The sequence below is a fragment of the Chelonia mydas genome, chromosome 21 (assembly GCF_015237465.2).
Source record: "Chelonia mydas isolate rCheMyd1 chromosome 21, rCheMyd1.pri.v2, whole genome shotgun sequence".
Taxonomy (NCBI): Eukaryota; Metazoa; Chordata; order Testudines; family Cheloniidae; genus Chelonia; species Chelonia mydas.
The window spans coordinates 17614310-17758488 of NC_051261.2; the positions used below are offsets into that span (position 1 = coordinate 17614310).

General features: G+C 48.4%; 2 protein-coding genes across 6 annotated transcripts; one reads left to right on the forward strand and one right to left on the reverse strand.

Moving 5' to 3' along the window:
• Positions 1-281: 281 nt before the first annotated feature.
• Positions 282-36625, reverse strand: TIMM17A (translocase of inner mitochondrial membrane 17A). Of its 5 annotated transcripts, none has more exons than XM_043533730.1 (7): positions 36291-36430; positions 26865-26938; positions 24688-24787; positions 15999-16062; positions 8510-8638; positions 6873-6983; positions 282-2374 (listed from the first exon to the last, which is right to left on the reverse strand). In XM_043533730.1, exons 2-7 carry the CDS (start codon positions 26897-26899, stop codon positions 2304-2306), a joined length of 510 nt encoding a protein of 169 aa, XP_043389665.1. In that variant the 5' UTR covers positions 26900-26938; positions 36291-36430; the 3' UTR covers positions 282-2303. The 5 variants fall into 5 exon arrangements, with proteins under 5 accessions (XP_043389665.1, XP_027676164.1, XP_037741315.1 ...); XM_027820363.3 differs by having other exon boundaries at positions 36056-36314; XM_037885387.2 differs by lacking the exons at positions 26865-26938; positions 36291-36430 and adding an exon at positions 36481-36625.
• An 8696-nt stretch (positions 36626-45321) lies between these two features.
• On the forward strand, positions 45322-98760 carry LMOD1 (leiomodin 1). The gene is made up of 3 exons (XM_007057907.4): positions 45322-45730; positions 95287-96972; positions 98093-98760. Exons 1-3 carry the CDS (start codon positions 45470-45472, stop codon positions 98117-98119), a joined length of 1974 nt encoding a protein of 657 aa, XP_007057969.2. The 5' UTR covers positions 45322-45469; the 3' UTR covers positions 98120-98760.
• The last annotated feature ends 45419 nt before the right edge of the window (positions 98761-144179 follow it).

The following is a 144179-nucleotide window of genomic DNA, read 5'->3' on the forward strand; positions in this document are numbered from 1 at the left end:
TGGGAATGAAGCCATGCTGCCTCAGAAAGGATGGTGATACTCCACCACCTACGGTCAGGAGGCAGTGAGGAGCAGGTACATGAGGTGTTAACCATCTTTGCTATGGCCTCAGTCAGCAAAAAACTTCTCAGTACTTTGGGAATAAGTTCTCAGTCCACCTTTAGTTTGTGTCTTGCTTTATCAAAAATAAATGTGTTTTGCACAACTGATAATCACAAAACTCAGTTAAAGAGGAAGGAGATTTTAAAATGCAGAATATATCTTACACTCTACATACTTGGTATTTGCACTAACAATATTTATTATAAACTATATTTTTTCCATTTTGTACATGAGCATCTTTAGATACAATGTAATTATCTGACAGTCTTTTTTCTATTTAAGCAAGCATGATCACTTACTAGTACCAATCCACAAAGGAGATATGGCTGACTAAACGCACTGTGCTTATTTGAGTAGAGCATTTGTTCCAATCCTTTTAAATGACCCATTTCAAGGCTTAGGCTCACAAACAGGCGAGAAAGATTTAAAATATGCATTATGGACATTATGAATTTACACTGTCTTGCTCAAATGAGCTATAAGCTACAGCTAATTCCCATTAATGACAGAAAGAGACCCAGTGTGCAAGCTACTACATTTCAAACATTAGTAACTACAGTTCCAAAAACCAAGGATACTGCATCACAAAACTGAGTCTCTCATCCCCCGCAACACACAGATGTAGTGTCATTTTAATTATTTATTATGCTACTGCATACACTAGTATGGTAAAACAGTTTTGTAAAAACAATGAAGTCCTTGAAGTCTCATACTGTAACACACTACCATCACATCTTTGAGCAGTGGAGTAAGGCAAACATTTTTGAGCATTATAAAAGCATGCAAATCACTGAAGTTCTGCTTTAATTAATTCCTGGCCCATGTTCAAAAACAAGAAAAATATCTTCTTTCCAACTGCACCTGAGGAAATCAGTAACTTTTTATTAATGCAAATGACACTCTTTCATCAATACAGAACTTTCCTTCAGAAGTATTTTGAGCATTACACATTAGTGACAGGTTTCAGAGCAGCAGCCGTGTTAGTCTGTATCCGCAAAAAGAACAGGAGGACTTGTGGCACCTTAGAGACTAACCAATTTATTAGAGCATAAGCTTTCGTGAGCTTCAGCAACCAATGAAGTGAGCTGTAGCCCACGAAAGCTCACGCTCTAATAAACTGGTTAGTCTTTAAAGGTGCCACATGTCCTCCTGTTCTTTTCACACCAGTAACACTAAGAGTACGGTCAAGAATCAAGGCAGATTAGCCCTGTAGGAAAGACAATTCTGGAACAGGCACCCTTTATAAGCAAGGTATTTTACTTACAATTGGGATTTAATTTGTGTGGAGAGAAATACTTTATGCAGCACAAAGGAGTGTTACAAAAATGTATTATTCTTCATTGGCTCAACACACAATATCCTCCCCAAAATTCACCTCAGGAGTGTTGATTGGAACTCATGTAGATGAATGAATTTTCTTAAAATAAACTGAAATGCTCAGTAATGTTACCTGGATGGGATACTGATTGTAAAGAGAGAGGATAAGTTCTATTGTTAATGGTTAAATAATGGTTAATACCTAAGGCTAAGATTTTGTCACGGATATTTTTAGTAAAAGTCCATGGGCAATAATGAAAAATTCACGGAAGCCCATGACCTGTCCCTGACTTTCACTAAAAATATCCATGACAAAATTGGGAGCCTGGGCACCTCTCCAAGCGGCCGGGGTTTCCATCAGTTGCCCACAGCGGCCAGAAGCTCTGGGGGTTCCCCCTGCCGCTGCAGCAGTGGGGAGTGGTAGGGGTCCCCTGTGCCGCCTGCTGCGGCCGGGAGCGGCACGGGGCTCCTGCAGCTCCCTGCCTCCACGCGCGGCAGGGGACCCTGCAGCTCCCGGCCAGCACTAGCTGAAGTCATGGATTCCATGACTAAATCGCAGCCTTGTTAATACCACACTTCAGAGAAGTCTCCAAGGAAGTTCATTTCATTCCATATCCAAAGTAGTACAGCATCCTGTTTGGTCCTCATCTTAAGCACTAACGTGTTATGTCAGACATATCAACTTTACAACAATGGAATCCTATGATGAATAAATATATTTACGATCTTCTAAAAGTTCTCCTGTGCATCTTTACAATGAAAAAGTGCTAAGTGTCCTCTTGCCATAGGTTGCACAAAGAGGTCTACATTTCCAATGTAAGGTTTTAAAACATACTGTATCTTGGTTTTGTACATGTACAACATGTAACAGTAGAACAATGTAATCATTGATATTGCCTATAATCTCCAAATGCAGAGGGCTGCAACTGGGAGGGATCATCTGAAAATTGAGGGCCTGTTAAAGGGAAGAAAATAATTAATAAAGGCAAAAGAAAGATTAGTAGGACAGTGATTTATGACAAAATATTACGATACACTTTCAAAGTACTGTTTGTGTACATAAATCCTTTCTGAATTAGCAGGACCAAGAATAAAGAAGACTTTCCTCGTACACAATCTCTTTCATTCAATGAAATCAGAGCTTTACCCACTAAAATAAAGCCTCACTCGTGCAAGGCCGGTTATGTGTTTTCAGCCCCATTTTACAGACAGGGGACATGCAGCATGGAGAGATGAAAGGAAAGATTTTCAGAATTACCTGCATAATTTAGGATCCTAAATCCCAATGACTTTCAATGGGATTTAGGCACTTTGTCCAATATCAGTTAGCCAGTGGAGCTGAATGAATACTACTATGAACCCCTGACTTCTAGGGCTTCTGACTACATGCACATGTTTTTATTATTTAGGCACATGCAGCATAAGACAAGTAAACAGGTAATACTCCCTCACTAATAACTTACACATGATTTACAAAACAATTCTGGATCAAAGAGGAAAATTTGTGATAATCTGGAGACACTAATAAGAATGTCACTGAACAAAAGCTGAAATACCGTGTCAGCAGGAATTAGTGTCTTAATGTAATATACCTGAAGGCCCATGTAAGTCACGACTTCATAGACTGCATGGAAATCGTGAAATTAGCTCCCCCCACTGAGGCTGCAGCTGCTCACTGCGGGTCAGCAGGCCTTGCCCCATCCTGGAGGAGGATGTGCGGGGGGTGGGCCAGTCCTACCCCAAAGAACAAGGGGGGCAGCCTCACCACGTCGTGCAGCTGGTTCAGCCCAGCCCAGGGCAGGGATCGTGGCCCAGCTTTCTTTGTGCCCAGATTCAGCCCAGGACCCTACAGCTGACAGAGGGGGTGGCACTGATAATGCAGTAATTAAGAGCTCCAGCCTGGCCCACCCCAGTGGTCCCAGGGGAAACTGTATGCAGGAGCCACCCACCAACTGTAGCCAGTGTCACTTGGAACACAAGCAGGTGTGTGAGAGGGCTGACAGCAGCCCCGAGAATTAGGGTGCAGGGATGGATCCCAGTCTCATTCCTTACCAGCTGGAGCTACAGTGTCTCCCCTGGGCCCGGTTGCTGTGGGGCAGGCCGAGGCTCCTAAATAGCCACATTTCCAGTGTTGCTCCCTCCAACAGAAAGCAGGAGATTGGCCTGGTCCAGAGCTGAGCGCAGGACAAGCTGGACCCAACTCCTACCCCAGGCTGGCCTGAACAGCACCATACGGTGAGGCACCCTCACCCTGCCCTCTTTCCCCACTCCCTAGGACAGGACCAGCCTGCTAATTCCCATGAGCAGCCGCAGCCTCAGCAGGGAGGTGGAAGCAGGGATGCTCACTTCTGCCTCCCTGCTACTAGAAAAGTCATTTGGCTGCCATGAATACCCCATGAAATACAAACATTTCTCCATGATGCTGCCATGATTTTAAAAAAAATAAATAAATAAAAATCTGTGATTTTCTCAGGGATTTATCTATACAACACTGTCTGTGCTCCCCCATAACAACAAGCTGGAGCAATTGTGTTTTATTTTTAGGTTGGCCTGTTACTTAGATCCAGTCTACACTGCATGTGCAACAGTGTTTTTGTACCCAGGCTGTGAAAAGTACCTATGACTTTGTTAGAACAAACACAGGTATGTCCACACATCATCTTTTTTTACAACAGCTACCACACTTTCGCCTGTTTATCTCAGTGCATTCTGGGAAAAATCTAGACAGCTATCCTAGACTGTCTCAGTAGAAGACAGAGTGCTCAGAGGACATGCACAAAGAGTGGTACCAGCAATACAGAGACCAGTGCACTCTAGGATGTCCTACTGCACAGAGAACTGGGAAGGAGGAAGACTGGCAAACCTAACTAAATACTACACAGGCACAGATGGGAAGGTTCTGTCTACACTGCAAAACTTTACAACCTTGTTGTAGAAACACAACCATGCATCATCGTCGTAACTTCCAGGGACACCAGCCAGGTATTAAACAGATCCAGGCCATGTTTACAGCCAGCTGTGTAAATAACTGGTTACAAACTCAGTTAACCAGAGTCTCAGATTGTGTTTTATTTTAAAGAGATTGCAACTATAATAGTGAGAGACTAAGAAAACTTTACAGAGAGAAGATTTCAAGGTTAATAGTCCTTTCCCCAATACTTTTAGCATCGTAATTGTCTATGAGTATTATCCCCATTCTACAGATGAGACAACTGAGGCAGACCGGTTAGAATCATAGACTTTAAGGTCAGAAGGGACCATTATCATTGTCTAGTCTGATCTCCTGCACAACACAGGCCACAGAATCTCACCCACCCACTCCTGTAACAAACCCCTAACCTATGTCTGAGCTACTAAAGTCCTCAAATCGTGGTTTAAAGACTTCAAGGTGCAGAGAATCCTCCAGCAAGTGACCCATGCCCCACCATGCAGAAGAAGGCAAAAAAACCCCAGGGCCTCTGCCAATCTGCTCTGGAGGAAAATTCCTTCCTGACCCCAAATATGGCGATCAGCTAAACTCTGAGCATGTGGGCAAGACTCACCAGGCAGATACCCAGGAAAGAATTCTCTGTAGTAACTCAGATCCCACCCATCTAACAACTCATCACAGGCCATTGGGCATATCTACTGTTAATAGTTGAAGATCAGTTAATTGCCAAAATTAGGCTATCCCATCATATCATCCCTTCAATAAACTTATCAAGCTTAGTCTTGAAGCCAGATGTGTCTTTTGCCCCCACTTCTTTCCTTGGAAGGCTGTTCCAGAACTTCACTCCTCTGATGGTTAGAAACCTTCATCTAATTTCAAGTCTAAACTTCCTGATGTCCGGTTTATATCTATTTTATATCCATCAGGTTAACTCATTTGACCCAGTAAGTCGGAGGAAGAAATGAGAACAGACTTCTAGTCCAGCTGCTATAAACACTACACTGTCCTTCCTCTGAAAATTATTCAAATACAAGAACACAGGCCAAATGTATCTAGGAATGCTATATTCCTAATTATGAGGTGGCAGAGACCAAGTGTAAAGTAGGTGGTCTGGAATATCATGCAAATGTTGGAATATAATCAGGGAAAGTGGTTCTCCACAGTCATCGAAACAAGAGATTTGGGGTCCTCACATTACATTCCCAAACTTGAACTTAAAATGGTTGTTTCTAGCTCCCTTCCAGTAGAAAAGAACCTTTAAAACATGAACTGTTGTCTATGTTAGTCTGCAACCAAACAGGAAAAGCTGCCCAAATTAATCTCATTTGTGTTTTGATACTGCATGTTAATTGTCAGGGACAATGATCCTTCATGTTCTTGGAAATGCACACATCTTATTAACTAAACAACACTTACACTTCGTACCAGCATAGATGTGCTATTTGGGCCTGAGGCAGCAAAAATGGATGGGGACACCTGCCACATGCCGCTGCAATTTACTCTTTGAATTAATACCCGATTCCTTCTCCTCCCTTTGGAACACCAGAACTGATCTACATCCTTCCTAGAGTCCAACACTACAACTGTGGCTTCAAACCCTCAATGCCGACCATGTCCCGACATAAAGTTAGCTCCCTCCTGAGCTTGGATGGATACTTCTCTACTCCCCACCCCTCATACAGCATTTGGAAAAAGTTTTTAATTCATGCTACTGTGCTGTCCTCTTGCGTTACTAGTTCCACTGGTCTGCTGGAGTGTGACAAGTTGGCTTTCTGCCACATAGCAATTCCTCCCAGAAACTGGCAGAGAGGGTTCTCCCTGCAATACAAGCAGACTAAGCAAGGGCAGCACAATAGTAAGGACTAAAACCACTTTCCCAACTTGTGCCCTCAAGAATGAATGCGGATTTGCCAAAGTTTTACTACAAGGCCTGCACAACTATTGAACGGCTATTCTCACCCATGAACACGTGGCAGTGGTTTAGGTATGCCATATAACCAAATACAGGGATTGTTCTGCAGCTTCACCACATCACATTCCTGTCTACCACATTAATCTGCATTTCTTGTATAGTCAAGGACCTGATGAAACTGACCAATGACATCATAGAAGAGACTATTATCTGGAGGGCAAAAGCCATTCTCATGGACATTTGCAACAAAATTTACTTATGTACTGAGATCCGTTCTGCTGACCTGCCTGTGTGTGAATTAACGTGGAAGACGAGAAGGGGACAAAAAGGTACAAATGTGATAAGGTTGGAAGAAGGGGTGTAACAGACAAATTCACCCTACAGTACCTATTATATATTTTTTTAAAAATCTGCATAACTGAACTATACATTGGGAAGACAAATATAGAATGAAGAAATACAGAATCCTAGAAAATGAACCTGGTATTTCAATACTTGAAAAAGGAATCTGGCCATTTCATTTCCCACAAACTGTTGTATTTGAGTGTTAGTATTCTGAAAAAGCATTATAAACATTTTGAGGTACTGTAATCTGAAGTGTAGAACACATACCATTTGGAAATTGTGCGGAGGCAAATCTGGTTAATAGGATACCAGCTCCTTCAATTAAAGCTAGAAGTATTCCTCCCATAGCAGCTGACCCAACCATGGCAACTGGTCCATCTAAAATGTCGGAATACAAAACAGATTACTTTGCCAATCCTTTACAAAACAGGGTTTTGAAATGTATACATCACTTTTAATACAATTACCACCACTGCAGTGATCAGACTGTGAAGTAGACTTGTCAGCCATTAACATTACAAATAAAGATATAATTACCACACATACCTGTCCCTGATTAAACAAGATAGGACTGGTACTGTTTAAGAGTACAGTCATTTTACTTTGCCTTTCTCTAGCATCTTTCATCCACAGACTTCAAAATACTTCACAATGCCCTAGTGAGTTAGGTGCTGTTTATTATTTGCATTGCAGTAGTGCCTAAAGGCCCTAGTCATGGACCTGGACTCTATTGTGCAAGGTGCTGTAGTGTTGTTATCCTCATTTTACAAAGGGAGAAATTAAGACAAAGAAAAGATATTTTGCCCAAAGTTTCACAGATGATCAGTGGCAAATCTTGACTCCTAGTTCTGTGCTTTAATCACTACACAATGCTTCCTCACAGTATTGGCAGAGGCCAATCAAAAAACTCAAGCACATGCTTAAGTCCATTCCTTTTCACAAAAGTGTCTAGTCTCCAGATTCTGTGCTGCAGTTAATAGATGAGAGTCCACGCTCTCATTCGTGGACATATTTAACTCAACTATTATCTAGATTAAAGATAATTTTTACCATTAAGAAATATTAGACTATTTAGAATATTGGTATTTATAAAAACAAATGTACTTACTATACGTAAAATAATACTATCCATGCTTAATTTGTCATCCACAAAATTAGATCTTCAATGTCCATTAAGACCCACAAAAAACCCTTTCAACTACACAGCATTGTCAACATTAATACACTCCACAAAACATTGTTGAGAAGGTCTAACTGCCCTACTTCCAATTTTTACACATGGAAGAATTCAGGAGAGCATTAAGAACACGTTTAGGTCCCATGAACTTTTGAGAATACTTCCTGAATTGGGCCTAAATGGTGTATTGCAACTTTAAAAGTAAACTCTAATCCACCATGTTAAAATCTTTAAATAACTGTTTTGAATGTATTATGCCACTATTGATAAAACAGTCAAGACAATTACAACATACTATATTCTTAAAAATAGAAAACAAAAAGGGTTAATATTGCTTTTTAAGTATACGGGATTCCAAAGTTCCATAAAAGATAAATTAAGTTCTTTTTGATTATCACTAAAATGTCTAGTGGCACCTTAAAGACTAACAGATTTATTTGAGCATAAGCTTTCGTGGGTAAAAACCTGACCTCTTCAGATGCATGGAGATGCACTTCTCCATGCATCTGAAGAAGTGAGGTTTTTATCCACGAAAGCTTATGCTCAAATAAATCTGTTAGTCTTTAAGGTGCCATGGGACTCCTTGTTGCTTTTGTGGATACTGACTAACACAGCTACACCCTGATACTTGACACTAAAATCTCTGACAGACACAAAAATTTGTTATTTATAGTTTCAAATATAAGGGCTTTTCAATACCCATTGTCCCCAGAGTGCAATTCCTTACTTCTTGAGGCTAATATGGCTCCAGTTAAGGCACCACTTGTGATTGAGTTCCATGGATCTTCTTTACCCCTCATTTTCACCATACTACAGTCAATCATGGAAAAGAGACCACCCCAGACTGCAAAGCTGCCTGTTTGGGGAAAAAAAACATTTTTTAAAAGCACAGTAACCAAAGTTATACTCCAGCCACATTATAAAGTTTTGTGTTGCAATATTTTAGGAAGCTTACTTTTGAGCCTTAAAATATACCCAAACTCTCAAAAACTAGATTAAAACTTTACATAAACAAATTCAGGAAATATCCTTACTCACCCAATAAAGTGGGCAATAATATTTACTGTTTTGCACTAGCTAACAAAATGCCTCCCAAATATCAGTGATTGTACAGGAGTTTCCATCCTACTAATGCTGGCTTAATGATCAGAGGATCTTTAGTATTTAACTATAAATTTAAGAGTTTAAAGGTTTTTCTTCTTCTGCCAATGGAACCATCATAGAAGTGTAGGACTGGAAGGGATCTCAAGAGGTCTTCTAGTCCAATCCCCTGCACTCAAGTCACGGGTAAGTATTATCTATACCAGTGGTCATCAACCAGTCGATCCTAGAGGATCTCCCAGTTGATTGCGATGTCTGGCAGTGCAGCATGGCTGCCGCTAAGGCAGACTCCCTGCCTATCCCGGCCCCACGCCACTCCCAGAAGCGACCAGTGCAGCCCTGCGGCCCCAAGGGGGACAGAGGTCTCCCTCTGCATGCTGTGCCTATCTGCAAGCACCACCCCAACAGCTCCCATTGGCCGGGAGAGCTGTGGGGGGCTGTGCTTGCAGAGAAGGGCATCGTGCAGGGGCACACTGGCCCCTTCCAGGAACAGTGTGGGGCTGGGGTAGGCAGGGAGCCTGCCTTAGCCTCACTGTGCCCGCTGCCGACTGGGAGCCACCAGAGTTAAGTGGTGCCCAGCGGTAGGCCGCACCCCAAATCCCATCCCTGAGCCACCTCCTGGAGACAGCACTCCGTACCCCTTCCTGCACCCCCACACTCTGCCCCAGCCCCCTCCTGCACCCAAACTCCCTCCTAGAGCTTGTACCCCTCACTCCCTCCTGCACCCCAACCCCCTGCCCCAGGCTTAGGCCAGAGCCCCCTCCCACACAACGAACTCCTCGACCCCAGTCCAGAGCCTGCACCCCAACCCCCTGCCCCATGACACTGAGTGAGGGTGGGGGAAAGCGAGCAAGCAACCGGGGGGCGGGGGGGGGGGGCCTCGGGGAAGTGTCAGGGTAGAACCTGGGTTGCCCTTAGATTCAAAAAGTGATCTTGGGCGTAAAAAGGTTGGAGACCACTAACGTAGACCATCCCTGACAGGTATTAGTCTAGCCTGCTCTTAAAAATCTCCAATGACAGAGATTCCATAGCCTTCCTGGACAATTTATTCCAGTGCTGACAGTTAGGAAGTTTTTCCTAATGTCCAACTTAAACCACCCTTGCTGCTTCTTGTCCTATCCTCAGAGGTTAAAGAGAACAAATTTTTCTCCCTCCTCCTTGTAACAAACTTTTATGTACTTGAAAGCTGTTATCATGCCCCCCCCCCCCCCCCCCCCCCCCCCCCCCGTCTTCTCTTCTCCAGACTAAACAAATCCAATTTTTTCAAATCTTCTCTCAAAGGTCATATTTTCTAGATCTTTAATCATTTTTGTTGATGTTCTCTGGACTTTCTCTAATTTGTCCACATCATTCCTGAAATGTGGCACCCAGAACTGGACACAATACTGCGCTGATGAGGCCTCAACTGGAGAGTAGAGCAGAAGAATTACTTCTCATGTCTTGCTTACAGCACTCCTGCTAATACATAAAAATCATAACTCATAAACAAATGCTGTAGCACAGTTTAGTATCTTATTTCAATACTGTTTTTGTCATTTAAAAAAAATAATTTTTTAACAAAAATCTAGTTCATACATGGTAAGATGCACTTCTCACCAAGTAAATTTTCTTGCAATCCTCTTTATTTTAAAGTGCTTTCATGCTTGTAAAAGCATAACGCCAGAAAATAAAAACAGGAGATGCAAGTCCTCTATTTTAAGAGGGGCACGATGAACAGCAACAATAGCTTCTCCAGCCAGCAATACCAATTTCTGTGCTCTTCAAGGAGTCTGCTGCCACCAATGCATTTTCCTCTTTCAATTTTTCCCTCTTGCAAGGTCTAGTCAATATTCCTTCCTTTTTCTTTCTTGAAATAAAATTACCCAGAACATACAACTTGCTATTAGAATAGCAACAGCGGGACAAAGAATATAACTTCATGTATTCCTTATTACCCAATCACCTTTAAGGGTGATAGAGTTGTTAAAGCTTCATTTTGACTAAATCCTGGACTGAAACAGCCATCAAGAGACCAATTATGGGTAATAATGTTGTGATTTTGGATAGCTGTCCACTGAGACCTCTGACTCCTTTTAAAAAACAACATACTGTGGGTCAGATAACCAGTTAGGGGTAGATCCAAAAAGAGGATTCAGGCTCAGCATTGCAGTGCCTAACTTCAGGTGCCCTGACACTTAGTGGAATCCATAGCCCCAAGTTAGGTGCCCAGGCTCCCTATACAATGCATGTGGAGAGTTAGGCACCTAAGAAGTGGATTTACAAAAGCCAACGAAGTGAGTGGGGAGCCGCCTAAAATAGCCAATAGGAAATCAGAGAAATGTAAAGCTAGAAGGGACTCATCTAGTCCAGCCTCCAAGGTGAGGCAGGACCAAGTAAACTTAGATCATCCCAGACAGGGGTTTGCCTAATCTGTTCTTCAAAACCTCGCTTGGAAGCCTGGTCCAGTGCTTAGCTAGCCTTGTCGTTAGAAAGTTTTTCCCTAATATTTAACCTAATTCTCCCTTGCTGCAGATTAACATCATTACTTCTTGTCCTACCTCCAGAGGCCATGGAGAAGTGATCACTGTCTTCTTTATAACAGCCCTTAACACATGTGAAGACTTACCAGGTTCTTCTTGGGTCTTCTTTTCTCAAGAATAAACATACCCGATTTTTTTTATCCTTTCCTCACAGGTCCAGTTTTCTAAATCTTTTATCATGTTTGTTGCTTTCTTCTGGATTCTCTTATCCATATCTTTTGTAAAGTGTGGCAGCCAGAACCGGCACACAGTATTCCAGCTGAGGCCTCGCCAGGGCTAAATATAGCAGGACAATTATCTCCTGTGTCTTACATACAACACTCTTGTTAATAACACACCAGAACAACAAATCGTTTTTTTGGGGTTTTTTTGCTGATACATACTAACACAGCTACCACTGAAACTTCACAATTGCATCTCAGTGTTGACTCATATTCAATTTATGATAGACTATAACCCCCAGATCCTTTTCAGCATGATGACCACCTAGTCAGTTATTTCCCATTTTGTAGTGTAGTACTTTGTATCATAGAATATCAGGGTTGGAAGGGACCTCAGGGGGTCATCTAGTCCAACCCCCTGCTCAAAGCAGGACCAATCCCCAACTAAATCATCTCAGACAGGGCTTTGTCAAGCCTGACCTTAAAAACCTCTAAGGAAGGAGATTCCACCACCTCCCTAGGTAACCCATTCCAGTGCTTCACCACCCTCCTAGTGAAGAAGTTTTTCCTAATATCCAACCTAAACCTCCCCCACTGCATCTTCAGACCATTACTCCTTGTTCTGTCATCTGCTGCCACTGAGAACAGGCTAGATCCATCCTCTTTGGAACCCACTTTCAGGTAGCTGAAAGCAGCTATCAAATCCCCCCTCATTCTTTTCTTCTGCAGATTAAATAATCCCAGTTCCTTCAGCCTCTCCTCATAAGTCATGTGCTCCAGTCTCCTAATCATTTTTGTTGCCCTCCGCCGGATGCTTTCCAACTTTTCCACATCCTTCTTGTAGTGTGGGGCCCAAAACTGGACACAGTACTCCAGACTAGGCCTCACCAATGTCAAACAGAGGGGAATGATCATGTTCCTCAATCTGCTGGTAATGCCCCTACTTATACAGTCCAAAATGCCGCTAGCCTTCTTGGCAACAAGGGCACACTGTTGACTCATATCCAGCTTCTTGTCCACTGTAATCCCTAGGTCCTAGTCTGCAGAACTGCTGCCTAGCCATTCGGTCCCTAGTCTGTAGCGGTGCATTGGATTCTTCCGTCCTAAGTGCAGGACTCTGAACTTCATCAGATTTCTTTTTGGCCCAATCCTCTAATTTGACTAGGTCCCTCTGTGTCCTATCCCTACCCTCCAGCGTATCTACCACTCCTCCCAGATTAGTGTCATCTCCAAAATTGTGAGGGTGCAATCCACGCCATCCTCCAGATCATTAATGAAGATATTGAATAAAACCAGCCCCAGGCCTGACCCTTGGGGCACTCAACTTGATACCGGCTGCCAACTAGACATGGAGCCATTGATCACTACCCGATGAGCCCAAGGATCTAGCCAGCTTTCTATCCACCTGATAGTCCATTCATCCAGCCCATACTTCTTTAACTTGCTGGCAAGAATACTGTGGGAGACCATATCAAAAGCTTTGCTAAAGTCAAGGAATAACATGTCCACTGCTTTCTCCTCATCCACAGAGCCAGTTATCTCATCATAGAGGGCAATTAGGTTAGTCAGGCATGACTTGCCCTTGGTGAATCCATGCTGACTGTTCCTGATGACTTTCCTCTCCTCTAAGTGCTTCAGAATTGATTCCTTGAGGACCTGCTCCATGATTTTTCCAGGGACTGAGGTGAGGCTGACTGGCCTGTAGTTCCCAGGATCCTCCTTCTTCCCTTTTTTAAAGATGGGCACTACATTAGCCTTTTTCCAGTCATCCGGGACCTCCCCCAATTGCCATGAGTTTTCAAAGATAATGGCCAATGGCTCTGTAATCACATCAGCCAACTCCTTTAGCACTCTCGGATGCAGCACATCCAGCCCCATGGACTTGTGCTCGTCCAGCCTTTCTAAATAGTCCTGAACCACTTCTTTCTCCACAGAGGGCTGGTCACCTCCTCCCCATACTGTGCTGCCCAGTGCAGTAGTCTGTGAGGTGATCTTGTTCGTGAAGTCAAAGGCAAAAAAAAGCATTGAGTACTTCAGCTTTTCCCACATCCTCTGTCACTAGGTTGCCTCCCCCATTCAGTAAGGGGCCCACACTTTCTTTGAGCACCTTCTTGTTGATAACATACCTGAAGAAACCCTTCTTGTTACTCTGAACATCCCTTGCTAGTTGCAACTCCAAGTGTGATTTGGCCTTCCTGATTTCGCTCCTGCATGCCTGCGCAATATTTTTATACTCCTCCCTGGTCATTTGTCCAATCTCCCACTTCTTGTAAGCTTCTTTTTTGTGTTTAAGATGAGCAAGGATTTCACTATTAAGCCAAGCTGAGGGAGTCAAAGTCTGCTTTTCTGAAGTCCAGGGTCCGTATTCTGCTACTCTCCTGTCTGTACCTGTCTTTATTGACTTTCACCTTGCTGATTTGAGACTAGTTCTCCAATTTGTCAAGGTAATTTTGAATTCTAATCATGTTCTCCAAAGTGCTAGCAACTTCTCCCAGCTTGGTGTCATACACAAATTTTATAAGCATCCTCTCCACTCCATTTCCAAGTCAGTAATGAATGGCAAGGAAGGGCGTGGCATAAGCCCTGCCCTTTAAAGGGACTTAGGCGCATAACTTCAGGCCAGAGGAAGAGATTCACAGCCATGAACCCTCTCCTGGAGTTAGGCACCAAAGCTAGGTCAGTCCTTTCTAGCCAAGAGCAGGAGGACAAAGAGGAAGTGGCAGCAGCTATCGCCTCATTCCCTATAGATCTGTGGTCGGTGCATGCACTCAAGCTGCAGTAGACCCAGGTTCAAATTCCCAGAGAGGAGCAGGGTCTTGAAGTTCAGTCTCTCACTTCCCAAGCGAGTGCCCTAATCACTGGCTGTGGGGTATCCTGGGATAGGTTTCGTTCTCTGGTTCCTGTTAAAGCTGGTCAACTTTGTATAAAATAATTAAATATTCATTGGAATAGGGACTTCAACCTCACTCTCACATACCTTAGAGGAGTTCCCTAATCACTGGGCCCTAGAGTCACTCTCACTTTCTCTCTGGCCCAATCCACTAGACCGGGGTCTCCAAACTTTTTGAATCGCGCACCCCCAGGGCCAGCTCTAGGGAAGCAAAAAAAGAAAAAAAAAAAAGGGAGAGAGCTGCTGCCGACGGGCCGCCAAGGACGGAGTGGGGAGCCGAGCTGCCACCGGCGCTCCTCCTGTCGCGCACCCCCAGGGACGGTCTTGAGCTCCCCACTTGGAAGACCACTGCACTAGACATGCTTTAAGGTGGCCTTTGAGCACTCTTACTGGATCGGGCCCCACAGGCAGGGTAAGTGGGCAAACACCTAGTTTGGAAATCTCACGGGGGCTTAGGTGTGAACTAGGTGTCAGGTGAATGTGCACATTACCAGCAGAAATGTAGGCACCTGAAGGGTTAGATGGCAACTGAGTGGGAGTATTGAGGGTCTAAATTTTGACTTAAGTGCCTCAAGTGGCAGTTTGGTGCTTTTGTAGATCTAGTCCAGGGGCGGGCAAACTTTTTGGCCTGAGGGCCACGTCGGGTTTCCAAAATTGTATGGAGGGCTGGTTAGGGGAGGCTGTCTCTCCCCAAACAGCCAGGCATGGCCCGGCCCCCACCTCCTATCCGACCCTCCCCCACTTCTCGCCCCCTGACGGCTTCCCCAAGACTCCTGCCCCATCCACCCCTCCAGTCCCCTAACAGCTTCCCCGGGACTCCTACCCCATCCACCACCGCCTTTTCCCTGTCCCCTGACCACCCCTGAACCTCCCACCCCTGACTGCCCCCGCATCCAACCCCCGCTCTCATTCCTGACTTGCCCCCTGGGACTCCTGCCCCATCCAACCACCCCTTCTCACTGTCCCGACCATCCCCGGATCCCCCACCCCTGACTGCCCCCTGCCGCCCCATCCAACCCCCCTCTCCTTCCTGACTGCCCCCCCCAGGACCCCTGCCCCATCCAACCCTCCTGTTCCCTGCCCTCTGACTGCCCCGACCCCTATCCACACGCTCGCCCCCTGACCACCACCCCCAACTCCCCTGCCCTCTATCCAACCCCCCCTGCCCCCTTACCGCGCTGCCTGGAGCACCAGTGGCTGGCAGCGCTACAGCCGCGCAGCCCAGAGCACCGGGTCAGGCCACAGCTCTGCAACTGCGCTGCTTGGCCACCCAGAGCATTGTGCCAGCAGCGCAGCATGCTGAGGCTGCAGGGGTCAGGGGACAGCAGGGGAGGGTCTGGGGGCGAGCCTCCTGGGCCAGGACCTCAGGGGCCGAACAGGAGGGTCCCGCGGGCCATAGTTTGCCCACCTCTGATCTAAGTCCTTAGAGGTGAAAAGTTCTGAATCCCATCCAAATCCCCTGAGCTATTCAGTTCCCTTGAAGTTCTCTTTTAAAACTGGAAAAAGGCTTAAGAATACAGGCTTAAGTGTACAGACTGCAATTACCTCCCAAGAGTGGTGCTCTGGTTTTAATAGCTGTCAAACTTCCCCGCAGCCGGTGGTTTACACCCTAAAATAAACCGAAGACAACAATCAGAATGAAACAAAACTAAACATATTTAAGTTTTACAGCTAATTAAATTGCACCCTTTCAGACCCAGTTATAGTTATTACTAAGCATCTGGAAGTTCTTTCATTATAAATCTGTTTCTCTCAGGAATTTATAAAAACAGCCATTTCATACTGTATTATACATAAACTGATAAAGTGGAATTGTTTTTAATCCATATAGTTATCAATGCTTTCTGACATTTTTATTTTCAGTTAATATTTAGTATGTAATTATAACACCTGTAAACTATACAAATCAGTTATTTATAATTTTCTGTGATGATGTAAAGTCTAATTGCTGGACCACTTATATTTTCTTTACTTTTTTTTTTTTTTTTTAAACCAAGACACTAAGGGCTTGGCTACACTTGTGAGTTAGAGCACATTAAAGTGGCCCCAAGTGCCCTAGCTCACTCCCCATCCACACTGGCAAGGCGCGTAGAGTGCTCTGATTCCACAGCTAGAGCGCTCCTGGTACTCCACCTCGGCGAGAAGATTAATGTTTGTTGTGTAGTGGCTGAAACGCTTGGGCATCAGTGTGAACGAGGTGTTGCATTACTGCTCTCTGATCAGCCTCCGGAAACGTCCCATAATCCCCTTAAGTCACGTGGTCACTCTTCTCATTGTTTTGAACTTGCCTAGGAATGCGGATATGCCCTTTGAAAGCTCTGTTTCTGACAGCCAGCACCAAGACAAAGCAAGCCGTTCCTGTGAAATGCTATGCGAGAGACAGAGAGCGAGGCGGGGAGGAGGGGGGCCTGCTGCTATCTGAATTTACGAGAAAGCAGGCTGACATGCTTTCAGCCCCCCAAAAACCCACTCTCTCCCCCCACATACACACAACACACTCCCCCCACCCCCGATTTAAAAAGCATGTTGCAGTCAATTGCATGCTGGGATAGCTGCCAATAATGCACCGCTCCCAAGTGCGGCAAATGTGGCCACGCCAGTGCGCTTGAAGCTGTCAGTGTGGACAGACTGCAGCGCTTTCCCTACTGTGCTCTACGAAGGCTGGTTTAACTCAAAGCGCTCTACATCTGCAAGTGTAGCCATACCCTAAGTAATGTTTTTACCACATAAAAAACAAACATTACACGATAGTATTTTACATTTATATACAGTAGAACCTCAGAGGTACAAACACCAGAGTTACGAACTGATCATTTAACTACACTCCTCATTTGGAATTGGAAGTACACAGTCAGACAGCAGCAGAGACAAGACCAAAAAAAAAAAAAAAGGAAATAGTGTTAAATGTACTCTACAAAAAATAAAAACAAAGGGAAAGCAGTATTTTTCTTCTGCAGAGTAAAGTTTCAAAGCTATATTAAGTCAATGTTCAGTAATAAACTTTTGAAAGAACCATAATGTTCAGTGTTACAACCATTTCAGAGTTATGAACAACCTCTATTCCCAAGGTGTTCATAACTCTTGAGGTTCTACTGTCATTCCTTTTCTCCTGAATCATCCCCAATTGCTTCACAAAGTATATACGCAGAAAACCAATTAAATTCAGAGTGGAAGCATGTCAACAGATAACTGCCACACAACATAATGCACACAAGTGAACAGAGGAAATTTCATCCACGTATGCTAGGGAAACCAACTTTTAGGGGAGACTGCCATGGGAACATTAAAGGAAAACTGTTATTACACTTCTGTCTGAAAATATATTATCTATTAATGTTACAAGTAACTCCCAAGATTGCTATACTAGAAAGAGATTAGTGAAAATATTTCATTTTTCAGTTTTACTTTGTACATTTTTACAGCAATTTTTCTATAGTTAGTTTTACTATTTCTCCTACAGAATTTTTGTTTCTCCTGTATAATCAGTTTTCCTCATTTCTGTGTCTTTCACACAGCAACAATGAAGAGAAAAATATTTTTTAAAACATGAAAATATGGTTTTATCCCCTAATTTAATAGAACTTAAAAAGTGTAGCAAATGAAACTACGTTAAACTCTTAAAAAAAATAATCTAGAGGGATTTTTCAGATGACGGTGTCACTTTCGCATCCGCACAGAACAGAGAGGAATTCAGCTTTTAAGATCAATAACCTTTCCAGAATGGAGAGAGGTAAATAACGGTATCCTCGAGGGATCTGTACTGGCACCAGTGCTGTCCAACATCTTTATAAATGATCTGGAAAATGAGGGAAACAGTGAGGTGGCAAAATTTGCAGATGATACAAAATTACTTAGGATAGTTAAGTCCAAGGCAGACTGCAAAGAGCTACCAAGAGATCTCACAAAACTGAGCGACTGGGCAACAAAATGGCAGATGAAATTCAGTGTTGATAAATGCAAAGTAATGCACATTGGAAAACATAATCCCAACTAGACATATACAATGATGGGGTCTAAATTCGCTGTTACCACTCAAGAAAGAGATCTTGGAGTCATTCTGAATATAACAATGACATCCTTGCAGATCTTAAACCCAAAAAAGAAGCTTACAAGAAGTGGAAGATTAGACAAATGACCAGGGAGGAGTATAAAAATATTGCGCAGGCATGCAGGAGCGAAATCAGGAAGGCCAAATCACACTTGGAGTTGCAACTAGCAAAGGATGTTCAGAGTAACAAGAAGGGTTTCTTCAGGTATGTTATCAACAAGAAGGTGCTCAAGGAAAGTGTGGGCCCCTTACTGAATGGGGGAGGCAACCTAGTGACAGAGGATGTGGAAAAAGCTGAAGTACTCAATGCTTTTTTTGCCTCTGTCTTCACAAACAAGGTCAGCTCACAGACTACTGCACTGGGCAGCACAGTAGGGGGAGGAGGTGACCAGCCCCCTGTGGAAAAAGAAGTGGGTCAGGACTATTTAGAAAAGCTGGACGAGCACAAGTCCATGGGGCCGGAAGTCCTGCACCCGAGGGTGCTAAAGGAGTTGGCTGATGTGATTGCAGAGCCATTGGCCATTATCTTTGAAAACTTGTGGCGATCAGGGGAGATCCCGGATGACTGGAAAAAGGCTAATGTAGTGCCCATCTTTAAAAAAGGGAAGGAGGAGTATCCTGGGAACTACAGGCCAGTCAGCCTCACCTCAGTCCCTGGAAAAATCATGGAGCAGGTCCTTAATCATGGAGCGGATCTTAAACATAAAAAAGAAGCTTACAAGAAGTGGAAGGTTGGACATATGACCAGGGAAGAGTATAAAAATATTGCTCGGGCATGTAGGAAAGATATCAGGAGGGCCAAATCGCACCTGGAGCTGCAGCTAGCAAGAGATGTCAAGAGTAACAAGAAGGGTTTCTTCAGGTATGTTGGCAACAAGAAGAAAGCCAAGGAAAGTGTGGGCCCCTTACTGAATGAGGGAGGCAACCTAGTGACAGAGGATGTGGAAAAAGCTAATGTACTCAATGCTTTTTTTTGCCTCTGTTTTCACTAACAAGGTCAGCTCCCAGACTGCTGCGCTGGGCATCACAAAATGGGGAAGAGATGGCCAGCCCTCTGTGGAGATAGAGGTGGTTAGGGACTATTTAGAAAAGCTGGACGTGCAGAAGTCCACGGGGCCGGACGAGTTGCATCCGAGAGTGCTAAAGGAATTGGCGGCTGTGATTGCAGAGCCATTGGCCATTATCTTTGAAAACTCGTGGCGAATGGGGGAAGTCCCGGATGACTGGAAAAAGGCTAATGTAGTGCCAATCTTTAAAAAAGGGAAGAAGGAGGATCCTGGGAACTACAGGCCAGTCAGCCTCACCTCAGTCCCTGGAAAAATCATGGAGCAGGTCCTCAAAGAATCAATCCTGAAGCACTTACATGAGAGGAAAGTGATCAGGAACAGTCAGCATGGATTCACCAAGGGAAGGTCATGCCTGACTAATCTAATCGCCTTTTATGATGAGATTACTGGTTCTGTGGATGAAGGGAAAGCAGTGGATGTATTGTTTCTTGACTTTAGCAAAGCTTTTGACACGGTCTCCCACAGTATTCTTGTCAGCAAGTTAAGGAAGTATGGGCTGGATGAATGCACTATAAGGTGGGTAGAAAGCTGGCTAGATTGTCGGGCTCAACGGGTAGTGATCAATGGCTCCATGTCTAGTTGGCAGCCGGTGTCAAGTGGAGTGCCCCAGGGGTCGGTCCTGGGGCCGGTTTTGTTCAATATCTTCATAAATGATCTGGAGGATGGTGTGGATTGCACTCTCAGCAAATTTGCGGATGATACTAAACTGGGAGGAGTGGTAGATACGCTGGAGGGGAGGGATAGGATACAGAAGGACCTAGACAAATTGGAGGATTGGGCCAAAAGAAATCTGATGAGGTTCAATAAGGATAAGTGCAGGGTCCTACACTTAGGATGGAAGAATCCAATGCACCGCTACAGACTAGGGACCGAATGGCTAGGCAGCAGTTCTGCGGAAAAGGACCTAGGGGTGACAGTGGACGAGAAGCTGGATATGAGTCAGCAGTGTGCCCTTGTTGCCAAGAAGGCCAATGGCATTTTGGGATGTATAAGTAGGGGCATAGCGAGCAGATCGAGGGACGTGATCGTTCCCCTCTATTCGACACTGGTGAGGCCTCATCTGGAGTACTGTGTCCAGTTTTGGGCCCCACACTACAAGAAGGATGTGGATAAATTGGAGAGAGTCCAGCGAAGGGCAACAAAAATGATTAGGGGTCTAGAGCACATGACTTATGAGGAGAGGCTCAGGGAGCTGGGATTGTTTAGTCTGCAGAAGAGAAGAATGAGGGGGGATTTGATAGCTGCTTTCAACTACCTGAAAGGGGGTTCCAAAGAGGATGGCTCTAGCCTGTTCTCAATGGTAGCAGATGACAGAACGAGGAGTAATGGTCTCAAGTTGCAATGGGGGAGGTTTAGATTGGATATTAGGAAAAACTTTTTCACTAAGAGGGTGGTGAAACACTGGAATGCGTTACCTAGGGAGGTGGTAGAATCTCCTTCCTTAGAGGTTTTTAAGGTCAGGCTTGACAAAGCCCTGGCTGGGATGATTTAACTGGGAATTGGTCCTGCTTCGAGCAGGGGGTTGGACTAGATGACTTTCTGGGGTCCCTTCCAACCCTGATATTCTATGATTCCTCAAGGAATCAATTCTGAAGCACTTAGAGGAGAGGAAAGTGATCAGGAACAGTCAGCATGGATTCACCAAGGGCAAATCGTGCCTGACTAACCTAATTGCCTTCTATGATGAGATAACTAGGTCTGTGGATGAGGAGAAAGCAGTGGACATGTTATTCCTTCCTTTAGCAAAGCTTTTGATATGGTCTCCCACAGTATTCTTGCCAGCAAGTTAAAGTAGTATGGGCTGGATGAATGGACTATCAGGTGGATAGAAAGCTGGCTTGATCATTGGGCTCATCGGGTAGTGATCAACGGCTCCATGTCTAGTTGGCAGGCAGTATCAAGCGGAGTGCCCCAGGGGTCGGTTCTGGGGCCGGTTTTGTTCAATATCTTCATTAATGATCTGGAGGATGGCATGGATTGCACTCTCACAATTTTGCAGATGACACTAAACTGGGAGGAGTGGTAGATACGCTGGAGGATAGGGATAGGATACAGAGGGACCTAGACAAATTAGAGGATTGGACCAAAAAAAATCTGATGAGCTTCAACAAGGACCAGTTCAGAGTCCTGCACTTAGGACGGAATAATCCCATGCACTGCTACAAACTAGGGACCGAGCGACTAGGCAGCAGTTCTGCAGAAAAGGACCTAGGAGTTACAGTGGACAAGAAGCTGGATATGAGTCAACAGTGTGCCCTTGTTGCCAAGAAGGCTAATGGCATTTTGGGATGTATAAGTCCATAATTGCCATCAGATCAAGGGATGTGATCATTCCCCTCTATTCAGCATTGTTGAGACCTCATCTGGAGTACTGTGTCCAGTTTTGGGACCCACACTACAAGAAGAATGTGGAAAAATTGGAAAGAGTCCAGCGGAGGGCAATAAAAATGATTAGGGGCTGGAACACATGATTTATGAGGAGAGGCTGAAGGAACTGGGATTATTTATTCTGCAAAAGAGATGAGTGAGGGGGGATTTGATAGGTGCTTTCAACTACCTGAAAGGGGGTTCCAAAGAGGATGGATCTAGACTGTTCTCAGTGGTAGCTGATGACAGAACAAGGAGTAATGGTCTCAAGTTGCAGTGGGGGAGGTTTAGGTTGGATATTAGGAAAAACTTTTTCACTAGGAGGGTGGTGAAGCACTGGAATGGGTTACCTAGGGAGGTGGTGGAATCTCCTTCCTTAGAGGTTTTTAAGGCCTGGCTTGACAAAGCCCTGGCTGGGATGATTTAGTTGGGGAATGGTCCTGCTTTGAGCAGGAGGTTGGACTAGATGACCTCCTGAGGTCCCTTCCAACCCTGATATTCTATGATTCTATGAATAGTTCTCTGAAAACATTCCCTCAATGTGCAGGGCAGTCAAAAAAGCAAACAGAATGTTGGGAACCACTAGGAAAGATGTAGATAATAAGAAAGTAAAAATCATAGTGTCTCCTTATAAATCAATGGTATGCCCACATCTTGAACACTGCATTCAGTTCTTGTCACCCCATCTCAAAAGAGATATATTAAAAATGGAAAAGGTACAGAGAAGAGCAACAAAAATTATTAGGGGCATGGAACAGCTTCCATATGAGAAGAGATTAAAAAGACAGATTTTTCAGCTTGGAAAAAGAGATGACTAAAAGGGGAGATATGATAGAGGTCTATAAAATCATGACCAGTGTGGAGAAAGCAAATAAGGAAATGTTATTTACTCCTCCTCATAACACAAGAACTAGGAGTCACCAAATGAAATTAACAGGCAACAGGTTTAAAACCAACAAAAGGAAATACTTCTTCACACACAACGCACAGACAACCTGTGGGACTCATTGCCAGGGGATGTTGTGAAGGCCAAAACTATGTCAGGATCCCCAAAAAAACCTAGAGAAGTTCCTGGATGATAGGTCCATCAATGACTATTACCCAGGATGGTCAGGGATGCAACACCATGCTCTGGGTTCCCTTAGCTTCTGTTTGCCAGAAGCTGGAGTGGACGACAGGGGATGGATCACTCGATGATTGCCTGTTCTATTTATTCCCTCTGAAGCAAATGCTGTTGGCCACTGTTGGAAGATGGGATACTGGGTTAAATGGACCATTGGTCTGACCCACTATTGCTGTTCTTATGTTTTTATGTTAACCTTAACAGAACTCTACGGGTTAGGTGCCTAATTCCCTTTGTGAATCTAAGTCCAAGATTTAGGGGCGACTGGTACTCATAAAACGCCAACTCAGCTGCTGCCAAACCCTGTAGATGCCTAAACTCACCTGGGGTCAAAGTTTTTGCAGGTGTCTAAGTTTCTGTGTCTGGGCATGCAAACTACTGCTTCACTCTAGGCATCTGGATGCCTACGGTCCAGTGCAATTCACAAACCAGCGGAAGGTTAAGTGCTCCTCCGCCTAACTTGCTTGTGTGTCCTGATCTGGTAGGTGTGCCCAGTGTATGCCAAACTCCACACAAAATAGTTGGGAGGATTGAGGAGAGCGGGCGCGAAGGGGAAGGAGGAGCTACCTTGTAACTTTTGGTCCAGTACTCACCCTGGATGTGGGAGATCCTCGATTCAAGTCCTCCCATCACTCGATGAGGAGAAGGGGTTTAAACAGACATCGGCCACCTCTTAGGTGAGAGTGTCCTAACCCAGTGCTCCCAAACATTTTGGGTCTTTTTTTGCAACCCACCATTACATATACGCATCCTCCACCCTGGCACTGCAATCCTGGCCAAGTGTGGAGAGGAGGCTTTGGGCCAGGAGAGCAAGCCTGCCCTGTGTTCACCGCACAGCAACACCTCCTGTTCCACTGGGCTCAGTCCAGCTCCCTGCTCTCAGCCTTGCGACCTGGTGCTGGGGGACAGAGTATCACTTAGTTTGGCTGATGAGGGAGGGGCAGCTGGGCCAAATCTGAGTAGCATTGCAACCCCAGGCACCAGATCACAATGCCTGGGAAGGGACAGTAGCCACTGCTGCAAGGTGAGTGAGGGGTGGGCTTGTTCTTCACACACATACACACACGTCAGGAGAAGTATATGTCTGCCAAGGCCCAATGACAAGTTAATCTGGCCCTGGACATGGCAATCCATCTAGAACCTTCCCAGGACCCACTGTCTGGGAAACACTGGCCTAGCGGACTGGCTTTCGTGAATCCCATTCTTAGGTGCTTATCTCCCTCCACTCACTGTATAGAAATCTTAAGCACCTAACCCAGGCTTTGTGAATCCCAGTGATTTTCTAGGCACCCTTATAGGAAGATGTCTCTTAAAGAGATTTCCCTGGGGCTGCCACCAGCTGTATAAGTCACAGGGAACATGCAGAAGGCAGTGAGCTGGTGTAGAGGCACAAGGCTTCTACACAGATGGACCTGGAATCCATGTGGATCGTCGGCAACTGAGCAGGTTTATTCTCCTGGCCTGCAACCTGTTCTGCCCTGCCTCTCAATACGATGACTGGGGACAAGCCTCCATGAAGAGAACTTCATGGAGATTTCCTCCTCTTAGGTCACTCCCACACGCTTATTGTTGGAAGGAAAGGGAAGCAAAGCTACTGTTAGTTTATCTACAAGAAATTGTTTTACTCACCACTGGGGAATTTCTGAACCCTTTGATAGCCTGGAAGATGCCACCACCTATGGCTCCCATTGTGAAGGCACCACCACAGTCATCTACTATCCGCCAGGGGCTAAAGAGGAAAAATAAAACAAATTAGCGTGCTGAAATCCATGCTAAAGAACATGAAAACTACCATAAAGTTAATGTATAATTGAGAAAGTATGTACCCATGCTCTCCCAAAATACTTACAAAGCTCTAAGAGTTTCTGGCAATTCACGTACAAAGTTAATGCCATGTTATTTGAAAACGAGAGTGAAACAAAACTGCCAACTGCAATCTGTGTCACATCTGGTTTACTGACCTCCCAGCAAGACCAACACCACATTTACATACAGAAGAACCCCATTTACCCAATCTAACTGGGACCAGGGCCAGATTGGATAATAAAAAATTCAGATAATCAGGAGAATGGGCAAAGAGCCTTCTATCTGTTATTTAAAGATGCGGAGTTACTTTTAAACTAGCGTTACCCTCTTCAAAAAGCATTAAAGTTACCACCCCCCCTTCTTATCTACTTAACTAAAAATACAATCCCCTAGTTCTTGTACAGCAAGAGAGTCGGGCCACCCGCCCTGCCCGGGGCTGACAGTCTGAGCCCCGTCACCTGGTTCGGTTAATACAGAGAGCCAGAAAACAGAGTCACGGATAAATGGGGTTCTACTGTAGTTAGTGGCACAGAAATCATACCAAAACAAACCAATGATTTATCTATAGCTTGACAACCTGCCTCCCTATGTTGGTGAACATCTTCTAATTCAAAGGAAGATTTAACCTCTTTCTCCAGTCATGCAACTAGCCAAATTTCCCCTCCCCTTCACTCCCTTATAATGGAACTCTCCCACCCGCCCCTTGTGAAACTGATTTAAAATCTTCTTTTATGCACCATGCTTCCTTGAAGCACTCTACAACAGACCTTTAGAAATTGCTACACTGGATCAGGCTCAAGGTCTGTCTAGTCCAGTGTCCTGTCTCTAGCAGTAGCGATCACCAGAAGCTTCAGAGGAAGGTGCAAGAACCTGCATCAGGACAACGTGAGACAATCTGTCCCCACATTACGTCTCACCCTGATCGCTAACAGTTAGAGAATGGCTTAGAACCTAAAAGATGAGACTTACTAACCCTTCAAAGCTATTAATTATAACAATTCTATATAGTCTCCTAACCCATGTACATGTCCAATCCCTCTTTGAATACTTCTGATTTTCTTACATTCAGTGACTTCCAATGGCAGTGAGATCCACAGTTTAAATTTGCCACCTTTCAGGTCCATTGAAAGTCACTTTGTTCTTCTGTTATGAGCCAGAGAAAACAGAAGCTCCCAAATCTACTTTCTGTAGACCATTATTTTATATATTTCTATCATGTCCCTTCTGAAATTAAACAAACAAACAATCTTTTCAATCTCACTTAAGAACTTTTCAAGGTGCCTAGTCATTCTCGCTGTCCTTCTCTGAACCTCCTCTACACCACCGCGATATCCTTTAAGAGACAGAGTGACCGATACCACACAGTATATTCTAAATGAAGGCAAGCCATTGATTTCTATAGTGGCATTATATTCTCTGTGTAATTCTCCATTCCATTTTCATTTTAACATTGTGTTTGCTTCTTTTCACTGCAGCTGCATATTCAGAAGGCAAGAGCACTGAGTTGTTCATAGTAGTGCCCCAGTTTCTTTCCTGAATTGATAAGTTAATTTAGAACCCTGTCGCTTTATGACCAGCTCAAGTTTTCTCTTCAATCTGCCATCCCGTTGCCCATTCAGCAAGCTTGATTAGATCATAGACTCAGAGGGTTAGAAGGGACTGCAAAGGTAATTTAATCTAACCTCCTGCCAAGATGCAGGATTTGCTGTTTAAGCCATCCAAGACAGCTGGCTCTCTAGCCTCCTTTTGAAAACCTCCAGTGAAGAAGCTTCCACAAGCTCCCTAGGCGTCTGTTCAGTTGTCCTACTGTTCTTACAGTTAGGAAGGTTTTCCTGAGATTTAATCTAATCTGCTGTGCTGTGGTTTGATCCCATTGCCTCTTGTCCTGCTCTCTGTGGCAAGAGAGAACAACTTTTCTCCATCTTTTTTATGGCAGCCTTTCAAGTATTTGAAGATCACTATCATATCCCCCTTTAATCTCTTTTCCAGTTGAAACATACCCAGTTCCTTCAGGCTTTGCACATATGACTTGCATTTCATCCCTTCGATAATCTTTGTCGCTCACTTCTGGATCCTTTCATAAGGATATAAGAACGGCTAAACTGGGTCAGACCAAAGGTCCATAAAGCCGAGCATCCCATCCCCCAACAGTGGCCAACGCCAGGCGCCCCAGAGGGAATGAACAGAACAGGCAACCATCAAGTGATCCATCCCCTGCCGCCCATTCTCAGCTTCTGGCAAACAGAGGCTAGGTACACCATCCCTGCCCATCCTGGCTAATAGCCATTCAATCCTCCATGAATATATCTAGTTCTTTTTTGAACCCTGTTATAGTTTTGGCCTTCACAACATCCTCTGGCAAGGAGTTCCACAGGTTTACTGTGTGTTGTGTAAAGAAATACTTCCTTTTGTTTTAAATCTGCTGCCTATTAATTTCAGCAGGTCACCCCTGGTTCTTGTGTTACGCGAAGGGGTAAATAACACTTCCTTATTTACTTTCTCTGCCCCAGTCATGATTCTATAGCCCTCTATCATATCCCTCCTTAGCCGTCTCTTTTCCAAGCTGTACAGTCCCAGTATTTTTAATCTCTCCTCGTACAGAAGCCGTTCCAGACCCCTAATCATTTTTGTTGCCCTTCTCTGAATCTTTTTCAATTCCAATATATCTTTTTTTTAAATGGGGTGACCACATCTTCACGACGTATTCAAAATGTAGCCATACCATGGATTTATATAGAGGCAACATGATATTTTCAGTCTTATTATCTATCCCTTTCTTAATGATTCCCAACATTCTGTTTGCTTTTTTGACTGCCGCTGCACACTGAGTGGATGTTTTCAGAGAACTCTCCACAATGACGCCAAGATCTCTTTCTTGAATTATAACAGCTAATTTAAACCCCATCATTTTGCATGTATAGTTGGGATTATGTTTTCCAATGTACATTTTTTTGCATTTGTCCACATTAAATTTCATCTGCCATTTTGTTGCCCAGCCACCCAGTTTTGTAAGATCCCTTTGCAGCTCTTCGCAGTCTGCTTTGGACTTAACTATCTTGAGTAATATTGTATCATCTGCAAATTTTGTCACCTCACTGTTTACCCCTTTTTCCAAATCATTTATGAATATGTTGAATAGTACTGGTCCCAGTATAGCTCACTGGGGGACATGACTATTTACCTCTCTCCACTCTGAAAACTGACCATTTATTCCTACCCTTTGTTTCCTATCTTTTAACCAGTTACCCATCCATGAGAGGACCTTCCCTCTTATCCCACAACCGCTTACTTTGCTTAAGAGCCTTTGGTGAGGGACCTTGTCAAAGGCTTTCTGAAAATCTAAGTACACTATATCTACCCTACCAAATTCACGGTTCATTTTGGTAAATTTCACGGTCATGGGATTTTAAAAACAGTGAATTAGAGGATTGGGCCAAAGGAAATCTGATGAGATTCAACAAGAACAAGTAAAAAGTCCTGCACTTAGGAAGGAAGAATCCCATGTACTGCTACAAACTAGGGACTGAGTGGCTAGGCAGCAGTTCTGCAGAAAAGGACCTAGAGGTTACGGTGGACGAGAAGCTGGATATGAGTCAACAGTGTGCCCTTGTTGCCAAGAAGGCTAACGGCATTTTGGGTTGTATATGTGGGAGCACTGCCAGCCGATCAAGGGATGTGATCATTCCCCTATATTTGGTGTTGTTGAGGCCTCATCTGGAGTACTGTGTCCAGTTTTGGGCCCCACACTACAAGAAGGATGTGGAAAAGTTGGAAAGAGTCCAACAGAGGGCAACAAAAATGCTTAGGGGACTGGAACACATGACTTATGAGGAGAAGCTGAAGGAACTGGGATTATTTAGTCTGCAGAAGAAAAGAATAAGGGGGGATTTGATAGCTGCTTTCAACTACCTGAAAGGGGGTTCCAAAAAGGATGGATCTAGGCTGTTCTTAGTGATACCAGATGACAGAACAAGGAGTAATGGTCTCAAGTTGCAGTGGGGAGGTTTAGGTTGGATATTGGGAAAAACTTTTTCACTAGGAGGGTGGTGAAGGACTGGAACGGGTTACCTAGGGAGGTGGTGGAATCTCCTTCCTTAGATATTTTTAAGGTCAGGCTTGACAAAGCCCTGGCCGGGATGATTTAGTTGGGGGTTGGTCCTGCTTTGAGCAGGGTGCTGGACTAGATGACCTTCTGAGGTCCTTTCCAAGCCTGATACTTTGTGATTTCAGCCTTTAAATCTGAAATTTCATGGTGTTGTATTTGTAGGGATCCTGACCCAAAAAGGAGTTGTGGGGTGGTTGCTAGGTTTTTGTAGGTACTGCTACCCTTACTTCTGCACTGTTGCTGGTGGTGGCGCTACCTTGAGAGCTGGACAGTTGGAGAGTGGCAGCTGCTGGCCGGGAGCCCAGCTTTGAAGGCAGGGCTGCTGCTAGAAGCAGCACAAAAGTAGGGATGGCATGGTATGGTATTGCCACCCTTACATCTGCACTACTGGTGGTGGGGCACCCCTTCCGAGCTGGACTCCCGGCCAACAGCCACCGCTTTCTGACCACCCAGCTCTGAAGGCAGGGCAGAAGTAAGGGTGGAAATACTGTGACCCACCTGCAACTCCCTTTTGGGTCAGGACTCTCAATTTGAGAAATTCTGGTTTCCCGTGAAATCTATATAGTATAGGATAAATGCACACAAAAGACCAGATTTTACAGTCCATGACGTGTTTTTCATGGCCACGAATTTGGTAGGGCCCTAACTATATCCACTGGATCCCCCTAGTCCACATGCTTGCTGAGCCCCTCAAAGAATTCTAGCAGATTGGTGAGGCATGATTTCCCTTTACAGAAACCCTGTTGACTCTTCCCCAACAAATTATGTTAATCTATGTGTCTTACAATTCTGTTCTTTACTATAGTTTCAACCAGTTTGCCCAGTAATGAAGCTTAGTGGCCTGTAATTGCCAGGATCACCTCCAGAGCCCTTCTTAAAACTCGGCATCACATTAGCTATCCTCCTGTCATTTGGTACAGAAGCTGATTTAAATGATAGGTTACAAACCACAGTTAGTAATTCTGCAATCTCACATTTGAGTTCCTTCAGAACTCTTGGGTGAATACCATCTGGTCCTGATGACTTAAAACTGTTAATCAATTTGTTCCAATACCTCCTCTAATACACCTCAATTTGGGACAGTTCCTCAGATTTGTTACCTAAAAAGAATGGCTCAGATTTAGGAATCTCCCTTACATCCTCAGCCATGAAGACCTATGCAAAGAACTCATTTAGTTTCATTTCAATGGCCTTATCGTCCTTGAGTACTCCTTTAGCATCCTGATCGTCCAGTGAACCCACTAGTTGTTTAGCAGGGTTCCTGCTTCTGATGTACCATATATAAGTGCTTTGATAATTTTATAATTTGCTCATAAGCTGAATATTTTTGGTAAAAAAGTGACCCATCAAAGAGCGGGGGTCAGCTTATAAACTGGTCTACACCAAAATTTGATGATTTAAATTCTATGGAATCATTGAACTGAATATCTAATACTGTGTCATTTTGTTTACCTGGCGCATCTGCAGGCACGGAGCCCCTCAGCTCCCAGTGGCCGCGGTTCGCAATTCCCAGCCAATGGGAGCTGCGGGAAGCGCCACTTCCCACAGCTCCCATTGGCTAGGAACGGCGAACCGCGGCCACTGGGAGCTGAGGGGCTCCGTGCCTGCAGACACACCAGGTAAACAAAATGACCAGGCCCACTAGTGGCTTTCCCTAACAGGCCAGGAGCCAAAGTTTGCCAACCCCTGAAATATAGGGTCGGCTTATGAAAGTGTCAAAGTTTTTGCTATTTTTACCTAACCATCTTGGGGGGTCGGCTTATAAACGAACGGGCTAATGAACGAGTATATACAGTTCTTTAAAAAAAATTGACAGGTTTCAGAGTAACAGCCGTGTTAGTCTGTATTCGTAAAAAGAAAAGGAGTACTTGTGGCACCTTAGAGACTAACCAGTTTATTTGAGCATGAGCTTTCGTGAGCTACAGCTCACTTCATCGGATGCATAGCATATCGTGGAAACTGCAGAAGACATTATATACACACAGAGACCATGAAACAAAACTTCCTCCCACCTCACTCCAGCGGTTTTGTTTCATGGTCTCTGTGTGTATATAATGTCTTCTGCAGTTTCCACGATATGCTATGCATCCGATGAAGTGAGCTGTAGCTCACGAAAGCTCATGCTCAAATAAACTGGTTAGTCTCTAAGGTGCCACAAGTACTCCTTTTCTTTTTAAAAAAAATTGCTATTACTTTTTGAGTCTTTGGCTAGCCGTTCTTAATTCTTTTTTGGCCTTCCTAATTATATTTTTACACTTCACTTGGTAGACTATGCTCCTTTCTATTTTCCTCACTAGGATTTAGCTTCCACTTTTTAAAGACCTTTTTGCCTTTCACTGCTTCTTTTACCGTGGCTAAACAACAAACTGGCACTTTTTTGGTTCTCTTACTCTGTTTTTTAATTTAGGATATGCATTTAAGTTGAGCCTCTATTATGGTGTCTTTAAAAAGTTTCCATGCAGCTTGGAGAGATTTCACTTTTGGCACTGTACCTTTTAATTTCTGAAAAAACAACAAGGAGTACTTGTGGCACCTTAGAGACTAACAAATTTATTTGGGCATAAGCTTTTGTGAGCTTAAACCCACTTCATCAGATGCACGGAGTGGAAAATACAGTAGGAAGTTATATATACAGAGTACATGAAGAGATGGGGGTTGCCTTACCAATTCTAAAGAGACAATTCAGTTAAAGTGGGCTATTATCAGCAGGAGGAAAAAAATCACTTTTGTAGTGGTAATCCGGGTGGACCATTTCAAACAGCTGACAGGTGAATAACAGTAGGGGGGAAATTAGCATCGGGAAATAGTTTTTAGTTTGTGTAATGACCCATCCACTCCCAGTCTTTATTCAGGCCTAATTTGATGGTGTCCAGTTTGCAAATTAATTCCAGTTCTGCAGTTTCTCGTTGGAGTCTGTTTTTGAAGAAAACGAGAAACTGGACCAGCTCCACTTAGGACTAACTCAAGAATTGCCTCTCCTCTTGTAAAAAGAAAAGGAGTACTTGTGGCACCTTAAAGACTAACAAATTTATTAGCGATTTTAGTGAGCTACATTCAGTGGAAATGAATGCATCCGATGAAGTGAGCTGTAGCTCACGAAAGCTTATGCTCAGATAAATTTGTTAGTCTCTAAGGTGCCACAAGTACTCCTTTTCTTTCTGCGAATACAAACTAACATGGCTGCTACTCGGAAACCTCTCCTCTTGTGGGTTCCAAGACTAGCTGCTCCAAGAAGCAGTCATTTAAGGTGTCAAGAAACTTTATCTCTGCATCCCGTCCTGAGATAACATGTACCCAGTCAATATGGGGATAGTTGAAATCCCCCATTATTATTAATAGAGTTTTTTTTTTTTTTTATTACGATAGCCTCTCTAATCTCCCTGAGTATTTTGCAGTCCTATCACCATCCTGATCAGGCGGTCAGTAGTATATCCCTATTGCTATATTCTTATTATTCGAGTATGGAATTGGTATCCATAGAGATTCTATGGCACAGTTTGGTTCACTTAAGATTTTTAAATCATTTGATTCCACGCTTTCTTTCACATATAGTGCTACTCCATCAGCACAACCTGATCTGCCCTTCCGATATATTCTGTACCCAGGTATTACTGTGTCCCATTGATTATCCTAATTCCACCAAGTTTCTGCAATGCCTATTATATCTATATCCTCACTTAATATGAAGCGCTCTAGTTCACGCATCTTATTATTTAGACTTCTAGCATTTGTATATAAGCACTTTAAAAAATTGTCATAGAATCATAGAATATCAGAGTGGGAAGGGACCTCAGGAGGTCATCTAGTCCAACCCCGTGCTCAAAGCAGGACCAATCCCCAACTAAATCATCCCAGCCAGGGCTTTGTCAAGCCTGACCTTAAAAATATCTAAGGAAGGAGATTCCACCACCTCCCTAGGTAACCCATTCCAGTGTCTCACCACCCTCCTAGTGAAAAAGTTTTTCCTAATATCCAACCTAAACCTCCCCCACTGCAACTTGAGACCATTACTCCTTGTTCTGTCATCAGCTACCACTGAGAACAGTCTAGATCCATCCTCTTTGGAACCCCCTTTCAGGTAGTTGAAAGCACCTATCAAATCCCCCCTCATGCTTCTCTTCTGCAGACTAAACAATCCCAGTTCCCTCAGTCTCTCCTCATAAGTCATGTGTTCCAGTCCCCTAATCATTTTTGTTGCCCTCCGCTGGACTCTTTCCAACTTTTCCACATCCTTCTTGTAGTGTGGGGCCCAAAACTGGACACAGTACTCCAGATGAGGTCTCAGCAATATTGAATAGATGGGAACGATCACGTCCCTCGATCTGCTGGCAATGCCCCTACTTATACAGCCCAAAATGCCATTGGCCTTCTTGGCAGCAAGGGCACACTGTGGACTCATATCCAGCTTCTCGTCCACTGTAACCCCTAGGTCCTTTTCTGCAGAACTGCTGCCGAGCCATTCGGTCCCTAGTCTGTAGCGGTGCATGGGGTTTTTCCGTCCTAAGTGCAGGACTCTGCACTTGTCCTTGTTGAACCTCATCAGATTTCTTTTGGCCCAATCCTCCAATTTCTCTTGGGCCCTCTGTATCCTATCCCTACCCTCCAGCGTATCTACCTCTCCTCCCAGTTTAGTGTCATCTGCAAACTTGCTGAGGGTGCAATCCACACCATCCTCCAGATCATTTATGAAGATATTGAACAAAACCGGCCCCAGGACCGACCCTTGGGGCACTCCACTTGATACCGACTGCCAACTAGACATGGACCCATTGATCACTACCCGTTGAGCCCGACAATCTAGCCAACTTTCTATCCACCTTATAGTCCATTCATCCAGCCCATACTTCTTTAACTTGCTGGCAAGAATACTGTGGGAGACCGTGTCAAAAGCTTTGCTAAAGTCAAGGAACAACACGTCCACTGCTTTCCCCTCATCCACAGAGCCAGTTATCTCGTCATAGAAGGTAATTAGATTAGTCAGGCATGACTTGCCCTTGGTGAATCCATGCTGACTGTTCCTGATCATTTTCCTCTCCTCTAAGTGCTTCAGAATTGATTCCTTGAGGATCTGCTCCATGATTTTTCCAGGGACTGTGGTGAGGCTGACTGGCCTGTAGTTCCCAGTTTTCAGCTGTCTGCCATTACATAATGTAACTGAATGGGACTCTTTCATTAGACTGTTTCTCATCAGATCCTACCTGTGTTTTATCACATTCCATCCTCTCCTCCTTACTAGGACACAGAGAATCTCCATTAATAGCGTCTCCCCTAAGGGATGTCTCTGTCCAAATCACGTGCTCCTCGCTCCTCTGCCCCTGTCGGCTTTTCCCCAGCCCTTAATTTAAAAACTGCTCTACAACCTTTTTAATTTTAAGAGCAAGCAATCTGGTTTCATTTTGGTTTAGGTAGAGCCCATCCTTCCCATATAGGCTCCCCCTTTCCCAAAAGGTGCCCTAGTTCCTAATAAATCTAAACGCCTCCTCTCTACACCATCATCTCATCCCTGCATTGAGACCCTGCAGCTCTGCCTGTCTAGCTGCCCTGCACATGGAACTGGAAGCATTTCAGAGAACATTACCATGGAGGTCCTGGACTTCAATCTCCAGGACTTCTCCGCTATCCTTCCCTATGTCATTGGTAAGCACACCGGCTCCTCCCCAGCACTACACACAAGCCTATCTAGATGTCTCAAGAGATCCGCAACCTTCACATCAGGCAGGCAAGTCACCATGCGGTTCTCCCAGTCATCAGAAACGCAGCTATGTTTCTAATGACTGAATCCCCCTATCACCTGTCTCTTCCTAATAACTGGAGTTCCCTCCCCCAGAGAGGTATGCTCAGTGCAAGAGGATACCATGACATTATCTGGAAGGAGGGCCCCAACTACAGGATCATTTCCCTCTGCTCCAGTTGAATGTTCTCCTTCCCTGAGACTGTCATCCTCCTCAACAGCACAGAGGCTGTCAGACCAGGGGTGGGACCATTCTACAGTGTCCTGGAAAGTCTTATCTATGTACCTCTCTGTCTCCCTTAGCTCCTCCAGCGCAGCCACTCTGGTCTCCAAAGGGCCAAGAACTCCTTGCACCGAATGCACACATCCAGTTTTTCTACATCCTTTCTATACATTGGTTGAGAAAAACTGGACACAGTACTCCAGCTGAGGCCTAACCAGCGCCAAGTAGAGCAGAACTATCACCTGTTAAAGCAATCTAAAATTGCATTTGCTTTTTTTGCAATAGCATCCCATTGTTGACTCATGTGAGGTAGTGATCAGTGCTGCTGCCAAGCCAGTTTTCCCAGTATTTGTGCATTTGGTTTTTCTTCCTTAAGTGTAGCACCTTACATTTGTCTTTGTTGAATTTCATTTGGTTGTCTATAGCAGTGGTTCTCAACCCGGGGTACATGTACCCCTGGAGGTACTCAGAGGTCTTGCAGGGGGTTCTCAACTCATCTACATCACTGTTTCTCAATGTAGGGGTTGCAGCCCCCAGGGGGGTCACGGGACAGGCTGCAAGTGCAGGGCCGGCAGTAGGGGGCAGCAAGCAGGGCAATTGCTCAGGGCCCCATGCTACAGTGGGCCCCACTTGGTGGGACTCAGGCTTCAAACAAGGCTTACAAGTGAAAAAACAAGCTCAAGCATCACCCTGAAATGCAAGTACAATATTTATATTCCAATTTATTTTCTAATTATATGGTAAAAATGAGAAAGTAAGCAATGTTTCAGTAATAGTGTGCTGTGACACTTCTGTATTTTTATGTCTGATTTTATAAGCAAGTATTTTTTAAGTGAGGTGAAACCTGTCAGTATGCAAGACAAATCAGACTCCTTAAAGGAGTACAGTAGCCTGGAAAGGTTGAGAACCACTGATCTATAGCCCGGTTCTCCAATTTATCCCTCTGACCTTTAGCTCTATCCCCCAAAGTATTGGCAACACCACCACCACCTTTGTGTCATCTGCAAACCTGATCAGTAGGCTCTGGATCCCTACCTCCGACTCATCAATACAAGCGTTACCATCCCCGGACCCAGAACAGAGCCGGGCTGAACCTCACTTGAGGCCTCCCGCCAATCCCACATCACCCTACTCCTAGCGCCGCTTTGCTGGCAACTGCTTCACCGGGGAGGTATCCGCGGAAGGGTGGCTCTCCGGAGCCCCCAGCTCACGCCTCAGCGCGTCAGGGGTCGCGCCCAGGCACCCCCCGCTGCCTCTGGACCGGACTCCCCGAGCTCATGCTGTGAAATCAGCGAACGCTGAGGCTGCCCCACCGACGCCTGTAAGAACAGCGGAGCCGCCAGGGTTCCCGCTAGGCTCCAGCCTACCCTCCGGCCCGCCCGCCTCACGCGGCACTGCAGGGCCTTCACCCGCCAGGGCTCCGATGGCCCCGTGCGCTGGGGCGGGACACGCCTTCCCTGCCCGCCGCGGCCCAACCCCCGGCTCCGCCCTGCATGGCGCTGCCCAGCGGCCCGGGAGAGGCGCGCGGCAGGCAGGGAGCCCGCCAAGAGCCCTCACCACGGCTCGCGCGCGTACTCCTCCATCTTGGGTCAGCCGGGCCGGCACGCTCCCCGCAAGGCCCGAGCCGGCGACCGAACGGGTCACGTGACTGACCGCAGAACGTTCCACGTTCGCTCGTGACCCTGAGGCAATGCGGTTGGCTCCAGCCTGGGCGAGCTGGCCAATGGGGTTCCAGGAGGGCGGGCCGGGCTCGCTGTCATTCGGAGTGGGCGGTATCCGACCTTTGACTCCAAACCGCCTGATCCCCGCTGAGGCTGCCCGAGCCTGTAGGGGGCAGCCGCGATGATCGGCCCTGGTGGGGCGTTGCCCTGCTGCCCCTCCCCCCGCACACATACACCCTGTGGGCCCAGGCTGGGGGGTTCTCTGTGGTGCCCCTCCCCCCCCCCGTCTGAGCCCAGGCTGGGGGGTTCTCTGTGGTGCCCCTCCCCCCCCCGTCTGAGCCCAGGCTGGGGGGTTCTCTGTGGTGCCCCTCCCCCCCCGTCTGAGCCCAGGCTGGGGGGTTCTCTGTGGTGCCCCTCCCCCCGTCTGAGCCCAGCTGGGGGGTTCTCTGTGGTGCCCCTCCCCCCGTCTGAGCCCAGGCTGGGGGGTTCTCTGTGGTGCCCCTCCCCCCCCGTCTGAGCCCAGGCTGGGGGGTTCTCTGTGGTGCCCCTCCCCCCGTCTGAGCCCAGCTGGGGGGTTCTCTGTGGTGCCCCTCCCCCCGTCTGAGCCCAGGCTGGGGGGTTCTCTGTGGTGCCCCTCCCCACCCCGTCTGAGCCCAGGCTGGGGGGTTCTCTGTGGTGCCCCTCCCCCCCCGTCTGAGCCCAGGCTGGGGGGTTCTCTGTGGTGCCCCTCCCCCCGTCTGAGCCCAGGCTGGTGGGTTCTCTGTGGTGCCCCTCCCCCCGTCCGAGCCCAGGCTGGTGGGTTCTCTGTGGTGCCCCTCCCCCCCCACACCTGAGCCCAGGTTGGTAGGTTCTCTGTGATGCCCCTCCCCCCTGTCTGAGCCCAGGCTGGGGGGTTCTCTGTGGTGCCCCTCCCCCCCCCCGTCTGAGCCCAGGCTGGTGGGTTCTCTGTGGTGCCCCTCCCCCCGTCCGAGCCCAGGCTGGTGGGTTCTCTGTGGTGCCCCTCCCCCCCCCACACCTGAGCCCAGGCTGGTGGGTTCTCTGTGATGCCCCTCCCCCCTGTCTGAACCCAGGGTGGTGGGTTCTCTGTGGTGCCCCCCCACTCCCAGCTGAATCACAGAGCAGGAGGTGGCTGTGATTCCTCTCCTAGAGGCAGAAACGTGGGCTGCTAATGTACTTTTGTGAAAACCGTAGGAGCTGACTGGAGTTCTATGGATCACAGAGGAGCCAAAACTGGGACTGAGGCACCTAAATACTTTTATGGCTCCCACCCCTTATCCCGGCAGCTTCCCCTAACGAAGCAGCCAAAGAGTACTCAGATATTCCTCCTGTTGTAATTGGGGCAACAGAGAGTGATTCTGGCCTAGCACCATCAGAAGCAGCACTAATCAACGTGCTTTGTGTGCCTGGGGATCAGATAACTCAGTGGTTTTCAACCTTTTTTCATTTGTGCACCCCTAAAAAATTTCACATGGTGGTGCAGACCCCTTTGGAAATCTTAGACAGTTTGTGGACCCCAGGGAGCCACAGACTAAAGGGTGAAAACCGCTGTTCTGTGGTAATGACAATCTTTTGCGGACCCCTTAGACATAGTTTTCAGACCTCCAGGGGACTGCAGAACACAAATTGAAAACCACTAAGGGAATAGATCCCCCTGAGGACTGACTTTTCAGTGCAAGCAAAGCAATCAACTGCTAAAGGAAATAATTGACTGAGACAATGGGGGGAAATCCCTCTTTTTCTTCTTTATATTGGTGTTTACAGAGGTTTTAAAAGATGTTCTTGTAAATGTAAAGATTTATTCTTATAACTGAATGCAGCAAGTTCATATTTGTCTTCATTTAGAAGAGGATAGTAGCTTTATTTCAAATGTATTGTGCTGCAATAATGAAGGCTGCCAGAAGATGGTGCTGTGGTTACATTTAGGCAGGACCCTGGGGAAAAAAGAGGGGAAAGGGCAGAGTGTGTGAGAGGAAAACCATGTTCAGTTCAAAGCTGCAGCCTGGCTGTGTAGACTTTACTTTTGCTAAAGCGTGGAACATCTTTCCAACATAGAGTTCATTTCTTGTATTAATACATGTGGCTACACAATCCGCTGATCCGCCCAATGCCAATCACTTGGGAGCTATGGGAATGCCATGGTGACAATGGGATTCGGGTTCTCAGACAGCTCTTACCCTTTTCTCTAATAAATGGTGGACTGATTGTGGCAAATTAAATGCTAAGGGAACAAGCAAATCCATAAACCTCAGCCTTTGGGGAGAGTTCTCAGGATGGCTTCCAACATCTCAGGTGCAACGGTTTTTGGTTGTCACTGCCCAAGTGCCATAGCTGCAGCGACTATAGCCATGAAAGTGTAAGGGGACTGTTGGCCCTTTACTAAAACTCAGTGGTGTTTTTTTGGCTGCTAGCTCCCAGTACCAAAAGAAAGGGGAAGGGTCAATGGGAAATCAGGACTCTGAGATTGACAGTCCCCAGGAACAATGGAGAGAGGCCAGTGCTCCAGGTCAGCCTGACTGACAGGGCAGGCAGACCAATGAGGGAGTCAGGAGCCTGGGATCCCATCTTCCAGGTGTGCTGGAGCTGCCTCAGGCAGTGCAGGGATGAGCTGAGCTGAGAGCAGAGCTGCAACAACAAAAGCAGCCCAGGGAGCAGATCTGTGCTGGGAGGAGAACTACAGAAACCAGAGCTAGAGGGGCCAGAAAAAGCAGCCTAGAGAGTGCGAGGCAGAGCAGCAGTGCTGAGGCAGGGTGGAGCTGGAGTTGAGACTGGGGCTGTCCGGAGCTGGGTGCGGTGAACAGCTGGGCAGAGCGAGGGGGGACCCTGGGCAGTGGGCCCAGCTCTGGGAGATGCCACCAGCGAAGAGGCCTTGAAGGCCAGACTTGGAGGGGGATCGTAACCCCAATGGGGTGGGGGCGATGCTGGGAAGAAGGGTCCTGCCACCTAGAGCCTAAGGGCATGCAAGTGTCTGACCCACAGCATCCCTGCAGCACAGCCAGGGCCTGGGCAGGAGGACTGGGACATGTGAGGAACAGACTGAACTTCCCTTACATTCCAGAGAGGCTGGTTGTGACGTCCCCATGCCACAGAGCGGGGTGACGGGTTTTCCTTTAACCTTTCCCATTTTTCCTTATTTTTTTAAAATTGATTGCTGTTAAATAAATTGTATTTGCTTTGAACTATATGCAATGATCAGTGGGTCAGGGACGTGTCCAGTCCGGAGAGAGCATCCTGAAGTAGGGACACCCTAGCCCCTACCATAAGTGACCATGACAAAGTTGGGGGTTGAGCCCCCCAGGAATGCTGGGCCCAGCTTTGTTGGGGTTACGAGGACTCTGCCACACGGGAGAGTGGAAGGGGAGCCCATTTCACAGGGATAGTGTATAAGCCAGGAAAGTTCCACAGAAACAATAGTGGGACTATTCCCCCGCTTACAAAAGTGACATCAGATAGGTTCGTTGGGGAATAGTACGCTGAGTGGTGTCCTAGCAAGCTGCTGAGAAGACATTTCTGAATCTGTGAGCCCCAACATTATCAGAATCCCCTTCCAGTAAGGGATTGATTATTTTCTTGATTTAAAACAACCCCCCAAATTTAAATTATTAGATGTAATTTTTTTCCCCAAATGGAAGTGAGATATCAGGCATATGGGGGAAGACAGGAATGAAGAGGATTCAGGGCAGGCAGCCTCAGCCAAAAAATGTTTTAATTTCCCATCATCAGTAAATAGGAGATATTTTATCTGAGGGGCATTATGTGTGAAAGTGCAATAAGACTCAGGTGAGAGGGGATATTTGTCCCTTGTTAAATTAATGGGAGTAGAATGTTGGACCCAAAAGGTTCATGACAATTGTGAATCACAGCTGTGTGAGCTGGAAGCACGTGGGGAAGAGAGACTCTCAAGCAAGTAATCTATCTGCCCAAGAGCATCGTATTGTAAAACAACAGAGAAAGCTTTTGACTTTGTATGTGTTGAGTGAGTGATGATTTTAACCTCAGCTCTCTCTGGACATTCTGAACAGAGGGGAGAATTTAACAGATGGGAGGGATTAATTAATTTCTAATGTTGCTCTATTTGGCTATAGAGAGCCTGAAATGGGAAGAAGGAGGAAGGGGAGGAAGGATGGTCTTGAGGTTGAGGCAGTGGCATGGCAATCTGGAGATATGGAATAAATTTCCAGCTCTGCCACAGACTTTCTATGTGAACTTGGGCAAGACATTTGATCTTACTGTGCCTCAATTCCTTATCTGTAAATGTGGCTAATAATGCTCCTGTACTTCACAGGAGTGTTGTACAGACATGCTTATTAATGTTTGAGAGGTGTTTCATTAATATGATGATCCTGATAAGTACACAGACTGATAGAACCTCACTTAAAATCCGGTGCTGCATATGAGCTTCCTTGAAGGAAATTTATTTTCCATATGGTACCATACCCATCTTGAGTCTTCATCTCTGACAACTCGATGCTGTCTCTGAACTTAATTCTCTTGGTGAAACTCATAATATCCATAAATGGGCAAATCCCCACGAGGGGACACAACAGTGGTTCCCTTAACCCACCCAACAATATTGTTAATCTATCCAGCTATACTCTTAGCCCGGCAGAAGAATCTGTCCTATCTCAGGGCCTCTCCTTCTGCCCCTGCACCCCCATGAACATGATACAGTTCTGTGGTGACTTAGAATCCTACTTTCGATGTCTCCGACTTAAGGAATATTTCCAACACACCTCTGAACAGCATACTAACCCACGGAAACCTTCTTACCAATGCTACAAAAAGAAGGATTCTGCGTGGACTCCTCCTGAAGGTTGAAACAACAGGCTGGACTTCTACATAGAGTGCTTCCAGCGATGAGCACGGGCAGAAATTGTGGAAAAGCAGCATCACTTGCCCCATAACCTCAGCCGTACAGAACACAACGCTATCCACAGCCTCAGAAACAACTCTGACATCACAATCAAAAAAGCTGACAAAGGAGGTGCTGTCATCATCATGAATAGGCTGGAATATGAACAAGAGGCTGCTAGGCAGCTCTCTAACACCACATTCTACAGGGCATTTGGTAACCACTGAGGGTTACCAAAAGAAACTACATTTGCTCAAGAAACTCCCTGACAAAGCACAAGATAACTGCACAGACACACTCCTAGAATCCTGACCAGGGGTATTCTATCTGCTACCCAAGATCCATAAACCTGGAAATCCTGGATGCCCCATCATCTCAGGCATTAGCACCCTGACAGTAGGATTGTCTGGCTATGTAGACTCTCTCCTCAGGCCCCCTACCCTACCAGCAGTCCCAGCTATCTTTGAGACACCATTGACTTCCTGAGGAAACTACAATCCATTGCTGATCTTCCAGAAAACACCATCCTAGCCACTATGGATGTAGAAGCCCTCTACACCAACATTCCACACAAAGATGGACTACAAGCCATCAGGAACAGTATCCCTGATAATGTCACAGCAAACCTGGTGGCTGAACTTTGTGACTTTGTCCTCACCCACAACTATTTCACATTTGGGGACAATGTATACCTTCAAGTCAGCGGCACTGTATGGGGACCCGCATAGCCCACAGTATGCCAACATGTTTATGGTTGACTTAGAAAAACGCTTCCTCAACTCTCGTCCCCTAATGCCCCTACTCTACTTGCACTACATTGATGACATCTTCATCATCTGGACCCATGGAAAAGAAGCCCTTGAGGAATTCCACCAGGATTTCAACAATTTCCATCCCACCATCAACCTCAGCCTGGACCAGTCCACACAAGAGATCCACTTCCTGGACACTATAGCACTAATAAGCGATGGTCATATAAACACCATCCTATACCAGAAACCTACCGACCACTATACTTACTTACATGCCTCCAACTTTCATCCAGACCACATCACATGATCCATTGTCTACAGCCAAGCTCTAAGATACAACCACATTTGCTCCAACCCCTCAGAAGAGACAAACGCCTACAGAATCTCTATCAAGCGTTCTTAAAACGACAGTACCCACCTGCTGAAGTGAAAAAACAGATTGACAGAGCCAGAAGAGTACCCAGAAATCACCTACTACAGGACAGGCCCAACAAAGAGAATAACAGAACGTCAGTAGCCGTCACCTTCAGCCCCCAACTAAAACCTTTCCAGTGCATCATCAAGGATCTACCACCGATCCTGAAGGACGGTCCCTCACTCTCACAGACCTTGGGAGACAGGCCAGTCATCACTTACAGACAGCCCCTCAACCTGATGCAAATACTCACCAGCAACCATACACAGCACACACCAAAAACACTAATCCAGGAACCTATCCTTGCAACAAACCCCGTTGCCTATTCTGTCCACATATCTATTCAAGGGACACCATCATAGGACCTAATCACATCAGCCACACCATCAGGGGCTTGTTCACCTGCACATCTACCAATGTGATATATGCCATCATGTGCAAGCAATGCCCCTCTGCCGTGTACATTGGCCAAACCGGTCAGTCTCTACGCAAAAGAATAAATGGACACAAATCAGACCTCAAGAATTATAACATTCAAAAACCAGTCAGAGAATACTTCAACCTCCCTGGACACTCAATTACACACCTAAAAGTGTCAATTCTTCAACAAAAAAACTTCAAAAACAGACTCCAACGAGAAACTGCGGAACTGGAATTAATTTGCAAACTGGACACCATCAAATTAGACTTGAATAACGACTGGGAGTGGATGGGTCATTACACAAACTAAAAACTATTTCCCCATGCTAATTTTCCCCCCTACTGTTACTCACACCTTCTTGTCAACTGTTTGAAATGAGCCATCCTGATTATCACTACCAAAGGTTTTTTTCTCCTGCTGATAATAGCCCATCTTAATTGATTTGTCTCATTAGAGTTAGTATGGCAACCCCCATCTTTTCATGTTCTCTGTATATGTTCTCTGAATATATATATCTTCCTACTGTATTTTCCACTCCATGCATCTGATGAAGTGGGTTTTAGCCCATGAAAGCTTATGCCCAAATACATTTGTTAGTCTCTAAGGTGCCACAAGTACTCCTCATTCTTTTTGCTGATACAGACTAACACGGCTGCCACTCTGAAACAAGTCCTATTTTGTGTCAGATCTCTAAGTCATGTTTAGTGTTCATTGTAGTTATCCTACCTAAGTATTTGAAGTGCTCAACACACTCCGATGCCTCCTCAAATGGTAACAAGTCTGGAAGTTTAATCCCAGGGAAGTTGTGTAGACTGGTTTGATCTGGTTCAAGAGGCCTAGCAAATAAAGAACAGCAAACTGTATGAAGAGGCAGCCTTGATCTGGGAGTCAAAAATGAACATGAGACTGGGAGAGAGGCCCTTGAGCGAACATGAAATACTTTGGTGACACCAGGTAAACTAGGCTATGTATAAGCTGTTTATTTTTTAAGAGATGTTTTCTCTATAATGGTTTTGTTCTGAATAAATAGTACTTTGCTTTCTGAAGTCTGGCTGGTCACTGATTAACCCTGTCACTGCCCCTGAGAGAACTGGACTGCAGTGCTGCTGAAGGGCTGAGAGAATCCTGGTTGATTGCAGGTCTAGAGGAAGAGTGTTGTGGGCCTCTGCCCTGAGAAAGGTGACAGCTAGAGACCTGAGACCTAAGTGGGGAGTCATCAAGGGGGCCACAAAGGGGTCAGAAGTGCAGTTATCTTGAGAACAAATATTTTAATACACCAAGCACTCACTGTGACATACTATAGGGAAGATAGGCCATTTAGAGCTATGCTAATACCTCCATAAAAGGAAAATATGATGAAGAGCCAAGATGATGTGAAGATATAACTGTCGATTACAAACCTTTGACAGCTCCCTGAACGTATAGTCATCTAGATCTGCTTGCTGCAGATCTGATCATGTACCATTTCCAGAGGAAGATACCCATTTTCCCACTTCGTCCTCCTCAGCTTCTCACTTCTTTCAAAACAGGATGGGTTTCCCTTGCTTTGACACCTTCTCTTCGACACCTGTTGTTGCTCACCCAATACACATACCAATCAGGCAATAGTCATCAATTTTAAAAACCTGTAGCCAGAAATATCCAATGTACTCATGGGGTTTTTGGAAGGAGGAAATTGTATGGGTTTCCAAATGAAAGAATGTAGATTTGCTTTAAAAGGACGGGAGATTGTAAGAGATTTCAGGGAACAGTAAATATATACAGGGAACATTTTGTGAAAATGAAAACTTTCTTAAATCCTGTGCAGGCATATAATGGTCTCCCGCATACTATTATCAAATTCATCAGAAAGCTGGGAATTGACAGAATGTGAGTTCCAGCTACACATTTCACCCCTGTGATGGGGAAGCAAACTGTATGTTACAAGTAGCTTTAATGCCTTTGCTGTCAGATCTTGAAGCTGCATATGGACACATCCTAAAGATCTGAAGCTCTGGTTCTTTCCTCACTGGTTTCAAAGCCCCAGCCTAGCAGCTTGTGCGTTTTTGCATATTTTCTCACTGCGTTGTCCCATTGCCTTTAAAAGGCTAAACGTTCAGTACTAAATTTGGTCATGCAGCTCTTCCAGATTCCCTGGAATGTCCTCAGGTTTCAAACTCCTCTGATAGAAAGAAAACCCGCCTCCTGCCTTTCCTGATTGGTTTTTCTGAACCAGGCTGTACAGCTGTTAAATGTAATTGGCCAGCTATTTTACCAACCCCTGTCCCCCCTTTATAACCAATTTATCCTAGGTTGCAGTGAGTTAGAGCTGCTTAGATTTAACACTTCAGCACCTGAACGGTGGGGAGGGGAGGAAGTAGCTTCTGGTCTTCTATTATTTAACTAATTTTCCTCCACTCTTTGGCTTTGCATATCATCACAGCTGTGCTTCACCTACAAACTGCCAAGATGTCCAGGGTAGCAAAATACAGAAGGCAAGTCAGTGAAGATCCAGATATTGATAGCTTATTGTCTACTTTGTCTCCAGAGGAGATGGAAGAGCTAGAAAAGGAGTTGGATGTGGCTGATCCGGATGGAAACATCCCTTTGGGGCTCAGGCAGAGAAACCAAACTGACAAGCACTCAACTGGCTTATACAACCGAGAAGCAATGCTCAACTACTGTGAAAAGGAGACCAAGAAACTTATTCAGAGGGAACTGTCAGTGGACGTAAGTCACATCTGCCAGTATTTGAGTTGTAAACAGGGACATTTGGAGAGAACTCCATCAGGCTAGCTTAGGGGACAGAATGGAAACTAACATTTAGGAACAATTGGCATGTAGGAAAGTGAGCAGGCAAGTTCCATGGCTGGGTGCTGAGAAATCTAAATGGCATCCCTTTCTATTCAGGGGATGGGCAGATGCATTGGGAAGGGGTCAGGGAAATTCTTGAAATCCCAACATTATTCAGAAGTACAGAGGCCCTTGCTACTGCCTGAAATTTTTTTCTGTTTGACTCTGGTAATCACGAACTAATGTAAGGCTAACATCCTTTGCCAAGGCTTTTATGGGAGGCAGCTTTTCCCAACAGAACACACCTCAAGACTTCAGTGCATTAAAACAATCCACAGTTGTGTGTTCTCCACATTTGTTCTCTTTGGTTTTGGAGAATTCCACTACCCCAGTCTTTTCAGTTCATCATATACAAATATTGGAAAGATTTCTTAGAATAGCAGAAAAGATGGGTGGTGGGTTTGCTGTCCTATGAAAATCAGTGTCAGAAGTAGGTGTTGTAGTGCACTAAGCCAGGGGTTCTCAGACTTGTGTCCTGTGACCCCTTTCACACAGCAAGCCTCTGAGTGCGACCTCCTTTAGAAATTAATAACACTCTTTGATATATTTAACACCATTATAAATGCTGGAGGCAAAGCGGAGTTGGGGTGGAGGCTGACAGCTCACGACCCTCCATGTAATAACCTCCCAACCCCCAGTTTGAGAACCCTGCACTAAGCCATTTGGTTTGTGATTTTTGTTGTAAACATAATTCAACTGAAGTTCACTCTTTTGTTAGAGTTGGATTTATTTATGCTTCTTTTCTATTCATTTCTCTTTTTCTCTACCTGGAAAATCTCATCAGTTTCTCAGGTACTCTGAATTTCTCTCTTTCAATGGCTTGCTCTCAGCCCTGGTTCTGATGAGGAGTTTGGCTTGTGGTTTCTTTGTCATGTGCCTCCCATTCAAGGCTTCTTATAAGTAGCTTTGATGGAAGCCAATTCCATTTTTCTGCAACATTTATTACCCTATGGAGTAGAAATACACAGCATTTGCTTCAGCCTTGGGAGGGTGGGGAAATGTTGGCTCGTATTTGCCATTCTCTGCAAGGTTTGTTTTTTTTTTAATATGGCAAACTGGAGCCGCACCCAAAAGGGTGAATGATTGGTCCCTCTACTTGTCTTCAAGCTTCCATGTCCCAAGCCTGACTGTAGGTGCTGTAAAAGGACAGGACTGACGAAAAAAAAACAGTGTGAGCATAGTAAAGGCTTATGTGAAATACCCATTTTAACAGTCTGTATTGGCCCTAATTTCTTACTTGTTCCAATTTGTCCAGGGACACCTTGAATCTGCCAGCTCACAGCTGAGTAATCAAGCCCTAAACTAGACTGTAAACTCTTTGAGCTAGGGATTGTGTCTTATGTATTTGTACAGCATTTGAGCCTTTGAGCCATTCTGGTTGAGGCCTCTGGGTACTGCCAGAATATTGTAGATTTAGAAGGAACAAACAAGATATTTGCTAACTAAACGAAGAGTTCAATATTTCTCTCTCTCCCCACTCCCCATGGTTTGAATACCGCTGTGGGATTTGGTCTCACTCTGATGTGGCCTGGCAGTTTTTCTCTAGCAGGGCACTCACTGACTTCCACAATGATCTATATAGGACATTCTGTGTGGGTTGATGGACTTCTGCCCACTCCCAGAGACTGTACTTAACAACTCACTGCCTAGATACTATGGCTGTAAAGTACAGTTCACCTTAGTACCACAGGTCCAAATTTATTCTCTCACTTGCTGACTGGCATGTAATGGGAGATGTGCTCTTTGCAATGTAAACCAGGCAGAATGAATAATTCCTGTTACCATAAAACAAATAGTTGTGCAAAGAATGGAATCTTGAGTAGGAGTAGGGAGGTCATATTACCCCTGTGTTTGGGGCTGGAGCAACTACTACTGGAATCCTGTGTCCAGTTCTGGTGCTCACAATTCAAGAAGGATGTTGATAAACTGGAGAGGGTTTGGATAAGAGTCGTGAGAATGATTAAAGGATTAGAAACCCTGCCTTACTGTAAGAGAGGCAAGGAGTTCAATCTCAATAACAAAAGAAAAGGGTGACTTGATCACAGTCCATAAGGTCTAGATCAACAAAGGTCCTCGGGTGCCTAAGTCCAACTTAAGCACTGCTGACATTGTGTGTGCACCTCATGCTAGTGGTCAGGGCACTCAGCTGGGCTGGGGGAGACCCAGGTTCACATCCCTGTTCAGCCTGATTTGGAGAAGGGACTTGAACCTGGGTCTATACTAGGATGGCTTTTTGGTGTGTTGTTTTTGGATACATTTCACTCCTGCCCAGCTTAGGCAGCTTGTTGGCTTCTGAGATCCCTTTCTTGGATGTCTAATGCTCTCCACACATTGCATAGGGAGCCTGGACACCTAATGCAGGGCTAAGGATTCTGTGAGGTGGCTGGGCATCTTGGAGTTACACATTACAGTGCCTAAGTCCCTTTGTGGATTGAGTGCTAGGTACCTACATGGGGAAGAGCAATTTCATGACAGCGGGCTCTTCAGTCTAGCAGACACAGGTCTAACAAGATCCAATGGCTGGAAGGTGAAGCTAGACATTCAGTCTAGAAATAAGGTGCAATTTTTTTACAGTGAGAGTAATTAACCATTGGAACAACTTACCCAGGGCTGTGGTGGGTTCTCCATCACTCGCAATTTAAAAATCAAGATGATGTTTTTCTAAAAGATCTGCTCTAGTTTAAATAGAGGAATTAATTCAGTCCATTGGCCTGTGTTATGCAGAAGGTCAGACTAGATGATTACTGCCTGGCTTTATGGTCTATGAATCTACAAAATGATGTTAGGAAGGGCTTGCGACAGTCAGCATTCTGCAATGGCATGCAGACAACCCAAGTTCACAGTGAGCATTCAAGAGCTGTCATTTGGAAAGCCTAAATAATCAGGCTGCATGAGATGCGCTGGTTCTCAATAGATTGTAAGAAGACTTCTGCTACTTCTTGCATTTGGCATCTATGGTGATGGCACATAGTTTTTATTCACAGGCAACACTAACCCTGAGCTGGAGTTAGATGAGAAAGTATCTGTAATAAAAAGGAAGAGAAAGGAAAACGTGATTTTCGAAAACTAGAAAGCTAGGAATGTTGTCATTAAGGCTAAACTTTAAATAAGTTGGAAAATATGCAAATTCACCCAAGGGGTGTGTGTGTGTGTTGTGGGGGAAGGACTTTTTGGTGGAGTGGGTGAGGGGAAGGACTGTGGGAGTGACTCACTTTTCAGAGTAGAAGTGCACAGTAAGAAGAGATTTGAAGGAGAACAGCGAGGTTAGTTGCTCTGTGGCTGGAAGGATGGGGCTATGGTCCTGGCGTCTTGAGGGTGCTGTTTTCTCTCTAAGCTGACCCGCAGTAACTTTAGGCTGTGGAAGACAAAGCTTGTTGGCTGTTGGTCAAACTCTTTGGTAAAATTGGCCCAGTTAGATTGCATTGCAGTAATTGGATATTGTGGAGCTAACTTACTTCTTCTATTTCCATCCCTGGAGGGAAAGAAAAAAATATCCCTCAACCCCTTCCCCCTCTTGGCATTGTTAGGAACTGGAAATTAGCACTTGTAAAATACCAAGTCCCAGCACTAGTAGTTCAGTGCCTTCTGCTCTTTCGTGGGCCACACAGATCGGGAGAGAGCTCATACGACCACAGTGGCTGTCACCGAAAACAGGCCACTTTTGTTACTCTCTAGAATGTAGGAGGCATGTACAGAATTACTATTATTTTGTTAGACAGCTTTAGCATACTGGACACAGTTGGAGCTTTCTGATTTGCTCTCTGTGTTATCAGTTAATACCATGGCAATAGTGCCCAGTGACTACACAAATCATTTTCCCTGTGTTTAGATTTTATATCATGATTATCTTTGGCTGTACATTTGGAGCTACTATTGGATCTTGTGGAGCTTTGTGCTTTACAAGCCCCCATGTATTCTCCCTGCACACCCTGGTCTCATGCTCCTGATTAAATAAATCAAGCAAAAATGTTACAAGCAGAAAACAGAATTGAAAGCATGGGTGAGGAAGGGATGGGGCAAGGACCAACAAGGGAAGGGCATAAAGTTTCTTTTGACTGTAATGACTGTAGAAACATCTTAAAGATTTTACTATCTATTGGGTCTCAGTTTCCAGTAACTGGAAATGAGACCAGGTTTTTTTCTTCCTTAAACTATAGAAAGTGCCTGAATCCAAAACACTGTAGAAAAGGGACACGGATGTTAAATATCCAGGGGATTTTCTTTCTAGCTCCACGTTAGAATCTCATGCTGCATGACATTATTGCTAAGCAGCTAATTTTGCAAAGCGACATGGGAGTTCACAGGTCCAATGACAGGCAATACAGAGCCCTCATGACCTGCCCAGAGCTTGCCTGGTTTTGTTTAACATTCCAGTGCCTTTAACAAGGATTACAGGAGGAAGGCTGTACACGCTAACCCAGGCAGTGGCGAGAATTTTGTTGATATCTTAAATATGTACCTTTTAAAGCGATACTGACTAGACTGCTAGGCTAAAATGATACTTACCAATGGGGCTGTGGATTGTAGACATGTTGCAATTTTCCTGCCACCCCCACCCCCATTCTTCTTAGTAGCAGAGTATTAATATTTATGAGAACTCTTTGAAGCACTTGGAGACCATTCTAGCTCTGCTGTAGCCCTTGTTTGGGAAGAACTGATCACTTTTCCTGGATCTGGCAAAATATACAGGAGCAAACTGTGGTATTGTACAGAGAGGGCTTCAGCCCTGCTAACCCTTGAAGTATCTCTTGAACTGATTTTTGTTTTCTGAGGACTAGCTCCAGACATCCCAAATGCCTGCTGAATCTTGGAGGAGTGAGGTGAAAAGGGCAAACTTGAGTAACCATGAAGATGTTTATAAACAACCCAAAATAGAAGTGAGCTTCTCTGCACTGGGGAGCCAAGTCCACATCTTGGTTATGCATTAATGAACCTTTGTTTCCTGTTGCTAGTGAGTGAAAATATCTCCCAGTTCAGTCATTAGCCTTAGGCACTTGTCTCTCTTTAGAAGCACTTAACAGAACCTCAGACCTGCACAGAGATCCATGTATCAGGGGGCTTATGTGAAAGTAGGCATTGAGGTGAAATTTAGGTCAGGGATCTACAAAAAGATTTTCAATATCAGAGGGCTCTTTAATCCAGCAGACAAAGGCAGCACAAGATCCAATGGCTAGAAGCTGAAGCAGGCTAGAGATGTGGTGCACATTTTTAATGGTGAGGGTAATTAACCGTTGGCATAGTGTACCTAGGGAGACATGATGGATTCTCCATTGCTGGAAGTCTTTAACCAGGATTGGATGGCTCTTTCTAAAAAATAAGCTCTAATTCAATCACAAACTATGGGCTCAATGCAGGAATCACTAAGTGAAATTCACTGGCATATATATGGGGGGGTTGTTCTTGTGGGGATAGTGTTGCTGAGCACCAGGAATTGTGCTTTGGGTTTCCTTGGCTCTCTCTCTCTCTCTAGTTTTGGGGCTTGAGGAACTGAATAAAGAGTTGTCCTGCTGGGTTCTGTCTAGAGTGATTTCTGCTAACTATTTGCCAGACCTCTCCTCTTCGTTTATGTTCTGCACACACGTTATCTCTGGGGACCTGCCCCAGAGCATCCCATAGTCCATTAATCAAGACTCTGAGGTTCAATTCCCTGCTCCACAGAGTGGGGAATTGCACATGTGTCTCCCTTGTCCTGGTGAGTGTGTGAACCAGTAGGCTAAAAGCTGTTGCTACTTCTCCCTCTTCTCCAGTCTGTTTGGGGAAGTTGAGGCATGCTCTGAGCATGCCTTCTGAATTGGGCCCCCAGGCAAGAGGAGGGGAATAACTAGTTTGAAGATCCCACTGGACCTTGGGCAGGCGGTAGGCACACAACCTCACTGGCAGAAACATTGGCACTAGGGTCTCCAGGCATCCGTTTTTTGACCAGAACGCCCAGTCGAAAAGGGACCCGGTTCCCCATTCCTGGCCAATGGGAGCTGCAGGGGGTGGTGCCTGAGGTCAGGGGCAGCACGCAGAGCTTCTTGGCCATCCCTAGACCTAGGAGCCAGAGGGACATGCTGGCTGCTTCCCAGGAGCCACATGAAGTGAGTGGTGCCTGGAGCCTGCACCTCTCACCCCCTCCCATGCCCCAACCCTCTGCCCCAGCCCTGAGCCCCCTCCCACACTCCAAAACCCTTGGCCCAGCTCAGAGCCCCCTCCTGCACCCCAAACCCCTCATCCCAAGCCCCACCCCAGAGCCCGCACCCCCAGCCAGAGCCTTCGCCCCCTCTCACACCCCAACTCCCTGCCCCAGCTCAGACCCAAACTCCCTCCCAGAGCCCGCACCCTGCGCGCCCTCTCTCACCCCAACCCCCTGCCCCAGCACCTGAGCCACCTCCCACACCCAAGCTCCCTCCTGGAGCCCACACCCCTTCCCACACTCCAAATGCCTCGGCCCCAGCCCAGAGCCCTCTCCTGCACCCCAAACTCCTCATCCCTGGACCCACCCCAGAGGCCACACCCCCAGTTGGAGCCCTCACTCCCTCCTGCACCCCAGCCCCCTGCCTCAGCCTGGAGCCCCCTCCCGTACCCTGAACCCCTCATTTCTGGCCCCACTCCAGTGCCCACACCCCCAGCCCAGAGCCCTCACCCCCTCCTGCACCCCAACCCCTGCCCAGCCCGGCGAAAATGTGTGAGCGAGGGTGTGGGAGAGCGAGCAACAGAGGGAAGGGGGATGGAGTAGAAGGGGCAGAGCAGGGCAAGGATGTTTGGTTTTCTGCAATCAGAAAGTTGGCAATCCTAATCGGCACCTTCAAGGCTAGGTGGCAGCTGAGCAGGGATTTTGAGAATCTCGGTTGTGTCTAAATGTTGGACTTAGGCCTAAAGTGTCAGGTAGGTTCGTAAGTCGCATTGTGGATCTCTCTCTAGGAGTATATCTACCCCTTCTCTTGCTATTTGCCTTTACAGCAGAAACCCATGGGCCTTGGTGTTTCCTCCACGCTCCATGGCAATGGATTGATGACTCTTTGCTTTGCCTCTCTGCCCCTTTTTACACTTGGTGGAAATTTTAGTTTCTCCTTTAGAGTCCCCATCCATCCACAGCCTCACTCACAACAACAAGCCTATGCTTTTCACACCAGCCTGGGCAGAGACTGCATCTTCTCCTATGTGTGAAAGGTGCGAGCACATTGGGGCACTATCCTAGTACCAAAAATAAATACTGTTTTATGGGGGTTCTCTTCTCCCAAACCGCACCGTTAGAGACTTCTGATCAGCAACCGGCTTTCCAGTCACAGAGCCTGTAAAAGCTGCCCCAAACATAAGCCAGAAGGAATGGAGTTTTCCCTGAGTAAGCACTTTGGGATTTGGCACTGGAATAGCAGGGGCTTCTGAAAGCCAGGAGTGAAGCTCATTGTGGGACCAGGAGTGTTCAGAGTGGACAGACTCCCATTTCAGAGCAATTAAACCTTCGAGAGCCTCCTATTGCTCACATGTCCCATGCCCTACAGGAGGTTTTGTCTGAACCAACATGCTTGAGGATTTCCCTATGCTTTGGGGCAATACAGTTTATCTTTTGTTAAATAACATTGCTGCTGGGCAGAACTTTGCTCTTCCATACCATGTTTCGATATTAACAATTATTGAAAAGGGATCTCAGAAGTAGTTTACGTACTCCAAATGTACTGCATTTGAAGAGTCTAGCTTTCAGAGGATGGTTGGAGAATGTAGAGCAATGGAAACATTGGGTGTTAGCCCTAACTGGTGTAATATTGGCTGAAAATCTCCTTTTATTTTGACTGGATTGCCCCAAGGAACCAATTCTAAGAGAGGCACCAATATATGAAAACAATATTCAGTTGGAGAGCAGCAGTCTAGAGCCCCAACAACATACACTTGAGTTCCCGATAAAGGTCTCCCAAAGGTTCCTACTACTCTCTCTGAATTCTTACTTGGGCTGGTGCAGTACTTCATGCTGTGCATTTCTGAATACAGGATTTATGCTTGTGTCATCTTTGGGAGACAATGCCACCAAAAGCTAAATCTACAAAACTTTAACTCTGTGTAGAAGCTGCGGAGAGCCAAGAGATTTTCTTAAATTTCATGGGCGTACTCCTGAGCTTGCTATTTTTTTTTGACACTGTTTAGAAAAAACATGCTCCAGACTTGGGTAGCTGGGACAGATTTGAGGGAAATCATAAAAGAAGAAAACAAATGGTTGTATCATTTTCTAAACATGTTAAGGATTTTGTGACTAACACTGATGCATTTAAACTCTGCTACTTTGTTTACCAGCCGTTTCTGTAGACTTGCCAGGCATGTTCCTTCATCAACTCTGGCGACCATCTCTCTCTTTCTCCCCTCCCCCAACACACACTTCTTCTCCCGTAGACCTTGCTCTGGGCATTGTCATGGTCTCATGTAACCTCACTGTCTGGTGTTCATTTAGCCTGGTCTGCAAGGCAAGCAATAGGCTGTAGCATTGACCATGGGGATGTGTGAGGTTACCCTCACCAGCTGCATGTGGATCACCCCCTTTCTGTGAAATTGGGGAAGGAGAACAGATGCTGCTATGGGTCCAGGAATCAGGGAGAGGCAGTGGGACATGCATCCCCCCAACTAACACACAGAGAGCGCACTGAAAAGTGAATGCAGACTGACAGGACACTAATGTGTGTCTGTTCTGGATAGGGGCTATTCCAGCAGACAGCAGCTGGAGATGGAACAGGCAGTGACCACTCACAATCCCAGGTTGCCTATATGTCTCTTTCTTACAACAATTTTTACAAAACACCAAAACAAAGCCTTTGGAGAAACATTCTCTAACAATCCAGAATAGAACAACTAATCCCCTTTCTTTCTCTATTAACTTTAATTGTAGGGAATTAAATCCACTCCAGCTTCTGGAATATGGAATAGGCAGGGTATCATAACCTACAATCAGTTCTTTAAAAAGAGGGGAAAGGCACTTGAGACTTTGTAGGCATGATATCTTGCTGTCTGCAATACCTGTTTGTGTCTTCAGATCCTTTAGAAAATACAGATACTTTGCACTATATGGCTATATTAGTAGAAAAGATTTTTTTTTTGAGGGGCTCATTTCATCTTTGTTCACCTAACTTCTTGATTATCAAACAGAAAATAATATGTTTTATTATATTAAATTGCTCATAAATGGAGTTCACCAGCAGCAAAAATGTGCAGCTGATCAGTTTTACACTCGCCCTGTAACTGCAGAGAAGAGCACACATGGGTTCAGTTCTCAGCCATTCTATAGCTGGTTGCAGAACAGACACACATCCCGTACTCTCTGTTATGAATCATAGACTATCAGGGTTGGAAGGGACCTCAGGAGGTCATCTAGTCCAACCCCCTGCTCAAAGCAGAACCAACACCAACTAAATCATTCCAGCCAGGGTAACCCATTCCAGTGCTTCACCACCCTCCTAGTGAAATAATGTTTCCTAATATCCAATCTAGACACCCCCCACACTGCAACTTGAGACCATTGCTTCTTCTTCTGTCATCTGCCACCACTGAGAACAGCCGAGCTCCATCCTCTTTGGAACCCCCCTTCAGGTAGTTGAAGGCTGCTATCAAATCCCCCCTCACTCTTCTCTTCTGCAGATTAAACAAGCCCAATTCCCTCAGCCTCTCCTCGTAAGTCATGTGCCCCAGCCCCCTGACAGTTTTCATTGCCCTCCGCTGGACTCTCTCCAGTTTGTCCACATCCTTTCTGTAGTGCATTGCAATGAGGACTATGAGCTCCTAGACAGCTAAGGAAGAGCACAATGGTCTGGTTAAAAAGGGAAAGGGCAAACTATGGAAATAGGAAAAGTTTGTAGTTTAATGAAAAGCAGGAACAATTAGGATGATATGCACACAGATATGAACTGCATTTTCATGTTTCAGAGTAACAGCCGTGTTAGTCTGTATTCGCAAAAAGAAAAGGAGGACTTGTGGCACCTTAGAGACTAACCAATTTATTTGAGCATGAGCTTTCGTGAGCTACAGCTCACTTCATCGGATGCATACTGTGGAAATCGCAGAAGACATTATATACACAGAGACCATGAAACAATACCTCCTCCCACCCCACTCTCCTGCTGGTAATAGCTTATCTAAAGTGATCATCAAGTTGGGCCATTTCCAGCACAAATCCAGGTTTTCTCACCCTCCGCGTAAATGCTGTGTAAGACAATGGCATAAAAATATTTTGTTTCTAATTCTATTAGGAAAAGGGCCATTTGCAGGGTTTGTGTTTTCCAAAGGAACTTGGTGAGTTGCAGTATAAAGTTTGGCCAGAGGTTCTTAGGATGTTCCAAAAACAAACTTCCTAGCTGAAAAACGTTAGTTCCATCTAAGGGCACAAATGGAGGGAGAAAATGGTTCTGAATTTCTAACCAAACTATAAAAGCATCTTCATTCCATATTTACATATAGGACAGCTATATAGGACTGCAGTGAAATACATGGAGACACTGTATTGTTTAATTTATATGGACTGAGTTGCCACTGATGAGGGAATTGTGTTCATTTTCTATTTATGGTTAGCTGGAAGTTGACTTATAGAGCAGAAAGGGAATTCAGATGCTTTATGTATCCCTTCTCCCCTCAGCATTATTACGTCATTCATACATTAAAATGGCCTCTCTGACTCAACTCCCGATGGGGCAGTCACACGGAACCAGCTGTGTCACTCAATCTTCCCCATGTCTCAGTGGGCACCATGGCACTTCGGAGCATGCATCCTCTCACGCTGTATTTCATAGGAGATGACATTTTCAGGGCAATTATATCTTCCCCCATGGTAACATGTGCAGTGTGGGGATCAAATGAAGAGGATTCTTTTCAAATATTTCCAAACCAATTGTGTATTGATGGTGGCAAAACATCATCATGGTGAAATATCACATGATGAAACTACATGATCCCTTCTCAGTTCTCTCACTACCTTTACCAAAAGCTTAGTGGCAAATAGGGATAAATAACACCCACGGAATTCCTAGGAAACAGCTAAATTGAAGAAATAAGGCAATGAAGGGGACCCTGAACATACCACCTCCTGCTGAGAGAACCAAGATCAGGTCACTTCTGGTTAGGACTTTCATACTTGTGGAAGAGCCATGTTTCCATCTGACTCATTATCAGGCCAGATTGAGCAGAACTGGAACCAGATATGTCACTTGTACTCATCTGTTCTGAATGTGCTGTAAAATGCGAGGAATTAGGTGAGTACAGTTTGCACAGCAATGGACCCGCCGAAGAGGAAACGTAAACAGACCAGTTATTGGCAAGCATGATCAGGCTGAATTGGTAGGTGCCAAGACACTTGGAACAAGCCAGAGCCCAGCACTTTTAGAAGCTTTAATCTCCATAGGCCACCTCTCCAGATGAAGATAACTGCAGTTTGTTTCATTTGATGCAAAAGTCTCACCTCTTGGCCCACAGACCATGTGGCCCTTCATTTGGATAACCCTGCTTTATTTAAGTATCATGTTCTGGATAAAAGTTTCAGAAGTTCCCAAAATCTAGGGCCTCCAAGGTATTTAGGTGCATAACTGGGGGAGGAGAAAAATAGGCTTTTCTTATAACCTCTATCCCAGTGCACAACGATATCAACGACATGAAAGAGAATCTCTTGCTGACCTCCCCACCCTCAAAGAAGTAACACAAGCTATTATGCAAACTAAGAAGAACAAGGCAGCAGGGCCAGATGGCATACCAGCTGTGGTCTACAAGTTTGGAGGTGAAGAACTGGTAACGAAGCTCCACAAACTTTTTCTTCTTATCTGGTATAATAAGAAGATTCCAGAAGACTTGAGAAATGCTAACATTGTTATAATCTTTAAGAAAGGAGATAAGTCAGAGTGTGGAAACTATCGAGGCATTGCCTTGCTATCTACAACAGGGAAAATTCTTGCCTGTATCCTCTTAAACCGATTACTTCCCCTTTCTGAGGAAATATTGCCGGAATCTCAGTGTGGTTTTAGACCATCCCAGGGACAACAGACATAATCTTCATTGCCTGCCAAATTCAGGAAAAGTCTCAGGAGCAAAATCAGGACCTGTACATGGCCTTCATCATTTTGACAAAGGCCTTTGACTCTGTCAATCACAAAGCCCTGCGGAAGGTGCTGGCCAGATTTGGCTACCCTCCAAAATTTATTAAGGCCCTCAGGCTTCTCCATGATCAGATGACTGCCATGGTTCTCTGTAATGGCCTAGAGACGGAGCCTTTCATCATCAAAACGGGGGTTAAGCAAGGATGTGTTATTGCCCCAACACTGTTCTACATCTATTTAGCAGTCATTTTGGTCCTTGTTAAAGATCACCTCCCGAATGGAGTTGACATTCAATACAGAATGGATGGGCGGGTCTTTAATCTTCAACGTCTCCTCGAAGTCTAAAGTCCTCAGGGTGTCCATTACTGATCTTCAGTATGCTGATGACTGTGCTATCCTCATGCACACTGAGAATGACCTTCAGTCTACACTGGATTTTTTTGCACAAGCTTACCGAAGCCTAGGACTCTCACTCAATATTGAAAAGCAACCTGCTTCTGGGCTTGCACATGACCCACTACAAATCACCATTGAGGGACAGACTTTGGAGACAGTCGAGCACTTTTGTTACCTCAGTAGCCAACTTTCTCAAAACACAAAAATCAACAGTGACATCCAGTACAGGATCCAGCGCACAAGTGCTTCCTTTGGGAAATTGCTCCAACGTGTTTTTACGGACCATGATCTATGGCAGGACACCAAGCTCCAGGCCTATAAGACAATTGTTGTTCATTCACTCCTCTATGGATGCAAAACCTGGGTGACCTATAGACAGCACCTCAAAAGTGGTACCTCCAGCGATGCCTCTAGAAGCTCCTTCGCGTCAAGTGGCAAGATAGCTGAACGAACGCCAGCATCCTCGCTGAAGCCAGTGTCACCAGCTCTGAAAATAATGATCCTCCTGCACAAACTTCACTGGGCTGGAGATTTTGTGCGGGTGCCAGAATCTCGCCTCCCAAACAAGTCCTCTACTCTCAGCTCACCCATGTTCAGAGATCCTGAGGTGATCATAGGAAACGCTACAAAGACACACTGAAAGCACATCTTAAGAAAAAGACATCACAACCTGGGAAGAGCAAGCCACCAACCGACCGCAGTGGTGCCATATCCTTCATCAGGCAGTGTCCCGCTTCGAGGAGAAGCGCCTTGCCCTTGAAGCTGAAGAGAGAGAGAGAGAAGGAAGGAAAAAGAAAAAACTTTCTCCCAGCAGGCAGCTGGCCTGCCACAAAATGTCTGTACTTACTGTGGGTGGATCTGTGGTTCCAGGATCGGACTCCTGAGTTATCTCAGGGCCATATATAAATCCGTGGTTGAGATCACCCTCGAATCAAGGGATTGCCAATCAACTCAATGGACAGCACACTCACCTGGGATGTTCAGTTCAGTTCAGTTTCCCCCTCCGTGTGATGAGGAGAAAGGATTTGAATAGGGGTCCCCCACCTCACAAGTGAGTGCCCTAAGCACTGGACTATGGCATAGTCTGAAGCGGGTCTCCCTCAGCCTCTCTTGTTGACTATTAACCAGGCCAGGGACAGAGCGCAAATGACTCCAGTGGGTAGGACACAACTGACTCATTCTCACTCTGTCACTCTGTCTCCAATTAATTTTGTAACTAAAGGGTCTTCAGGAGGACAGAGTGGGAGAGCCCCACATAGGAATATCCCAGAGCACCATGGTTAGGGTTCTCAAGTCATTCTGTGCATCTGGGTCTCAGGCAAAAGTGTTTACGGTCCAGGTTTCCAAAGGTATTTAGGCACCCAAAGATGCAGATAGGTGCCCAGTGGGATTTCAGAAGTGCCTGACTCCCTAGGAGCCTACGCAGTGCAGACAGTCCCACTAGATGGGCATCTTCATCTTTAGGCACCTCAATATCTTTAAAAATCTGGTCCTAAGGCAGTTTTGAAAATAGTACTGTCTATCCCTACTGAACCTCCCATGCCTCCTCATTCCAAGGTGGTATTCCCGCTAATCCTCACCTTCTGGGCCAATGTGTCTTTCATTTGCCCTTGGCACCAGAAACAAGGGCTGGCACAGGTGGCTCTGCCAGTGCCTATTCATGACTATCCTTCTTGCAAAAAAAATCCAACTCCAAATAGCCTCCTGAATTTAATTTGTGTTTCCTAATTCAGAGATTTCAAGGCCAGAAGGGACCATTGTGATCATCTAGTCCAGAGGTGGGCAAACCACGGCCTGCGGGCGACATCCGGCCCGTGGGACTGTCCTGCCCAGCCCTTGAGCTCCTGGCCGGGGAGGCTAGCCCCTGGCCCCTCCCCTGGTGTCCTCTCTCCCCCGCAGCCTCAACTCGCTGTGCCACCAGCACTCTGGGCGGCGGGGCTGTGAGCTCCTGCCGGGCAGCGCAGCGGTGTGGCTGGCTCCGGCCGGGCAGCGTGGCTGCCAGACATGCTGCTCTGAGCGGCATGGCAAGGGAATGGGGAGCGGGGAGTTGGATAAGGGGCAGGGGGTTCCAGGGGGCAGTCAGGGGACAGGGAGCAAGGGGCAGTTGGATGGAGCAGAGGTTCGGTGGGGCGGTCAGGGGATGGGGAACAGGGGGGTTGGATAGGCGTGGGAGTCCCGGGAGGCCTGTCAGGGGGCGGGGGGTGGTTAGGGGCAGGGGGTCTCAAGAGGGGGTGGTCAGGGGACAAGGAGCAGGGGGGGTTGGATGGGTCGGGGGTTCTGAGGGGGGCAGTCAGGGGGCAGGAAGTGGGAGGGGGCGGATAGGGGTCGGGGGCCAGGCTGTTTGGGGAGGCACAGCCTTCCCTACCCGGCCCTCCATACAGTTTTGGAATCCTGATGTGACCCTCAGGCCAAAAAGTTTGCCTATCCCTGATCTAGTCTAACCCCCTGTCTAACACAGACCAAAGAACTGCCCCACAATAATTCCTAGAGCAGATCTGTTACACAAACATCCAATCTTTATTTTAAAATTGTCATTGATGGAGAATCCACCACAACCCTTAGTTAGAGTAACCACTGCAACAATTTACCATTAAAAAATTATGCCTTATTTCCAGTCTGAATTTGTCTAGATTCAGCTTCATAGAATCATAGAATATCAGGGTTGGAAGGGACCTCAGGAGGTCATCTAGTCCAATGCCCTGCTCAAAGCAGGACCAATCCCCAACTAAATCATCCCAGCCAAGGCTTTGTCAAGCCTGGCCTTAAAAACCTCTAAGGAGGGAGATTCCACCACCTCCCTAGGTAACCCATTCCAGTGCTTCACCACCCTCATAGTGAAATAGTGTTTCCTAATATCCAACCTAGACCTCCCCCATTGGCTTTCAGCCATTGGATCATGTTAGACTTCCTCTACTAGATTGAAGAGCCCATTATTATATTTGTTCCCCATGTAGGTACTTATAAACTCTAATTAAGTCAGTCCTTAACCTTCCCTTTGTTAAGCTAAGTAGATTGAGCTCCTTGAGTCTGTCACTATAAGGCAGGTTTTCTAATCCTTTCATCATTCTTGTGGCTCTTCTCTGAACCCTCTGCAATTTTCCAACATCCTTCTTGAATTGTGGACACCAGAACTGGACACAGGATTCTAGCAGCGGTCGCAGCAGTGCCATTTTTAATTTAATTTTGTTTTTATTTAATTACTTACGCAGTTCCATTTCCACAGCATCTAAACACCCCACATTCAATTTAAATTCAACACATATGAGTTGGCCAAATGACGGACTTGTAATGATACATCACCCAGGCATGCTGCGATGGTAAATTCTTAGTACAGAATTGGAGCTGACAGCAACACAGTGCCTCAGAGGCTGGCAAATCTGAGTTCCAATGATCAGAGAGATCAGATTCTGCAGGGGAAAGCTCTACACTGGAACCCCACCTGGATGATTCATTTCTAGGCTCTGGGAAGGGACATACTCATTGCCGGCACCACCTAATGGTCAGGGGGGTGTGAGGGAGGTTATCTTCCTCCCAGGCATCCTCCTTTCTTGCTACTGCCCGCCCTGTGTCACTCTTTGCTTCCAGTGACTCAGCCCTCCAACCAGGTCTTGTGTTCAAATCCACCCCTTTTGGGGTGTATATAAGAGTCCAATAACAGGGAAGTCTTTGGGATAACCAGGAGATTCAGGGCTTCCCCCTTGGGCTAGGGTCTTATGGTCCAAACCCTTGTATCTTCAGGGTCTTCCTCCAACTAGGGTTCCCGCATCAGGGACAGATCTTCTGTAGTTGTCCCTTCCTAGGGGTTGACAGTAGAGCCTGGCCCACCCTCTCTACCAGGCTCTGATCCAGGTCCCAGTGGCAGATAGCTAAGTCCTGCGCCCTGGAGTGCTCTGCAGCTGCCTCCTGGATCATACCCTCCCAATCCCCTCTCCTCCCACCAAGGAAAGACAAGAACTAAACACCACGCTAGAGTCTCTGGCCTTCAGAGAAGCACAGGTCCCTTCTTTGTGGGCTCAGTCAGATCGCTACAGCCAGGCCTCAGGCAGCAAGGGCTCCTGAGGTGCAGGTCAGCTCAGCTCCCCTGTTGGCCAGTCACTGAGCCACTCTGCCCCCCCGTACACTCCTTTTCCAGCCTGTGACAGGATGGTGAGGTGGCAGCACCTGGGTCCAGAGTAGCTCTTTAGCCCCTTTCTTTCCAGTGCGGGATTTGTACACCCCATCTCAGGAACCAACAGCAACCATGTCCTGTATTCATAACAGCCACAATGGGACAAACAACCAGGGATAAAAGCAGACTCACAGATCTTTGGACCCCAGACCAGCTAGGGCTTCATGGATCCTAAACAAGAGCTTGAGTGAATGTGAAAGCAGTGCAGACTGCAGGTATTGTACACCTGTAACAGCACACCCTACTGGAGGGCCATTGCATTCTGCACTAGCTGAGGAGATGTATTTACAATATTTTTTAATGGGAAATAAGTGAAGTGAAGGGGTAACATTTGCAGGTGTCACAAAGTCACTTGTGTCTGGTTAGTCACTAGGAGGGAAGACTGTGTGGAACCTCAGAGGGACAGAACAAAGCTACCTGAATGGAAGCCATGATGGCAGATCAAATTCAGTGTTGACATGCATAAGATAATGCATGTTGGAAGAAATAATCTATAGTACTGAGACTCCCTAGTGGGCTCTATAATAATTATAAGCATTCAGGAAATGGTGTGGGCACCATTGTAGACAGCTCAATGAGGACCTCCGCGAAGCAGTCAGCAGTCAGAAAAGCAAGCAAGATATTAGGGTGTATAAAGAACAGGGTAGAAAATAATTTTGAAAATGTGATAATGTCATTCTATAAATGAGTGATATACCCTTGGTTGGAATACTGGGGCCAGTTCTGGTCATCACATCCCAAAAAAGATACCGCAGAAATAGAAGGGCAATGTGAATGATCAGAGGCCAGGAGAGACTTTCATAAGAGGAGAGATTGAAAAGATTGAGACTATTTGGTTTAGAGAGAAAAGACACACAAGAGGGGACATGATGAAGGTGTATAAAATCATAGATTCATAGAATCATAGAATATCAGGGTGGGAAGGGACCTCAGGAGGTCATCTAGTCCAACCCCCTGCAGGACCAATCCCCAACTAAATCATCCCAGCCAGGGCTTTGTCAAGCCTGACCTTAAAAATATCTAAGGAAGGAGATTCCACCACATCCCTAGGTAACGCATTCCAGTGTTTCACCACCCTCCTAGTGAAAAAGTTTTTCCTAATATCCAACCTAAACCTCCCCCACTGCAACTTGAGACCATTACTCCTTATTCTGTCATCAGTTACCACTGAGAACAGTCTAGATCCATCCTCTTTGGAACCCCCTTTCAGGTAGTTGAAAGCACCTATCAAATCCCCCCTCATGCTTCTCTTCCGCAGACTAAACAATCCCAGTTCCCTCAGCCTCTCCTCATAACTCATGTGTTCCAGTCCCCTAATCATTTTTGTTGCCCTTCGCTGGACTCTTTCCAATTTTTCCACATCCTTCTTGTAGTGTGGGGCCCAAAACTGGACATAGTACTCCAGCTGAGGCCTCACCAATGTCAAATAGAGGGGAACGATCACGTCCCTCGATCTGCTGGCAATGCCCCTACATATACATCCCAAAATGCCATTGGCCTTCTTGGCAACAAGGGCACACTGTTGACTCATATCCAGCTTCTCGTCCACTGTAACCCCTAGGTCTTTTTCTGCCGAACTGCTGCCGAGCCATTTGGTCCCTAGTCTGTAGCGGTGCATGGGATTCTTCCGTCCTAAGTGCAGGACTCTGCACTTGTCCTTGTTGAACCTCATCAGATTTCTTTTGGCCCAGTCCTCTAATTTGTCTAGGTAATGAAATAATAATTGTCTAGGTAAAATAATGAATGATTTGGGAAGGTTGATATGGTGTTTCTATTTACACTCTCCTAATACAAGTTAAAAGTCAACAAATTTAAAATTGATTTAAAAGTTTTAATTAAAGAATGCATATGTAACCTGTGGAACTCATTGCCTCAAGATATCAATGTGTCCAAGAGTTGAGCAGGTTTCCGAAAAGAAATAGACATTTTAAATAGGATAATGAGAACATCCACAATACATTAGATAGGACAAAACACATAAGGTATATAAATCTCCATGCATCATGGCATAAGCCAAACACTAACTGGTGTGGGTTAGGAAACATTTCCCCTAAGGGCAAGTTAGTCCATAATTGTGATTATGGGATTCTTGCACCTTCTTCTAATGCACATGGTACCAGACACTATTGGAGACAGGATACTGAACTGCATGGAGCCTTGGTCCGATCTGCAGTGCCCCAGGGGTCGGTCCTGGGGCCGGTTTTGTTTAATATCTTCATAAATGATCTGGAGGATGGTGTGGATTGCACTCTCAGCAAATTTGCGGATGATACTAAACTGGGAGGAGTGGTAGATACGCTGGAGGGCAGGGATAGGATACAGAGGGACCTAGACAAATTGGAGGATTGGGCCAAAAGAAACCTGATGCGGTTCAATAAGGATAAGTGCAGGGTCCTGCACTTAGGACGGAAGAACCCAATGCACAGCTACAGACTAGGGACCGAATGGCTCGGCAGCAGTTCTGCGGAAAAGGACCTAGGGGTGACAGTGGACGAGAAGCTGGATATGAGTCAGCAGTGTGCCCTTGTTGCCAAGAAGGCCAATGGCATTTTGGGATGCATAAGTAGGGGCATAGCGAGCAGATCGAGAGACGTGATCGTTCCCCTCTATTCGACATTGGTGAGGCCTCATCTGGAGTATTGTGTCCAGTTTTGGGCCCCACACTACAAGAAGGACGTGGATAAATTGGAGAGAGTCCAGCGAAGGGCAACAAAAATGATTAGGGGTCTGGAACACATGACTTAAGAGGAGAGGCTGAGGGAACTGGGATTGTTTAGTCTGCGGAAGAGAAGAATGAGGGGGGATTTGATAGCTGCTTTCAACTACCTGAGAGGTGGTTCCAGAGAGGATGGTTCTAGACTATTCTCAGTGGTAGAAGAGGACAGGACAAGGAGTAATGGTCTCAAGTTGCAGTGGGGAGGTTTAGGTTGGATATTAGGAAAACTTTTTCACTAGGAGGGTGGTGAAACACTGGAATGCGTTACCTAGGGAGGTGGTAGAATCTCCTTCCTTGGAAGTTTTTAAGGTCAGGCTTGACAAAGCCTTGGCTGGGATGATTTAGTTGGGGATTGGTCCTGCTTTGAGCAGGGGGTTGGACTAGATGACCTCCTGAGGTCCCTTCCAACCCTGATATTCTATGATTCTATGCTTGGGAATTCTCACATTCCTACAAACCCTTTTGGTGCTCTTTGGAGGAGCCCAAGATAAAGGTCATTGCAGAAAGAGCTGGGAGGTGACAGCAGTGTGAGTCATGGGGGCGTGCCTCCCATTCTTGATCTCTATCAAAGGCCTTGCAGGGGGCTACAGCTTAGGAATGTTCATTTCAGCAGTAGCAGTGCTGGGAGGTGGGGCTCAAAAAGGAAACAGGCAGAACGGAGACTGCAGACTTTTTAAAATGGGGTTTATTAGAGAAACAAAACCGTCCAGGTGCAACGCATCCAGCAGCCTAACTGGATCTCTGGGCACTCGTTTCACAATACCCACAAGGAGATGGAGCTATTTTTGTAAAATGTCATTTTTGACAAAAGAACTGAACCTTAAGGTCTGTTCATTGCATTCAGCTCAGCAAGCAAGGCCAGTTTAGGCCTAGACTTAGGGCCAGGAAAAGGTCAGTCTCTGGAGAACAGTGTTCCAGTTCTGTAGGAGCATGTTTCAGGACCATTGGCCTGGGGAGCGGAGAAAGGCAGTGGACTCTCTCGGCCTGACCAGAGGGGAAGTGGAATAAGTTTGCGCCCCTTGTTAAGATAAATGAAAGGAATGGCTAAGGAACAGAAAAGACGCTGTTCATGTGTTAGGTACGTGCAGGGTTGGCGGGAGGCCAGGCAGGGTCTGTAACAACAGCAATGGCATCCCTGCTTGATACTGGAAGCCAATGTCAATTTGCCAGTGCCAGAGTCACACTGTGTCTTGCCAAAAAAAGTAAATATGCCAAAAAGTAAGTCATCAGCAGTCTAGGAATCGCCTTATTAGGAAACTCTAGAGACAGGATCTCTGGTTGGCAAGGCAGTGCACCAAGGCGTTGGGAGGGACTTCAGCATATGTGGGAAATGGGCGTAGCTAACCAAAGGGAGGGAAGATCCCCACTGGAGAATGGATGTGGTGGGAGGAGCTCAGGTAGAGAAGCTCCAGACTTCCTTGGGGGTGGGGAGAATGTATCTCATAGGACCTGGCTACCTTAGGAGCAGATTGGGATCCTTTGCTCACAATGAGTCGTACTTTACTCTGCTAGTAACCACACTGATTGGAATGTGACTGTTTTCAGACTAAGGTGCTACTCGATATTAGCAAGGGCATCCTCGTCTGGTTTTTAGAACCCTCTGTCTCCAGGATCTGCTGCAATAGCTGTCCCAGAAGCGCATTTTCAGGGGCAAGCCAAGACCCACTTTAGGTCTTGCTCCCTCTGGTGGCCACTGGGAGTTGGAGTTTAGTAACCTTCAGAATATGGCCAAGGATACATTTTTTTTGCCAGGAATTTAGTTGACTGTGGCCCATGCCTGGGTTATTTATGCTTGGCTGGGGAGCACAAGGAAGGGAGGTGTGTGTCCTCTCAGTTGTGGACAGTTTGGGTTAATTAATCTCTCCCATTTGCCCAGATGTTATGATAACAGGTGTATGAAAATTCAAATAACCTGCCTTTGCTTGTTGGCAGCTTCCCTCAGGTCTCTGTGGGAAGGAGAAGGCTCTGGCAGAGATGCTCCCACTCACCATCAGCTTTCCTGGGCCTGTGTCTTCCCTTGGTCACGGCTATTCACTTCCCTACAGCTGGCTCCTGCTCCTCCCCTTCATCTTCGTCCTCTTCCCCTGACTCCTCCCCTTTGTCAGCTGCTCTCCATCTCCACCTCAGCCAGGGTTGGTGGGGCTGCTCCGCACTCTTGGTTCTCGCTGCGCACTCTTGTCCCACTCTGTCTTCCTTTACGCTGGGTCCTGTCTAACAGGAGGCTGTTATGTAGATCTTGAGACCTTCTGGCGCTCCTCAGGCCTTCTGAGTAGCATCTGTAGAACATGCAGAAGCATCTTGGGCAAGCAGCTGGGCTGGTTGCTTGCAGGGCAGTAATTTTGATTAAATCCCTTCATTAGAGTAACTGACACCAGCTTCCCACACATAGTGGTCTGCTCCGGAGAGTCCCATCTCACTCACAGTTTCTTGCTAGCTGCCTCTTTAACTCCCCAGACCCTCTCCAGGCCCTTGTGAGACCCCTGATGCACTGCCCATCGCTGTCTTGCAAATCCAAGATGGCGGTCAGGACCTGACAAAGCTTTGCCATTCACTCTGTGGGTTCCCCACTTTTCCTCCATAGAGCTCAGAGACAGTGAGCAGCAGGGAACGTTCTGTCAGCTGTAGAAGGTTTTTAACAATAGAGTGGGGGGAGGAGAAGAGGACAAATGTTTGTCTCAGGTAGGGTGACCAGATGAAATGGACAAAATATCGGGACACGTGGGGGAAGCAAAAAAAAAAAAAAAAATCGGCCTGAGCGGCCAAAGCCGCAATATCGGGACAAATGGCGGGACAAAGAACTAAAAATCGGTCCCGATTTTACTGGGTTGTCTGGTCACCCTAGTCTCAGGTTTTACCCAGGCTGCCCTATGTTCTCTGTGCTGTTCAGGTTTGCTTGCAAGGCACAAACTCCTCTCTGGAGATTATCTGCCCAGGACAAGATAAAACTCCTGCCTGCCAGTGGCCATGCAGAAGACAGTGCCCTTAATAATAGCTGGGTGAGTCAGGGAAGGGGTTGTCTGTGAAATCAATGAGAGCTAGGCACCTAAATATGTTTTAGGATCTGGGCCTAACTCCTACTCCTTGGTTGATGAAAGGTTGAGGAAAAGGAAGTCTCTTTCACTGAGGTCCAGTTTACACGAACAAACTACACTGATTTGACTAAATCACTTTCTAAACTGATTTAGTTAAAGTTGTGCAACTGTCTTGAGTGGATGCTCTTAACCCACCTGAAGAGTGGCAAATATCAATTTAGGGTAATTCAGTAACAAATAGAAGAAGCTAAATGGGTGTCAGCCATTCTTAACCCAATTTAAGAGCATCCACTCAAAGAGGTTGCGCTGATTTAATTAACTCAACTTAGAAATCAATGTTGTTAAATCAGTGCAATTTCTGTGCGTGGACAAGGCTTGGATGTACAGAAAATTGCCTCCCAGTTTCTCTGTGGACTAGATGGTATGCGGTCCTCCACTGCCTTCCATGAGAGCAGATTTCCCCAAGTGACACATGGATTTGGATCCATCTATTTCAGGGTTTAGTGAAGCTCCCATCACTGTAAGACATTAGCAAGGAGTTTCTGGAGCCCTGGATCACTCAGGAGTTGATGGTCCATAATTTCCAATGCTCAGTGCTCTGATGGTGAAAGATGATGCTGTTTGGGAGGTACCATCACACAGAGTCCTAAGCAAACAACACAGTTGTCTCCAAAGATTCTGGCTCAGCTCTGATTTCACAGCTTGTTCTCATTCTGCCACTCAGCCATGCCACAGCCTGATGAGAAGTTATTACTCACCTTGCACATATCTGAATCAATCTAGCAATCAGGTTGGAATGTTTTTGGAAGACCCCAAATTGTTTATCATAGGATCTTTTGGGTTTCACCATCTTTAAAGACAGGATACTTACACACTGTAAGATGAATTAACTAGATTTTAGGAGGATTTAGCACTGGTGAAAGGTGCAGACTTTGACATTCCTGGACAGTGTCTAGAGTGATGTGCAGCCAATATTTGAACAAGGGGCTCCCACAGACAATTTCCGCTTAACTGATAAATCCCATGTCCCACGGTGTATGTGCTTTACAGAGAAGGAAGGAAAGTCTAAGAAATCTTTTCATTTGTTTACCCATTTAAACCAAACCCCGCTCCGAACCAAGGAGGGAAGCAGCTCCCCTTATCAAACACGTTCATGTTTAGCTGCCAATTCCTGGCAATGTTTACATTTTATCCCTGAGAACCAGGAAAGCTCAGCAGAGTGCATGGAGAGTGGGGCAGAGCACTGCCAGCTGGGGGCAGATTGGAGGGGCTCTGCAGACACATTCATAGAATCATAGAATATCAGGGTGGGAAGGGACCTCAGGAGGTCATCTAGTCCACCCCCTGCTCAAAGCAGGACCAATCCCCAACTAAATCATCCCAGCCAGGGCTTTGTCAAGCCTGACCTTAAAAATGTCTAAGGAAGGAGATTCCACCACATCCCTAGGTAACGCATTCCAGTGTTTCACCACCCTCCTAGTGAAAAAGTTTTTCCTAATTTCCAACCTAAACCTCCCCCACTGCAACTTGAGACCATTACTCCTTATTCTGTCATCAGTTACCACTGAGAACAGTCTAGATCCATCCTCTTTGGAACCCCCTTTCAGGTAGTTGAAAGCAGCTATCAAATCCCCCCTCATGCTTCTTTTCCGCAGACTAAACAATCCCAGTTCTCTCAGCCTCTCCTCATAAGTCATGTGTTCCAGTCCCCTAATCATTTTTGTTGCCCTTCGCTGGACTCTTTCCAATTTTTCCACATCCTTCTTGTAGTGTGGGGCCCAAAACTGGACACAGTACTCCAGATGAGGCCTTACCAATGTCGAATAGAGGGGAATGATCACGTCCCTCGATCTGCTGGTAATGCCCCTACATATACATCCCAAAATGCCATTGGCCTTCTTGGCAACAAGGGCACACTGTTGACTCATATCCAGCTTCTCGTCCACTGTAACCCCTAGGTCCTTTTCTGCCGAACTGCTGCCGAGCCATTCAGTCCCTAGTCTGTAGTGGTGCATGGGATTCTTCCGTCCTAAGTGCAGGACTCTGCACTTGTCCTTGTTGAACCTCATCAGATTTCTTTTGGCCCAATCCTCTAATTTGTCTAGGGCCCTCTGTATCCTATCCCTACCCTCCAGCGTATCTACCTCTCCTCCCAGTTTAGTGTCATCTGCAAACTTGCTGAGGGTGCAATCCACACCATCCTCCAGATCATTTATGAAGATATTGAACAAAACCGGCCCGAGAACCGACCTTTGGGGCACTCCACTTGATACCGGCTGCCAACTAGACATGAAGCCATTGATCACTACCCATTGAGCCCGACAATCTAGCCAACTTTCCATCCATCTTATAGTCCATTCATCTTCTTTAACTTGCTGGCAAGAATACTGTGGGAGACGGTGTCAAAAGCTTTGCTAAAGTCAAGGAACAACACGTCCACCACTTTCCCCTCATCCACAGGGCCAGTTATCTCATCATAAAAGGCAATTAGATTAGTCAGGCATGACTTGCCCTTGGTGAATCCATGCTGACTGTTCCTGATCACATTCCTCTCCTCTAAGTGCTTCAGAATTGATTCCTTGACGACCTGCTCCATGATTTTTCCAGGGACTGAGGTGAGGCTGACTGGCCTGTAGTTCCCAGGATCCTCCTTCTTCCCTTTTTTAAAGATGGGCACTACATTAGCCTTTTTCCAGTCTTCCGGGACTTCCCCCGATCACCATGAGTTTTTAAAGATAATGCCCAATGGCTCTGCAATCACACCCGCCAACTCCTTTAGCACTCTCGGATGCAGCGCATCTGGCCCCATGGACTTGTGCACGTCCAGTTTTTCTAAATAGTCCCGAACCACTTCTTTCTCCACAGAGGGCTGGTCACCTCCTCCCCATGCTGTGTTGCCCAGTGCAGCAGTCTGGGAGCTGACCTTGTTCGTGAAGACAGAGGCAAAAAAAAGCATTGAGTACATTAGCTTTTTCCACATCCTCTGTCACTAGGCTACCTCCCCCATTCAGTAAGGGGCCCACACTTTCCTTGACTTTCTTCTTGTTGCTAACATACCTGAAGAAACCCTTCTTGTTATTCTTAACATCTCTTGCTAGCTGCTACTCCAAATGTGATTTGGCCTTCCTGATTTCACTCCTGCGTGCCCGAGCAATAAATTTATACTCTTCCCTGGTCATTTGTCCAGTCTTCCACTTCTTGTAAGCATCTGTTTTGTGTTTAAGATCAGCAAGGATTTCACCATTAAGCCACACTGGTCGCCTGCCATATTTACTATTCTTTCTATACAGTGGGATGGTTTGTCCCTGTAACCTCAATAAGGATTCTTTAAAATACAGCCAGCTCTCCTGGACTCCTTTCCCCCTCATGTTATTCTCCCAGGGGATCCTGCCCATCAGTTCCCTGAGGGAGTCAAAGTCTGCTTTTCTGAAGTCCAGGGTCCGTATTCTGCTGCTCTCCTTTCTTCCCTGTGTCAGGATGCTGAACTCGACCATCTCATGGTCACTGCCTCCCAGGTTCCCATCCACTTTAGCTTCCCCTACTAATTCTTCCCGGTTTGTGAGCAGCAGGTCAAGAAGAGCTCTGCCCCTAGTTGGTTCCTTCAGCACTTGCACCAGGAAATTGTCCCCTACACTTTCCAAAAACTTCCTGGATTATCTGTGCACCGCTGTATTGCTCTCCCAGCAGATATCAGGGTGATTGAAGTCTCCCATGAGAACCAGGGCCTGCGATCTAGTAACCCAGGACATGGTTTGAAAATATTGGTTCTTTGGTGTAATCTGGTCTATTCCAAACTCAAAACATTCTCTTCAGATGTACTTTTACCAAGCCTGTAGATCCGTACTCTCTGCCAGGGATGACGTAACAGAGAGGCAGGGAAATCACCCCTGCCTTCCCGTCTGTTATATTGCAGGATTTTAAGAGAGTCCCCTCCAGCACTTCACAGGTGGCAGCATGTAAGTATTCCTCACATCACCTGCACCTGCATCACTCTGCCCTGAAGAGACCACTTCTAAGCACAGAGGGGAATTTCTGTCTCCACGATCCAGTCACTCTTTGATTCCTGTGCTGAGATGGCTAAATAGGGTGCCATTTGCTGAAGGCTGTGTGATGTGAGCATCCAGGTTATCATCCACATCATTACTGGTGTTCTTTAGCTAGCCATTCTCCACCCATAGCAATTTGTAAATCGAGATGACCCCTTTTTCTCTAGGAATTCTTGTGGGGCAGGTCTCTGGGCTGTTACACACGAGCTCAGACTAGATGTCACAATGGCCCCATCTTACCTTGGAACCTAGGAAGCTATGAAAATGCCACAGCACCTTTGTGACACTTTGGTATTCAGCCCAGACCAGTAAGGGGCTGCTGTGGCTCATAGCCCTGACATCACCAGCTGGCAGACAAGCAAGCAGCCACACCATGGCTTTCGCCGCCCAGTTACCTTTTGCAGTGACCCCAACACCTTTCCAGTTCTGCATTTCCCCAGAGTCAGCTGCAGATGTGACAATCTGCTAGGGGTCCCAGAACTGTGTGTGACAGCACTACCCCTCGCAACCTCAGCAAAGGAGAGTGTTACTGCTGCTTAGCTGTGTGACAGCTCCCTGACATCCCAGCGTGTCTGCCTGGCCAGCAAACTCTTCAGGGCTCTGCCAGTCCAAGCTTTGCCTGACAGTCAACAGACAGCGATCCCCAGCTCCCGAGTTCCCCAGAGACGTCTCCCTGCAGTGTCCAGCCCTCGCCTGTAGCACTCCGAGGAGTTATTCATTTCATTGCTCCAGTAAAGAGACAATACACTGCAGCACATTCAGTGAACTGGGGTTTGTCAAACACTCTGATTTCAATCATAGCCTGAACTGGCTTATAGTAAAAGTAAAACAAGTTTATTTAACAAAAAGATTAAATGATACCAAGAGTAAGGAATAAAGTTAGAAAGGGCAACAATTAAAAGTAAAAATCCGCTTCTAAGACTAAAATGTAATTTCAGCAACTTAGTCTTTGCCTAAGCAGGTTTCTCACCTAAAGTCAGTTCCTAGCGCCTTCAACCCCCTTGACTGAAGGTTCCCCAACATTCTGTGATTTCGGTATCTCTGGCCCCTGGAACCCTCCTAGTGATGGATACCTGAATGGCTTCTCCCAAAGCTCATTGACCCTGTTACAAGAGGCAGGAGGACCTTCTGCTGTTCTTCCCTTCCTGTGGGCTTCCCATCCCCCTGCTGATTCATATGTAAATAGGGTTTCCATTGTGTTCGTTCCATGATGCTTAATTGACACTGGAGATAGGTCGATAGCTGTCTTCCCTCCTGTCTGTTTCTCCTTGCATTTGGTCACAGACTGTAACACATGATATCCATGAGTATCCATAATTCCTCCTATAGTCTTAAAACAGACATTTCACAGTGATATCAATCCCCAGTGTGTCTCAGGCTTTCCAAAAAGACCTCACTCAGTACACTTTTATCATACAGACATATTGTATACAATCAGCTGTTTCACTTGCTTATCACTTGAGGGTCAGATCCCTTGCATTCATAGTCCAGTAAACCTGGAAATGGATTCTTTGAAAAGTCAGACCAGACCAAACTTCTCTCTCCTCCTGGGGTGTGGATGCCATGGTGTCTTCCCAAAGCTCATTGACCCTGTTTCGAGAGGCAGGAAGGCTCCCTGGGGGGGTGCAGTCTCCATCCCCCATTGAGATTGTTAAGTATTCCTCTTTCCCCACTCACTCTCCTGATGGCTTTGTTCACCTTGCATGTAAAGGTGCCTTCTTTGTCTTTGATCACACCCTGTACACATTTAGGCAGGTTGAAACACGTTCCTGTGTCTGCAACAGGCGTGGCTTAGGCATTGCTTGCCAAATGCATTTTAAGAACATAATTCTAGCCCATATTTATAACTCTTTTCCCTCCCTCCGATATGTGCACCAGGCAATGGTTTTTGGGACTAGTGTGTTACCAGTTTGTATGTGATATCGTATGTGACACCTTTCAGATACAGATCATGACAACCGTCTGTTGGGTGTGGTGAGTGTGCCTGACAAGAGTTGCTGACACACAGTAGTGAACCACCAGTGGGCCTCTGGGTCGCAACCTTCCTATGTAACATCTGCATTTTAATTGAGTTCTACACAAAGGGCCTGCCTACACTACAGACCTAAGTCGACCTATTTTAGGTCAACTTACAGCCACTGCAGTAATGACTGCAATGGCTGATATTCACACTACCCTCCTTCTGTCGGCAGTGCGCGTGCTCACCAAGAGTGCTTCCACCAACTGCTGGCTCTCAGCTCTGCGCAGCTCCCCGCCGGAGCCCAGGTCCCTCCCTGGGCTCTCAGCTCCCCGCTCCCAGCTGAGAGCAGAGGGGCAGCCACTTAGGCTTCTCAGGTCCCTGAACAGGGAGCCTCCAGGCAGCAGTCAGGGTGGGACTGGGGAGCTGGGGGCAGCCAGACTCTTGCTGCCTTGCTTTCTTGTCAATTTCACAGTTCTAGCATGGAGACCTGAAATTGACAAGACAGCCATAAGCCTATGTAAGTAATGCAGTGTCCACACAGACAATGTGTCACTCTAACTGCACTGTCATAAGCCCTACGCCTCTCTTGGAGGTGGAGTTATGTCGCTGTAGTAGGGCATTTACATTGGCGGGACAGGACTGTGGTGTGTATGCTGACATAATTAGGTCAACAAAAGCTGTTTTACGTCGACCTAACTGTGTAGTGCAGACCAGGCCTAATACCCAGATCCTCAAAGATATACTGCCATTAATTTCAGTGAGTGTTAGGCACCAAAATAGCTTTTGAGAATTCTACTAGCTGACCCACCCCAGGACTCAGGAAGGAGCAATGTGGTCTTTAGCCCTTAGTTCTTTTCTTAAAAATATTAACACAATGTGCTGCACTTCACCTTCACGCCAAACTTCTGCTAAATGCCACAGACCAACAGGTGAATCGCCAGAGTCAAATGATGTCTGTTTAATAACCTCTACAAATGTCTGTCTCTGACAAACAAACTTTGCAGTAGAAGACTGGCAGTTTGTACTGGGGAGGAATCACTGGTTTGTAATGCTCAGATTCCAGACAAGTTCTCAGTCTCCTTTTCCTTTTAAGGAAACATCTGAGCGGGTTTGGGAGTGCAGTCACCAGCAAGCAATAGCAATACTCATTTTAGTCTATTTAGAGGAAACGAGCAGCCATTTCAGTTCATCAAAACACCAGTGATTAATCAGCCAAGCACCCGACTGTTTTTGTTAAGACTTCTTTTTAAAGGTCTGACAGTGGGTATGAAAACACTGCCCTAATTAGGGTGACCAGATGTCCCGATTTTATAGGGACAGTCCCGATTTTGGGGGCTTTTTCTTATATAGGCACCTATTACCCCCCACCCTGTCCCGATTTTTTATACTTGCTATCTGTTCACCTTAACCCTAATAATTGCGCTCCAGGATGACTAGGGAAACACACTCAGATGGGAGATTTGCACTGTCATTCATTTTTAGACCTATTAGAAGTAAGTGTGTCAGAGCCCTATGGAAAAGCGTAAACAGATGTGGTGTGAACAGGGCAGCAGAGATGGAGCAGATTGGCAGGGTGCAACAGAGGGGGAGGGGCATACATTGTGTGGAGAACTGTACCTTTAAGAGGCTCTAGCATTCTGTGCAGACACTCATGTTCCACAAGGCTGATCGTTGAGAACTCAGTGACTGAATGAAACAGAGTATGTCAGACTCCTTGGCTTGGCATGAGCACTGACCGCCTTGTGTAGCAGCAGGGAGGGCTGCAAGGCAAGGGACAAAGGGCCTTGTGGCTAAGGCAGTGGCCTAGGCTGCAGCGGCCAGGCGGGGTCATTATAATAAATTAGTCCGATGGCCTGAGAATCCTCCCAGTGATCTCTGCTGTGTCAAGCCCCTCACTTCTGGATGAGCTAGTCCAGTGGTTTTCAACTTTTTTTCATTTGTGGACCCCTAAAACATTTGGAACGGAGATGCAGACCCCTTTGGAAATCTCAGACATAATCTGTGGACCCCCGGGGTCTGCGGAGCACAGGTTTGAAAACCACTGAGCTAGAGGATAGATTTTTGAAGAAGATACATAGGCCCTGATATAGAACTGTAAATGAGAGAGAATCCAGCACAGCCCTTGGGAGTTGTTCCAATGGGTAATTACACTCACTGTTAAAAACTTGCACCTTATTTCTAATTTGAATTTGTCTAGCCTCAACTTACCTTGTTACACTGTTATCTGCTAGACTGAAGATCCCTAGACCGTCAGAAATCTTTTCTCCACTAGGTACCGGATGGTCTGTGAGCAAGTCATCCCTTGACCTTGTTAAATTAAATAGATTGAGTTTGTTTATTCTCTCACTGTAAGGTCTATTTTCTAGACCTGGAATAATTTTTGGAGTTAAATGGCTTTTTTAAAAGTTTGGGCACAAGGACTAGACACAGCATTTAGTAAGGATCTTGCTAGTGCAGTATTCAGTAGTGATAACACCACCTCGACTTCTGCTTGGATTGTAGTTGCTTCCTTAGCCATCTCACTGCAGTGGGCCAGGAGCTCCCACTGCGATGCTGTGGCCACAGGGGTAATGAGAAATCTCAAGGAGGGTTAGAGGGTTGATTTCCCCTCTGTATTTGGCACTGGTGCCACCGCTGCTGGAATCCTGTGTCCTGTTCTGGTGCCCACAATTCAAGGAGGCTGTTGATAAATTGGAGAGGGGCCATGAGAATCATTAAAGAATTAGAAAACCTGCCTTCGAGTGATGGTGCAGGTCTACGTTGAAAACACTGCATTGGAAAGCTGCACTGCTGTAGTGCGTAAGTGAAGAAGCTCCTATGCCGACAGGAGAACTTCTCATCAGCGTAGTTACTCCACCCCCCGAGAGGAGGCAGGTGTGTGGATGGGAGAAGCTCTCCTGCCGACATAGCACTGTCTACGTGGGGGGTGAGGTCGGCGTAACTACGTTGCACAGGGGTGGATTTTTTCACACCCTGGAAGTGATGTGGTATACCAATATAGGTCTGTAGTGTAGGCCTGGCCAGAGATTCAAGGATCTATTTAGCTTAACACAAAGAAGGTTAAGGGGTGACTGTATCCACATCTCCTATTAGCATTCCTGCGAGCTGTGTATTTAGACCGCTATGTTTTCCTCCCAGAATGACTGACGGATATTTTAGCCACGTCAAAGACCTCAGTGTTCGCAGATTGTCAGACTACCATTACCAGTTTCCAGAGAGAAAGTTTTTTGCACTGGGCTCTTCTTGCTTCAGCCTGCCACGTTGGCCTCTGAAACCTCCTTCTTCCCCTGTTCCCCAGCTCCCCTCAAGCAAGTCTAATTACCCTCCCCCCTTGGGCGGCTGTGCTTGGCTTTGGACATTAGGGAAGAACAGTCCATTCAGAGAGCTCTGGAAGAAGTGATGTGAAAATCATTTTTGGAGCCATGACTCCAGTGATCTCAGCTTTGCAAGGACAGAGACTTCAGAGCCAGTTTATGCCTCTTGAAAATTGTCTTGCTCTCCCCAGGATGAATTCCTGAGGCTCTGTCATTGCCTGAGCAAAGAAACTCAAGACCATGCTTACTGGAGTCTTTGTGAAGATGAAACTTGTAGCAAACCCCCAAACCCGACCCTGCAGTGGGCCCAGGAGTTAAACATGCCCACTGGTATCTGGAGAGATGGGAATGTGATGAAGAACAATGGCAATTAGGTGTTACTGTGCTGGAAGCGATAGGAACTGTTGCTTCTACTGCAGATTTGCTAAGCCTGGACCTGCCCTGTGTCCTATTTTGCTCTAAGGCTCTTCAGATTTGGGGGAGACCTATCTCCTACTCTTTCTTTGTGCCGCTCCAAGTGCAGGACATGTTCCATCTCCTTCTCTCCCACATCTTCCTTCACAGCCTCCCTTTCTCCAGGGAGTCCTCATTATTTGCTGCTTAGCCATATGGTGCCAGGCATCCTTGGGTCCCAGGTGTGTCCAGACCGTTGCTGTAAGATGCCCTGATTTGAACCTGAAGGAATTGGAGGGGCTCAAGAGTCTCCCGTATGCCAAGCTGCACTGGCTGAGCTGAGAAAGAAAGAGCTTTCAGAGCAGCTGGCATGTGGAGTGAGCGGCTGCACTTGCGTAAAGAGCTGAAAAGATCAGGGGAGACGGGATTCCTTCTGCTTGAGACAGGAGGGTGAGTGGAACTCCCAGAATGCCAGCTATTACCAGTACCCCTCTTCTTGGGTCACAGCAGAGTGTGGGCGGCACACGTTCTTCCTGCCCCCCCCCCCGCCCATGTCCATGAATACTATTATTATTGATTCATATTTCGGTAGTGCCAAGGGCCCCTAGGAGGAGTGGGACCCATTGTGCAGGGCACAGACAAACTGGGACACTTCTTGCCCCAAGACACTCACAAGACAAGACAGGTGAACACAAAGAGACAGACAACCAATGTGCAAATGGCTAACTCTGTCCAACCTGACCCATGAGATCAGAGTATCCTTGGTCATGTAATAGTACAGACTGGGTCATAAAAGTATCTTCCAGCATCATGCCCCATGTGGCTAGGTGGTATGGCTGTGTGGGGGCTCAGTGGGGATGGGGAATGGGTGATATGACTGTGTAGGGGATCAGTGGGGGCAGGGCCAGGTGGTATGGCTGTGTGGGGGCTTGGGGGGGGGCAGGTGGCATGATGGCTGTGTGGGGGCTCAGGGGGGGCGGGGCAGGTGGCATGATGGCTGTGTAGGGGCTCAGTGGGGATGGGGATGGGTGATATGACTGTGTAGCGGATCAGTGGGGGCAGGGCCAGGTGGTATGGCTGTGTGGGGGCTCAGGGGGGTGGGGCGGGTGGCATGATGGCTGTGTAGGGGCTCAGTGGGGGTGGGGCTGGTGGTGGCTGTATAGGGGCTCAATGGGGGTGGGGCCGGGTGGTATGGCTGTGTAGGGGCTCAGTGGGGACGGGGACGGGTGGTATGGCTGTGTAGGGGCTCAGTGGGGACGGGGACGGGTGGTATGGCTGTGTAGGGGCTCAGTGGGGACGGGGACGGGTGGCATGATGGCTGTGTAGGGGCTCAGTGGGGGTGGCGCTGGTGGCGGCTGTATAGGGGCTCAATGGGGGTGGGACCAGGTGGTATGGCTGTGTAGGGGCTCAGTGGGGACGGGGACAGGTGGCATGATGGCTGTGTAGGGGCTCAGTGGGGATGGGGATGGGTGATATGACTGTGTAGGGGATCAGTGGGGGCAGGGCCAGGTGATATGGCTGTGTGGGGGCCCGGGGGGGTGGGGCGGGTGGCATGATGGCTGTGTAGGGGCTCAGTGGGGGTGGGGCTGGTGGCGGCTGTATAGGGGCTCAATGGGGGTGGGGCCGGGTGGTATGGCTATGTAGGGGCTTAGTGGGGACGGGGACGGGTGGCACGATGTCTGTGTAGGGGCTCAGTGGGGGTGGGGCCAGGGGGCACGATGGCTGTGTAGGGGGTCAGAGGTGGCTTAACCCCACCAGGGAGAGTCCCACACCAAAGTGCAATGAGTGAGGGAGTTTCCACCCACTCAAATACTGTTGTAATAGGAACATAGTGCTGCCCTGGCTATGGCTTCCCTGGGACGACTGCGTCTCTGAGACTACACCAAGCTTGCGCTAACGCTCCCAGCTAGAGAAAGTCCCTGTCCTTGCGTGCCTGCCATCTACAGGTGTGACGAGCCTGAGGCTCATCCCCCTCATGGAGCAGGACACAGGAACACCGCCTGAGCTGTGCAGCTGGGGATAGGCCAGGGCGCTGAGTGATGTCCTATTGTCTGGGGAATACTCGCAATAATGGGGACATGGGGTGGTAGCCAAAGCCAAGGAGGCAGGGTCTCTGCGGAGAGGGAGGGGCTGGAGGAGCAGTGGTTCATGGAGGGGCAGCTGGAGGGGTGAATGGGGTTGCTGTGCTGTGAAGAAGGGAAGGTGTTTCTTTGGCAAAGGGTGGTGTTGGAGATGGGCCGCTGTTGATAGAGCCGGAGAAGGGGGTTCCTGAAGCAAAAGAGAAGCATTTACTGATGATGGGGCTGGTACCAAGGGGAGCAAAGGGACCATATTACCATGCAAGTGCCCCTTCCTGGGGAGTTGGGACAGGGTCGGTGTACAATGGCTGCAGGAGAACTCTTGAACCTGCTGCTGAGATCCCTGATTTGGAGACAAGAATGAGCCTCATTTGCTTCTGCTTGAAGCAAAGAAAGTGTCTGGCAGCAACCAACACAGATTAGCCATATTTGTTCCAGATCTGGAGATGTCACCACCTAGATCTCAGAAAGGGCCTCTCTCCTTCGTGAGAGGGGAAATGCCACCACCCAAGGTGAACTCAAGCTGCCTGCTCCCAGCAGCTGCATCCAGAATGAGAAGAAGGATGAGCTGGACTGTGGGCTGGTGAGGCCCCGAAGCTGCCTCCCCGAGCAGCAAAGCATCTCCTCTCCCAGGTGGGTGGCTGCAGTGGCTAGTTTGCATTCCAGGCTGGAGCACATGGAATTGGCAGGAGGAGCAGCTGCAGGGCTGTTGCTCAGGCTGGTGTATGCCCTTCTGCTGCTTGCTTAGATCTGAGATGGGCAGCCAAGAAGTCTTGAAATGAAATAAACAGAACTCCCATCCCAAATGGCATCTGTTTATGCTACAAGTACAAACAGATTTCCAAGGGGCAGCTCCATACGCACTTAGAGACAGGCCAGATTGTTCCACAGAAAAACGTCTGTCTTTGTGGAATTCATTTAACCCCAGGTTTTGCGAACTGCACATTGCACAGCAGGAAAGAGTTGGGATGGAACTGAACCTGAGCCAGAGCCAAAGATCTCTGCAGGCAGGGGCGTTCAGAGCTGGGGGTTGGCCCATAATACAGAAGGGGAACAGCATTGACTGCAAATTTCCACAGAGGTCAATCATCTTTGGACTTGGCTTTTGTGCTGGCCCATTTCCAGGTTCTGGGCTTTGGTTGCAGTTCAGTGCCAGCAGCTCGGGAGTTCCCTGCAGCTGAGACCACTATTAGAAGGTTCCTACATCAGAGCAAACAGAGCCCTGTTTCTTCTCCTTTCCCCTACGCCTCAAAGGGCCCGCGGTGATGGTGCTGCCTCTGCCAACACCTCCATGCCACTCTGTTCAGAAACAATCTGTGGTGTTGCCTAGTCCTCTGGGGCATGCTTTCCTGCCCTCTTGCAGCGCTGAGCCCTGCTGGCCAGAGCAGCAGGGGGCCCAGATTAATTCATAGAGTTAAAGCTCTGAGCCCAGCTGAGCACCTAGCCGGGGAGTGGGGCGGCTCCCTGTTAGCTATAGTGCAAGGCAATGTTCCCCTGTGCTTGTCTTCAGACAGAAAACCTTTCCCACTTCCCCAGTAGGCTCAGCCCACTCTGTTCCCTTCTGAACTCTTAGGGAGGCAGAAAACTCTCCCAGGATCAATGAGTGACACACAGATCTGATCCCACCCCTCATAAGCTACGTAGTGCACAAAGTCAAAACCATGCTAACTGCAGAGGATCCCAAGGAGCAGTCCCTCTGCACTTCACGAACCACAGAAGTGTGCAATGGGGGTTTAAACTAACAGGCCTCAGACCCAGAATTCACAGGAGGATTTTAATTCACTCAAGAAACAAACAACCCAAGCCACCCCTCCAAATGTGCTCTCCAAGTGACAGATGCTGGGATGCTGTGCAAGCTCCGAGCGGTCTGGTCATGGGGTGGAACAGCTGCCCTGTATGTTTGCTTTGAGTGGACTGGCTGTGTTGTGTCTCTGTGAGGCACATAAAGAATAGGAGACAAATCCCAAGCCACAAGAAAATAAACACACCAGGAGAAGTTATTTGAGTCAAATGGAGATCCTCCAGGATGTGGAAATCTAACCCTCACAAAGCCAATGAAAAGGAGCCTGAACAACAGCAGGATATTTGTACAAGGAAATAGGGAGGCTAAGATGGGTTTTGAAGAGCACAAAAATATAAACACAAACTACAAGAAATTCTTTAAGTGTGTCAGAAGCAGGAAGCCTGCAAAAATACCAGCGTATCTGCTGAATCACCAGGGTTTAAAAGGACTAGGAACAACTAAGGAAGATAAGGACATTGGTGAGAAGCAGCATGATTTCTTTGCATCAGTCTTCCCCATGGAGGAAGTTCGGGAGATTCCTACTACAAACACACTCTTTCCTGGTAATAAGATGAGGTACTATCAGAGAATGAGGTGTCAGAAGAAGACAGGCTCAGAAAAAATAGATACATTCAAAAGCGATATAGCATCCTCATGTTACAGCTCTATTTGAGCTACCCAGCTGGACATGTCCCAGACAGCTGCGGGGAGCCTCCTACTTAATCCGATGTTCCTTTAGCTTGCTGGGGCTGGACACTGTTAGGCTCTGTTCTAGGCATGCACTCCAGCATGGAAGCTTGGAGGGTAACTCGTGTTGTATTGAGATTTAGAAACATTTATAAAAGGTTCTAAAGGCAATCTGAGGAATTACAGACCAATAAGCCTTACATCTGTACCTGGTAAATTGGTTGAAATTATGATCAAACATAGAATAATAAAATTGTAAGATCATGCTACATATAAGATCTAAACAGCTCTGCATCCTTTCTGCTAAGGAAAACCATGTTTTGCTAATCTATTAGAAACTTGGAAATGGTCAGTAAAGTAGTGGATAAAGGAGAACTGGTTGACAATTTAAACTTTCAAAGGCCTTTGACAAGGTCCTACACAAAAGGCAACTAAAGAAGCTAGCTAGTCATGCAATGAAAGGCGAAGTATTGTCATGGATCAAAACAAAGAATAGAACTAACTGACCAATTTGCATTCTGACAAAAAGTGAACAGTGAGGGCCTGACGTTCTGTACTAGGCCCTGTCTTGTTTGATATTTTTATTAACGAGCTGGAAAGGGGCATGAGCAGTGAGGCAGCAAAATCTGAAGATGACACAGAATTCTTTAAAAAGAAAAGTGAGTGAGAAAAAAAAAAACAAGAGTGAGAAAACCTGGATTTGTGCTGGAAATGGCCCACTTTGATTTTCATGCAGGTTGTAAGGAGAGTGGTCACTTTGGATAGGCTATTACCAGCAGGAGAGTGAGTTTGTGTGTGTGGTTTTTGGAGGGGCGTGAGGGGTGAGAGAACCTGGTTTTCTGCAGGAAATGGCCCACCTTTATTATCATACACATTGTGAAGACAGTGGTCACTTTGGATGGGCTATTACCAGCAAGAGAGTGAGTGTTGTCTGTGGGGGGGCGGAGGGTGAGAAACCTGGATTTGTGCTGGAAATGGCCCAACTTGATGATCACTTTAGAAAAGCTACTACCAGCAGGAGAGTGGGGTGGGAGGAGGTATTGTTTCATGGTGTCTGTGTATATAATGTCTTCTGCAATTTCCACAGTATGCATCCGATGAAGTGAGCTGTAGCTCACGAAAGCTCATGCTCAAATAAATTGGTTAGTCTCTAAGGTGCCACAAGTCCTCCTTTTCTTTTTGCGAATACAGACTAACACGGCTGTTACTCTGAAACAGAATTCTTTAAGTTAATCAGGATCACAGAGAACTGTGAGGAACGTCAAAGAGACCTAACAAGCTTGGGGAATGGGCAACACAATGGCAAATGAATGTCAGTGTCCATAAATGCAAAGTAATGCCCATCGTAGCGGAAAATGTGAAGTACTCATGCACCTTACAAGCTGCTATTCTAACTGTATCATGTCAGGAGTAGGACCTGGATGTCATTGCAGAAGCTCAGTGAGACTTTGGCTCAACGTCCATCTGTCATCAAAGAAGCAAACACAATGTTCATAATGTCATTGTAGAAATCAAAGGTGCTGCCTCATCTGGATACTGTGTGCAGCACTGATCCCTCCATCTCCAGCAGGATATTGCAGAAGCAGAGGTCATCCAGAGAAGGTCAGCAAGAATGATCAAGGGCCTGGAAAAATTCTCCTATGAGGAAAGATTGAAAAGTTTGCGATTGTTTCATAAGAAAGGCGATGGGGATAGGAAAAAATGATTAGCCTAGAGAAGGGAGATGGAGAGCTTCTTTTGTCCTTTCTCATAATAGAAGAACAAGGGGACACAATTAAAATGAAAGGTGGGAAATTCAAAACTGATAATAGGAAATATATTTTCACACCGTGTGTAATTAGACTGTGGAACTCACTGCCACATGAATTAGTAAAATCAAGAATTTATAGATTCATAGGTTCAGGCCAGAAGGGACCATTGTGATAATCTAGTCTAATTTCTTGTATAATACAGGCCATAGACCTTCCACAAAATAATTCCTAGAACAGATATTTTAGAAAAATATCCAATCTTGATTTAAAAATTGCCAGTGATGGAGAATCCACCACAACATTTAGTAAATTGTTCTATTGGTCAATTACTTTCAGTGTTAAAAATGTATGTCCTATTTCCCGTCTGAATGTGTCTAGCTTCAACTTCCAGCCATTGAATCATGCAGCTTTCTCTGCTAGACTGAAAAGCCCATTGCTAAATATTTGTTGCCGATGTAGCTACTTATAGACTGAAATCAAGTCACATCTTAACCTTCTTTTTGTTAAGTTATATAGACTGAGCTCCTTTTCTAATCTTTCAATAATTCCTGTGACTCTTCAATTTATCAACATTCTTCTTGAATTATGGACACCTGAACTGGACACAGTATTCCAGCAGCAGTTAGCAAACACAGAGGTAAAATAATCTCTCTACTCCTACTGGAGATTCCCCTGTTTGGGCATTAGCCCTTTTGGCCACAGCATTGCACGGGGAGCTCATGTTCAGATGGATTATCCACCGGGACCCCCAATCTTTTTCAGAATCACTGCTTCCTGGGATAGAATCTCCCACCCTGTAAGTATGGCCTAAGTTCGTTATTCCTAGATGGATACATTTGCATTTAGCCTTATTAAAATGCAGTGTTTGCTTGCACGCAGTTTACCAAGTGATCCAAGATCACTGTGAATCAGTGACCTGCCCTGTCCGTTATTCACCACTCCTCCAATTTTTGTGTCATCTGCAAACTTTAGCAGTGATGATTTTATGTTTTCTTCCAGGTCATTGATAAAAATGTTTAAAAGGGCTAAGAACCAATCCCTGTGGGACCCCACTGGAAACACACCTGCTCAATGATGATTCCCCATTTACCGTTACATTTTGAGATCAATCTTTAGCCAGATTTTAATCCATTTAATGTGTGTCAGGTTAATTTGATATCATTCTAGTTTTGTAATCAAAATGTGGTACGATTCCAAATCAAACGCCTTACAGAAGTGTAAGTAAATTACATCAACACTAAATTACATCAGCACTATTATTACCAACCAAACTTGTCATCTCCTCAAAACAAGATAGTTTGGCAGGATCTATTTCTATAAATCCATGTTGTTTGGCATTAATTATATTAGTTAGTTAGTACCCTCTGGCATTTGGGGCAGCGACGAAGCTTCTCCACTCCTGTCTGTTTCTGGCAAGTCTTTCAATGGTTCCCCAGCTGTGCCCCAGGATTTTTAGCTCCACTTCCACAGCTCTTCACCAGGTTGTTTTTAAGCGGCCACATTTTCACTTGCCTTCAGGTGTCCATCTTATTGCCACTCTGGTGATGGAATCAGTTTCCATTCGAAGCACATGGCCAATCCATCTCCAGCGCCTCCTGGCAAAGGTGGTGCTCATATCTTCTTGGCTGCACTGTGTGAATAGATCCTGGTTTGAGATTGTTCTGGGCCAAAATATAGGGAGGATTTTTCTGAGGCAGGTTGTGTGGAATGAAGACAGTTTGGACTTGTCATACTTTCTCATTCCCCAGCATTCTGCACTATATAGTATAAACGCAGCTCTGATAAATCTTGAGTTTGGTTTTGGTGTTGTATTTTGATGATTTCCAGACTGTATTTAAGCTTCTGAAGGTGTTCCTGGCTTTACTGATTCTGTTCCAGATGTCCTGGCTTGTTCCGCCATCCTGGCTGATGGTGCTGCCCAAGTATGTGACTGTTTTCTACATTGGTGAGAATGTGATCCTCTATCCATACTGGTGATGGTGAGGCAATATTAAGGGTCACAATATCTGTCTTATTACGGTTGATTTTCAGTCCGATTTGCTGGCTGAATGTATTGAGTCAGGTTGTTTTTTCTTGCATATGGTGTTGGGTATGTGTTAGGAGAGCGAGATGATCTGCAAAGTCCAGGTCTTCAAGGAATGAGAAGGGTGTCCATCTGATGCCTCTTGGCATGTCTTCTGTTGTACACCACATTACCCAGTCGATGGCAATGTTGAAGAGGATTGCAGACATGACACACCCCTGACGTACTCCTGTTTTGACTTCAAAACAGCTCACTTTGATCAACACTGCATATAAAGTTGGAATAGAAGCTTTTGATTATGTTGATTATGTGGAGGGGGATTTCATATGCCTGCAGAATACGCCATAGGCTGGTCCTCTGAATGCTATCAAAAGTCTTCTCAAAGTCTATGAAGTTTATGTAGAGTTGCCATTGCCATTCTGAGCATTATTCTATTATGTTTTGTAGAGTGAAGATCTGGTCTGTCCATCCACGCCCTTTCCAAAAACCGGCTTGCTCTTTTCTGAGAATGCTATCAACTGCCTCTGATATACACTGGACTATGAACTTACACAATACCTTGTGTACACAATACCTTGCTTGGCACAAATTAAAGTGTGATACCATGCCAGTTATTACAATCACTGACAGCATCTTTCTATGGTATCTTCACTATAACCCCATTGTTCCACTCATCTGGCACTTTTTCCCTTTCTCAGACTGATGGGAATAGAGGGGCCAAGATAGATGCTGCTAACTCAGGATTTACATTGAACAATTCTGCATTCAAGTTGTCCTTGCCAGGAGCTTTCCAATTTTTTAAGGATTTGGTGGCGTGGATGATCTCTTCCTTAGTTGGAGTGTCTGTGTTGATATCAAGATCTTCTTCTGCCTTCCAGATGTTTGCTTCCTCTTTAGGTGGCTCCCTGTTCAGCAATTCTTTGAAGTGCTCTGTCCAGCGTATTTCTTGTTCTTTTTCTGTTGTCAGTGGATGGCCTTGTTTGTCCCTGTTACGTGTGTTTCTTGGTGTCTGCCATTTGCACTGATAAGTACCGTCTTTTTTTTAGACAGTTCCTTGTTCACCACAAGTAGCTTCATCTTCTGCTTGTGCTGCCAGATTATCAGTATCATGTTGTTTGTCCGCTCTCACAAGGTGTTTGCCCTCTCGGTGTGCCTTGCTGTACTGCTTGTGGTATTTGTCCTTTCGCTTCTGGGATTTTGTGTCTAAAACTTTTTTCTTCAGAGCTCATCTGCTTTCTATGGCATTCCATATGCTGGGTGTAATCCACTCCTTCCTTTTCTTCTGCTTGTAGCCTAGACAGGCTTCACTGCTCTGTTTATAGATTTTTATTACTTTGTCCCACTTCTTGTTGATCCCCTCATCTGTGTTCCCCTCCTCTTCATCGTCTGCAAGTGCCTGAAACCTGTTCTTTAACTGCAGAACGAAGGTTTTCTGTATTTCAGGGACCTTTTGCTTGCTAACGTGATAACATCTATGTCCCTTGTTTGGTGGACCCACACTTCTCAGTTTTAGCTTGATGGAGGCTGTCACAAGGTGGTGGTCGCTGCCAACATCTGCTCCCCTTCTCACTTTCACATCTGTCAGTGAGCGTCACCTTTTGCCATCATATGGTCAATCTGGTTCTTATCTCTGCCATTTGGAGAACACCATGTCATCTTGTGAATTTCACGATGTTGAAATAGGGTTCCACCGATGACTGGGTCAATCATATTGCAGAGATCAACAAGTCTCTCTCCGTTTTCATTCACGCTGCCACACCCATGTCTTCCCATTGTTCTGGCATTGTTTGTGTTGTCCTTACCAAACTTGGCATTCAGGTCTCCCATGATGATAGTTAAGTTGTGGCGTGGTACTCTCTCTAACTCCACCTGTAGTCTAAGGTAGAATTTGTCCTTCGCTTCTTCATCGCCGTCATTTCTTGGAGTATAGCTCTGGATCAGGGTGATATTATTGTTTTTCCCTTTCAGTCTGGCTCTCATAAATCTGCTGCTGATGGACTTCCATTCAAGCAGGGACCGTTCCACTCCCTTCTTCAAAAGGGTAGCAACATCCTCATGATGTTGCCCATAATCCCATGCAGAATACAGCAAAGTTTCTCCCAAGGCTATTGTTAGTCTTCCTGATCCCATCCACCTGCTCACTGACACCCAGGATGTGTAAACTGTTGTGTCTCATCTCTGCTGTGACTTGAGCTAGCTTCCCTGTCTTGTACATTGCCTGTACGTTCAGAAAAAAAAGTTTGGTTTTTTTCTTGATGTTGAGCACTTCAGTCTTCTTGCCAGTGGCTTCCATTAATTAATTATAGAGTAGCAGCTGTGTTAGTCTGTATCAGCAAAAACAACAAAGAGTACTTGTGGCACCTTAGAGACTAACATTTGAGCATAAGCTTTCATGGGCTACAGCCCACTTCATCAGATGCAAAGAATGGAACATACAGTAAGAAGATATTTATACATACAGAGCACATGAAAAGGTGGAAGTACCCATACCAACTGTAAGAGGCTAATTAATTAAGAGGAACTATTATCAGCAGGGGAAAAAAATTTTTTGAAGTGATAATCAAGATGGCCCATTTCGGACAGTTGACACGAAGGTGTGAGGATACTTAACATGGGGAAATAGATTCAATTAGTGTAATGACCGAGCCATTCCCAGTCTCTGTTCAAACCTAAGTTAATGGTATCTAGTTTACATATTAATTCAAATTACTATATGTTCCATTCTATACATCCGATGAAGTGGGCTGTAGCCCACGAAAACTTATGCTCAAATAAAGTTCTTAGTCTCTAAGGTGCCACAAGTATTCCTGTTCTTTTTATTAATTAATTATATTACCCTCCTTTAAATATTTATTAATCGAGTCCCATTTCACCCACTCCTTTATTTTGTCAATTTCTAACAAGTAGGGATTAGGATGAGACTGTCATGGGGGATGCATATTAATCCCACATCTGCTACTGGAGTTTTTTCTGCACCTTTCTCTGAAGCATCTGGTGCTGACCATTGTCCAAGACAGGGTACTGGGCGAGATGGAACCTGGGTCTGATCTAGTCTGGCAAGTCTTCTGTTCTTTTCATGAGCTACCAACATACTGCATGCATCACACAATGCCTGACTGGTGTGTTTGGATGTGTATTGTATACTGTGGGGACCCAGATTAATACAGAGAGTTATTAATCTACCTTTGAAAACCATGAATAGCAACAGAATTTAGAACTGTTTTGCATTAAGCAGCACTGACATTATAGTAAATAACAGAAACAGAATGCTACCCAGTTACTCTGTTATATTTGCTAGACAATTACGGGAGTTTGTGACCAGGGTCCTAGTGGGGAGCCAGCTGTGGTCATTCAACTAGGGTGAACTGCAAAGAATGGGGCAGACAATCCCCATAAAGCTGGTGGATATTCCAATACCTAGATGTACCAAGCCAGCATAAAACAGCTTCTTTATTACCTCACTGGTAACTCAGAAGTCCAAACAACACAGTTCCTTTAAAGTCAGGGCCATCCCTAGCTATTTTGGTGCCCTATGCAGCCTCCCCCACCCCCGTGGGGGGCCTGTATGGGGCCCCAGATCTCCACGGGGGGGAGGGGGGACCTGGCCCCAGGCCTCCGTGGAGGATGGGGGCTGGCCACTTCCTGCGGGAAGTGGAGTGACCTGGCCCCAGCCTGCTCCGCTCCCCTGGCTCCCAGCCACGCCACTGGCAAGTGCTGGGGAGCAGTTCCTCCCTGCCCCCCATGTCTGGGAGCCAGGGGAGCAGAGCAGGCTGGGGACAGGTCGCTCCACTTACCACCGATGGTGAGTGCAGGGTCAGGCCTGGCTGCAATCTTCAGGGGAGTGGGGGCCAGGCTGGGGCGGAAAGAGGCAGGGCTGGGGCAGAGCAGGGGCAGGGGCCTGGGGAAAAGCCGGAGCAGGGGCTGGAGCAGCACGCAGCTGCACAGGGCACTAGGAAATTTGGTGCCCCACATTTCCTGGTGCCCTATGCAGCTCCGTGCTTTGCATATGGATAAGGACGGCCCTGCTTAAAGTGATCAATTCTGAAGCACTTAGAGGAAAGGAAAGTGATCAGGAACAATCAGCATGGATTCACCAAGGGCAAGTCATGCCTGACTAATCTGATTGCCTTCTATGATGAGATAACTGGCTCTGTGGATGAGGGGAAGGCAGTGGACGTGTTATTCCTTGACTTTAGCAAAGCTTTTGACTCGGTCTCCCACAGTATTCTTGCCCGCAAGTTAAAGAAGTATGGGCTGGATGAATGGACTATAAGGTGGATAGAAAGCTGGCTAGATCGTCGCGCTCAACAGGTAGTGATCAATGGCTCCATGTCTAGTTGGCAGCCGGTATCAAACGGAGTGCCCCAACAGTCAGTCCTGGGGCCCGTTTTGTTCAATATCTTCATTAATGATATGGAGGATGGTGTGGATTGCACCCTCAGCAAGTTTGCAGATGACACTAAACTGGGAGGAGAGGTAGATACGCTGGAGGGGAGGGATAGGATACAGAGGGCCCTAGAGAAATTGGAGGATTGGGCCAAAAGAAATCTGATGAGGTTCAACAAGGTCAAGTGCAGAGTCCTGCACTTAGGACGGAAGAATCCAATGCACCGCTACAGACTAGGGACCGAATGGCTAGGCAGCAGTTCTGCAGACTAGGACCTAGGGATTACAGTGGACGAGAAGCTGGATATGAGTCAACAGTGTGCCCTTGTTGCCAAGAAGGCTAGCGGCATTTTGGACTGTATAAGTAGGGGCATTACCAGCAGATTGAGGAACATGATCATTCCCCTCTGTTTGACATTGGTGAGGCCTCGTCTGGAGTACTGTGTCCAGTTTTGGGCCCCACACTACAAGAAGGATGTGGAAAAGTTGGAAAGCATCCGGCGGAGGGCAACAAAAATTATTAGGGGACTGAAGCACATGACTTATAAGGAGAGACTGAGGGAACTGGGATTGTTTAGTCTGCGGAAGAGAAGAATGAGGGGGGATTTGATAGCTGCTTTCAACTACCTGAAAGGGGGTTCCAAAGAGGATGGATCTAGACTCACATGACTGGAGTACAGTCATGGATGGTTATAAACTGTTCAGGAAGGACAGGCAGGGCAGAAAAGGTTGGGGAGTAGCACTGTATGTAAGGGAGCAGTATGACTGCTCAGAGCTCCGGTACGAATCTGTGGAAAAACCTGAGTGTCTCTGGATTAAGTTTAGAAGTGTGTGCAACAAGAGTGATGTAGTGGTGGGAGTCTGCTATAGACCACCGGACCAGGGGGATGAGGTGGATGAGGCTTTCTTCCGGCAGCTCACGGAAGCTACTAGATCGCATGCCCTGATTCTCATGGGTGACTTTAATTTTCCTGATATCTGCTGGGAGAGCAATACAGCGGTGCATAGACAATCCAGGAAGTTTTTGGAAAGCGTAGGGGACAATTTCCTGGTGCAAGTGCTACGGGAGCCAACTAGGGGGGGCGCTTTTCTTGACCTGCTGCTCACAAACCGGGTAGAATTAGTGGGGGAAGCAAAAGTGGATGGGAATCTGGGAGGCAGTGACCATGAGTTGGTTGAGTTCAGGATCCTGACGCAGGGAAGAAAGGTAAGCAGCAGGATACGGACCCTGGACTTCAGGAAAGCAGACTTCGACTCCCTCAGGGAACAGATGGCCAGGATCCCCTGGGGGACTAACATGAAGGGGAAGGGAGTCCAGGAGAGCTGGCTGTATTTCAAGGAATCCCTGTTGAGGTTACAGGGACAAACCATCCCGATGAGTCGAAAGAAGAGTAAATATGGCAGGCGACCAGCTTGGCTTAATGGTGAAATCCTAGCGGATCTTAAACATAAAAAAGAAGCTTACAAGAAGTGGAAGGTTGGACATATGACCAGGGAAGAGTATAAAAATATTGCTCGGGCATGTAGGAAAGATATCAGGAGGGCCAAATCGCACCTGGAGCTGCAGCTAGCAAGAGATGTCAAGAGTAACAAGAAGGGTTTCTTCAGGTATGTTGGCAACAAGAAGAAAGCCAAGGAAAGTGTGGGCCCCTTACTGAATGAGGGAGGCAACCTAGTGACAGAGGATGTGGAAAAAGCTAATGTACTCAATGCTTTTTTTGCCTCTGTTTTCACTAACAAGGTCAGCTCCCAGACTGCTGCGCTGGGCATCACAAAATGGGGAAGAGATGGCCAGCCCTCTGTGGAGATAGAGGTGGTTAGGGACTATTTAGAAAAGCTGGACGTGCACAAGTCCATGGGGCTGGACGAGTTGCATCCGAGAGTGCTGAAGGAATTGGCGGCTGTGATTGCAGAGCCCTTGGCCATTATCTTTGAAAACTCGTGGCGAACGGGGGAAGTCCCGGATGACTGGAAAAAGGCTAATGTAGTGCCAATCTTTAAAAAAGGGAAGAAGGAGGATCCTGGGAACTACAGGCCAGTCAGCCTCACCTCAGTCCCTGGAAAAATCATGGAGCAGGTCCTCAAAGAATCAATCCTGAAGCACTTACATGAGAGGAAAGTGATCAGGAACAGTCAGCATGGATTCACCAAGGGAAGGTCATGCCTGACTAATCTAATCGCCTTTTATGATGAGATTACTGGTTCTGTGGATGAAGGGAAAGCAGTGGATGTATTGTTTCTTGACTTTAGCAAAGCTTTTGACACGGTCTCCCACAGTATTCTTGTCAGCAAGTTAAGGAAGTATGGGCTGGATGAATGCACTATAAGGTGGGTAGAAAGTTGGCTAGATTGTCGGGCTCAACGGGTAGTGATCAATGGCTCCATGTCTAGTTGGCAGCCGGTGTCAAGTGGAGTGCCCCAGGGGTCGGTCCTGGGGCCGGTTTTGTTCAATATCTTCATAAATGATCTGGAGGATGGTGTGGATTGCACTCTCAGCAAATTTGCGGATGATACTAAACTGGGACGAGTGGTAGATACGCTGGAGGGGAGGGATAGGATACAGAAGGACCTAGACAAATTGGAGGATTGGGCCAAAAGAAATCTGATGAGGTTCAATAAGGATAAGTGCAGGGTCCTGCACTTAGGATGGAAGAATCCAATGCACCGCTACAGACTAGGGACCGAATGGCTAGGCAGCAGTTCTGCGGAAAAGGACCTAGGGGTGACAGTGGATGAGAAGCTGGATATGAGTCAGCAGTGTGCCCTTGTTGCCAAGAAGGCCAATGGCATTTTGGGATGTATAAGTAGGGGCATAGCGAGCAGATCGAGGGACGTGATCGTTCCCCTCTATTCGACACTGGTGAGGCCTCATCTGGAGTACTGTGTCCAGTTTTGGGCCCCACACTACAAGAAGGATGTGGATAAATTGGAGAGAGTCCAGCGAAGGGCAACAAAAATGATTAGGGGTCTAGAGCACATGACTTATGAGGAGAGGCTGAGGGAGCTGGGATTGTTTAGTCTGCAGAAGAGAAGAATGAGGGGGGATTTGATAGCTGCTTTCAACTACCTGAAAGGGGGTTCCAAAGAGGATGGCTCTAGACTGTTCTCAATGGTAGCAGATGACAGAATGAGGAGTAATGGTCTCAAGTTGCAATGGGGGAGGTTTAGATTGGATATTAGGAAAAACTTTTTCACTAAGAGGGTGGTGAAACACTGGAATGCGTTACCTAGGGAGGTGGTAGAATCTCCTTCCTTAGAGTTTTTAAGGTCAGGCTTGACAAAGCCCTGGCTGGGATGATTTAACTGGGACTTGGTCCTGCTTCGAGCAGGGGGTTGGACTAGATGACCTTCTGGGGTCCCTTCCAACCCTGATATTCTATGATTCTATGATTCTATGACTGTTCTCAGTGGTAGCAGATGACAGAACAAGGAGCAATGGTCTCAAGTTGCAGTGGGGGAGGTTTAGGTTGGATATTAGGAAAAACTTTTTCACTAGGAGGGTGGTGAAGCACTGGAATGGGTTACCTAGGGAGGTGGTGGAATCTCCTTCCTTTGAGGTTTTTAAGATCAGGTTTGACAAAGCCCTGGCTGGGATGATTTAGTTGGGGACTGGCCCTGCTTTGAGCAGGGGGTTGGACTAGATGACCTCCTGAGGTGCCTTCCAACCCTGATATTCTATGAGTCTATGATTCTATGATCCAGCCTCAGGCCTCCATCCAGTTATCCATGTCAAATATGAGGAAAATTTCTGTAAATCTTATTTCATTGTATAAAAGAAAAGGTTTTGCCAATCCCAAAGGATCTGACACATCACCTCCCAGGTTAATGAATGTTTCAGACCTTACTCAAGTACACGCTACAGCCAATTCTTATTAACTAAAATCTAAAGGTTTATTTATAAAAAGAAAGAAAGAAAGGTGAGAGTTAAAACTGGTTAAATGGAATCAATGACATACAGTGATGGCAAAGTTCTTGGCTCAGGCTTGTAGCAGTGATGGAATAAACTGCAGGTTCAAATCAAGTCTCTGGAGAACATCCACAGCTTGGACAGGTCATTCAGTCCATTGTTCAGAGCTTCAATTTGTAGCGAAGCTCCTCCAGAGGTAAGACACAGGATTGAAGACCCAATGGAGGTGTTTCCAGGGCCTTTTATAGCTTTTGCCATGTGGAGGGCATCCCATTGTTCTTACTGTGGAAAATTACAGCAGCAAGATGGCGTTTGGATGGCAAGTCCCATGTCCAGGCATGTCACCTAGTTACAGCAGGACATTCCGTTCAGTGCAGAGGGCATCTCCCAGGGTCCATTGTCAGTTCAATGTTCTCTCGATGGGCCACTCCATTTGAATAGTCCCGCCAGGATGTGCTGACTAATTACTTTGTGGTTGTGTTCCCCCAGGAACAAACATTTGAAATCCAGGTATAGAGCCAATACTTATTACTTCACATACAAAAATGATACATGCATACAGATAGAATAATCATAACCAGCAAATCATAACCTTTTCATAGACACCTCACTCAACAACCTTTGTACAAATATTTGCTGCAAATATATAACAGTGGTCGCAACAATGATCTATATGGTTATATTTTAATCAGATAATGTCACAGAGTTGTATCTAATAGTTTGTTGTTTCTTTCTCTAATTTTCTTTCTCATTAGGAAGGGATGCCAGCAGAGAGGAAGAAAGACCCCAGGAATCTGGAAGGAAAGGGCAAGGAAGCTCGTTCCCAAGACCTTGTCAGGAAACGAGACTTTGATCTGGGAAAAGAACGTAACAAAGGAGAATGTGCTCAGAGAACAAGTTACAAAGAGAAGGAAGAACTAGAGAGTAAATGCAATGAGAAACCCAAAGGAGAAAAGGCCCCCAAGGACAAAGACAAGGCCATGGACAAAAAATTCATAGGAAAGGACAGAAAGGAAGAAGAGAAGAGTGCAGCACCAAAGAAAGAGCTAGGAAAGGACAGAAAGGAAGAAGAGAAGACTGCAGCACCAAAGAAAGAGCTAGGAAAGCACAGAAAGGAAGAAGAGAAGACTGCAACACCAAAGAAAGAGCTAGGAAAGCACAGAAAGGAAGAAGAGAAGAGTGCAGCACCAAAGAAAGAGCTAGGAAAGGACAGAAGGGAAGAAGAGAAGACTGCAGCACCAAAGAAAGAGCTAGGAAAGGACAGAAAGGAAGAAGAGAAGACTGCAGCACCAAAGAAAGAGCTAGGAAAGGACAGAAGGGAAGAAGAGAAGACTGCAGCACCAAAGAAAGAGCTAGGAAGGAATAGAAAAGGAGAAGAAAAGAGAGAAAAGGAGAGTAAAGAAGAAGAAAGGTGTTCAGCTTTAAAGAAATACTCAAAGGTTGATGGTAAGGAGAAATCACTTACAGACTCCAAAGGAGTCACTGAGGAAAAGCCTCCTCTGTCACCAGAGACAGGGCCTAAACAGATCCCAGAAAACAGCCCCTCAAAACCTGTGGATAGCCCCCCAAGCCAGACCAAGGAAGAGGAAGAAGCAGCTTCCAGTATCTTTGATGAGCCCTTAGAAAGAGTGAAGAATAATGACCCAGAGATGATGGAAGTCAATGTCAATAACTCCGACTGCATCACCAGTGAAATCCTGGTGCGCTTCACAGAGGCCTTGGAATTTAACACCGTGGTCAAAGTGTTTTCACTGGCCAATACCCATGCTGATGACCATGTCGCATTTGCCATCGCCATTATGTTGAAGTCAAACAAGACACTAACTAGCATCAATCTGGACTCTAACCACATCACGGGTAAAGGGATCCTGGCCATCTTCCGTGCGCTGCTGCAGAACAACACCCTGACAGAGCTGCGTTTCCATAACCAGAGACACATCTGCGGGGGGAAGACGGAGATGGAGATAGCCAAGCTGCTGAAGGAGAACACCACCCTCCTGAAGCTGGGCTATCATTTTGAACTGGCAGGTCCCCGCATGACAGTCACAAACCTGCTGAGTAGGAACATGGACAAGCAGAGGCAGAAACGCCTGCAGGAGCAGAAACAGGTTCAGGAACGTAGCGAGAAGAAGAATCTGCTAGAGGTGCCAAAGGCAGGCGGCTTGCTAAAGGGGTCCCCCAAGCCTTCACCACAGTCATCCCCAAAATCTTCCCCGTGGTCTTCCCCTAAAAGTTCTCCTAAGAAGGGTGGGCCTCCGGCTGCACCTCCCCCACCCCCACCTCCACTAGCCCCACCCCTGATCAATGAAAATATAAGGAATTCTCTCTCTCCAGCCACCCAGAGGAAGATGGTGGAGAAGGCACTTCCTGCTCAGGAGAAGAACTCAAGGGACCAGCTGTTGGCGGCCATTCGATCCAGCAATGTCAAACAGCTAAAGAAGGCAAGTGAGGGGCCGAGGAGCTGGGATCTCCACAGAACATTACCAGGTTCATTGGGTGACCCAAGATTTCAGGTCTAGCTTTAGATTCTTTCCCCCCCACCCCCACCCCAGTGTTTGAGTCCAAGCACATTTGGACACCACGTTCATGTCACCCAAGTACTGAATATGGGAGGCTTAACCTGCTTTGGAGAGTCTCCATGTGCCAGCCAATCGGAACCAGCCTCTGGGACGGAATTCTGGCACGTTAGTCAGTTCCCGAGATCCTCTCGCCGTTTGCCTCGGCAAAGCCCAGTAACCCCAAAGCAACTGGCTGAAGGCTCCAGAGCAGTTTGGCTATATTCTTTCCAGCAGCCAAATTCTGGTCCCACCTCATTTAAGTCAATGGCCAGTTGCTGGGGGACTTGGCTTCAGATGAGCTCAAGAGCCTGAAACCTCCAGTGAGTCACCGGCCGACAGTGGGTGAGCCCAGATTCCCCAGGCCCACGGGCACTGAGTCTCTGGGGCGTCTCCACACTCTGAGCTTGAGGATTTTCTCCAACTTCTCCCTCAATAACCCAGCCACAGATAACTGGGCATGTGCTCAGTGTAGTACCCAGAGGCATGTGCCATGGGACCCAGCTGAGGCCTCCCAGGTGTTAGTGGGGTAAACATCTGTCTTTTTTGCCATCTCAGCCCAGTGCTGTTGTCTGAGCTCAGATGGTACACCACAGGCTCTGGCTGGCTCAGTGTGAGGACAGAGATCTCTTGCTAGTGTCAAGTGTAAAGGCTGGTGACTCAGGTGAATGGTAATGGGGTGCCCTGTCTCTCAGTAAAGACTTGGGGAATTGCAGGCCCTACCTGAGTTGCCCATATTGCAGCTGGTTTTCTGGCATCAGCGAGAGGCACAGACTGAACGGCCCATGGAGACCGAACTCCCCTCGACCCTCTCGAGCTGGGTCAGGGGACAGAGGCCTGAGCTGCTGCTGCTGCCTGCCCACTGGAGAGAGAGTCACTCCTCAAGACTACTTATGCAACACCTGGCTCACTCAATTCATTTAAAAATAAACAAGCCCAACCTGTTCCAGTAACCCCCTGGTTCCAGTCCTGTGCCGAAGGGTAACCGACCCTTTTATCTTGGCAGGTGGAGGTCCCAAAATTATTGCAATAGGATATGGAAGCTGGATCTCCCGCATGGATGAGACCTGTGGCAGAAAATGGGACGTTTGCCTTTCTCATGACTGTTTACATGACCAGTCCTTGGGGACTCTGCAGTGTCCACCTGCCTGCCCCAGAGCTGGAGGAGCAGTGTTCTCTGTGGGGTCCAACTAAGGGGGGCAGCCCTGAGAAGGGCCCTGGGGTCATTGGATGCAGCGTGTGCGGCAGACCTGGTATTCATTTTTACATTCTTTAAACTCTTAAAGCTCTTTCTTTTAGCCAGCACCAGCGTGCGACGTGCCAGTGCAAGATGGGGGCAGGGTTGCAGGAATTGGGGGAGGGTGTTTGTTCCTATTTCTGCTGACAGAGTTTGGAGCATGAGGTAGTTACCAAGTGCAGCAGATGCAGGATGGATGTCCCTGAATGTCTGGGTCCACATCTCCAGAACTGCATGGCTCTGCCAATACAGAACAGCACACAGACAGCGACCTGAACCCCAAAAAGCCTTGCTTAGCTCTTGGCTTGGAGTCTGTCGGGGAGAACTGGCAGCGGGACATTGTCTGGAGTGACACAGAGCCAAACTCAGGAGAATGCTTGGGGCAGAAACGAATTGCCACCTCTCTGCAGGTTCAGGATCTCCAGTGCCCTGAAAAGGAAAAGGGAGCGTATGGTGCACGGGGAGAGATGCTGACTGCCACAGACAGTTAGTATTGGCTGAATGTGTTGGGGGGCTGGGGAGATGCACCTGATGCTGATATTTTGTGCAAAGAAATAACTGAAGTTTGCAGAGGGCTGGCCCAGGGATGTCACCTCCCCCCAGTATCGTCAGGGCTCAGTGCAGCCGCTGTCTAGTGCCATGCTTTACATGACTGACCCTGCTGTCACTGTGCTTCTGCCTTAGTGCCGGACACCACGGGACGTGGCTTCGGGACTGGCAAGCAGGAAGCAGGGTTTTGCTGAGAGAACACTGCTTCTGGTTTTCAGACCCAGCTGTCCACGAGGGAGGCACTGGGCAGGATGTGCTTGGCCTGCAGGCTGTAGCCCAGCAAGCCCAGATCCCTCACGTTGCGTGTGACATGTGCGTGCTCTAGCTCAGCTTGTCGATGGCCGTGGGGCTGTGTGTGCGCCCCACACCCCTGCCCCTCAGCCCAGCGCAGGGCAGGGTCAGAGGGGGCGCTAGCACAGGTACCTCAGTGGCAGCCCAGCCCGGCTGGCGCACGCTCTGCTTTTCTCGGGGGCACAGGCCACTCGCGACTGGCTTCACAGGCGGTAACTGGAACTCCCAGGGTATTTGTGCGGCTTTAGCACAGGAATGGCCGCAGCTGCAGTGCTGCTTCCCACGGGCCCCTGCCCCCGAGGAGATCGCACAGGGTTAGTGCTCACCGTTGCCTGTTGGGCACCTCAGCGTAGGTGTGTGGGGATGAGGGGCCTGTGGGCGGTGGAGGGGGGGGCCTGTCCGTGCAGCAGGGGAGGGCGGGGCTGTGCTGGTGGAGCAGAAGCAGGGGAGTCTGCCCCACTAGAGCGAGGGGGGAGGTCTTCCCCAGTGGCTCGGGGCGGGTCTGTGCCAGAGGAGCGGGGGTTGCACCTGAGGAGCGGGGACGGGTCTGTGTCAGAGGAGCAGGGGAGGGTCTGTGCCAGAGGAGTGGGGGTTGCACCTGAGGAGCGGGGGAGGGTCTGTGCCAGAGGAGGGGGGGTTGCACCTGAGGAGCGGGGGAGGGTCTGTGCCAGAGGAGGGGGGGTTGCACCTGAGGAGCGGGGGAGGGTGTGTGCCAGAGGAGCGGGAGGGGGGGGGTTTGCACCCGAGGAGCGGGGGAGGGTCTGTGTCAGAGGAGCGGGGGGGGGTTTTGCACCTGAGGAGCTGGGGAGGGTCTGTGTCAGAGGAGCGGGGGGGGGGTTGCACCCGAGGAGCGGGGGAGGGTCTGTGTCAGAGGAGCGGGGGGGGGGGGTTTGCACCTGAGGAGCTGGGGAGGGTCTGTGTCAGAGGAGGGGGGGGGGGGTTGCACCTGAGGAGCGGGGGAGGGTGTGTGCCAGAGGAGGGGGGGAGGGTCTGTGCCAGAGGAGCGGGGGGATCTAGAGAATCACACCCTGGGGTCTGCTCTTGTGGAAGGTGTGTAGCTGGAGCTTTATGCCCCACACCCGCCTGCCCGCGCCCGTTCTCTGGGCTCATCGCTTTTGTGCCTTTAGATCCCCTTTGGCCACGCACGGTGTCATTTTCACAGTAGACCAGGTACTCTAAGCCACCATTGTCGGGGAAAGGGGGGCCCTGAGAACTGCTCTCTGGGGAGGGGGCAGTTCCCCCAAAGCACAGGGCAGGGCCCCAGGGGAGCGCTGTCCCAGGCCAGGCTGTTCTCAGAGTCCCACCAGACGGCCAGCGATGAGAAAGCAGGGGACGGTTGACGTGCTGCTGGCCCGTGGCCCTCCTGGCCCTGGGTGAGATGAACTGAGGGGCGATAACACATCAGCATGAGGGGAACCTCCCACTGCTCCGTGTCACAGGGTAGCACCTGACTCCACAGGCACCGGCTGCTTCCTTGCCCCGGGGGTGCTCAACCCCTGCTCCGCGCGAGGCCCCACCCCCACTCCACCCCTTCCCCTGCCCCATCTCTTCCCACCCAGTTCTTCCCCCTCTCCCCGCTTCTCCCACTCCCCAGCGCCTCCTGCACGCCAAGGAACAGCTGATTGCAGCGGGCGGGAGGCACTGGGAGGGAAGGGGAGGAGTTGATCGGCGGGGCAGCAGGCGGGCACGAGGTGCTGGGAGGGGGAGGAGCTGGCTGCTGGTGGGTGCTAAGCACCCACTAATTTTTCCCCATGGGTGCTCCAGCCCTGAAGCACCCATGGAGTCAGCGCCTATGCCTGACTCACCTGCTGGTGCCTGTAGCTGCACCCAAGTCCAGGAGCCATCTGAGGTCCTGCAAGTCCCAGTTTCTGAAAGGGGGCAGCCCGCGCGGCCAGCCCAAGGCACAGCCCTGCCGGTGGGTTGATCAATATGCAGGTGTGCTCAGATGGGGCCCCGTCCGCTTTGCTGTGCTTGGTCGCCAGGGACTGGGCCTTGCAGCCGCGTGGTACAGCCAGTGTGAGCGCAGTGGGCTCAAGGCTTGGTGGGGGCCCAGATGCTGCGTGGTGCAGTACACGGCAAGCCGGGCAGGGCACCTGGAAGCAGAACGCCAGCCCTAGGCCACAGGCCCTGACTGTTATGGAGGGGCTCTGTTCTCACTTCTCCCTGCTGAGGGATAAACACATACAGCTGGTGTCGTCATTCTGCCATCGGACGGTGGGAACAATCTGCAGCGAGCTCAGGCTCTCACACTGCACAGGTGGGCTGCCAAGCGTGACTTGCTCTAAGCTGGTGAGGAGCGAATGGCCCGCCAGGCTGGCCAATGAGAAATGAAACCACCCTGCTTTCAGGTCTGACCGACATCCCAAGTTCTCATGTCAGTGTCAGACACACGACACTTGCCTCCTTCAGGGCCGCATGTGGCAGCTGCCCTCTTGGCTGACACCAGCGATCAACCAGGGATCTCCAGAGCTGAGGGCCTGAGCTAGGCTTTGGCACTGGGAGTTGCAACAGACTCCCAGCCTCTGGAGACTGGGCACAGCTGGGAACATCTGACACACCCTGACAAGTGATTTACACCCAAGCTTGCTAGGCGGCTGGATGGGCCTGACCCTGAGCTTGTCCAAACGAGGTGCTATGGAGCAGCACAATAAGCTCCCATCCCCCCCAGAGGATAAGCATGTTGACACTGCATCCATCTGAGACCCCACATCAGGTCTAGGGGAGCTCAAAAGGCACCAATCCCTGATCTCCCTGTGGCCCGACAGAGCAAGACCCAGTCACTGAGCTGGCCCAACACCCACTGATGCTCATGAGTAACCTCAAAAGACCTGCCAGCAGCATCTTGAAGATGTGGGGGACAATGTTGCGTGCTCTGCTACTGCACAGAGTACAAGTTACCTGCCCACCCCACACTCTGAGCTGTCTTGTCCCCGTGGCGTGTGTGCTAATGAACTGAGCGTAGACCTCAGAGCCAGGCACAGCTCAGTTCTAACCCACCACTGATGCGGACTCCCTGTAGCCCTAGCAAAGTCACGTAGCCTCACCGCTTCAGTGTCTCTCAGTATAACAAGGGACTAATGCCCATCTCAGGGGGGCGGGGGGAGAGTTTCATTAGTGTCTGCAAAGGGCTTTTTAAGTGCTGGAGATGCCGATCTGTAAACAGAAGCCAAGTCACGTTCCCCTGGAACCACCCAGTGGAGGCGCCAGCCTGCCATGCAGGAAGGGAAGGACATTGTGGAGAATACACTGAAAGTGTGAAGCTACAAGCAAACACCACGGCCGTTCTCAGCTCTGTCCTCTGTGACTGTAAAACATGTTTGCACCATGTACAACATCACCCACCGTGTCACTAATAAAGCTCACCAAACGCTGCCTGTGATCAGTATGGATGGCTCTGGGGTTGGGGGAAACAGCCCACCTGGGGCTTGCTGCAGAATTTACCACAGCAGGGAAGTGCTACAGCGACAGGACGCCTGCCCTTGGCTGCAGGTGAAGATGGGCCCAGGCTGTGGGGTGCCAGTGGCACGAATGGTAACGCGACTGGCCTGGGTTGGAACTAAACCACCGGGGAGAATTTGCACAAGAGGGAACTGTTGCATCTATGCACACCGCTGATTTGGGAACACATTGTTCCTGGTGTAAACAGGTGTTTAAATGGGTGCCGCCCCTCCCCACAGGAATTCTGCTGCTCCGGCTGCTTCCTGTTGGCAGGAAACTCCTTCTCCTGATGGGGGATGCTGAGGACTCCCGGCACATTTAGATAAATGCTCAACTGCTGGGAAACTCCAGAGCTGCTGGGCAAACCTTAAGCAGTGCAAAGTAAAGGGCAGTGATTGGAGGCTCTTTGCTTGCCCAGTGCAAACTGGGGGTAGGGCTGCCAACTTTCTAGTTGCACAAAACCAAACACCCTAGCTCCACCCCTGCCCCGAAGCCCCACCCCCTGCTCACTACATTCCCCTTCCCTTGGTGTCTTGCTCTCCCCCAACCTCACTCACTTTCATTGGGCTGAGGCAAGGGGTTGAGATATGGGAGGTGGTGAGGGCTCTAACTGGGGGTGCGGGCTCCAGGGTGGGGCCAGAAATGAGGGATTCAGTGTGCAGGATGGGGCTCCAGGCTGGGGGAAGGAGTTGGGGTGTGGGAGGGGGTCAGAGCTCCGGCTGGGAGTGCGGGCTCTGGGGGGGGGGTAGGGATGAGGGGTTTAGGGTGCAGGAGTGGGCTTCAGGTTGGGGGGTGGGGCCAAGGGATTTGGAGTGTGGGAGGGGGCAGCGGGTTGAGGCAGGGGGGTGGGGTGCAGGAGGGGGTGAGGGCTCTGGGGTGGGGCTGGGAATGAAGGGTTTGGGGTGCAGGAGGGTGCTCCAGGTTTGGAGGTGGGGGCTCAGGGTTGGTGCATGGGCTTATCTCGGGCAGCTCCCAGTCAGTGGGGCTAAGGCAGGCTGCCTGCCTCTCCTGGCAGCAGGTCCGGGTCCCAGGTCGGGGGGAGCAGGAGGCTCTACACACCGCTCTCGCCTGCAGACACCGCCCCCCAAGGTCCCATTGGCCGGTTCCCAGAGCTTGGGGTGGGGGCAGCAGCATGCAGAGCCCCATGGCCCCCCATCTAGGACCCGGGCCTGCTGGTAGCTTCTGGGCACCACAGCACTGCCAGCCGGACTTTTAACGGCCCAGGCGGTGGGGCTGACCGGAGCCGCCAGGGTCCCTTTTCGACTGAGTGTTCTGGTCGACAACCGGACACCTGGTCACCCTAGGGGCACACTCGCCACTGACCCCAGTGGAGAGTCTGCGGTGAAACCCAGAAGCAATGAGACTAGCTGGCCCTCCAGACACTTGATGAATGGCAGGGCCAGGCATGGAGGCTGGGTCAAGGCTTCATAAATTGCAAACTGATTTTTCCCTGGCAACCTAAAACCAGCAGATGAGCCCAGGTCTCCAGAGCCGAACAGCCAATGGAGGACCAACCCACAGAGCCTCGTGGCAGTAGCAGCCTTTCCACAGTGTCCAGGAGGAGCAGAGATTTGGTGCTGAACCTCCTGCAGCAGGGGTGGAGGGCGAAGGTGGGTCGATGACCATCAGGAGGGGAAGCGCTATCGCTGCACGGGGCTCTGGCTCTGGAGCTCAGAGACCTGCCAAGGCCTAGTGTCAGCCGGGCGCAAAGCCACCGCTGCAGCTGAGCTCCCCTCCCGCACAGCCCACAGACACCCAGCACACCCACTCCCAGCACACCCACTCAGAGCTCACACCCACACCCAGCACACCCATTCCCAGCACACCCGCTTCCTGCACACCCACACCCAGCACACCTGCTCAGAGCTCACACCCACACCCAGCACACCCACTCCCAGCACACCCGCTTCCTGCCCACCCACTTCCAGCATACCCGCTCAGAGCTCACACCCACACCCAGCACACCCACTCCCAGCACACCCGCTTCCTGCACACCCACTCCCAGCACACCCACACCCAGCACACCCACTCAGAGCTCACACCCACACCCAGCACACCCACACCCAGCACACCCGCTTCCTGCACACCCACTTCCAGCACACCCACTCAGAGCTCACACCCACACCCAGCACACCCACACCCAGCATACCCGCTTCCCACACACCCGCTTCCTGCACACCCACACCCAGCACACCCACTCAGAGCTCACACCCACACCCAGCACACCCGCTTCCCACACACCCACTCCCAGCACACCCGCTTCCCGCACATCCATTCAGAGCCCACACCCACTCCCAGCACACCCACACCCAGCACACCCACTCCCAGCACACCCGCTTCCCTCACATCCACACTCAGCACACCCACTCCCAGCACACCCGCTTCCCGCACACCCGCTCCCAGCACACCCAGCACACCCGCTCAGAGCACACTCCCACTCCCAGCACACCCGCTTCTCGCACACCCGCTCCCAGCACACCCAGCACACCCGCTCAGAGCGCACACCCACACCCAGCACACCCACTCAGAGCGCACACCCACACCCAGCACACCCACACCCAGCACACCCGCTTCCTGCACACCCACTCCCAGCACACCCACTCCCAGCACACCCACTCAGAGCACACACCCACTTCCAGCACACCCACTCAGAGCACACACCCACTCCCAGCACACCCGCTTCCCCCACACCTGCTTCCTGCACACCCACACCCAGCACACCCGCTTCCCACACACCCGCTCAGAGCGCACACCCACACCCAGCACACCCACACCCAGCACACCCACTCCCAGCACACCCGCTTCCTGCACACCCACACCCAGCACACCCACTCAGAGCTCACACCCACACCCAGCACACCCGTTTCCCACACACCCACTCCCAGCACACCCACACCCAGCACACCCACTCCCAGCACACCCGCTTCCCTCACACCCACACTCAGCACACCCACTCCCAGCACACCCGCTTCCCGCACACCCATTCAGAGCCCACACCCACTCCCAGCATACCCCCACTCAACACACCCACTCCCAGCACACCTGCTTCCCGCACACCCGCTCAGAGCCCACACCCAGCACACCCACTCCCAGCACAGCCACTTCCCGCACACCCGCTCAGAGCACACACCCACACCCAGCACACCCACTTCCCACACACCCGCTCAGAGCACACACCCAGCACAGCCACTTCCCGCACACCCGCTTCCTGCACGCCCACACCCAGCACACCCGTTCAGAGCCCACACCCAGCACACCCACACCCAGCACACCCACTTAGTGGGCACCCACACCCAGCACATCCATTCACAGCACATTCACACTAAGCACACACACACACACTCAGATGAAAGAACCCTACAGGGAAACAAGCACTCGCCCAACACTGTCCTCTGGGTCCTTTCCAAGCAAGGACAGCGTCACTGCAGAGCTACTCCTGTGCCCCACGGGGACAGCCCATCACTGGCAATGGGACCAAAGGCTGAGCCCAAACATCAACATGGGCATGTCAGCCCCACCCTGTGCTGGGAGGCGGCCGCTGACTGCCAGGCCCAGAGTCTGCGTCCCACAGCAATGCCCCCACCTGACAGGTTAGTCCCAGGATGGCTCGCTCTCGCCAATGAGCCCTTAAACGGCTGGCGGGGGGTGGGGTGGACCCTTCCTTGTCGGGCTTTTGTATTTTCCAGCACTCACAGTGAGGCTGTTGCTACCCATTCAGGCTCTGGGCTTAGCTCATGTATACGAGAGGAGTTTTCAGAGGGGACAATGGAAAAGGCCCATTTAACAAAATGCCGGTGGGAACCGTAGTTCTTTAGCCATTAGCCGGGTGGCAGGAACACCACATAAGGATTTGCCATGTGGACACCCCAGTACACACCACACAGACACACGCCTGGGTGTACACATGCACACAGAAACACAGATGTTCAGCCCCCAGCCTCCACCCAGACACTCCCATGCATGTGCGTGGACACATACAGCCAGCCAGCTCACTGGGCAAGGTGGGCTCAGGGCTGTACCAGGCCAAAGGAGCCCTCCCTGGCCAGGCCTTGCTGCTCATTCAGCTGAGCCCTGCAGCAGATGGCTGGGTCAGGCTCACACCCCCACATTAGCTGCAGATGCTGCCAGCTGCCGAGTCTGGTTCCAAAGCTGGCTTCTTGGGACCCAGCGAAATGTCTATATTTGGGCATTATGCACAGAGCTGCCCAAACGGAGTCTCATTCCTCTGTTCTTCCTAACTGTGGGCAGGCAGCCAGCTCCAGGCCAGCGAGGGCGCTGGGATTTGCTTGCTGCACCCCCAAGGAAAGAAAACAAGGCCCAACTCCCTCCTGCTGCCCCCAACACAGTCACAGCATGCCAAGGGGATGGGGAGGTCCTGGCCATCATGGGGTGGGGGCGGGGGTCCTGAGTCCCAAGGGAAGGAGGGCCTGGCCATCAGAGACTCCCATGGAGGAGAAGGTCTGGCCATCACAGCTCCTGGGGGGAGGGGAGCCTGGCCATCACAGACTCCCGCGCGGGGAGAAGGTCTGGCCATCACACGCTCCTGTGGGGGAGGGGACTCTGGCCATCACAGACTCCTGGGGGTGGAGGGAGGGCCTGGACATCACAGACTCTTGGGGCGGGGGGCGGGAGCTGGCCATCGGGGTGGCAGCGGGAGGCCCGTCACCTGAGCCTTGTGGCACATAAGTGTAACAGCCTAGAAGGGCAAAGGTGGCACATGGCCAGGGCCAGATTAACCCATCCCTAGGCAAGTATACAGTTCTGGGCCTTTCTACTGGCCCACTAAGACAGACTACCAGGCATATCACAAGAGCAAAGCCCCTACCCCAGAGACACTGACACTCCAAAAGCTCATGACAGCAGCATCTTTCTCAATAATTTTCTTACATATCACCAGGTGACCACCTCTTTCCTCTCTTCCACAAGGTGATATCCTGTCAAGGGGGTTGTCTAGGAACACATTTGAGAGCCATACAGCAGCTAAACCTTCTCAAAGCATCTCTACAGTCTGGTCCTTTGTCACACACCAGGGCTGTCTATGCTACAAGGCAAGGGCCTTGGACGGGGTGTGACATTACGCCCCATATTCTTCATAGAAATATGCTTATGATATGAATATGGCATACATAAGATGTATTTTATGCAAGATGGGTCATGTGAGGTATCATTGGAAAGGCGCTGATTTACTGAATATGATTAGCCAATTTGTATGCATGTATCATTTCTGAATCTGAAGTTAGGAATATTGACTATGTAACAATTACAACCGTGTTTTCACCTGGGAAATACCCACCAGACAGTATACAAACAGCCTGTCACCTGGTACTGGACATGATCTTGGACTTCTAGTGGTTTTCCATTAAGAGGGGGTAGGTGGGTCAAACTGGGAAACAAAAGATTCCCGCCATAAGCAAATCCTATTTAAAGCTGGGAAGTGAATTAATCTTGGTTCGTTCGTCATTGAATCCCCACCCAAGATGACTTTTGTGTAATTTGTGTAAGATGAAGTTTGTGTAATTTGTAACGGGGGGGGGGGGGGAGAGAGACGCAAAAAGCTGTGCATTTCTTTCTTCCACATTGAGGGAGGTGGCGGATTTCACAAGCTTATGCTGGACAGCTTTCTATGCAGTGCAAGAGAATACAATTTTGGGTTTACACTCTAGAGAGTGTGTGCACCTGAGTGCTGGGCAATTCCCTAGCTGAAAGCCTTCCCATGCAGCACTTATTACAGTATCGGTGTCATTCTGCAGCGGGGTGTGTCCCTATTTGTATGTGTGTATGCAGCAGGACAAGGTGAGGGAGCTCAGGCTGGTGGAACGGGCGGGCTCAGTGGAACCCCAGGACATCAGGTGCATCCCGGAGAAGAGTGGGAATCCGTCACAAGGGAATAATACACGGGAAGGAGAGATTAAAAAGACTGGGACTTTTCAGCTTGGAAAACAGTCGACAAAGGGGGGATATGCTAGAGAGCTATAGAATCGTGACGGGTGTGGAGACAGTGACTAGGGAAGTGGGTGCCCTCGGGCAGCCTGTATGGATCCTGGTTCTTGTCGGGGTGGAAGATGGGAGAGGCCAAGCCGGCTGCCAGCGCAGGCAGGGGGACTGGTGGGGCTCTGCCCCCAGGGGGGTCGCTGCATGTGCCTGAGTGCATCTCCCCACCGTCTGCCACCGAGGGAGCAGGTCTCCGGCACAGCCTGGGGGAGCCGGGGAGCTTTCGGCTGTTTTCGTGCCTACTGTGCTGCCCTCTTTCCCATGGTGCAGATGGTACCTGGAGTGAGGTACCTGGCAGGGGAGAGGGAGGGATTGGGGTAAGGGGCAGGAGTGCAAGTGACAAAAGGAGATGGGCATCGCCTGTTGTGACGTTACTGACATAAACTGTGACCGTGTAGATCATTGTTGCAACCACTGTTCTATATTTGCAGCAAATATTGTACAAAGGTTGTCGAGTGAGGTGTCTATGACAAGGTTATGATTTGCCGGTTATGATTATGCTATCTGTTTGCATGTATCATTTTTGTATTTAAAGTTATAATTATTGGCTCTATACTGTCTGTATTTCAAACTTGTGCTATGCTTCTGTGTGATACCCCGGACAATGTGGTGCCAGCACTGCCGAGCCTGCTTGATGGCCCATTAAGGACCTTCAGCTATGCAACTGACCCATTGAGAGAAGGCAGATACACCTAGGGACTCAGCCAGGCAGGCGGGGACATGCCTATGGACAGAACTCTGAGGTTTTTCCAGGCCATGGGCTGGGTGGCTTATGTTGGAAACAAAGGAAGCACAAGCCACATGGCAAAAGGACTATAGAAAGCAGCAGCAGCATCTCCATTTTGTCTTCACTCCTGCTTCTTACTTCCGGAGGAACCTTGCTACAAACTGAAGCTCTGAACAAAGGACTCAATGACCCATCCCAGCTGGGGATGTTCTCCGGAGACTTGATTTCAGGCTGCCATTTATTTCATCACTGCTACAAGCCTGAACCAAGAACTTTGCCATCACTGTATGTCATTGAACCAATTCTAGCTCTCATCTATATTTCTTTCTTTTTATGACTAAACCTTTAGATTTAAATTCTAAATGATTGGCAACAGCATGATTTGTGGGTAAGATCTGACTTGTATATTGACCTGGGTCTGGGGCTTGGTCCTTTGGGATCGGGAGAACCATTTTTCTTTTACTGGGGTATTGGTTTTCATAACCATTTACTCCGATAACGAGTGGCACTGGTGGTGATACTGGGAAACTGCAGTGTCTAAGGACTAGATGACCTCCTCAGGTCCCTTCCAACCCTGAGATCCTATGATTCTATGATTCTATGAAATTGCTTGTATGACTTCTGGTTAGCCAGTGGGGTGAGACTGAAGTCCTCTTGTTTGGTGTGCCTTAGAGGTGGAAAACCACCAGCATAGGGCTGTGACTGCACTGCTCTATGCAATTTGTCCTGAATTGATACTCTCAGCTGTGTCATAGAATCATAGAATATTAGGATTGGAAGAGACCTCAGGAGGTCCTCTAGTCCAACCCCCTCCTCAAAGCAGGACCAATCCCCAACTAAATCATCCCAGCCAGGGCTTTGTCAAGCCGGGTCTTGAAAACCTCTAAGGAAGGAGATTCCACCACTTCCCTAGGTAACTCATTCCAGTGCTTCACCACCCTCCTAGTAGGGTGACCAGATAGCAAGTGTGAAAAATCGGGACAGAGGATGGGGGGTAATATGAGCCCATATTAAAAAAAAAAAACCCAAATATCAGGACTATCCATATAAAATCAGGACATCTGGTCACCCTACCTCCTAGTGAAATAGTGTTTCCTAATATCCAACCTAGACCTCCCCCACTGCAACTTGAGACCATTACTCCTCGTTCTGTCTTTTGATACCACTGAGAACAGCCTAGCTCCATCCTCTTTGGAACCCTCCTTCAGGTAGCTGAAGGCTGCTATCAAATCCCCCCTCACTCTTCTCTTCTGCAGACTAAATAACCCCAGTTCCCTCAGCCTCTCCTCATAAGTCATGTGCCCCAGGCCCTGATAATTTTCATTGCCCTCTGCTGGACTCTCTTCAATTTGTCCACATCCCTTCTGTAGTGGGGAGACCAAAACTGGATGCAATACTCTAGGTGTGGACTCACCAGTGCCAAATACAGAGGAATAATCACTTCCTTCGATCTGCTGGCAATGCTCCCACTAATACAGTCCAATATGCCGTTGGCCTTCTTGGCAACAAGGGCACACTGCTGACTCACATCCAGCTTCTCATCCACTGTAATCCCCACGTTCTTTTCTGCCGAACTTTTGCTTAGCCATTCGGTCCCTAGTCTGTAGCGGTGCATGGGATTCTTCCATCCTGAGTGTAGAACTCTGCACTTGTCCTTGTTGAACCTCATCAGATTTCTTTTGGCCCAATCCTCCAATTTGTCTAGGTCACTCTTGACCCTATCCCTACCCTCCAGCGTATCTACCACTCTCCCCAGCTTAGTGTCATCTGCGAACTTGCTGAGGGTGCAATCCATCCCATCATCCAGATCATTAATAAAGATGTTGAACAAAAGCGGCCCCAGGACCAACCCCTGGGGCACTCCGCCTGATATCAGCTGCCAACTAGACATTGAGCCGTTGATCACAACCTGTTGATCCCAACAATCTAGCCAGCTTTCTATCCACCTTATAGTCCATTCATTCAATCCATACTTCTTTAACTTGCTGGCAAGAATACTGTGGGAGACCGTATCAAAAGCATTACTAAAGTCAAGATATATCACATCCACTACTTTCCCCATATCCACAGAGCCTTCTTATCTCATCATAGAAGGCAATCAGGTTGGTCAGGCATGACTTGTCCTTGGTGAATCCATGTTGACTGTTCCTGATCACCTTCCTCTCCTCCAAGTGCTTCAAAATGGATTCCTTGAGGCTCTGCTCCATGATTTTTCCAGGGACTGAAGTGAGGCTGACCAGTCTGTAGTTCCCCAGCTTCTCTTTCTTCCCTTTTTTAAATATGGGCACTATATTTGCCTTTTTCCAATTGTCCAACCTCCCCTGATCACCACAAATTTTCAAAGATAACAGCCAATGGCTCTGCAATCACATCAGTCAACTCCCTCAGCACCCTTGGATGCATTAGATCTGTACCCATGGACTTGTGCATATCCAGCTTTTCTAAATCGTCCTTAACCTGCTCTTTCATCACTGAGGGCTGCTCACCTCCTCCCCAGGCTGTGCTGCCCTGTGCGGCAGTCTGGGAGCTGACCTTGGCTGTGAAGACTGAGGCAAAAAAAGCATTGAGTACTTCAGCTTTTTCCACATCTTCTGTCACTAGGTTGCCTCCCCCATTCAGTAAGGGGCCCACACTTTCCCTGACTTTCTTCTTGTTGCTAACATACCTGTAGAAACCCTTCTTGTTACCCTTCACATCCCTTGCTAGCTGCAACTCCAATTGTGCCTTGGCCTTCCTGATTACACCCCTGCATGCTCTAGCAATATTTTTATACTCCTCCCTAGTCATCTGTCCAAATTTCTACTTCTTGTAAGCTTCCTTTTTGAGTTTAAGATCACCAAAGATTTCACTGTTAAGCCAAGCTGGTCATCTGCCATATTTGCTATTCTTTCTGCACATTGGGATGGTTTGCTCCTGTGCCCTCAGTAAGGCTTCTTTAAAATACAGCTGTCCCACCAAAGACAGCATCATTACACCTGTGCATCTCCCAGACCATAGGAAGCAGCTGCCAGAGCGGGGGGCTAGCAGAACCAAGACCCCTCCCTCTGGGACACAATTTGCAGCATGTGACTGCCCCTCTCTCCCAGTAAATTTCCAGGGGGTTCCTCGGCGGGGCAGAAATGCAAGGGCATCGGCCACAGTCAGGGTGTATGTGAAGAGCTGAAGCTAAGGGGAGCTTAGCTAACACATCTGTAACTGCCCCTTCTCTGTCAATGGAGTGGGGGCTGGGATCGGGGTTTCCTTCGCTACCTGGGCGCATTGCCTGGAAGGGTCGGTCTGCACTGCAGGGACTCTGCAGAGAGTGGGGCTGGTTGGGAATGGTTCAGGTTACTGGGGATCAGATGAGAATTTGGCCAGGTTGTTAGCTCAGCTGCTAGCCACAAACCTGTACCATGAGGGCATGTTCTGCATGGCCCTGCCGCTGGGAAGAAGCGTTGCTGCCTCCAGGCATAGGCTCTTCTGGCGGGAGGGGGTAACATGGGGATGGAAAGGGACCATTGAATATAACCAGGAAGATGACCTCACTCCATACACCAGGGCAGTCTGCACCGTCCCCTCTTAGGGTCTCTCTGCTGTCCCCAGCCACAGGGCAGTCCCCCCAGGGTGGGCCCAGCACTGTCTCCCCTGGGGCAATCTCTGGGCTCTCCCCCTCAGGCCTAAAGTCAGACTAAGACAGACCATCTGAGGACTGCAGGCAGAGAGAGAGAGAGAGAGAGTGTGTGTGTGTGTGAGAGAGAGAGAGAGAATACACCCTGAAATCTCTCTCACACACCCTAGGGACAGGGCAACAACTGGTGGGCTCATCTGTGACAGCTTGACCAACAGCTCTCAGCTAACATCTATAGCAGAAACCCTCCATGTCTCACCCTTGTTTTCAGACCAGCCAGCTGTTCTGAGGGCTCAGAACTGCTGGCTTGTCTGAGAGCCCCTTACCTCAGTGCTGGGGGCTCCGCGTTTAGCATTCCTGGGGGGATTATTGTGCTGTGCATAATTTTTTTCCACTAAAATAACTTCTGCCAGAAAGTTACTGCAGTTCTGCCTTTTGCCCATCAGGGGCCACTGTGATGCTAGAACAGAGTAGCCACTCCGGGGCAGGAGCAGCCCCCGCTGCCAATAAGGAAGGGAAGAGGTTGCCTGCCTGGCAGCACCTGGCAGCAGACGGGCTATGCGGGGACAGACAGTGTGGGGCTGGGAGGTCAGAGACTGAGGTTCATAAGGGCTAGTGGGGGAGGACAGACTGGGGCAGGGGCTGAATGGGAGTGGAGGTGCAGGGCCACATGGGAGAAGTGGGGTTGCTGAGGGGGAACAGGGACCTATGGGGATGAGGGAGGGGGTTTAGGGACACATGGGGAAGGGGGGTGGTTGAGTGGGGACATAGAGACATGGGGGGATGGAGAAGGGGGTGCAGGGACATATGGGAGAGTACAGGGATATGTGATGGGTGTCTGAGTGCGGGTGTAAGGACATATGGGGATGGGGGCAAATGTGCCTGACAGAATTGGAGGGGCTAGGAGTCAGTCAGGATCTGCATGGGGGAGACTCCTTAACAATTCCTCCCTGCTCCCCCAAAACACCCGTTCCATATTTCTCCCACCCACAATCCTCCAAGTTCACTGCCAGGCTCCGTCCCTCTTCCTCAGCTCCTCTGTTACCCCTGACTCCCACAAGCCTTTCCACTGCTTCTGAGGGGGGAGGGAGGAAATACGGTTCTGTATTGTAGTTTAAATGAATTACTCAAAGTTCTGTATTTATATGCCTAGTAAGGATTCTATTTGACAAAAGAAAAAATTTCCTGAATCTTTTTCATTGTCTGTATTGTTACAGACGTACTTGCCAACAGGTATTTTGAAATAAATTACCAAAATAATTGAAACAGGTGTGATTATATGGTCTTATTCTGACAAATAAAATATGAAGAATTTTGCGGAATTTAAAAATATTGTATGCAGAATTTTTATTTTTTTGGCGTAGAATTCCCTCTGGAGTAGTTTTGTGGCAGGCTGTCACTCAGGTGCATTGTTCATGACGTAGCAATGGGGAGGAATGAGACACTCCTGCGGGGGGAAGAGAAACCCTCGCCCGAGCAGCGAGGCTGTGCTGCAGCCTCCCTTCTCCAATACAAATTCTTACTACTCACCAGCCGGGACAGGGCCTGCTGCCTAGATTGGGCAATGGCTCATGCTCTAGTCTGGTTATAGAGCATGATTCAGTGCCCGTCTGCACTGCAGCTTAGAGCTACGCTGTAGCCAGGTCGCTGCCAGCAAGGTTCTCTCTCATACACCCCCACCCTCACCCCCCTGCTGAGAGCTTTATTCAGATCCAGCTCTGCTCCTCGCTCCCTTTCCATCATCTCTTTTCTCAGCTCTAAGAGTGGCATTTGCATTAGTGAAGAGCCAGGAGTAGGGGCCCCAAAACCCATCCAACAGCAGTACAGCAAAGGGATGTGTGACATCATCTCCACGGCAATTCAGGCGGATGTAATCCACAACCGATGCTAACCTCCTCATGGACCAGCGATGCCAAAGCAGGACTGACCCTGCCTCCCATGGTGCTGCTGGGTGCAGGGTTCTTGGGAACGGTCAATGGAGCCAGCAGGGACTGCAGGACATCTCTATCTGCTGGCTGTTTGCTGGCCTGCGTGTGATGAGTCAGGACAAGAGGGTCGGCTCAGCCCACTTCCTAAGGAACTGGCATCCTCAGCACAAATGCCTGACCACAGTGAACAGTGAGTGACACCCCACTGGCCGGCTCAGCAGAGAGGCTGAAGTGAATTTGCACTGAGGCCCCCGTTGTACCTGCCCCTCTCTCCTGGATGGCCAGAGGCCACCAGTCCCCAGGGATGTACCAGCTGCAGTATATACATTACAGAGACAGAGGGATTCCATGGTTAGCTGTGCTTTCCACTTAATGCAGGACTCAAATCCCTACCCTTAGTAACTGAAGTTAATCTCCAAATTTGGCTGTAGCCCTTCAGAGGATATGTGAATTTCCTCTACCATTTTTCAGGAAATACTGGCTCACTTTCACAGAGAAGCATTTAAAAATGACATTGCTTGAAATGTTGCCATTTTCCCCACATTTGTTTGGGGTCTTCTAGCTAAACAACCCCTCAAACTCCAAACATCTTGCTCTCCCAGCTACTGCAGTGATGGAGGTCAGAGCCATATCTTAGATAGTGTTTGCGATGCTGGCAGACCAAGTGCCAGCTCTTGCCAAGGTGCCTTAGCTGAATACTGACAAGTACAGAGCTGGGATCAGTCTTGCTCCCCTGGCTGTTAGTATTGTTCAAATAGGTATCAGAATTATAATGTGTTTGGTGTTTAGGCTTTATGAAACGCTTGTGAGTTGCTGTAGCATTAATCCCACGCGTAACATCTGTATCCCACACTGTAAGGCAACATCAGAGTGTTTGATGGTGTGACCCACCGGCCAGGAGGGAGACATGGATCAGTGGGACATGCTAGACTTCAGCGGAAGGAGTTATGTCCTGTCCCACAAGTTAGGCCCAGCACCACCAGATGGCCTAGAGTGGAAAATTAAAGAGGACAAAAGACTTGGTTTATTCTGCCCCTCCCAGGAAGATGAGTCTCGCAAGTGAATTCCTCCCACCGGCTGAGCTTGCAGAAGATGGGAAGCTGTAGCGAAGCAAAGACTCATCGATGAGGCGCCTCCTGCTGGTCCTCTTGGGAATTAGCTCTTCACCAGCTTTGGAGCACCCTCTGCTGGCCGGTGTCTCGCCTGCCTCAGGCCCCCATGTCCTTCCCGGCCCCTGGTGCCCCTTTATGCTGGGGTTCTGCCCACTGCAGTACTCCCACATGCTGGGTCTCCCCTCCCAGGGGAACCCCCAACCCTCTCAGCCCACCTTGCCTCGGTGGCTACTGCCAGTCATCATCTAGCCCCTGCTCATTGGGGCAGACTGCAGTCTGTAAACCACTCATCACTCGCAAGGGGGTTTGGACCAGCTGCCTCTGCCTAACCCCAGATGGTAGCTCTGCAGCCCCAGTAGCTTCTTTAGGCCTTGCACAAGGCCTGCAGCCTGGAGCTCCCCAGCTCCTCTTGCTGCTCCCCATCCCTGCTCTTCCTCAGGTACCCTTCTCTCCCAGACAGCCCAGTCCTTCTCTCCTCCAGCTCCTGGCCCCCAGCCCTCTTATAAGGGCCAACTGGGCTCTGATTGAGCTGCCCACAGCTGTGGCTGCTTCCTCAATCAGCCTAGCTTTGCTGCTTTCACTCTTTTCCCCAGCCACAGCCCTCTCCAGGCTGCTTTTCATCCCTCTTCTCCAGGAGTGGGGCAGCCACCCCACTACAGAAGGGAATAAAAAAACCCTAACAAGGAGGGACTGGATTTCAGTGCTTCTTGGACTCTGAGGGGCAAGGTTTCTAGGCATAAGTAAGGGATTCCCAGCTGCTTAACCTGGACATATAGAGCTTGCTTATTATAGAAGCTTTTATTACCTTTTGAAATTTAAATTGTAACTCATTTTTGTATCTAGATTTACGTTCTTTAACTTTGTAAATAACTCTCATTTCCTTTTCCTATTTAATAAATCATTAGCTAGTTTATTATAGGATTGGCCACAAGCCTTGTCTTTGGTGTGACATCTAAGGTGCAATTGACCTGGGGTAAGTGACAGGTCCTTCGGAACTGGGAGTAACCTGATTAGTGCTGTGATCATTGGTGTAAGGGACCACCTAACTCAAAGGCAGCTCACCTGCGTGGCAGGACAGATCGGAGTGTCTGTAATTCCATCGTCAGGCTGTTACAGCTCCTGAGGAGTTCGCACTTGATAATTGGTTGGTGAAATCTAAGCATAGAACTCACAGCCAGCTTGGGGTTTGGTTCCTACCAGTCTACCCGTGCTCTTGAGCCCCTGCAGGACAGCTTGACAGTGTGCACTAAACAGTGCAACAGACACGTTTCTGTGCCAGGAGTTGTAGCTTCATCCAGCGTTAGTTCAGCTGTGCTGGGCCATTACACAAGCTTAGAATCATAGAATATCAGGGTTGGAAGAGACCTCAGGAGGTATCTAGTCCAACCCCTGCTCAAAGCAGGACCAACACCAACTAAATCATCCCAGGCAGGGCTTTGTCAAGCCGGGCCTTAAAAACCTCTAAGGAAGGAGATTCCACCACCTCCCTAGGTAACGCATTCCAGTGCTTCACCACCCTCCTAGTGAAATAGTGTTTCCTAATATCCAACCTAGACCTCCCCCATGGCAACTTGAGACCATTGCTCCTTGTTCTGTCATCTGCCACCACTGAGAACAGCCGAGCTCTATCCTCTTTGGAACCCCCCTTCAGGTAGCTGAAGGCTGCTATGAAATCCCCCCTCACTCTTCTGCAGACTAAATAAGCCCAGTTCCCTCAGCCTCTCCTCGTAAGTCATGTGCCCCAGCCCCCTGATCATTTTCATTGCCCTCCGCTGGACTCTCTCTAATTTATCCACATCCCTTCTGTAGTGGGGGGACCAAAATTGCACTCAGTACTCCAGCTGTGGCCTCATCAGTGCCAAGTAGATGGGAATAATCACTTCCCTCGATCTGCTGGCAATGCTCCTACTAATGCAGCCCAATATGCCATTAGCCTTCTTGGCAACAAGGGCACACTGCTGACTCGTATCCAGCTTCTCGTCCACTGCAATCCCCAGCAGAACTGCTGCTTAGTCAGTTGGTCCCCAGCCTGTCGCGGTGCATGGGATTCTTCCATCCTAAGTGCAGGACTCTGCACTTGTCCTTGTTGAACCTCATCAGATTTCTTTTGGCCCAATCCTCCAATTTGTCTAGGTCACTCTAGACCCTATCCCTACCCTCCAGCATATCTACCTCTCCCCCCAGCTTAGGGTCATCTGCAAACTTGCTGAGGGTGCAATCCACACCATCCTCCAGATCATTAATAAAGATCTGACCCCTGGGGCACTCCGCTTGACAAGGGCTGCCAACTAGATATCAAGCTGTTGATCACAACCTGTTGAGCCCAACAATCTAGCCAGCTTTCTATCCACCTTATAGCCCATTCATCCAATCCATACTACTTTAATTTGCTGGCAAGAATATAGTGGGAGACCGTATGAAAAACTTTTCTAAAGTCAAGATATATCATGTCCACTGCTTTCCCCATATCCACAGAAGCAGTTATCTCATCATAGAAGGCAATGAGGTTGGTCAGGTTGGCTTCTCACAAGCTCTCACTTCCACTCACACGCTCCTGTTCTTCTGTTTCTTTTCTCATTGACAGAGTCTAATTTACTTTCTGAAGGATGGGTCTTGGGCCCCATCTTATTTAATCTTTTCATTAATGACCTTGACACAAAAGTAGGACGTGAGCAAAATGAAAGTTGCTGGCAACACAAAGTTAGGAGACAGCGTCAATACTGTGAAGGATCAGAAGATTGTACAGGAAGAACGGGATGACATAAAGGACTGGAGCAATAGAAATTTAATATACAAAGCCGAGCACTTAAGGTCTAATAACAAGAATTTCTTCTATAAACTGTCATCTCATCTGTTGGAAACAACAGAGGAGGAGAACACCTGGGTGTATTATTCAGTCACAGGACGACTATGAGCTACCAGTGCAGTGTGGCCATGAAAAAGGTAAATGCAACTCATTTGGAGATGGGGCCTGATCAATTTCTGAAGGGGGTTATGTGCTAAGGTTGCCTGTGTTGGACTCCATGGCCAAGGAGCCTGTCCTGTCCTAATTGCTTCTTTCCGGCTCTCCCTCCATCTCTCTTCAGATCCTGCTGAGTTTTTCCTTTTCATCTTCCCCACAGAAGCATTAGGTTGTTCAGCACAGACAGGATAAAAACTCCAACTTCATTGTCTCCTGTGGGAAGTCTTGGGGCTTGTCTCTGCCCAGGAGTCACACTGGGGCCAGGTCTAATGGCTCAGTTAGCTCGGCACACCTAGCTCATGAAGGGGTTCACACTGTTGCCCTTGCACCAGTGTACTTTGCAGCGCTTGTGTCCACAGAGCAGCACATTACACCATGCGTACATCAGAGCAGTGTGTGAGCTACTCCAGGGTTCCCTACACTGCTCATTGGCTTCAGGGACATTCTCATAGCACAATGGAGGATACTTACTGGCATCGGAGGGAATTGCAGGAGAAGGGGTCAAATATCCATCACCCCTAGAAGGCACCTATGCCTGTGCTCATTGTAATCATGGCTGAGGGACAGAGAATGCAGTGCTCCTGTGTGTTGTTAAGACAGGAAAGCAGACCCTGCTACACTAGACTAGACTCTGTGGACAGATGGACTCAGCCAAGAGGCATGGGGGTGCTGAGCCTGGTGAGCCATTCCTCTTTGATCTATGGTCAAAACAGCTACACTCAGTCCAACCAATAAGCACTGAAGGGTGGGACTGGATCATTCTGGAGACCCTGGATGGCCTGCAGTGCCTCCAGAACTGCCAGGTGCAGAAGGTCATGTCCCTGGAATCATGTCCCAAGCTCACCCAGACCTGCAGCACTATGACAGAGCTGCCACCCGTGTGGAGTGGCCCAGCAATGTGGGAACTTGCCACACTGGATTGTTGCTGGTCTGTGAGTCAGTCTGCAGTGGGGCACTGATGGATGTCTGCCGGGGAATTCAGCGTGTCCTACTGCACAGGGAGACAGTGAGCATTGTGCAGGATATAACAGATGAATTCATGCAGTCAGGGTTCCCTGATTGTGGCAGTTGATAAGATCAATATTCCAAATCTGTGCCAGTCTCACCTAGACTCTGAACACAGGAATAGGAAGGGCTGCAGCTCACTGGTTCTGTAGGCATTAGTGTACATGGGGGCAGATTTACAGACAGTGACACTGGACGGGTAGGAGGAGGTCCGGGGGGGCAGGATATACAGAGACATCATGAACTATTGGAACTGCAGCAAGGGACTTTTCCCCAAGCTGCCCAATTGACATCACTGGGCGTCGCATCCCTGGGACTGTCCAGCCCAGTTCCCGTGGCTCATGAAGCCACGCAGGAGCAATGGGCAGAGTAACCACCAGCTAAGTGGCTGCAGAGCAAATGTGGTCTGTGCCTCGGGCAGATGGAAGAGCAGGGTGAGGCGTCTAATGCCACGTCTGGATTCCCTTGCTATCTGCATGCCGGGGATTGCACAAAGCGGGAAGCAGGGAAGGGAGGCTGTAAGCTAATTCTGAGCAGTGGACTAATAGCAGGGCTGCTCAGTAGAGGGGAGCTCTTTGCCTTTGTGGTAGAGGTAGGTTCCTTGGGGCGTGTATATGCACGAGGGGCAGCGCTCGGCCTGGAAATGGCTCTCCACCTAGACCAAGCGCACCCGAAACTACCCCATGCAGCAGACACACATCCTGGCAGAGCCGTACAAACTGCAGTACCTCAGGCCATGGCTGCTCCCCTGGGGATGTGCAGGGGGCTCTCCTAGGGGTGCAATGCATCTGCCAGTCCCCGGTGTTCCCCATGTTTCGCAAAGCAAGGCACGAAGGTTGCCTGTTCCCATGTGTTCTCCAGCAGCGCAGGCTGCGTTTCCACTACCTGCCCCATGCTCATCTGGAGCTCTCTGTCCTCCCACCACTCCCTGAACGTCTCCTCATGCCACCCAGCCGGCCTGCTGCTCCCTGGCCCAGAATTCCAGGAAGCATTTTGCCCTCTCTCATGCCCTCCTTCTCCTGATGCTCACCAAACTCTGCCCTGATGCTAGACCCACGGTGAAGGCTTTTACCCACTGAACAGGCTGATAAAGCAAACCCAGGGCATTTGTTAGCCACAGCTAAGTGCCACGATGATGGTCATCAGGTCTCCCTGGCTATAGCATGTAGGAGAGGAGCTCACAGGCCTTCAGTAATGAGCAACGCCTCCATAAGCAGCCAGCTGGGAGGTCGTAGGCCGTCACAGACACAGCCCAGGTCAGTTTGAGTTTGCAATCCTTTGTGTTTCTCGTCTCCTCTGCCACGCTCTCATTCACACAACACCAGCGGTGTATTAACACCTAGGCTGACAAGGCCTAGGCCTAGGGCAGCAAAATTGCTGGGGAGGCAAATTTATAATAGCAGCCAGAGGCTGCTTCCCCCGGCGCCGGTTAGCACCCTCGGCCCCAACTCCACCCCTTCCCCACCCCCTCGGTCCCCTTCCCCAAATCCCCGTCCCGGGCCTGCCTCCTCTCCTGAGCGTGCCGCGTTTCCCCCTCTTCCCCCCTCATTCGTGAAGCGGTTTTGCGCACAAGCGCTAGCCGGGAGCGGGGAGAAGCAGGACCCGGCGGCGTGCTCAGGGGAGGTGGCGGAGGCAGAGTGGAGGTGAGCTGGGGCGGGGGGGCAGGGAGCTGCTGGGGGGAGGGGGTGGCAATTATTTCAGGGCCTAGGGGCGGCAAAATGATTAACCCGCCACTGCACAACACCCTTCAAGACAAAGAATCTCAAAGCACTCTACAGACAGAAATCACTTCCTGTTCACCCTACTGCAGCCACCTCTGGGTGGAATGATGCAGCCTCTGAAACAGTGCACCGCAACGCTATACAACTGTTTCAGGCAAGATCCAAAGAAGTAAAACTCGTGGCGAACGGGGGAAGTCCCGGATGACTGGAAAAAGGCTAATGTAGTGCCCATCTTTAAAAAAGGGAAGAAGGAGGATCCTGGGAACTACAGGCCAGTCAGCCTCACCTCAGTCCCTGGAAAAATCATGGAGCAGGTCCTCAAAGAATCAATCCTGAAGCACTTAGAGGAGAGGAAAGTGATCAGGAACAGTCAGCATGGATTCACCAAGGGAAGGTCATGCCTGACTAATCTAATCGCCTTTTATGATGAGATTACTGGTTCTGTGGATGAAGGGAAAGCAGTGGATGTATTGTTTCTTGACTTTAGCAAAGCTTTTGACACAGTCTCCCACAGCATTCTTGTCAGCAAGTTAAGGAAGTATGGGCTGGATGAATGCACTATAAGGTGGGTAGAAAGCTGGCTAGATTGTCGGGCTCAACAGGTAGTGATCAATGGCTCCATGTCTAGTTGGCAGCCGGTGTCAAGTGGAGTGCCCCAGGGGTTGGTCCTGGGGCCGGTTTTGTTCAATATCTTCATAAATGATCTGGAGGATGGTGTGGATTGCACTCTCAGCAAATTTGCGGATGATACTAAACTGGGAGGAGTGGTAGATACGCTGGAGGGGAGGGATAGGATACAGAAGGACCTAGACAAATTGGAGGATTGGGCCAAAAGAAATCTGATGAGGTTCAATAAGGATAAGTGCAGGGTCCTGCACTTAGGACGGAAGAACCCAATGCACCGCTACAGACTAGGGACCGAATGGCTAGGCAGCAGTTCTGCGGAAAAGGACCTAGGGGTGACAGTGGACGAGAAGCTGGATATGAGTCAGCAGTGTGCCCTTGTTGCCAAGAAGGCCAATGGCATTTTGGGATGTATAAGTAGGGGCATAGCGAGCAGATCGAGGGACGTGATCGTTCCCCTCTATTCGACACTGGTGAGGCCTCATCTGGAGTACTGTGTCCAGTTTTGGGCCCCACACTACAAGAAGGATGTGGATAAATTGGAAAGAGTCCAGCGAAGGGCAACAAAAATGATTAGGGGTCTAGAGCACATGACTTATAAGGAGAGGCTGAGGGAGCTGGGATTGTTTAGTCTGCAGAAGAGAAGAATGAGGGGAGATTTGATAGCTGCTTTCAACTACCTGAAAGGGGGTTCCAAAGAGGATGGCTCTAGACTGTTCTCAATGGTAGCAGATGACAGAACGAGGAGTAATGGTCTCAAGTTGCAATGGGGGAGGTTTAGATTGGATATTAGGAAAAACTTTTTCACTAAGAGGGTGGTGAAACACTGGAATGCGTTACCTAGGGAGGTGGTAGAATCTCCTTCCTTACAGGTTTTTAAGGTCAGGCTTGACAAAGCCCTGGCTGGGATGATTTAACTGGGACTTGGTCCTGCTTTGAGCAGGGGGTTGGACTAGATGACCTTCTGGGGTCCCTTCCAACCCTGATATTCTATGATTCTATGATAAGTAGCCTGAACACACAAGAAACGGCCGGGAATTAGGTAGCGTTTGGATCACACCAAAATCTAAATAATTGTAAGTGTAGCATGGAGCCCAGCTGTGGCTGGCAAATGCAGCAGCGCCCTCATGTGGTGGCAATTCTCTGCTCCCTCACTCCTAATCCAGCTCATTTCACCCTGGTTTGGGGAGCCCAAATTGAGCCAACTTGGGCCTGGTTCCTGGAAGGGCTGAGCCCCTGCCGCTCTGGCTGGTGGCAGATGGAACCAGGAGTGCTCAGCACCTCTGATAGAGGCCAAGACCTCGGAATTCATGGGCATTTCTAAAGTGAGGGGCTAAACCTCACACTAAGGAGGCGTGGGCTGCCTGGGTTCGCACTAGGCTCGGCAACCGCGACGTGGGCCCGACAGAGACGGCTACGCAGAAGCTCTGGCTAGCGCAGAAGCTGGCTGCACACACCGGCTGGCGAGACCATACCCTGCGGGCAGCACAGTGTTCTAAGGGACTTCCATGGCCCCTGTCACTATAGTACCTAAGCACCTCTGACCTCAATGCATTTGTCCTCCCAATACCCCAGAGACGTACAGCAGTGCTCTCAGATGGGAAACTGAGGCCAGTCTAGGTGCTATGCTCACAATGGGGACTTGGGCATTGTGACACCTAGCTCCTAAGTGCCCTGCTGCCCAGGGAATTCACAGCCCTGAGCTAGGTGCCCAGGCCCCCATATAACACATGGGCAGAGTCAGGCACTTAAGAAAGGGACCATCGAAGCCAGCATGCTGAATGGGGAGCTGCCTGAGCCAGCCAGGGGAGACATGCAGAGAAGGCGGTGGGACTCAGGCTCAGCTCCTCCCCTTGAGCTGACCCTTAGGTGCCTTGACAGATTGGAAAGAGGCACATCCCTCCACTCAGGAGTCGTAGCTGTGAACCCTCTCCTGGATCTGCCCCTTCTCAGGACCCACCCCCGCAATTACAGCCAATAGACAGTGGTCGGGGCACTCACCGTGCTTTAACATCACGTGCTGCAAAGAGCCACAGGAGACACATTAAAGAGCCACTTGCTGCTCTTGACCCTCAGTCTGAGTCTCGCTGATCTAGAGGTTCCTCTTAAGATTACAAAACAGAACTGGCTCCCAGTAATCTAAACACCGCTGCTGGGCGCCTCTAAGAGGCAATACTTCCCCACTCGCAGGCAGTGAGTCTGGGTATAACAACAGAAAACCTTTATTAAAAGGAAAAGGGAACCAGCATTAGTTTGGGAAAACTTCACAATCACATTCAAAAATATATGACCCTAAGGAAACCCAACCCCACATTGGGCAGTATCCTTTGCCTCAGCTTCCCACCTTCAGGCGAAAAGTCAGATGAATGAATGTCCCTTTAGCACATCACTCCCCTCTCCCTCTGCTGCAGCCCACTCACACTTGGCTGTCCTTGGTTAGCAGAGACCCAGAGTCACCTCCCACCCTAGGAGGGAGAGAACATTGAACAACATCTCTGCAGTCACACCTCTGAAACTGGCTGCTTTTCCTTGCTGCTACTGGTGGATGCTTGCTGCCCTTTCTACCATGCCATATTCTGAGGTTCCATTGTCTGACCCAGGTCTTTAGTCATTTCACTGGGTAGCAGGGAACCTTGGTGCCAGTACAGCCTTTGCGCTGTATCATAGAATCATAGACAATCAGGGTTGGAAGGGACCTCAGGAGGTCACCTAGTCCAACCCCCTGCTCAAAGCAGGACCAATCCCCAGCTAAATCGTCCCAGCCCGGGCTTTCTCAAGCCTGACCTTAAAAATATCTAAGGAAGGAGATTCCACCACCTCCCTAAGTAACGCATTCCAGTGCTTCACCACCCTCCTAGTGAAAAAGTTTTTCCTAATATCCAACCTAAACCTCCCCCACTGCAACTTGAGACCATTACTCCTTGTTCTGTCATCAGCTACCACTGAGAACAGTCTAGATCCATCCTCTTTGGAACCCCCTTTCAGGTAGTTGAAAGCAGCTATCAGATCTCCCCTCATTCTTCTCTTCCGCAGACTAAACAATCCCAGTTCCCTCAGCCTCTCCTCATAAGTCATGTGTTCCAGTCCCCTAATCATTGTTGTTGCCCTTTGCTGGACTCTTTCCAATTTTTCCACATCCTTCTTGTAGTGTGGGGCCCAAAACTGGACACAGTACTCCAGATGAGGCCTCACCCATGTCGAATAGTGGGGAATGATCACATCCCTTGATCTGCTGGCAATGCCCCTCCTTATACAGCCCAAAATGCTGTTGGCCTTCTTGGCAACAAGGGAACATTGTTGATTCATATCCAGCTTCTCGTCCACTCTAACCCCTAGGTCCTTTTCTGCAGAACTGCTGCCTAGTCGCTCGGTCCCTAGTCTGTAGCGGTGCATGGGATTATTCCGTCCTAAGTGCAGGACTCTGCACTTGTCCGTGTTGAACCTCATCAGATTTCTTTTGGCCCAATCCTCCAATTTGTCTAGGTCACTCCAGACCCTATGCCTACCCTCCAGTTTATCTACCTGTCCCCCCAGCTTAGTGTCATCTGTGAACTTGCTGAGGGTGCAATTAATCCCATCATCCAGATCATTAATGTAACCCTTCTGCCAGGCCAAGTTGATAGCAGCAAGGGCCGGGTTCAGTACACAGGGGTTCCCTCTCATCAAAGCAAATGCAAAACTGGCTCAAGCCCCCACCCAGTGACCTGGGAAAATCTTACACACCCCCTGGGCGCCTCAAAGAGGCAATACTTCCCCTCTCGCAAGCACAGAGTCTCGGTGTAGCAGAGAATCTTTAATAACATGAGGTAAACGACATCAGCATTAAATTGGGGAAACACCACAACTAGTGTTCATTAACCAAACCATGAGCAAAGACCCACCCCAGCAAATTGGGCCACATCCTTTCCCTTGGGTTCTTGAGTCCAGCAATCCACAAATCACCCAAAGTTCAAAAAAAGTCCAGCCCCAGAGTTCAAAAGTTCATCTGCAGAATGTTACTCCCCAGTCTGGCTAAAATGTGCCTGTGGGGGGGGGAAAGAGGTAAGGGGAACCTTATGTGTCCGGAAACTGACTGCCCCACAGGGCTCTGCTCCGCTCCGCTCCGTTGTCTCACAAACGGCTCCGCTCCACCACGACCGGCTCTGCTCTGCACAGCTCGCCGTCTCACAAACAGCTCTGCTCAGCTCGCCGTCTCACGAACGGCTCCGCTCTGCACAGCTCACCTCGCCGTCTTACGAACACTGCCAGCCTGTCCACGAACAGCACCACTGCACTCTAGTTCTTCCGGCTCCCCCCCTCCTTGACACAGTGCTCAGTGATTTCAGCTCATAGTAGTGGGAGCCTTAGTGCTGGTGCACCATAAGGCCAAAGTGAATTCAGCACAGTACCTGTAGCAAGACTCTTAATAGACCCTGTCATAAATATATAGGGAAGGGTAAACCCCTTTAAAATCCCTCCTGGCCGGAGGAAATCTCCTCTCACCTGTAAAGGGTTAAGAAGCTAATGGTAACCTCGCTGGCACCTGACCAAAATGACCAATGAGGAGACAAGATACTTTCAAAAGCTGGGAGGAGGGAGAGAAACAGAGGGGTCTGTGTGTCTGTCTATATTCTGTCTTTGCCGGGGATAGACCAGGAATGAAGCCTTAGAACTTTTAGTAAGTAATCTAGCTAGGTACGTGTTAGAGTATGATTTCTTTAAATGGCTGAGAAAAAGAATTGTGCTGAATAGAATAACTATTTCTGTCTGTGTATCTTTTTTGTAACTTAAGGTTTTTGCCTAGAAGGGTTCTCTATGTTTTGAATCTAATTACCCTGTAAGGTATTTACCATCCTGATTTTACAGGGGGGATTTTTTTTTATTTCTATTTACTTCTATTTCTATTAAAAGTCTTTTTGTAAGAAAACTGAATGCTTTTTCATTGTTCTCAGATCCAAGGGTTTGGGTCTGTGGTCACCTATGCAAATTGGTGAGGCTTTTTATCCAACATTTCCCTGGAAAGGGGGGGTGCAAGTGTTGGGAGGATTGTTCATCGTTCTTAAGATCCAAGGGTCTGGGTCTGTAGTCACCTAGGCAAATTGGTGAGGCTTTTTACCAAACCTTGTCCAGGAAGTGGGGTGCAAGGTTTTGGGAAGTATTTTGGGGGGAAAGACGTGTCCAAACAGCTCTTCCCCAGTAACCAGTATTTGTTTGGTGGTGGTAGCGGCCAATCCAAGGACAAAAGGGTGGAATATTTTGTACCTTGGGGAAGTTTTGACCTAAGCTGGTAAAGATAAGCTTAGGAGGTTTTTCATGCAGGTCCCCACATCTGTACCCTAGAGTTCAGAGTGGGGGAGGAACCTTGACAGACCCAAAATTAGCTCTGACATTCCACAGCGGAGAGAGACAGAGGTGCAATTGGTGTTTCGGGCCCTCACAAAGGGACCCACACCACCAGGCACAAATACCTGTCTCAAGCCTCTCTCAATTCACAGAGTTTTGGAACCCATGTCCCTTGCCTAGCGAGTGCTACTTAGTTGATGGTGAGTCCCTCCATCATAACAAAAGGCCAAGTACAGTTCCAAGCACAGTTCCCATAATCAGGGTAATAACAATTTATTCTTCCCGCCCCAATAACAGAGACACTGGGGATCCCACAACAGCCAAAGTGACCATTTGGGCAGTTATGGCCTCATTCTAGGCGGGGTGGGTGTGCCTATGCAAATGAGATCAGCCCCTGACAGATGTCAGGGTGGAGCTCATCCTGACTCTGCTTACATTAATAAAGATGTTAAACAAAACTGATCCCAGGACCGACCCCTGGGGCACTCTGCTTGATACCAGCTGCCAACTAGATATCGAGCCATTGATCACTGCCCGTTGAGCCTGATGATCTAGCCAGCTTTCTATCCACTTTATAGTCCATTCATCCAATCCATACTTCTTTAACTTTCTGGCAAGAATACTGTGGGAGACTGTATCAAAAGCTTTGCTAAAGTCAAGATATATCACGTCCACCATTTTCCCCATATCCAAAGAGCCAGTTATCTCATCATAGAAGGCAATCAGGTTGGCCAGGCATAACTTGACCTTGGTGAATCCATGTTGACTGTTCCCGATCACCTTCGTCTCCTCCAAGTGCTTCAAAATGGATTCCTCGACCTGCTCCATGATTTTTCCAGGGACTGAAGTGAGGCTGACCAGTCTGTAGTTCCCCAGCTTCTCATTCTTCCCTTTTTAAAATATGAGCACTATATTTGCCTTTTTCCAATCGTCTGGGACCTCCCCCAATCGCCACAAATTTTCAAAGATAACAGCCAATGGCTCTGCAATCACATCAGCCAACTCCCTCAGCATCCTTGGATGCATTAGATCTGTACCCATGGACTTGTGCATGTCCAGCTTTTCTAAATCGTCCTTAACCTGCTCTTTCATCACTGAGGGCTGCTCACCTCTTCCCCAGGCTGTGCTGCCCAGTGTGGCAGTCTGGGAGCTGACCTTGTCTGTGAAGACCAAGGCAAAAAAAGACATTGCGTACTTCAGCTTTTTCCACAGTATCTGTCACTAGGTTGCCTCCCCGATTCAGTGAGGGTCCCACACTTTCCATGACCACTTTCTTGTTGCTAACATACCTGTAGAAACCCTTCTTGTTACCCTTCATATCCCTTGCTAGCTGCAACTCCAGTTGTGCCTTTGCCTTCCTGATTACACCCCTGCATGCTCTAGGAATATTTTTATACTCCTCCCTAGTCATCTGTCCAAATTTCTACTTCTTGTAAGCTTCCTTTTTGAGTTTAAGCTCACCGAAGATTTCACTGTTAAGCCAAGCTGGTCACCTGCCATATTTGCTATTCTTTCTGCACATCGGGATGGATTGTTCCTGCACCCTCAATAAGGCTTCTTTAAAATATAGCTAGCTCTCCTGGACTCCTTTCCCCCCCATATTAGCCTCCCAGGGGATTCTGCCTATCAGTTCCCTAATGGAGTCTAAGGGTATGTCTACACTACGACATTAGGTTGATCTTATAGAAGTCAATTTTTAGAAATTGATTTTATACAGTCGATTGCGTATGTTCACACTAAGCGCATTAAGTCAGCGGAGTGCATCCACAGTACCGTGGCTAGCGTCGACTTTCAGAGTGCTGCACTGTGGGTAGCTATCCCACAGTTCCCGCAGTCTCCGCTGCCCGTTGGAATTCTGGGTTGAGCTCCCAATGCCTGCTGGGGCAAAAACATTGTCACAGGTGGTTTTGGGTACATGTCGTCAGTCGCCCCTCCCTCCGTGAAAGCAACGGCAAACAATCATTTCGTGCCTTTTTTCTGTGCAGACGCCAAACTGCTGTCAGCAGACGGTGCAGTAGGATTGCTAACCTACATCGTCATCCACCGCTTCCGCTGCAACTCTGCTCTGCTGCTCTTGTCTCAATAGCAAATTTCTCCATGTTGTCTGTCATGTGCTTCCGGGTACTTGTGTTCTTCTTCGGGAAATGCGCGCGGTGCTAACCGTCGTCCTCCACCGCTTCCGCTGCAACTCTGCTCTGCTGGTGCCATGAATCCACTTCACAGGTCCTCCCATCGTTCTGTATAAATATCTATTCTTGTGGCATCCGTCGTCATCCACCACTTCCACTGCCACTCTGGTCTCCTGCAGACGCCATATCACGGCAAGCATGGAGCCCGCTCAGATCACCGCGACAGTTACGAAAGTTGTAAACAGCACGTGCATTATTTAGCGGTATATGCAGAACCAGCACCTGCAAAAGCAGGCGAGGAGGTGACGGCAGCGCAGTGAGGAGAGTGATGAGGACATGGACACAGACTTCTCTCAAAGTACGGGCCTCGGAAATGTGGACATCATGGTGGTAATGGGGCAAGTTCATGCCGTGGAACGCCGATTCTGGGCCTGGGAAACCAGCACAGACGGGTGGGACCACATAGTGTTGCGGGTCTGGGACGATTCCCAGTGGCTGTGAAACTTTCGCATGCGTAAGGGCACTTTCATGGAACTTTGTGACTTGCTTTCCCCTGCCCTGAAGTGCAGGAATACCAAGATGAGAGCAGCCCTCACAGTTGAGAAGCGAGTGGCGATAGTCCTCTGGAAGCTTGCACTGTCAGACAGCTACCGGTCAGTCGGGAATCAATTTGGAGTGGGCAATTCTACTGTGGGGGCTGCTGTGATCCAAGTAGCCAACACAATCACTGAGTTGCTGCTATCAAGGGCAGTGACTCTGGGAAATGTGCAGGTCATAGTGGATGGCTCTGCTGCAATGGGATTCCCTAACTGTGGAGGGGTGATAGACGGAACGCATATCCCTATCTTGGCACCAGACCACCTTGGCAGCCAGTATGTAAACCGCAAGGGGTACTTTTCAATGGTGCTGCAAGCACTGGTGGATCACAAGGGACGTTTCACCAACATCAACGTGGGATGGCCAGGAAAGGTACATGACGCTCGCATCTTCAGGAACTCTGGTCTATTTCAACAGCTGCAGGAAGGAACTTACTTCCGAGACCAGAAAATTACCATTGGGGATGTTGAAATGCCTATATTTCTCCTTGGGGACCCAGCCTACCCCTTAATGCCATGGCTCATGAAGCCAGACACAGGCAGCCTGGACAATAATCAGGAGCTGTTCAACTATAGGCTGAGCAAGTGCAGAATGGTGGTAGAATGTGCCTTTGGACATTTAAAAGCTCATTGGCGCAGTTTACTGACTTGGTTAGACCTCAACGAAACCAATATTCCCATTGTTATTGCTGCTTGCTGTGTGCTCCACAATATCTGTGAGAATAAGGGGGAGACATTTATGGCGGGATGGGAGGTTGAGGCAAATCGCCTGGCGGCCGATTACACCCAGCCAGATACCAGGTCGATTAGAAGAGCACAGCTGGGTACCCTGTGCATCAGAGAAGCTTTGAAAACCAGGTTCATGACTGGCCAGGCTACAGTATAACTATTCTGTTTGTTTCTCCTTGATGAAAACCTGTCCCCTTGGCTGACTCTACTTTCCTGTAAGCCAACCGACCTCCCCTCTTCGATCACTGCTTTCAGAGGCAATAAAGTCATTATTGTTTCAAAATCATGCATTCTTTATTAATTTATCACACAAATAGGGGGATAACTGCTGGGAGGGGTGGATGAGGAGGGAAGCACCGGGTGGGGTGGTGGAGGAGGGGAGGACAAGGCCACACCAAAGTTCAAAATTTATTGAATGCCAGCCTTCTGTTGCTTGGGCAATCCTCTGGGGTGGAGTGGCTGGGTGCCCGTAGCCTCCCCCCTCCCCCACCGCGTTCTTGGGCGTCTGGGTGAGGAGGATATGGAACTTGGGGAGGAGGGCAGGCCGTTATACAGGGGCAGTAGCAGCGGTCTGTGCTCCTGCTGCCTTTCCTGCAGCTCCACCAGATGCCTGAGCATGTCAGTTTGCTCCCCCATTAGACTCAGCATTGCATCCTGCCTCCCTTCATCGCACTCCTCGCTCCCCTCATCGCATTCATTTAACAATTTCCTGGTCTCAGCCATTGTTTTCCTCCACGCATTCTGCTGAGCTCTTTCAGTGCGGGAGGACTGCATGAGCTCTGAGAACATTTCATCGTGAGTGCGTTTTTTTCGCTTTCTAATCTGCGCTAGCCTCTGGGATGGAGATGATAGGGGGAGCATAGAAACATTTGCAGATGCGGGAGGAAAAAAAGGGAGAGCAGTATTTAAAAAGGTACATTTTAGAGAACAAAGGGAAGACTATTTCACACTGAATCAAGCGATTCACATTACATAGCACATGTTCTTGTGGTACAAGGTCGCATTTTGCCTCTTACATTGAGTGCCTGCCTGTTTGATGTGAGACATAACACATGCTCGGCTGGGCAACAGAATTTGGCTTGCAAGCAGCCATGGTAAGGCAAAGGGTTTCAGCTTCTTCAAGCTTCATAACATGTGGGAATGGTTTCAAACAGCAGCGCCCTCCTTTCCCATACCAAGCAAAGCCCGTTGGGTTATCCATTTAAAAGGAGGGGTTGCAGTTTTAGGGTGAATGTGCGGCACAACCCAAAACTGCCCCCCCCCAATTCTCTTGGATGATCGCTTCACTGTCCCCCCACCCCCCCACCGTGTGGCTAGTATCAGGGAAGATCCCTGTCTGCCAAATGCAAACAGCTCAGCATGAACAAGCCTCCCCCCACCGCGTGGCTAACAGCGGGGATGATTTCTTTTCAGCCAAAGGCAAACAGCCGAGCAGGAACAGGCACCTCTGAATGTCCCCTTAAACAAATTTCCATTATTTGAACCAGGTGACCATGAATGATATCACTCTCTTGAGACTAACACAAAGAGATAAAGAACAGATGTTGCTTGAATGCCACCAAAGCCCGGGCCCATTCGCTGCAATGTTTTGTACTGCAGTGATTCCAGACTACTTGCTACTGGCTTGGCGTGGTAAAAGTGTCCTACCACGGAGGACAGAATAAGGCTGACATCCCCAGAAACCTTCTGCAAAGGCTTTTAGAGTACCTCCAGGAGAGCTTCATGGAGATGCCCCTGGAGGATTTCCGCTCCATCCCCAGACACGTTAACAGACTTTTCTAGTAGCTATACTGGCCACGAATGCATCCCAAGTCTTCAGGGCAAATTAATCATTAAACACACTTGCTTTTAAACCCTGTATTATATTTACAAAGGTACACTCACCAGAGGTGCCTTCTCTGGCTTCATGTTCCAGGAGCCTGCCTTGGGAGGGTTGGGAGGGTATTGGCTCCAGGGTGATAAACAGTTCCTGGCTGTTGGGGAGAACAGTTTCTCTGCTTGCCTGCTGTGTGCTATCCTCCTCCTCCTCTTCCTCATCCACAAAATCCTCATCCCTGTTGCGTGAGACTCCCCCCTTGCAGGTGTCCATGGACAGTGGTGGGGTAGTGGTAGGGGCGCTCCCTAGAATTCCATGCAGCTCATCATAGAAGTGGCATGTATGGGGCTCTTACCTGAAGCGATCGTTTGCCTCCTTTGTCTTTTGGTAGGCTTCCCTCAGCTCCTTAACTTTCACGCGGCACTGCTGTGTGTCCCTGTTGTAGCCTCTGTCCATCATGCCCTTAGAGATTTTGGCAAATATATTGGCATTTCGTCTTTTGGAAAGGAGTTCTGCCTGCACGGATTCTTCTCCCCATACAGCAATCAGATCCAGTGTCTCCCGTTCGGTCCATGTTGGAGCTCGTTTGCAATTCTGGGACTCCATGGTCACCTGTGCTGATGAGCTCACCACGCTGTCCAAACAGGAAATGAAATTCAAAAGTTCCCAGGGCTTTTCCTGTGTACCTGGCTAGTGCTTCGGAGTTGAGAGTGCTGTCCAGATTGGTCACAATGGAGCACTCTGGGATAGTTCCTGGAGGCCAATACCGTCGAACTGCGTCTACACTACCCCAAATTCGACCCAGGGAGGTTGATTTTAGTGCTACTCCCCTCACCAGGGAGGAGTACAGAAATCGATTTTAAGAGCCCTTTAAGTTGACAAAACAGGCTTGGTCGAGTGTATGGGTGCAGGGTTAAATCAACCTAACACTGCTAAATTCGATCTAAACTCATAGTGTAGACCAGGGCTTTGTCTGCTAATCCTAAAATATTCTGAAGAGCTCAGGAAGAGACGGCACTTCCCCTGGTGCACACACCCTATTTAGATATACACCTTTCTAGGACAATCTAGTCCCTAATTAATGTTTTTAAAGCCTATAGCAGACTCCTATTGGCTGTATAGATTGGCTGTGTTGTGAGAGATCAAGAAGGTTTTCTTACCTGTAATGTCTGTCTCAGAATTGGCATGTAATGTTGTTAAAGCTAGAATGTATGGGTTTGCACAGGAGGATATAGGTGCTGGAACTATGGATATGCGGGGTGCTGCAGCACCCCCTGACTTGAAGTGGCTGCTATTATATATAGGGTTTACAGTTTCATAGAATCATAGAAGATTAGGATCGGAAGAGACCTCAGGAGGTCATCTAGTCCAACCCCCTGCTCAAAGCAGGGCCAATCCCCAACTAAATCATCCCAGCCAGGGCTTTGTCAAGCCTGACCTTAAAAACCTCTAAGGAAGGAGATTCCACCACCTCCCCAGGTAACACATTCCAGTGCTTCACCACCCTCCTAGTGAAATAGTATTTCCTAATATCCAACCTAGACCTCCCGCACTGCAACTTGAGACCATTGCTCCCTGTTCAGTCATCTGCCACCATTGAGAACAGCCGAGCTTCATCCTCTTTGGAGCCCCCTTTCAGGTAGTTGAAGGCTGCTATCAAATCCCCCCTCGCTCTTCTCTTCTGAAGACTAAATAACCCCAGTTCCCTCAGCCTCTCCTTGTAAGTCTTGTGCCCCAGCCCCCTAATCATTTTTGTTGCCCTCCACTGGACTCTCTTCAATTTGTCCACATCCTTTCTGTAGTGGGGAGCCCAAAACTGGATGCAATACTCCAGCTGTGTGGGAGGGATAGCTCAGTGGTTTGAGCATTGGCCTGCTAAACCCAGGGTTGTGAGTTCAATCCTTGAGGGGGCCATTTAGGGATCTGGGGCAAAAATTGGGGATTGGTCCTGCTTTGAGCAGGGGGTTGGACTAGATGACCTCTTGAGGTCTCTTCCAACCCTGATATTCTATGTGGCCTCACCAAGTTTGGTTCAATGGCTCTCAGCACCCCCATTATACAAATTGTTCCAGCACCCCTGCAGGAAGAACCAACCTACAAATTAATTTCTAATAAAGAGCATTTCTTCAGACTAAGCACTGGAATCAACTGCTGCAATATTGATTAGCCTAATCAACCAAATGATTAGTTTTGTAAAGACTGTGTAACAGCAGACAAAGTATGTCCAAGTCCAAAATGTATACCCTTTATGCAGGGTTTTGTACATGTTTATATATTTTTATTATTTCTTTTATTTTTAGCTAACATAGAACTTGCTAAGTGGTTGCTAACCTATACGATTCTAAGCTAAGTTTATGTAAATTTATTACATCACTGCCATCATCTGGAATTACAAACTATGACTCACCTGTGCACACATTTTACCTGCTTTAATCTTTCAACAGCTCTCACTTCCTTTTCTTAGCTAATAAACCTTGAGCTAGTTTACTATAAAATTGGCTGCCAACATTGTCTTTGGTGTAAGATCTAGAGAACCAACTGATCTGGGGTAAGTGACTGGTCTCTTGGGACTGGGAGCAACCTGATGTGGTGTGATTTTTTAAGTGATCTTTTATCACAAAGTCCAGTTTGTCTGTGTGGCAAGATAGACTGGAAAATCTAGGGGGACTGTCTGTGACTCCATGGTAAGACTGGTACAGCGATCCAGGAGTTCACATTTGTTACCAGCTTCATGAAATCTAATTACAGAACACACCATCAGCTTAGCCTGTCTCCCTGTTTTCTGACAGTCTGCGCTGAGGTCGGCACTCACAGTCGTGAGCCACTCCACATAGCCTGATATCTAAGTCTTCAATAAACATTTAATTAAAAATTAAAAGAATGGAAAATAGTTTGGAGCTAACACCACCCATCAGATTCTTAAGGGGAACAATTTAGCTAAGAGCTGAACACAAAAGGGACTGTAAAATGGGAATGTTTATCTGGTAGCAGTTTCAGAGCTCCAAATAAGGATTTATAGAAGCTCTTCTTACTTTGGGGCTGTTGTAAATGGATTGTCAAAAGAGGGCATTTTGAGGGGCCACATGTGGGGCCCAATCCTGCATACCTTGTACCCGCAAAACCACCATAACCAGGGGCGTTGGAGCAATTTTTTATAATGGGGCTCCTGAGAGCCATTGAACAAAACTACAATCAAGCCAGGAGGTGCACTAGCACCCCCAGTTTCAGCACCTATGCCATTAACTGATTTAATAGCCCCGGTTGGGATGATTTAATTGGGGATTGGTCCTGCTTTGAGCAGGGGGTTGGACTAGATGACCTCCTGAGGTCCCTTCCAACCCTGATATTCTATGATTCTATGATTAATAGGGGTTCAGTGGCTGCTGAGAGGCCCACACATTAATTTTGTTTTCCTTGATGGAAAATCCTGGCTATTGGGTAAATTGTCTCTATTTTGCAGGTGTACAGTTCGCTTGGATGAGATCATCTCTTTCATCTTAATCAGACAGTGTGCCAGACTCCCCTCCTGCCTGCGGTGCGGGAACAGGAAGGACCAGGCGGCCAGAGCCCATCCACTTTTCCCCACAGTGAACCCTGCCCCCTTCCCTGCGTGGAGCGAGCAGGCAGGAAGCCGCTCAGCTCCGCTGTGCTGCCGGTGGTAGCCAGGGCCCCGGGCCGCTTTAAATCACCTGGGGGATGTGTGGGGGGAGCGCCCAGGGGCGGCAGGTGGGGCCAAGGGAGAGACTCGTCCCCCAACTTGCTGGAGCCCCATGGGCCACACTGGGGACATTCTCGGGCCGTAGATGGCCCACAGGCCAGGACTTGGAGACCCCTGATTTAAGCCCTCCTGCAGGTGTCTCGACTTTTTCTTAGGAATGGACAAATTGTCCCATCTTTTCTGTCCCCTCCATCCGTCCCGGCGGGTCCTGCTGTTGGCTGGCTCCCTGCTCGCCAGTCACCTGCCCACCAGCCGCGAGTGGGAGGGTCCAGTGGCCGAGGATGGGGGTGGGGGTGCAAGGCTGGCGGCAGGGCGAAGCTGCAGCGCGTGGGGGCGGCCGCTCCCCGTGCGGTCCGTCAGCGCAGCCCCGCCAGTGAGCCAGCTCTCGGCCGGCAGGGTCTTGCTCCGTCCTGTTTCCAGCTGGCACTGGCTTGTGCTGTGTGCCGCAGCAGCCAGCGAGTGTGGGAAGGTGCCAGGCCGCGGCTGGTTACGTATCACCTCTGCTGCCCACCCATTGGCCTTTACGTGCTCCCTGCCCTCTCCTTCCTTTGTCCCTTCACCCCCTGCCCCTCAGTCCCGCTGTGCCTCCATATCCCCCTCGGAAGGGCGTGTCCTGCTCCCAGCACTGTGTGGAGAGCGGCGCACTCAGCTCACCAACATCCTAGCCGGCCGGCTCCTTCCTTCCCCCACTGTCTTGGGCTAGGCTGGCACGCTGGGAAAGCCCAAGACCCTCCGGCCTTGGGCACTGGCAAGGTGGAGCGAAGCCCTGCATGTGCCAAAGCCTGCACCATGCTGGCACAGAGAAGTCTCTCCACCCCTCAGCAAAGCTGTGGAGTGCCGGGGGGGGGGGGGGAGGGAGTGATTTCCAGCATGTTCACGCCCTGACCCTCCATAGCAGCCCCCCCGGGCAGGGGCTTAGCACCCTCTTCACCAACCCCCCCTCCCGGGTCCTGCCCCCAGGGATCTCGGGGCTGCTCCATCCCCTAGGCACCCTCCCCTGCTGAGCCACCTCTCTGGCTGGGTTCGCTGAAGGTTCCCTGGGCCCTGGTGCACAATGCCTCCTGTGTGAAAGAGGTATACGGGAGTGTGTGTGTCACCTCTCCCCGTGTGAACCCTAAAGCCTTAAAGTTAAGAAGGTAAATAAAAAGAATCCAACTACATAGTACAGAGGTGGGCAAACTATGGCCCGCGGGCCACATCCGGCCTGCGGGACCCTTCTGCCCAGCCCCTGAGCTCCTGGCCCCGGAGGCTAGCCCCCAGTCCCTCCCCTGCTGTCCCCCCTCCCCACAGCCTCAGCTCACTGCACCTCCGGTGCAATGCTCTGGGTGGCACGGCTGTGAGCTCCTGCCGGGCAGCGTGGCTGGCTCCAGCCGGTAAGGAGGCCGGGGGGGGGGGGGTGGATAAGGGGCAGAGGGTCCCAGGGGGCAGTCAGGGGACTGGGGGCGGTTGGATGGGGCAGAGGTTCGGGGGGGGCAGTCAGGGGACAGAGAGCAGGGGGGTTGGATAGGGAGTGGGGTCCCAGGGGGGTGGTTAGGGGCAGGGGAGTCCTGAGAGGGGGCGGTCAGGGGACAGGGAGTATTGGATGGGTCGGGGGTTTTGAGGAGGCAGTTAGGGGGCAGGAAGTGGGAGGGGATGGATGGGGGGGCAGTCTGTTTGGGGGGCACAGCCTTCCCTACCCAGCCCTCCATACAGTTTGGCAACCCTGATGTGGCCCTGGCCAAAAAGTTTGACCACCTGACACAGTATTTCTTTTAACAGGGGCTCAGTCAACTTGCTGTTAATTTGACCATTTGTACTGCATAGTTCTGACTGATTGCCCTTGAACTCATCTGAACGGGAGTAATTTTACCAGCTTAGGGAAATAGGGTCACCCTACCCAGAGGCATTCACTGCCATGCTCCCTCAGGGATTCTTTTTAGGGCAGCAGCTTTTTATTTTGCCAGAAGCTCCCCAGGAGTCCTGCTGACGATGGCTGCACCAGAGACAAGCTGGCTGGCTGTGGGTCCCTGCCCGACACAAACCTCCTCACTGGATTCTCTACTGCAGGTGCCTTGTGCAGTGCTTAATTTGTGCTGGGGCTTGCCAGGGCTCTTTCATGACAAATTAAGCACTGAGGGGAGGCAGTGGGGCCCAGAGGGGATGGGGGAAGCCTGGAGAAACCTCCGGGACCAGGGCCACCAAAATACATCCAGTTCACCATTTCCCCTATGGCTGGCCCTGGCTGCGCTGCCTTCAGAGCTGGGTGGCTGGAGAGCTGTGGCTGCTGGCCAGGAGCTCAGAGCTGCCAGGGCCATGAACTGCCAACCCTAGAGGTGTGGGGGCTCAGCCCTGGCACAAATGAAGCACCGGCTGGATATACATTCTGATGGATGGGGATGCTCCTGTCAGACCAGCAAAAGACTGAGGCTCAACAGCCACAAGCGGCTCTTTAATGTGTTTCCTGCTGTCAATTAATCACACTTAATGCATGTAATTAATGCAAACGATATTAACTAGATTTAAAAAGTCACAATTTATCAGTTTTAATCCACTGTTAAACAATAATAGAATACCAATTTAAATTTATTATAAGAATTTTTAGATATTTTTCTACATTTTCAAATATATTGATTTCAATTACAACACAACACAGAATACAAAATGCACAGTGCTCACTTCATCTTACTTTTATTACAAATATTTACATTGTAAAAATATGAACAAACAGTATTAAATTCACTGCACACAAGTACTGTAGTGCAGTCCCTTTATCGTGAAAGTGCAACTTACAAGTGTAGAATTTTTTTTTTTACATAACTGCACTCAAAAACAAAACAATGTAAAACTTTAGAGCCGACAAGTCCACTCAGTCCTACTTCTTGTTCAGCCAATCACTCAGACAAACAAGTTTGTTTACATTTATGGGAGATACTGCTGCCCACTTATTTACAGTGTCACCTGAAAATGAGAACAGGCGTTCGCATGGCACTATTGTAGCCAGCGTTGCAAGGTATTTACATGCCAGATATGCCAAACATTTGTATGCCCCTGCATGCGTCAATCTGTAGGTTCTAAGGCAGTGGTTCTCTAACGTTTTTTTCGCGGACCACTTGAAATTTGCTCAGGGTCTCAGCGGACCACTTAATGATCTTTCCAAATGCGCTATATAAAAAAAAATTAATTAATGTTTTTTTTGTTCTACAAATAAAAGCACACAACTCATATTTTAATATCAGTAGTCTTACCTTTCTAATGCAATGGATGGTGCCCTCTCTCCCCCGCCCCGGCAGCCCCCAAGCTGGGGAGGGTCGCCTCTTTCTCTGGCTGCCACAGCCCTGCACGTCCCAAATGCCCCCACCCCATCTTCTCACCCCACTACCCCCTCCCACCTACCACCTCATCCCCCCAAGGCCACCACCTCACCTTACGTGTGTGTCTTCTCCAGGGTCCAGACACCTAATTAGTGGAGCCACGCCTGTGCGGCTCCACTAATTAGGTGGGTGACCCTTCATTTTCTTGTGTGCGGCCTCCCAGGTGCGCACCTTAGAGGGAACTATCTGCGGACCACCTGAATAGAGTGTCTATGGACCACAGTTTGAGAACCTCTGCTCTAAGGTTTTACACTGTTTTGGTTTTGAGTGCAGTTATGTAAAAATATAATAATTCTACATTTGTAAATTGCACTTTCACAATAAAGATATTACACTACAGTGTTTGTATGAGGTGAATTGAAAAATACAGTTTATTTTATCTTTTTACAGTGTATTTATAATTAAAATAATATAAAGTGAGCACTGTACACTTTGTATTCTGTGTTGTAATTGAAATGAATATATTTGAAAACGTAGAAAAACCAAAAATATTTATTATAAATGTAAATTGGTATTCTATTATTAACAGTGCGATTAAAACTGTGATTAATCATAATATTTTTTAATCTCACGATTGAGATTATTTTTTTAATCATTTGACAGCCCTAATATATACATACATATAAACTAAATATTTTCTGTCATACTATTTAAATATGACTATACAGCACTATAGTAAATGAAACAATGAATTCACACGACTGTGGCTATTTCGGGTAAGGTCGATCAGTAATTTGATTCCTGAACCCCTGAGGTCTGAATGGTGAAGGGATGAGCAGGTTGGAATTGGTAGCTGCTTGCATGGGCATGTTTCTTATTCTAAATCAAAATAATATATAGAATTTACTCCCCTTAGAAATCCCTCCGAGCCTGGCCCTGTCAAGAACTCCCTGCATGAGCCACTGCCCTGCCCCGGCTTTCCACTAACTGGAGAAACATCGGAAATGGGAATTACCAGACTGGATTAGACCCAGGGTCTGTCAAATCCAGTGTCTTGTCTCTGACTGGGGCTACCACCAGCTGTTTCAGAGAAAGGAGCAAGAAACCCCACATTGGGCAGAAGGGGAATAATTTGCACCACAGGAGAGTCTCAACCTGAACCCTACTAGCTAGAGATGGGTTTAAGCCCTTAAACCGGAGGACTGATCCCCACTACAAATATTGAATTTGTTTAACTATTCTAACTCTGGCTACTCTTGTTGTCCATATAACTGTCTAATCCCTTGTTAAATCTTGGAAAGTTCTTGGCCTCAGCATCCTGTGGCAATGAGTTCCACATGCTAATCATATGCTGTGTGAAAGATTATTTCTTCTGTTTGGAATTTCCCACTTTTCAGTTTCATTGAATGTCCCCCTTGTTCCTGTGTTGTGAGACAGGAAGAACAGACACTTCTTCATGTCCCTTCTCTAGACCAGTCAGTATTTTACAGACTTAGATCATGTCCCCTCTTATACTTCTCCTTTCTAATGTAAGAATCACAAGCCCGAACCGGAGCAGGGAGCTGCATCTGAGGATCATAAGCACAAAGGTGATAGTCAAAGCCGCATTTGCAGCTGAGATCATCCCAACAGAGGATGTAGAGACAGAAGAGGAGGGGGCCAAGATGGAGCCCTGCGGGACCCCCACAGAAAGCAGCAGAGCTGATACACCAAAGGCAGGAGGAGAACTAGAAGAGGAAGGAGTCATGGAAGCCCAGAAATGACAATGACAGGAATTGACCAGCCAGCCCATACTCTGGTGAGATGCCAGCCAGGAGAGGAGATCAGAGGAGAGTCTGAGAGTTATTTCACAGACAGGCATGGAGGTGCTGAGGGAGAGGCAGCAAGCAGTTGGGAGAGTGGGGTCACACCAGCCAGTGTGGGGTCAGGGAAGTTTATCATGCAGTGCCCAGGTGGCAGGTAGTGTCAGCTAAAGCCTTGACCTCTTTGGGGGCTCAATGTTCTCACTGGGATAAGCCAGAGCTCAGAGCAGAGGGGAGTGTCTGCAGTAGAGATAGCCAGCTGGTCTGTCAGAAGCCACCCAAAACACACTGTGTAGATAGGCTGGGAGAGTGGGGAAACCTGCTCTGCAAGCCAGCTGCCCCTCTCCCTCAGCCCCGAGGAGGAGGAGGGGAGAGACAGGCAAAGGCCAAGGCAAGGAAGAGCTCACACAGGGCTACAGGCTTCCTCTTCCGTGCACCTGCTAGCCTACACAGTGGAGACGGCTGGTGACTTTATGCAAATGAATCAGCATCCTAATGTGCCTATTTGCATATGTGCCTCATCTTATTTACATATGTGCCAGCAAGTGTCCAGATCCAACTGTCTCATCATGACATTGCCTCCAAGGGCAGGTCCTCTTTCCCTCCCCCCCCACCATGGTGAACCTGGGCTGCGCTCCCTCTCCACCCACTGGCAACCCCCTGAACCATCCTGCCCCCCCCGCACACACACACAGTTTCTCAACCAGTCGGGGGGCCAAATGTTGTGCCCCAGCCTCCCTGCCGAGGCCTCAGCAGGGCACTCTCCATAGCTCTCCACCCTCGGTAGGGCACACTGGAGGCAGCTGCTCAGGGTGGGGGAAGTCTTGACAGTTAGGAGGATGCCAGAAACCCGGAGCCTTCCAGCTGATCCAGGAGCGTGCCCAGATCTGAGCTCACGGCCCTCAGAGTAGGCCTGGCAACAACCCCCGGGCCAGACGCTCTCCCTGGGAGGGAAGGGGAGATTCACTGCCCCGCTGCTGTCCCCTGCAGGAATGCTGACAGCGGTGGGCCACGGTGTTCCTGAGACACCGCCAGCCTGGCCAGAGACCATGCCCCTGTCTGCCAGTGGGGCAGATGTACAGGGGGTTTAGCTGGAGAGAAGCTGGGCCTTTGTTTATTGCATCCCCACAAGAAATGCATGAAAAGGAGCTTTAGGAAGTGTGCTGAGTGGAGTCCAAAGGGCGGCTCACTCTGGACACACCAACCAAAGCTTGAAGAGCCTGGCATCAAGTTAGCCGACCCTGCCAGTTTTCTTCCGGCTCTTTCACCAATGCCTCCTCTGGGCTGGCCCAGGCAATCCAGGCCCTTAGGCACCTAAGTCCCCGCTAAGCTGCATGGCGGCGCAGCAGACTATTAAGAGCCGCACAGGCGCTCAGGGCTATGGGGAGGGGGGGAGATGCCTCTCCCCCAGCCCCTGACCTGCTGCAGCTGCGGGGAGAGGCCCCAACCCCGGCCTGGACCTGGGGTGGCCAGGGGAGAGGCACCTATCCCACAGCCCCAGCCCCAGAGATACCGCGGCGGAAAGAGGCGCCCTTCTCCCCGCAGCCCAGGTGCTGCTCCGGGGAGAGAAAGCTGTGGGGAGTCCTCTCTCCCCACTGTAGCCCGGGGGCAGCCTGCACCCCAAACCCCTCATCCACAGCGCCACCCCAGAGCCCGCACCCACAGCCGGAGCCCTCACCCCTCCACACCCCAACTCTCTGCCCCAGCCCTGATCCCCCTCCCACCCTCCGAACCCCTCGGCCCCAACCTTGCCACATGAATTTTATTATGTGCACCAATATGGAGGTGATGTGTGACACGTCACCTCCATATTGGTGCACATAACAACATTCATTCCGCACATGGGTGGGAAAATTAGAGGGAACGCTGTGTGGCACCCCACGATACGAAGCACCTGCAGCTCAGCCCTGCATCAGGGCCCTCGTCCAGAGCAATGAGTGCTAGCAGCAGGGGGGCCACTTCCAGAGAGGCATGTACAGCAGTGTGGAGCCCATTCTTCTTCCCAGGAATGCAGCAGGCCCCCTATCTCCTCAGGAGTAGGAGGAATGCAGCAGGTATGCCCCCGCATCCCCCAGGAGACAGGTGTGACAGCAGAGGGCCCCCAACACTGATGCGGGTGGGCTGGGCTCCGGACACAGTCCTCTGCTGGGCTGGTATTGGCAGAGCTCCTGGAAGGGGGGTGTCTTTGAGCTAACAGCCCGTTCACACCTGTGAGGCAATTCACCCCTCTGACAGCTGCTGCTCCAGGCTATGATGGAGGCATCATACGTTAGCCACACACTGCTCATATTTTCAAGGTTTTCTTTGAAACTATGAACTAGAAACTTACTTTACATCAGACTCTTGGTTTTGTTTTAAATCACAGCTCCAGGGGTTGGGACCCTGGGCACAGACCTAGAGTGCCTATGCTGAGAGCCTTTGGCCCTGTACACTACCCCACCTACACCACTCACCCAACCTTAACTTTCTGCCTTCGAAAATGCAGACAAACGTACAACA

Excerpts from the sequence above, each read along its gene's own strand:
- LMOD1 (XM_007057907.4), top strand. The coding sequence starts at position 45,470 with ATGTCCAGGGTAGCAAAATACAGAAGGCAAGTCAGTGAAGATCCAGAT. Across the intron at positions 45,731-95,286 it reads AGAGGGAACTGTCAGTGGAC|GAAGGGATGCCAGCAGAGAG; the intron begins GTAAGTCACATC and ends CTTTCTCATTAG. Across the intron at positions 96,973-98,092 it reads ATGTCAAACAGCTAAAGAAG|GTGGAGGTCCCAAAATTATT; the intron begins GCAAGTGAGGGG and ends TTATCTTGGCAG.
- TIMM17A (XM_043533730.1), bottom strand. The coding sequence starts at position 26,899 with ATGCAAGTCATATGTGCAAAGCCTGAAGGAACTGG. Across the intron at positions 8,639-15,998 it reads CAGAGCACCACTCTTGGGAG|GCAGCTTTGCAGTCTGGGGT; the intron begins GTAATTGCAGTC and ends TTCCCCAAACAG. Across the intron at positions 6,984-8,509 it reads AGCCATATTAGCCTCAAGAA|ATGGACCAGTTGCCATGGTT; the intron begins GTAAGGAATTGC and ends CCGACATTTTAG.